At 36.0% G+C, this 109,697-nt stretch overlaps 5 protein-coding genes across 8 annotated transcripts; 3 read left to right on the top strand and 2 right to left on the bottom strand.

Moving 5' to 3' along the window:
- Positions 1–7,709: 7,709 nt before the first annotated feature.
- Positions 7,710–40,659, top strand: clmna (calmin a). Its single transcript, XM_067367093.1, has 13 exons — positions 7,710–8,026; positions 27,002–27,063; positions 29,994–30,089; positions 30,177–30,260; positions 30,354–30,446; positions 30,849–31,042; positions 31,147–31,340; positions 31,663–31,745; positions 31,835–33,832; positions 34,812–34,969; positions 35,391–35,469; positions 36,102–36,160; positions 39,097–40,659. The coding sequence occupies exons 1-13, from the start codon at positions 7,942–7,944 to the stop codon at positions 39,260–39,262; spliced, it is 3,351 nt and encodes a 1,116-aa protein (XP_067223194.1). The 5' UTR covers positions 7,710–7,941; the 3' UTR covers positions 39,263–40,659.
- Positions 40,660–43,820: 3,161 nt separating this feature from the next.
- On the bottom strand, positions 43,821–58,938 carry map7a (microtubule-associated protein 7a). Its single transcript, XM_067367813.1, has 15 exons — positions 58,804–58,938; positions 56,019–56,132; positions 55,716–55,790; positions 55,457–55,620; positions 51,781–51,886; positions 51,537–51,650; positions 51,194–51,342; positions 50,970–51,088; positions 50,530–50,744; positions 49,134–49,290; positions 48,742–48,913; positions 46,190–46,291; positions 45,695–45,745; positions 45,436–45,622; positions 43,821–45,139 (listed from the first exon to the last, which is right to left on the bottom strand). The coding sequence occupies exons 1-15, from the start codon at positions 58,934–58,936 to the stop codon at positions 45,129–45,131; spliced, it is 1,869 nt and encodes a 622-aa protein (XP_067223914.1). The 5' UTR covers positions 58,937–58,938; the 3' UTR covers positions 43,821–45,128.
- On the top strand, positions 58,840–76,974 carry si:ch73-204p21.2 (uncharacterized). Of its 3 annotated transcripts, none has more exons than XM_067367811.1 (8): positions 58,840–58,956; positions 66,481–66,650; positions 68,160–68,298; positions 69,643–69,706; positions 74,606–74,675; positions 74,785–74,862; positions 75,016–75,098; positions 75,576–76,974. In XM_067367811.1, exons 3-7 carry the CDS (start codon positions 68,171–68,173, stop codon positions 75,090–75,092), a joined length of 417 nt encoding a protein of 138 aa, XP_067223912.1. In that variant the 5' UTR covers positions 58,840–58,956; positions 66,481–66,650; positions 68,160–68,170; the 3' UTR covers positions 75,093–75,098; positions 75,576–76,974. The 3 variants fall into 3 exon arrangements, with proteins under 3 accessions (XP_067223912.1, XP_067223913.1, XP_067223911.1); XM_067367812.1 differs by lacking the exon at positions 58,840–58,956 and adding an exon at positions 66,128–66,163 and having other exon boundaries at positions 66,326–66,650; positions 69,643–69,697; XM_067367810.1 differs by lacking the exon at positions 58,840–58,956 and adding an exon at positions 66,128–66,163 and having other exon boundaries at positions 66,326–66,650.
- A 2,033-nt stretch (positions 76,975–79,007) lies between these two features.
- Positions 79,008–89,944, top strand: znf395a (zinc finger protein 395a). 2 transcript variants are annotated; one of them, XM_067367364.1, is made up of 10 exons: positions 79,008–79,344; positions 82,964–83,197; positions 83,288–83,475; positions 83,562–83,668; positions 85,155–85,348; positions 85,444–85,544; positions 85,632–85,863; positions 86,019–86,117; positions 87,307–87,425; positions 88,455–89,944. In XM_067367364.1, the coding sequence occupies exons 2-10, from the start codon at positions 83,054–83,056 to the stop codon at positions 88,564–88,566; spliced, it is 1,296 nt and encodes a 431-aa protein (XP_067223465.1). In that variant the 5' UTR covers positions 79,008–79,344; positions 82,964–83,053; the 3' UTR covers positions 88,567–89,944. The 2 variants fall into 2 exon arrangements, with proteins under 2 accessions (XP_067223465.1, XP_067223466.1); XM_067367365.1 differs by lacking the exon at positions 79,008–79,344 and adding an exon at positions 79,345–79,426.
- Positions 89,945–90,163: 219 nt separating this feature from the next.
- On the bottom strand, positions 90,164–109,091 carry pnoca (prepronociceptin a). The gene is made up of 3 exons (XM_067367366.1): positions 108,975–109,091; positions 99,789–99,941; positions 90,164–92,172 (listed from the first exon to the last, which is right to left on the bottom strand). The coding sequence occupies exons 2-3, from the start codon at positions 99,909–99,911 to the stop codon at positions 91,585–91,587; spliced, it is 711 nt and encodes a 236-aa protein (XP_067223467.1). The 5' UTR covers positions 99,912–99,941; positions 108,975–109,091; the 3' UTR covers positions 90,164–91,584.
- Positions 109,092–109,697: the final 606 nt, after the last annotated feature.

Raw genomic sequence — 109,697 nt, 5'->3', positions numbered from 1 at the left:
TTTTCTCCCCTTGAGGTTTTAAAAGAATTGTTTCCAATACTGGTCAATAATGGAAACATTAAACCTACAATACTGGCTCTCTGAAAATCGTAAACCTAAGGGCCAAAACAACACACTCCCCCAAATTCTTCTCATCACATTCAAGTGCTTTGTTGTCGGAAAGAATAGGAATCGTGGAGGACACCAGGTTATTCTTGCCTATTTTTGGGGAAAATCTTATTAAAGCCAAAATTACATTTAGCGTCCTATTCATTGACAAAAATAAACATTGACCATGCTATCTAGATAGTCTGCTTGGTGATGATTCTGGAATTTTGGTCAAATACAGTTTATTTTTGCTATTCAGTACGCTCCAAGATATTATCCATATATTACTTTAAAGACAAGACAAGTGTTACTTTCTCCGCTATACGGCCATTCACAGCAACACAAGGCAATGTAGCTGCTGTGGAAAAAAAACTATAAGAATATACCATCACAGTAACAATCGTTCTCCCCTCTGCCATGTTTAAAGCAAATGGCCTGCCAAACTAGGGAAGTCGGGTATAAAAATTATCCTCAAGATTCCCAATGGAAATACGACTTGAGAGGGCATTCGTCCAATTTTTAACTAGGCAACTCTTATTTACTATAATCCCCGTATCACGAAGGCAGCATAATTCGTAGGATCCTGTTCGTTTCTGTAGGCTATGCTATGGAATTCCGCCACTAAATAAAAAAAAAAATAGTAATTGCGACTTTTTATCTCAGAATTCCTCACAAATGCGTGATATAAAGTCAGAGTTGTGAGATATAAACTTGCAATTGTGAGAAAAAAAGTCAGAATTGTGAGATATAAACTTGCAATTGTGAGAAAAAAAGTCAGAATTCTGAGGTATAAACTTGCAATTGTGAGAAAAAAAGTCAGAATTGTGAGAAAAAAAGTCAGAATTGTGAGATATAAACTTGCAATTGTGAGAAAAAAAGTCAGAATTGTGAGATATAAACTTGCAATTGTGAGAAAAAGTCAGAATTCTGAGGTATAAACTTGCAATTGTGAGAAAAAAAGTCAGAATTGTGAGATATAAACTTGCAATTGTGAGAAAAAAAAGTCAGAATTCTGAGATATAAACTTGCAATTGTGAGAAAAAAAGTCAGAATTCTGAAATATAAACTTGCAATTGTGAGAAAAAAAAGTCGAATTCAGAATTCTGACTTTATATCACGCAATTGCGAATTTATATCACAGACCTTTGGCTTTATAACTCGCAAAAGTCAGAATTCTGAGATATAAACTTGCAATTGTGAGAAAAAAAGTCAGAATTCTGAGATATAAACTTGCAATTGTGAGAAAAAAAAGTCGAATTCAGAATTCTGACTTTATATCACGCAATTGCGAATTTATATCACAGACCTTTGACTTTATAACTCGCAATTATGAGAAAAAATCAGAACTGTTAGATAAAATGTAGCAATTACTGTTTTTATTTTTTTATTTAGTGGCAGAAACAGGCTTCCATAGTAGGTATGATCTTCATCACTAAAATAGTTATGTTTTGAATGGATTGGCCGGAATGTACTATACCAAAGACTATAGAATAACACAAGACGTGTCACATGTATTGTTTTGAACGGGAGAAAGTGTAACGCGCAATATGGCGGAATAAGTCCCGCCTTCTAAATGAGAACCAATCGCCGAATGGTAAAGTCATCGCGTCACTTCAGCGGCCGTTAGAATCACCGGTTTCTATGGAAACAGTCAGACGCGCGCCTCCAAAGAGACGCGCATTTAGGTCTGCGCATGCGCATTAGCTTGATCCAGCCTGAAAATTTGTTTTTTTTCTGTCATGATTTGAGCGTTTAGAAACTAAATTTATGAGCCGGTTGTTGTTAGATTTCATTGATGATTTCAAATATGAAATTTAATCGTAAGGTTGGCATACAGTTTTGGAGAATTTGATGTTTCCCCATTCAAAGAGATTGCATGATGCCCAGGATGCCCGAGAGGCGTTTCAAAGATGGCCGCCGAGTGAAATATGACTTGTCTCAAAGGGACTTTGACTATACGCAAGTACAAACAAACTCATGGTCTGGTTGAACATTCTTTTTGCACGTGCTTGCATTGATCTGTCGGTTAAAAACAAACAAACAAACAAACAAAACTGAAGGGGGCGATTGTTACATTCAAAATTAGGAACAAAATATGGAAGTCAGTGGCTAGTGTCAACTGATTACCAACATTCTTTAAAATATCTCTTTTGTGTTCAACAGAAGAAACTCATACAGGTTTGGAACAACTTCGGGGTGAGTGAATGATGACAGAATTTTCATTTTTGAGTGAACCCCTTTACGGATGATGGAACCAGAAGTGCTATTGCTAACTCGTTTCTGTGTTTTGGCGTACAAAAATACGTCATCCCTGCACCACGTTTATGAAATTGCACAAGATTCTCTTAAATTGTTGCTTCATCATCCCTAAAATAGAAAAACGACCGAAAACTATATAAAAAAAGAAAAAACTAAATTCCCACTATAGTGCCTCTTAGGGCAACATTTAGATGACTAGCATTGGGTTATCAGTTGCACTCATGACTGTCACATTTCTGAACAGTAGAATTTGTGTAGAGAATACTTGCATATACGAATACTTGCATAAATAGACCAGTGAAATAAAATGACATTTAAGAAAATCCACCAACACTATTGTTGTAAATCAAATTGTTTGATGATCTCACATGTAGTTGGTTTTATAACCTGATAAGCTTCATCGAGTTCCAGTGGTGCATTAAAGTTAATTCAATATTCAGTTCATATCCCCTATTTTAATCTGCCATGTTTTCCAAGAGATTGTCTGCAACAGCATCATACCTACCATGAAGCCCTCAGGCTGCTGTAATTGAACCTGAGTCTCAACATGGCTTGTGGTGAATTGCACAGCATTCTTGAGTGGTTATTACAAGGTCAGATATATTTGAAACACAAAAGAGTAATTATCTCAAGGTCCTCATACTATTTTATTTCATTTCCAGGAAACATGGACAGTCTTATAGCCTGCTCTTAAAGTAACAGTTTAACAAATCAAATGCCTATTATAGTGAGCATTGCATTATAAGAGTAGAATGCTATAAGGACAAAGATGAAATATTTTGTTCCAGCTTCTGTTTGTGGGCGGATTTTACTTCTCATCTTCTTCCCTGTTACACAACAGCCGCCTCTGCCTGGAACAGAGGGTGGGTGAAAGCTGCTACCCATCGATCTTTATGAATATTCTGCATAACTGACCCTCGCAGACATGTCTCATCATAATCACTGCAATGCAAAAACAACAGAGCTGTTATACCTCCTGCTCTCTATCTCTCTCAGCACTCGCAGCACTCCATTGCTCTTCTACAGGAAATCCATGATAATATAGTGGCTTGTTTTGAGCCCAAGTATCAGGATGTTATAGCCAGTGGCTGTACACCTTACTACTACAATACATTAAACACTCAATATGGCCTCATTTACAGACTAAACACACAAGCTTTCACTTTGTATTCAAAATAAATCTACTATTGAACTAAAGAAGCATTCATTGTGAAATATTAGGCTTTATGTATGTATAATCATAAATGTGTTTTTGTAAACTAAACAGTAAAGAGTGAAATTAATGTGATACATTTTTCATAAATGGTGTCAGGACTTGTAGGCTACCAAGTTTGGAGTTGAGGCTCATGAGCCCAAAAATGAAAACTATCCCATGATTTACTCACCCTCAAGCCATGGTATATGAATATCTTCTTTCAGATGAATACAATCATATATTTAGATATATTTAAATATATACTTAGTCCTCCAAGGTTTAAAATTGTTGTGAATGGGAGGGGAAGGGGGTGTTTTGAGGACAAAAATAATGCATCCATCCATAAAAAAAGTAATCCATATGACTCCAGGGGGTTAATAAAGGCCTTCGGAAGTGAAGCGATGCATTTTTTTAAGAAAACTATCAATATTTAAAGCTTTTTTAAAAATAACTAGCTTCCGGCGGACGACCTTACACAGAATGCACAAGTCGATTTGCGACAGAAGAGTATCCTGACCTGACGCACAACGTAATGACGAACACGTCACGGAGGTGCAGAGGACAGAGCAAAACAAATCACCGGTCACGGATTATAAGTCTAAAACGATCATTTTTAAAGAGAAATGTCGGAGGATTTCGATATAAGATGAGCCTAAATGTGTTGCACAGCAGGGCTGTAACCTCCAAGTCCTCTCCAATAAAATGGCCAAATTGTCCCCTCCAATATGCTGCACTACACAGTGCTCTGTATGTTGTTAGGACGACAAAAAGTTTTAAAAGTTACATGTTAGTCTGGTCTGCCTCAGCGGTCCAACAGCGCTCGTCAATGTCTAAAATGATTGAGATGGCCAATCAAATTAATGTAGGCGGGGCTTACTGTTCACAGAACCAGAGCGTGAATTCCCGTGGGAAGCATCAGTTTAACGTTGAAAGAGAGTGAGGTAAGATATAGCAAAGCATCTAATATGTCAACTGTTTTGTGATTGAAATGTTAAACGACCGACAGTAACATCATCCAGTAATGCAAACTACTCTACTTTTTTCTCAAATATTGCCGTTTTGAATTAAAAATATGCATTTACGTGATTCATGTAATTCCTAACATGACGAGACAAACATTTTCGGCATATTAGGCATACAAATAAAACTACATGTGCAATGCAAATTAATGCAAATATTATTTGCAAATAGTTACAAATCATTATTTCCCAACTAGATTTTGACCTAGAATTTCCTTCACTGTTCTGTTTCTTTATGTTTGTCACGATCACGTCTGTTCCTGTCACATCCCGGACTACATTTCCCATGATCCTCCAATGCTCATCCCCTGCACTCACTTCACAATCACTCCACACTAATCACCACACCCAGCTGCCACACATTACCTGGACTATAAAAGACTCATATACACACCACCTCACTGCGAAGTCTTGATTACTCCTGTATCATTTCCGAGCATTATTATTCCTGTCTGCCTGTCTGTTACCGTTACTGCCTGTTCCTGTTTCTTGACCCGTTGCTGCCTGTCCTGACCCTTGCCTGTTATACTGTTCTGTGAATGATATCCGCCTGTCCTCGATCTACTGCCTGTACTCTGATTACGACTCTGCCTGTTCCTTGCTGTTCCTGTTTGCCCCTGATCGACCCAGCCTGTACGACTATGCTCACATTGAATAAAAGCTTGCAAATGGATCTCCGCCTAAGTCCCGCTTCGTTACAATGTTCCCCAATGTTCAAGGTATGGTTATGGCCTTGTTGCACAGCCCTATTTGTTTGAACCTCGAGAGGCGTTTGAGCTTATGATACTCCTACATCCTGCGTCACACATCACGTCAGGGGGTTACTCATTTAGCGCAAGTCGACTTGCGGATTCTGCGTACGGTCGTTTGCCGGAAGCTAGTTATTTGAATTTATTAAATTTTAAATATGGGTATTTTTCTTACAAAAACGCATCGCTTCACTTCAAAAGGCCTTTATTAACCCCCTGGAGTCGTATGGATTATTTTTTTGGTAACACTTTATTTTAAGGGTCCAGAATAATGCATTAGTTAAGCATTAACTAAGAATGAACACACTAGTAATTAATGATTAACTGAATGTACAGCAAACACCTTTTAGTCATTATCTACAACTTAATAAGCCATATATTATTTTTTTGTTGTTATGTCATTATATTTCTGTGCCATTCTATTAAGTTAACCAAACAATAAACTAATTGTGCTTAATTATTGATGGTTTTGCAGTTATAAATAGATAAAATAGTATAATAAAGACAATTTGACCCCAAAGTGAAAAGTATGTCCACATTAATTATGGCACTTATTGAGTGATATTCAAGTTTATTGACCAGAATAAGCCAATAATTAAGGCTAAAAGGCCATTAATACAGTACTAATAAAGGCAATTTGACCGCTTATTCTTAAATGAAAGTTAAATCCTCATTAATTAATATGTTTGCTGATTTAGAATCTGATTAAGCTTCACTAGTGAGGCTTCAGTAATCTATCAGTAATCTCAAGTTCACTCGTGTTTGTGAATGATTACATCAAAACTGGACTGATAACGATAAAACCGTAGTTCAAGCTTCTGTGCTTTTTGCAGCAGTAACCACTTACTATGGCTTAATCGATAACCTTCACCTTCGCTATTCTTCATTATCAGATTGTCTTGTGCAGTATTTGTTGGTGTCATTACAGAAGCACTGCAGGAGTCGATAGATGGTTGTCCATTACAGCTCACATTAAACGATCAGTCGGATATGTGCTCGCGATATGGGGGTGGGTAGGTGATTTGCACATCACATGAAGCAGATTTAGCTCGGTCATTGTGTAAAACATGTGCAGCGAAGCCACGTACAAATGACTACAGTGTCCTTCACATTTACACGACCCACATGCCGCACAACGCTGCATACATACAGACACAATTCCTCCAAGACGTCTTTCGTCAGTGATAAAGAGCGAGCGAGAGCAGCCAGCTCCGTGAAGTCCAATTCATTTTAGTGAACTGATTCATTCTGACGACCCGTTCAAATGAATCGAATCGCATGACTGATTCACCTGTTAGTTTGAGTCTTCTTTCAAAAGCGGAATTCGCGCGTCATTTCATTAGGAAAGTTTGATGGAAACACAATAATAAGATATCATTAAGCTATTATTATGAGTTATCGATTCTCATAATAAGATAAATGTTTTTACACACCTGTTTCTTTAAACGTAGGCCTATAGCATCATATATGGGAACTTTATTTATGCATTTTACTTGCTTAAAAGTGAATGTGTATCAATAGTTTCAAAATGTAATTTTTTTTTTCTAGGAATTGATTCACTTACTTGCTTATTATTAAAATAAACAAACAAACACTAATAGGACCTAAATTTAAAAGAGATATAATAGGCCTAATGTCTATACACTCCTAAATATTATGGATCTTGAAGTTGCTTACTGGAAAAGGGAAGATATTTATTCTTTCTTTCTTTCTTTCTTTCTTTCTTTCTTTCTTTCTTTCTTTCTTTCTTTCTTTCTTTCTTTCTTTCTTTCTTTTCATAATATATGTATTTTAAAATAATCTTTTCTTGTTTATTGTCAACCGTCTTGCAATCTGTTGAATTGATTCCTTAATAAAAATAAAATAAAAGTTGGAAATACATTAAAAGGTTCAAATATTATAAGACAATCAAACATCATTATTAGATCCAGAGTCATTTTTATGAGACAATTCCTCAATATCATAAATCTTAAGTCATATTATGAAAATTAATTAGGCTACATGTTTTTTTTTTGTTTTGTTTTGTTTTTTTCTAAGGCATGTTTATAAAAGCTACTTAAATGTCCTAAATGAACTAAAACCTAATCCTGGCTTAATTTAACCCCTGTCTGTGAAACCAAGCCTAGGCTATTATCTCAAATAGGCTATTGATTCAAACCACAGTTCGCACCTCAGTTTTGCCCTCGCTTCGCCAATCGGTTCGACTGAAAATGAATCAGTTCAATACAATGATTCGTTCATGAATCAAACATGAGAGAGAGAGAGAGTGAGAGAGAGAGAGAGAGAGAGCCCCGTCCTCAGAGTATCAGAGGTAGTGTGGGCGTGCACAGAGAGAGAATCCTGCAAACATTAACCAGGTGGTTTTTCCTTGCACATTTCCCTCTCATTTTCATCCTCCAAGCTGCGCTGGAGAGGCTTTCCTGTGCGTCACGAGGAATTAAAGTAACTTTACTGGAGCAATGCGGGAGCCGAAAACCAACATCTTCTCGGATATAGACCCCTGAAACCCCCACAAACTCCACTCATGGCCACCGCCTGGCCACCCGCCACACAGAGCACTTTATAAGAAAGAAATCTACCGAAATCACGGGACGAGAGCTTCATAAAACGAGCGACTCGCTGTTTGATCCAGATGGCGGGACACGAATGGGATGATTGGTTTGAACGGGAGGAATTGATCGGGCAGATCAGCGACATCCGAGTGCAGAATCTGCAAGGTAAGAGTGCTGGAGGCATGGGATGGGTAGAAGAGTATGATCACGAACATTGGTATAGAAGTAACTGGAGTTGATCCAGTCTCTCCATTCACCTTTGGCTTTGAAGAAGATAGATACATTTACATGTAACACTATACCGGCGAGATATTACAGCGTTGCGCTTTAGTGTTCATTATGGCAAGCCATTTTAACATGCATTCCTTAAAACGTACTGTAGGCTACCTATTTTACGTTATTCATACCTGTATTCTAAGTATTAGCTAATAATTCAATAGTGACTATTACATTTTTCAGTCTCACTAGTAACAATTCAGTAATTGTCACTGAATTTTGAAATAGTGAGTTCATCTCGCTTATCTAATTCTTTTCCTATACAAGTTTAGTTTAGATATATTTAGCGAGTACTTAAATTAGCACTGTACTTTAGCTGTTAAGGGGCTGCTTTACATTTTCAGCGATTTGGAGTGACATAAACCAAACATCATTCATTTTCAATGATGGCCAGTGATTTCCAGTGACACTATCAACAGAGGCCATTGCCAATGATTTCGATTTTTTTTTTTTGAGCATCTTGCCATAGGCCTAAGTATTGAGATGACGTGTCAATATTTAAATTTGCTGAAACCTGTTTGACTTGGAATTAAGACAGCTTAGTAGTTGTGTGCGGTTTCTTAGATTTCCTTGGCCTTCTAAAGCCCAAAGTATACTTTTATGCGTGATACAAATTTCGTCACCAGTATAGTGCGTACTGTATGCACGCCTGTTTGTAACTTTGTACGTGCAGGTCACACATGCGCATTGAATTTGTTTTGCACAAATCAGTTGTTCCACAAGGTGACAACTAGGGCTGGGCGATATATCGCATGCAATTGTCACGCGCATTTCATCAGTAAAGCCAGTCCCCTGATTACCGCTAAATCGCCATCACCTGCTTTCAAATGGAGCGGCAAATGGAGCGGCATTTAATAGACAGAGCCGTAGTTCACTGATAAGCTACGCAATATCGAGTTCATTATCGCAGATGAATCGCCTTTGATAATGAACGCGATATTGCGTAGCTTATCAGTGAACTACGGCTCTGTCTATTAAATGTCGCTCCATTTGAAAGCAGGTGATGGCGATTTAGGGAACTGGCTTTACTGACGAAATGCTCGTGACTATCGCATGCGATATATCGCCCAGCCCTAGTGACAACACTAACCTGGGTCGTTGTTTCACATTAGAAAAAGAAACTAAAGATACGGAACAACAACAAAATACTGGATTCTGGAGAAAAATAGGCAGACACTGGACAAAGTGGACAAACTTTCTAGAATGCATGTGTCGACCACCTGCATTTGTGCACACTATCAACTGGCATATGCTTTAAAAGGCTACACATTACGCAAACACTAGAAATACTATATTTTGGGCTTAAAAGTTGCAAAATGTAACCTTTTTTTACCAAATAGACTCGTTTAATGCTTATTATTAACAAAAAATAAACACTATTAAATTTTATGAAGAAATTATTTACAATGTAATGCTACTACACTGTATAATACTTTTGGGGGGAAAAGGAGGATAATTATTATTATTATTTTTTGAATGTTCTTTTGTATGTTGATATTGTATTTTTGATGTAATCTTTACATGTTTGTTATTAACTGACTTTAAAATAAGACAGATTACATATTGTTCAGGCAACTCACCAAATCAAATTTGAAAATATGTACTCACCCACAAACATAAAATACTAGTGAGATGTTAGAAGTAATATGTACTTGAAAAATATTCTAGTCACTACTGGATAATTTCTATTATTAAATAAGTACTTAAAATAATGTAAGTAATAAGTATTTAGTTTTAAGGAATAAATGTTACAGTGGCTTGCCATAGTTGTTCTTATTATTCAGTACTTTGTATGATTAGTAACTTGACAGCTGATAGAAGACCCCTATAAATCTGAAGTTCAGACAACCAAATTATCCAGACTGAATTACTAAACCTGTTGAATTTATAGAACAGAACCATCGGGTCATTGAAAAAGGCTGTGAATGAATTTCGGCCTTTTTATTTTCAAAGACAACTTTCTAGAGAAGGGAAGCAACAGTTATCTGAATATAATCTGCATGTGACTCTTCACCTGCAAAGCAGCATCAGGTCCTACTTATCTGACGCATAAACAAGAATAAATCATTGCCCTGGAAAGAATTGATTTAATGAGCAGGAGTTTTACACATCACTGATTGTGGATGTTCTCGGCTTTGCCATCAATTACTTTAATGTGCACCGTTAATCGCTGCTCAGTGTTGGCCGATGGCATTCCAGGCTGTTATATGTGTTTAGTATTGCAGGTTTCGTGACTATGAATGACTAAATACATGTCAAAAAGGGAGAGAATGAACATTAGGGCCTTTAAAGCAGCTCTCTGAAATCTTTCAGATGGAATATAAGGCCTCTGGGCTGCTCCTGTGCCCTAGTGCTGTTCATTGCAATACGGATTTAGGATGTAATGTGGCTTGTATAGGGCTTAGTGGCAGAGAAATTACTGGAGAATATAAATGAAACATAGCAAAAAACAGATGCTGGAAGTAGATTACATAACGTTTTGTCTTCATTGAAAGAGCAATGCCCTCTGCATTGGACCACTGGAATTTCAGTGCAATAGTCTGCAGGCCCTTGAGAGCAGATAAATGGGATGCAGACTCATCTCAGTGCATGTCTACTGCTGCAGGTTTGTTTTGAAAAGGAGGCAAAATCCATATCTTTATTAAAAATGCATGTGTACAACAATGCGGTTGCATTTTGAAATTTTAACTGTTCGGCTGTCACTAATGATTATTTTGCCAATCGAGTAATCAGTCAATTATTTTGACGATTAATCGAGTAATCAGATTTTTTTTGTAATAAAAATAGACCAAAGTGAACAATAGCCTTTAAAATTACTTAAAATACTTATATAGTAACAATAAGGCAATAAGAATTGGTTCAAATAAAGTATCAAATGCAAGTAAATTTTCTTTTTTGAGCATATTTTGCAAATTAAGAATTCATCAGATAAAATATATGCATTGTATATATTTGGATATATTAACTAATTAACCTTAACTAATGCCTTTAAATTACACACAAGGTAGTTTTTCTTATAATAAATTGATTAAACTCAAGAATCAATATTTTTAACCACACTATTTTTAACCAATATGACAACAGTTGTTGTCATATTGGCCACAACAAACTGTTGATCATTGGTTATCATTATTGGCCCAGAAATTCCATATCACTGCATTCCTCCCAGAAATAACACTTGAATATTTAAGACTTTTGTGCGTGTTTTCCCCCTTATTCAGACTTAATAAAGCAGGAAGACTGATGTGCTACAAGGAAAGCATCTGTTTGTATTCAGGTTTCGAACTTGATCTGTAAGTGCTTTTTATCATAAAGGTTTAAGAATCTTCTAAAACGGTGATAAAACAAAACCACTTGCCACGAAGCATGCAGAGCACCACTGATGATAGCAGTCTTAGAGTCCGACATCTGCTGAAGCGCTCTGAAGTGCTGAAACAGAGCCAGTGTGCACTAGGGTAGAAAAAGTGCAATAAAGTAGAGATCAGTGCGACTATACTGGACTCTGTTTGGATGAGTTGTCAAGCAGGACAGATTTTCATATGAAGTGTTGAATGAGAAATTGCTCAAGTACCCCCTCCCTCCCTGTTTCACATGCACACTTGCATACTTTTTAGGCACTTTTTTTAGGAAGTGCTGGTCTACATTAGAAGGCTTTTCAAAAAGAGTTGACTGTAAATCAGGATAGTATCTCCCTGTCTTTTCCGTTATTCTCCTGTTTTTATCTGTAATTTTCCTCAGGCAACTGAAGCAACTCTGATATCCACTCAGCACAAATTTAGCCTCACTTTAAAGTCTTCCCTTCTGTTCCCTGTTTATGCAGGGAACATGATGAAAAGATGAAATCTAAATAGTTCATTCCTGTCCTGTGGCATGTTGTTTGGTTAAAGGGATCATCATTTACTCACCCTCATTATATACTCTTCCAAACTTTTATGACTTACTTTCTTCTGGAACCAATAAGAAAAGATGTTGAAAAAGAAATATCACATTACTTTTATCCATACAGTGAAAGTCTTTGGGGTCCAATATTTGTAACATTCTTCAAATTATCTCCTTTTTTTGTTCCACAGAAGAAAAAGTCACACAGGTTTGGAAAAACATTAAATGGGTCATGAATTGAGAAATCAACTTTTCCTTGTATATATAAGAGGTCATTGTATTATAAGAATATCCTGTAAGTTTCAGAACTGAAAACTTCCTTGTTAGTCTAATAAAAGCTTTTATTGACACTAGGGCTGGGCGATATATCGCATGCAATTGTCACGCGCATTTCGTCAGTAAAGCCGGTTCCCTGATTACCGCTAAATCACCATCACCTGCTTTCAAATGGAGCGGCATTTAATAGACAGAGCCGTAGATCACTGACAAGCTACGCAATATCGCGTTCAATATCAAAGGCGATTCATCTGCGATAATGAACGCGATATTGCGGGGCTTTTTTTGCATGCGATATAACGCCCAGCCCTAATTGACACCAGGCCCAAGGAACGACTGGTCCCAGAATGCGCCTAAATTCGCCACCGCAGTCGGTGCTAGCCCCGCCCACTGGCGTGTTAGTGAGATGACGAGGAGAGAAGAGCGATACAGGACTAAAAATAGCACCTTTCAAAGGATCCTAATGCTAGGAATATGGTTATTTATTTTCATCAATGTGAATGTCTCAGTTGAGCATTATTTATTTGTATTCGGTACATTTCACTGTGGATTCTTTGGTGAATCAATCGCATTTCAGAGCAGGCTTTGCAAACAGACTCCTATGATATGGATCCAGTAATGCAACAACATGTAAGTAACTGTTAATTCTAATGCCTGATCTGATATGTAATGATTCATGTACAGCCAGATGTTCTTTGTCTGTGTGTCAGTAAATCAAACCAGTGACTAAACGGTCAACTTCACATTGCTTCTCTTAGTAGGATGAAATTAATCTGTTATTTAAACTGTGATTAAATTATATATAGAAAGCGTTACAATCCCTTTACAATCGTTAGAGCTGTCAATCAAAAATCAAGTTTATCAGTGATTGAGTTCTGGACTTGCACCAAAACTCCCGTTTTATTCCAAAAATCTCTTAGTTACATAGTGTTTGCACTGTTAGTTATGATGAAAGCATTTGTTAGTGCGCAGAAATTGAGTTGCAATGAAGAGATCCCTAAATTCATGTGTTCTACAACATGTCTGTGATCAGCTACATGCTCATCACTGCAACCTTTCATGCCATGATCTAAATATAATGCCATATATATAAATGTAATGCTATAACACTTTTCACGATTTGTAAACCTTGAGAACTGTAATAGTAAAAATGAAATGTTTTTGAGAGTTCCACAGTAATACTCAGCTATTTCATAGGCAAAAATGTCAGCCAATCACAGCAGTGGGCGTTTACACTGAAGTCTCACAGCAGCCCTAAGAGTGTTCAAATAAGAAGGCTAAAATCAGGGTAGGAAAAATGCCTTTTATTTCTAAATTATAACAAATTTTGATGTAAAAAACATTCTAACATTATAAGTGCACCACAGGAAACATTATAAAACAATCCAATTCATGACCCCTTTAATGTGAGTAATGAAGAATTTCATTTTTGGATGAACTATCCCTTCAAGACCTACACAATATTACTGAAAATGATTAATAACCTAATGCAGTGAGTTTTATGTGCATTCACATATATTTGGTGATGGGAATCCATACAATACAATGTACCATTCACTTAAATGTAATGTACTTTTTGAAACGTTCTTTTCCTGTTGTTTATCGTCAAGCATAGTTCTATATGTTTTTGGAATTACCTGAAGAGTCTCAGATAAAAGTTGTTGTTATAGTGCAGAAAGGAACTTGGAAACCATGGAATGTTGCTGGCATTTCCCTTGATCTTCTATTTTAGATTTGAGGGATTCTGTTTGGCTCTGGAACATCTAGAGCCACATCATCGGTGGAGGAGAGCCGTACTGTAGGTGTACCATTATCTATATTTAGCCGGCACTTTCTCCAGCACGCATGAGCGACTCGCCTGACATAGGCTGCATGTAAGGAAGATGCAGCTGAGTGCTAGAAACCTCTGCAGCTGAGAAATTATGTAAGCTTATAGTTTCCAGGCCAGTTACTGGTGAATCTGGTGAAGCTTTGCTTATGGGATGTTTATATAGTGTGCTATTCGTAAATAGATTTTCATATTGATTATATCATGGAGACAGCGTACATTTTATTAGTGATTGTTGCCAATGAAATCATCACTATATTGTTCACGTCTGATTTTCTTGAGTCATGGTACAAAACTTTGGCTTTTAACCTTTCTAAAACATTGCCAATTGACTTCCATTGTATGGACAAAAAAAAAATGGAAAAGAAAAAAAGAAGTGGGAAAAAATGACCCTTGTGACTTTTGTGATGGTTGCTGAACTATTTTTTCTGTTGTAGGTAATGAGAACATCAAGAAAGCTGTTTTATTAGTTGCAGGTGTTTCTGACGGCTGGCACAGGCCTGTGGTGATGAATAGTATCAGTGTTCTTCTGTCAGTTTTATAAATAGTCTCATTGTCTAAAACCTAGCTTTCCTGATTAGCCAGTCATCTTGATAGAAAGATGATAAAAGTCTGATTTAAAAGCAAATGGTGTAATGACTTGGACTTAAATGAGTTGCATTGTGCGTCATAACAACACATCCATCCTTTGTCTCTAACGCTATGGTTTTGTTCTCGTGATACACAAACCGTCAAGAGTCAAGGGTTTTTTTCCATGGCAGTTTTGCAAAATTGTCAGTTTTACATTGTTGACTGCAACTTGCTTGGGGAGAGAAACAAGCTCTAATTGCTCTTGCATAAGAGTCTCTTGGTGTCAAGTAGAGTTTAGCTTTTGTAAAGGGATTAATTAAACTCTTTCGGCTGACAGATAATAACCATTGTCCAACAAAAACACCACTTCTGCTGATATTCAGAGCTAAATGCTCCAGGGTTACAAAACTGAGATAATACAACTTTTTTTGATTGTATACATATGTGCCATTAAAGTGGTCCTGTTATGCTTTTTCACTTTTTTAAGTGTTTAAGTTTAAGTGTTAGTGTGTAATGTTGCTGTTTGGGAACAAAAAACATCTGCAAGGTTACAAAGCTCAAAGTCCACTCCAAAGGGAAATATTCTCTTTAAGGTAACACTTTTCAAAAACTACTACAAACTGCTCATTGGGACTACAATGCACTTCTTCCAGATCTTGTGAAGTCACAATGTCACCCATTTAAATAATCCTCACCCACGGAAAATATCCGTAGGAACTTACCACTCTGAAAGGTCCTGTAAAATCTGTACTTGCAAAAGTACACAGGGGCTTTCACACCAAATAGTTCTAGGATCTCGGTTCTAGGAACTAGCCACCAGGATAGATCCCCAGGAACTAATTTCTCCCCCGGGCCATGTTCCTAGTTGCATTCGCACTGTGAATAGGAACTCTGAATCGGCCGACAGCGCAGCAGTTACAAAAGTTGTTGTGTTTCGTGATAACGGAGATGGAATGATAACGCATAATTTACGCGACCGAAAGAGCAAAAAGTGGGGCTAAGAGACGAAATCTCCCATGACAACTTTCACAACCCTGCAGAGTGCAGACAGGTAAATGCCGTTATCGCTAGTTTCCATGTTCGTGAAGTAAATATGTTTACACAGCTTTTTAAAAATTCCAGTTGCTGGTGTTTGACATGCGTTTGACCATTCAACGTACACTCACGTCACTGATAGTTCCTATAGTGCTGGTTTAGACCCTACTCTGAAGTAGGAGCTGATTTATTTCCCCCAAAAGGACTTCCTAGAACTAAACGTTCCTAGTTCTTGCGGTGCGAACACGGCAAAATCTGGGTACTTCAGCCAATAGTACTAGGAAGTATGAAAAGGTTCCTCTGATGTGAAAGCTCCTATTCTCAGGGTTTGAATTGGGCTCAAATTGGTATGGCAAAATTGATGCCATTGTTAATTTTTACACCTGATCAGATGAAACTCATGTTTATGGTAATGGACGTGACATTTCCAGAACACGCTCTAAGCGGTTCAGCAATCACAACACACTGGGCCAGCTAACCAATCAGAGCACATTTTGCATTTCGGAAAGAAGGGTTTCATCAGAACAGGAACTAAATGGGGTGTTTGAGACAGACTGTGAAGAGAAGAGCTGCAATCATATAAAATATGTGAAAAATAATGCATTTTTAGCATGACAACCTATTCTAGTACACCCCTAAAATATGTTTTCTAAGTAATATTTTTTTGTGCTGTTCTTCATTCTCCCACTCACATAATTTCTTTCTTTTCATCTCTTTATGCATTCTGCGCATCTGTGATCAGAAGTGAGCTCTTTTCTCTTGACATTGCACAGCCTGACTAGTTTACCGCATTCCCGCTCTGGGGACATGCGTATGATTCGTTTGATGTTTGAAAAGTGCTGTTCACATTGTGAAGTCCTTAAGCCTCTAAACAAATATAATTGTGACATTTAATCCCTTTTTAAGCATGTAAACACTTTAGCGTTCACCTCTTTTATCCGGGAGTATAAGTGCTGCTGAGAGTATAAACGCTTCATTTTCATTAGCTTTGGAAATATTTTTATGGCTGAATATCACACAACTGTTCAAAAACAAGTTTCGCCCCAAAATCTAAAGGAAGAAATACGAAAATATTTTTGCACAAAGAAAATAAAGTCTATTTTCATGACAATTAAGGACATATTAGTTAGTCATTACCGTAATGCAAAAAACCCCTTCTCTCAATCTTTTTTAATTATAGACCTTATTACAGACCTTAAAAAATAAAACACTTGAATGCTTTCCGGCAATGAGAATTCTGGAGTAAAACCTGTTTAATCAGCATGAGAATAATGTTTCAATGCAAAAAAACGCTTCTGAAAGTAAAATTTTCAAAATATGTCTTATTGGGATGAAATGTGATCTTAACATACAGTGCTTTACGTCTAAAGTACATAGGCAGTGGGTCTCAATGTAGCACGTGTAGCCCACTCGATCAGGATTGAGACAGAAGCGTATCTAAATGTATTTATTTAGACCAGGGAAAACATTGACATGCTCACAATAGCTGCTTTCAGAGTTTTAGAAAAACTGAAGCATGACTTGGTGACATTATCCTGTGTGCCATCTTTTAAATGAATACAGTAGAGTTTTTGACCATTTAACTTGTGTATGGAAACCCCCAAATACATTTCACAAGGCCTTTTTGTGTAGTATAGTGTTTTATAAATGTGCACTAGAAAGAATGGACTGCAAAATGCAGGCACATAAGTTCACAACCACCAAATCACAGTGCCATTACATTTGGTACAATTTGAAATATTACAAAAGAGCCAATATAGGGACGATACTGATCCAGCCAGTGCATTTACATTTTATGTTTTTGCAAAAATGAAAATCGCAATTGGCATTTTTAATTTTAAATATGCCTTTAAGCTCACCTTTAATTTGGCAGCCTACCCAAATAAGCGAATTCAAGCAAATTCTACCTACATTACTGATAGTATTTGAAACTATGCTGTTTGGATTGTTTTTCTCACAGTGCTTCAATGTTACCCAACATATGCCGGTTATTCCACTATGGCTCTTCAATAATTATTTATAGATCAAATTTCAAATTCTGATCCTGCACCAGCCAATCAACTTCCATTGAGATGAATGGGTAGGGTAACACAGTTTATAGACCTCCTTGGTTGCACCATAAATCAAACTTTTATGTTGTGCTTTTGGAAGCCCTTTTCATGAGATGACTACATAATCAACTAGTGGTTTGTACTTTATGCCCCTCTCCCACCATAAATGGAAAACTCTCCTGTTTGAAATTCACAATGTCGCCTGATGATAAGAACGGTTGGTTTCCTGCTGGATGATATCTCACTTGGCAAACCCATTCTTTGCATGTTAAGCAAATAAAAGTCACATGATTCAGAGTCTCTGTGTGTTTATCAGGTGACTGAAAGTAAAGATTCCTGAACAATGATGAATCTGGTAACTGTGACTTAAGTGATTCTGTTGGTTCTGAATTGTTTGCATTTGATTCTGAGTTAGTTTGATAATATTTGGCAAATCTGAGCATTTTAAGAGATACTTATATATCAGAGAGAAGGTTCTTTCACGGGATTTGCATTTCACCAGAAGAATTATGTCATTCTGTTTGATAGAACATGAATGCATGCTTTCATTGACGCTTACACATGTCTGAAGGAATTTAGTTTTTAGCTTTGTTGTTTCTTGATTGATTTACTATAAACTATTATTTTAAAGAGCACATACAGTCATCATAGCATAAAGCCACTCTGAAGTGAACTTTTGTGGACCTCGGAATGTAGACGTTGAACAAAATGAAAATGTGTCAGTGTTATGTAATAAGTTATATGTGGAGCCTGGGAACTGAAAATAGAGCAGAGTTTGCTTTGTTAGGCAACATTTTTGCAAATCAGCTAATACTTAGCATATGAAAAAAGCATACAAATATTTCTAAAGCCTTCATGTTATAAATTCACTCAGCACTTGATATTATACAATAACATTAATGAGGGCTGCAACTCCTAAACTTTTATAAAATACAATAATGGAAACGACTGCTTCATTATTGATTAGTCACTTTTATTCATTAACGATTTTATTATTGATTAGCTGAGTCTTCGCACAGAGAACATCCATCAGTGATGACACTTTGAAGTGTTGAAAATCTATTTCTATAAAAAAAATCCACATTTAATCAAATAATAGCACACCCACAAAGGAGGAAAGCACAGTCATTTTGTTGAAAATAACAATTTGTTGTTAAACATCAAGGTTAAGTTATAAATTAATTAACCTTAAATGGATCTTAATCTTATATGCAACACAGATGCTTATATTTTTATATGAATGATAACTTCAAAAGGTGTAAATGCTTAATTTTTTTTTTTTTTTTCATGATTTTTATGTGTGAATCTCTACCTTTGACACATAAGAAAACCTTTCAAAAAATATTTGGTGCGTAATTCTCACCAAAAACTACAGGAAATATAGAATTAGTTTTGCACAAAGAAAATGAAGCTATTTTTAAGACCATTCATTGTTTTTGCATTGTGACATTATTTTCATGACAATTAAGGAAATATTAGTAGTCATTACCATAATGGAAAAAAAATGGAAAATTCAATTAATCAATGAAAAAATCTTCAGATTATTCAGTTTATATGCAGTATTTACAGCCCGAATTCTGGAAATGTTGGGATGTTTTTTAAATTTGAATAAAATGAAAACTAAAAGATTTTCAAATCACATGAGTCAATATTTTATTCACAGTAGAGCATAGATAACATAAATGTTTAGACAGAAAATTTTATGCACAAAATGAGCTCAAAAAAAGTTGGGAATTTGGTCCCATTCTTGCCTGATATACATTTCCAGCTGCTGAAGAGTTGTGGTCGTCTTTGACATATTTTTCTCTATAGGTGAAAGATCTGGACTGCAGGCAGGCCAATTCAGCACCCGGACTCTTCTATGACAAAACCATGCTGTTGTAATAGCTGCAGTATGTGTTTTTGCATTGTCCTGCTGAAATACACAAGGCCTTCCCTGAAATAGACGTCATCTGGAGGGGAGCATATGTTGCTCTAAAAACTTTATATACCTTTCAGCATTCATAGTACCTTCCAAAACATGCAGGCTGCCCATACCTTTTGCACTTATGCACCCCCATACCATCAGAGATGCTGGCTTTTGAACTAAACGCTGATAACACGCTGGAAGGTCTCCTTCCTCTTTAGCCCTGAAGACACGGTGTCCATGATTTCCAACAAGAATGTCAAATTTGGACTTGTCTGACCATAGAACACTTTTCCACTTTGAAGCAGTCCATTTTAAATGAGCCTTGGCTGACAGGACGCTTCTGGACCATATTCACATATGGCTTCCTTTTTTGCATGATGGAGCTTTAGTTTTTGTTTTTTTGGATTGTGTTTAACGACGGTGGTTTCTGGAAGTATTCCTGGGCCCATTTAGTAATGTCATTGACACAATCATGCCGATGAGTGATGCAGTGTTGTCTGAGGGCCCGAAGACCATGGGCATCCAATAAAGGTCAACTTTTTTGAGACCTGTAGCAGGCATCAAATTTGAAATGAGCTCATTTAGTGGATAAAAGTGTAAAATTTCTCTGTTTAAACATTTGTTATGTTATCTATTGTGCTACTATTGTACTATTGTGAATAAAATATTGGCTCATGTGATTTGAAAGTCTTTTAGTTTTCATTTTATTCGAATTTAAAAAAAAAACGTCCCAACATTTCCGGAATTCAGGTTGTATGAAATTTGGTGAACAGAGACACAAACAGAACTGCTGACCACAGCAAAACGAACTAACAGTCCTAAAAAAGACATTCTCATGAAGGGTTCCAGCTCTGCTCATGTTGAACCTTCAGACAAACAGAGTTCAGGCCCGTCTGTCACACTTGAGAGCTCAAAGCTGTCCTGCACAGCCAGGCAGTGGCCTTTTGTGTTCGAGCACTGGCTCTTTGGAGCTGGAAGACGGCCCCCTCATTAAACAGACATGGTCTGTGTAGAAAGATGGAGATGACTGTGTTCTTGGCTGGGGCCCCTGGCCTGAAATGCTTTATAGCTCCTTTGGCAGGAAAAAAAGAAATGGAGGCTGGCGTGTTAATGTTCTTTGTGATTTCTACAAAGGGATTGCTTTTGTAGTACTGTAAAATTGATATTGCTTCACTAAAGATTAAAGTTATTATCTTGTTTCATATATTTTTATGATTTTATATAATACACAAACATGTATCAACTTCTAATATTGTTGTTCAGAACCTGCTAGATGGGAAAACTAAGGTATATTGGTGTCATATCATGTTTTGGCTGATACTAGAGTTTTTTTATGTTATTTTCTGTCAGTATTGTGTATATGTGCATTTTTCTTCTATTTTTACCTTTGCCATTATCAAACTCTCACTTTAGGTTAATTTAATAGCACTGTTTAATGTAATATTTAGTTAATTTCTAAATTTTTAATTCTGTACATTATAATATTATCATGCTTATTGTAACGAAGCGGGAGTCATGGTAAGATCCAAATGCAAGCTTTATTAAGAATGTCGTACAGGCAGGGTCAATCAGGAGCAGACGAGAACAGCAAGGGACAGGCAGGATCGTAATCAGGATGCAGGCAATGGTCAGGACAGGCAGATATCATTCACAGAACAGTATAACAGGCAAGGGTCAGGACAGGCAGCAACGGGTCAAAAACAGGAACAGGCAAGATTAATCACAGGCAGACAGAAAACAAGGAAACGCTCAGAATTGTCACAAGGAATCAAGACTTCGCAAACTGGTGGTGTGAGTGTGAGTCCTTTATAGTCCTGTTAATGTACTGCAGCTGGGTGTGGTGATTAGTGAGGAGTGTGTGCATGGCTGTATGTGGCGACAGGTGATTGGTGTGGAGTGACCATGTGACTGGCAGGGAGGATTGTGGGTAATGTAGTCCGGGAACTGACAGGAACAGACGGTGATCGTGACACTTATATTCATTTGTAGCATGAGTGTTTTATTTTTTTATTTTTTCTTTACCAACCCCCAGCATGTCATACTGGGCTTGGTAATGCAAGAGCAGCCAATAGTAACCAGAATCCTTTGCAAGGATTAACCGTTTATTAGGGCCGACCAGAAAGGACTAGTTCTTGGAAGCCAGGAAGCACTGTGTTGTTTCATTAAACTTTTTTAATGAAAAAAGTCACATGGAAAACATAGATAAACATGTAAAATAAAGTGTTTTAGTTGACGTAATTTAGCACTAACTGAATTCAAGGAGACATTTAAGAGTGGTCACATTACCCAAACATTGGCCATGTATTCTGAATGATGAATTATCTGGCAAAATAATTTTTATTATAAAGCACTTTACTGTGAAGCATTTATGGTCTTATTAAATGTGTTGTCACAAAAATGGTTTTAACTTGGCCACTCTCTGAATGTGCACTATTGTGCTGTTGAGTTCTGTGTATGTGGCGACATGCCTAGACTTCCTGTTAGACTGTTGGGTCATTATTCCATCGCGACATTTGGACCACAGTTATTGATTCCAGCAAATGGAGCCTCTTTATGTTGTGGCACTAAATATGAATGAGGAAAGCCATGCCTCCAGAGATATCCCCATCAGGATCTTCCCATGTGTGTACTGTACACCTATAAAATCCAAATGAGCCGCCGGCACAGGAAAAGAAAACTTGAGAAGAAACCATTCATCATGAGGTAGACTGTGTAGACGCTCTGCCTAACGGATCATGTAATCAGGCACAGTCTCATGGGAGTCTCCCCAACCGCCACCATCTCTCTAGGCCAGATGTCTTGTATTTCAAAGCGTGTACACAAGGTCCAAAGAAACATCTAACCTTACCTCCCAAACAAAATAGAGTCACCACTTTGTACCATATCTACCTTTTTCACAGTAGAAGCAGATTGTTATTAGTCATACTGTAAGTCAGATGTGATTTATTTTTAACATGTTTTTTGTGCTGTTGATGAAGAATAATGATAAAGCTTGACAGAAAATGCTAATCAGCTTGTTTATGTGGCTTGTGTGACAAACTACATTCCCCACCATTCTCTGTGGCAACATAAGGATAAAATACAGATAAAGCATCAGTTACAGAACTAATTCTAATGCTCAAATGAGTAACACACGAGAATGAACCTCACTGGCTCTTGTGGAAGGTCAAATATGCAGCGTAACACACAAGAATGAACCTAATTGGTTCTTGTGGAAGGTCAAATATGCAGCGTAACACACAAGAATGAACATAATTGGTTCTTGTGGAAGGTCAAATATGCTGCGTAACACACAAGAATGAACCTAATTGGTTCTTGTGGAAGGTCAAATATGCTGCGTAACACACAAGAATGAACCTAATTGGTTCTTGTGGAAGGTCAAATATGCAGCGTAACACACAAGAATGAACCTCACTGGCTCTTGTGGAAGGTCAAATATGCAGCGTAACACACAAGAATGAACCTAATTGGTTCTTGTGGAAGGTCAAATATGCTGCGTAACACACAAGAATGAACATAATTGGTTCTTGTGGAAGGTCAAATATGCTGCGTAACACACAAGAATGAACCTAATTGGTTCTTGTGGAAGGTCAAATATGCAGCGTAACACACAAGAATGAACATAATTGGTTCTTGTGGAAGGTCAAATATGCAGCGTAACACACAAGAATGAACATAATTGGTTCTTGTGGAAGGTCAAATATGCTGCGTAACACACAAGAATGAACCTAATTGGTTCTTGTGGAAGGTCAAATATGCAGCGTAACACACAAGAATGAACATAATTGGTTCTTGTGGAAGGTCAAATATGCTGCGTAACACACAAGAATGAACCTAATTGGTTCTTGTGGAAGGTCAAATATGCTGCGTAACACACAAGAATGAACATAATTGGTTCTTGTGGAAGGTCAAATATGCTGCGTAACACACAAGAATGAACCTAATTGGTTCTTGTGGAAGGTCAAATATGCTGCGTAACACACAAGAATGAACCTAATTGGTTCTTGTGGAAGGTCAAATATGCAGCGTAACACACAAGAATGAACATAATTGGTTCTTGTGGAAGGTCAAATATGCAGCGTAACACACAAGAATGAACATAATTGGTTCTTGTGGAAGGTCAAATGTGCTGCGTAACACACAAGAATGAACCTAATTGGTTCTTGTGGAAGGTCAAATGTGCAGCGTAACACACAAGAATGAACCTAATTGGTTCTTGTGGAAGGTCAAATATGCAGCGTAACACACAAGAATGAACCTAATTGGTTCTTGTGGAAGGTCAAATATGCTGCGTAACACACAAGAATGAACATAATTGGTTCTTGTGGAAGGTCAAATGTGCAGCGTAACACACAAGAATGAACCTAATTGGTTCTTGTGGAAGGTCAAATATGCAGCGTAACACACAAGAATGAACATAATTGGTTCTTGTGGAAGGTCAAATATGCTGCGTAACACACAAGAATGAACCTAATTGGTTCTTGTGGAAGGTCAAATATGCAGCGTAACACACAAGAATGAACATAATTGGTTCTTGTGGAAGGTCAAATATGCAGCGTAACACACAAGAATGAACATAATTGGTTCTTGTGGAAGGTCAAATATGCTGCGTAACACACAAGAATGAACCTAATTGGTTCTTGTGGAAGGTCAAATATGCTGCGTAACACACAAGAATGAACCTAATTGGTTCTTGTGGAAGGTCAAATATGCAGCGTAACACACAAGAATGAACATAATTGGTTCTTGTGGAAGGTCAAATGTGCTGCGTAACACACAAGAATGAACATAATTGGTTCTTGTGGAAGGTCAAATGTGCAGCGTAACACAAGAATGAACCTAATTGGTTCTTGTGGAAGGTCAAATATGCTGCGTAACACACAAGAATGAACCTAATTGGTTCTTGTGGAAGGTCAAATATGCAGCGTAACACACAAGAATGAACATAATTGGTTCTTGTGGAAGGTCAAATGTGCAGCGTAACACACAAGAATGAACATAATTGGTTCTTGTGGAAGGTCAAATGTGCTGCGTAACACACAAGAATGAACCTAATTGGTTCTTGTGGAAGGTCAAATATGCAGCGTAACACACAAGAATGAACATAATTGGTTCTTGTGGAAGGTCAAATATGCAGCATAACACACAAGAATGAACCTAATTGGTTCTTGTGGAAGGTCAAATATGCTGCGTAACACACAAGAATGAACATAATTGGTTCTTGTGGAAGGTCAAATGTGCTGCGTAACACACAAGAATGAACATAATTGGTTCTTGTGGAAGGTCAAATATGCAGCGTAACACACAAGAATGAACATAATTGGTTCTTGTGGAAGGTCAAATATGCAGCGTAACACACAAGAATGAACCTAATTGGTTCTTGTGGAAGGTCAAATATGCAGCGTAACACACAAGAATGAACATAATTGGTTCTTGTGGAAGGTCAAATATGCAGCGTAACACACAAGAATGAACCTAATTGGTTCTTGTGGAAGGTCAAATATGCAGCGTAACACACAAGAATGAACATAATTGGTTCTTGTGGAAGGTCAAATATGCAGCGTAACACACAAGAATGAACATAATTGGTTCTTGTGGAAGGTCAAATATGCAGCGTAACACACAAGAATGAACCTAATTGGTTCTTGTGGAAGGTCAAATATGCAGCGTAACACACAAGAATGAACATAATTGGTTCTTGTGGAAGGTCAAATATGCAGCGTAACACACAAGAATGAACATAATTGGTTCTTGTGGAAGGTCAAATGTGCTGCGTAACACACAAGAATGAACCTAATTGGTTCTTGTGGAAGGTCAAATATGCAGCGTAACACACAAGAATGAACATAATTGTTTCTTGTGGAAGGTCAAATGTGCTGCGTAACACACAAGAATGAACCTAATTGGTTCTTGTGGAAGGTCAAATATGCAGCGTAACACACAAGAATGAACATAATTGGTTCTTGTGGAAGGTCAAATGTGCTGCGTAACACACAAGAATGAACATAATTGGTTCTTGTCAAGCTCAAACGTGTAGTGTAACACATGAGAATTAACCGCATTGGTTCTTGTAGAAATTAAAACGTGCTGCGTAACACACAAGAATGAACCTACTGAACATGCAACAAATAGTTACGATGGAATGCTCCTTAGCTAGATTTAATAAAGCTAAACCAAGAATGGTACAGGCCTGGCAAAGAGCTGTAAAATCTATTGGCGACCTACTCATTAGGTAGTGAGATGTAGATGTATCTCCTTAGAATTGTGAAGTATCCATATCTAGGGTATAATTATGTAATCTAAAGTATTGCAGTGCTGACAGAATTTGTTTCTTATCTTGGTTTTGTTCAGTTTTGATTTTTTATTTACTCATTTTATTTTATTTTTTGTACGTTTTGTGTTCTTTTGAAAATCTAATAAAAAGTATGTCACAAAAAAAACCACACAAGAATGAACCTCACTGGTTTTCTTGTGGATGCTCAAACGTGCTGCGCAACACGAGAATGAACCTCATTAGTTCATGCGAAGCTCAAACGTCCTGCGTAACACAAGAATGAACCTCATTGGTTCTCGCATGTCAAGCAAGTAAGCTTAAACTTCCGTTTACCATAACAGATGTGTGCATTTATGAATGTTTGAATAAAAGCCTAAATTACATATAAAGCGATCGAGTCTCTTCAGAAAATTTGGACTAAACCGTTCAATTCATATGGATTAGTTTTATGATCTCTTCATGAACTTTATGAAGCGTCAAACAAAGTGGTAATTGCATAGACTCAATAGAGGGACAGAGATCTCTCAGATTTCATTAAAATATCTTAATTTGTGTTCTGAAGATGAACTAAAGTCTTATAGGTTTGGAATGACATGAGGGTGAGTAAATGATGGCAGAATTTTAATTTTTGGTTGAAGTAACCCTTTATACCCCCTCCCTTTAAAAGGCCGTAAAAAAGCCAGCTCTTAAAAACTATTAAATTTGATTTTAAAAACCTGCAGATACCCTGAATAAAAGCAGTTTACATAGCGTAATAATGCAAAGACAAGCAAAGTTGCCATTGACTGCTCATTAAATAAAACAGCTCAGTGAAGGTTTGCCATTTATAGGCACTGGTCATTCCACATTGACTATAATGATTCTGTGCTGTTTGCCTTTGTTGCCATGGCTTGCTCACAAGTGAGCCATTGCTTCAGGCTACATGTGATTAATAACATGGAGCTGCTGTTTTAGATGAAGCAACTTCTTGCCGTTGCCGTTTCATCTCCGTGCATCATTTACCTCTGCTGACGTGACACTGTTGTTTTTGTTTCTCTTCCAGTTGAGAGGGAGGTGGTGCAGAAAAGGACATTCACCAGATGGATGAATCTACATCTAGAGAAGGTCAGTAGGAATTTATTTGGATCCTATGAACCCAGTAGATGGAGTTTATAGACTTCAGATGTTCACATCTTGCGCACACATCGAGGCGTCTTTGTGGTGGTAACGTAGCCTACTACAAACAGGAAATGTATATCTCCTTCTCCCTGCTGAATTATTAATGAAGGAAATGGAAATTTTAATTTCTTAGCATTAATTATGCATGAGATAGAAACATGAACCTAAATTGTAGGAAGAATATCAGGACTGAGGAAATGTTTTGGGGAGATAGTGGTATAATTTTACTATTGTACTATTTTCCCCACATGTGCCAATGACGGTCAAGAAGCTGCATTTTGCTCACATTTTATTTAAAAATTTATTTACTTACTCAGTTATGTCACAAAAAAATGAAGACAGGTTTGATCTTTCTCATATATACATACAAAACTTAAAACACCTGTAAAACCTATATAATATATTCATGATAATGTAGGATTAACTTTTATTTATTTTTACATATTAAATTATGACTTATTTTCAATTTTTTGCATGTTTTGATTTTTTCTCTCTCTTTCTCTCTCTGATGCTCCCTTCTCCCACTTTCACTCTCATATTTTTCCTACCAGAAATGGCGAGACGGACACAAAACACACACACACACACACGCATATTTGCATGAGGCATTAGTCATTGAACACAACAGTAGGGCGACTCGTTTAAGCCTGCTCTTTTGTTTTCACTGGCAGTCCTCCACTGCTCTTCTTGTGTTGTAGACAGCTTATAGATTGTAATGCTGCCATTCTTCAGAGCCTCATAATACTGACTGAAAACACTCAGCGATGAATCCTTTGTTTTCATTCACAATGTCGCTCTATTCTGTGACCCTGACATTGGCTTCTTCTCAAAACTTTGACCCATCATTGGACAATTACACTTTGTCTGTTTTGTTTTGGTGGAAAATTTCACCTTTAACCCTCCAGTTTCCACTGTTGTTCCATCATATCCTTTTTATACTTCTGAGAAATGTTATTGTTGAAGGTGTGTGAATTAAATTAGCCAATTTAATCAGTGAAATTAACCAAGAGTAAACTTTAAAGGTTAGTTTACCTAAAAATTTTACAAACCCGATTCCAAAAAAGTTGGGACACTGTACAAATTGTGAATAAAAAAAGGAATGCAATAATTTACAAATCTCATAAACTTATATTTTATTCACAATAGAATATAGATAACATATCAAATGTTGAAAGTAAAACATTTTAAAATGTCATGCCAAATATTGGCTCATTTTGGATTTCATGAGAGCTACACATTCCAAAAAAGTTGGGACAGGTAGCAATAAGAGGCCGGAAAAGTTAAATGTACATATAAGGAACAGCTGGAGGACCAATTTGCAACTTATTAGATCAATTGGCAACATGATTGGGTATAAAAAGAGCCTCTCAGAATGGCAGTGTCTCTCAGAAGTCAAGATGGGCAGAGGATCACCAATTCCCCCAATGCTGCGGTGAAAAATAGTGGAGCAATATCAGAAAGGAGTTTCTCAGAGAAAAAATGCAAAGAGTTTGAAGTTATCATCATCTACGGTGCATAATATCATCCAAAGATTCAGAGAATCTGGAACAATCTCTGTGCGTAAGGGTCAAGGCCGGAAAACCATACTGGATGCCCGTGATCTTCAGGCCCTTAGACGGCACTGCATCACATACAGGAATGCTACTGTAATGGAAATCACAACATGGGCTCAGGAATACTTCCAGAAAACATTGTTGGTGAACACAATCCACCGTGCCATTCGCCGTTGCCGGCTAAAACTCTATAGGTCAAGAAAGAAGCCATATCTAAACATGATCCAGAAGCGCAGGCGTTTTCTCTGGGCCAAGGCTCATTTAATATTACTGTGGCAAAGTGGAAAACTGCTCTGTGGTCAGACGAATCAAAATTTGAAGTTCTTTTTGGAAAACTGGGACGCCATGTCTGGAAAGGCACCATCAATGCTAAAAGGTATATCCAAGTTCTAGAACAACATATGCTCCCATCCAGACGTCGTCTCTTTCAGGGAAGACCTTGCATTTTCCAACATGACAATGTCAGACCACATACTGCATCAATTACAACTTCATGGCTGCGTAGAAGAAGGATGGATACTGAAATGGCCAGCCTGCAGTCCAGATCTTTCACCCATAGAAAACATTTAGTGCATTGTAAAGAGAAAGATGTGACAAAGAAGACCTAAGACAGTTGAGCAACTAGAAGCCTTTATTAGACAAGAATGGGACAACATTCCTATTCCTAAACTTGAACAACTTGTCTCCTCAGTCCCCAGACGTTTGCTGACTGTTATAATAAGAAGAGGGGATGCCACACAGTGGTAAACATGGCCTTGTCCCAACTTTTTTGAGATGTGTTGATGCCATGAAATTTAAAATCAACTTATTTTTCCCTTTAAATGATACATTTTCTCAGTTTAAACATTTGATATGTCATCTATGTTGTATTCTGAATAAAATATTGAAATCTGAAACTTCCACATCATTGCATTCTGTTTTTATTCACAATTTGTACAGTGTCACAACTTTTTTGGAATCGGGTTTGTAATTCTGTCATCATTTACTCATCCTCATGCCATTCCTAACCCATAAGACTTAGTTTTCATATTATTTCATTTTTTAAAATACCCTTTTCTCTGCACTTTTTCTTCTTGTGAGATCTTTATTTTATTAATAGGTTCAAAAAACGTTATTGTCATTGTACTGCCGTGCAAAACAACAAGATTGTTGGTATCCCGCGTTCTGTTCACAAAAGACAACAAAATATAGACACAACAACAAATATGAAAATGTAAATGTAGATTAAATGTTTAAAAAAGATCCATAAGATAAAACAATATAACAGAAATCTAATATTTTGTATGAGTTTAAATACTGAACTGCATGTTTTTTGCTGTGCAGTGCAACCCTCGTATGGAGGTATGGGATCTGTTTCGTGATATCCAAGATGGGAAGATTCTAATGGCTCTACTTGAAGAACTCTCAGGATGCAAACTGGTGAGAATCATCATTAGATTTTGTGAATTATTTTACTTCATCTGTTCCCATGAACGACAAAGAAAACTCTGACCTTTGATCTTTCAGCTGCATGGGTTTAAGCCATCCTCACATCGTATTTTTAGGCTCAATAACATCGCCAAGGTATTGACATTTCTGGAAGAAAGAAACGTAAGTATCAATGAGGTCACACACCTTCACAAATAGCAAATAAACCCTACTGAATGCCTTTCCTGAAAGTGTGATAAATCTGTCTGGTTTTAGGTGAAATTAGTCAGCATCGACGCAGCGGATATCGCAGATGGCAATCCATCCATAGTGCTTGGGCTTATCTGGAATATCATACTGTTTTTCCAGGTACCATAATCTTTTTTTCTCCCTTTTGTGTTTCTTTATTTTTACATCTTTATGCTTTTACATTTGGATTTGTCCACATTTGATTGGATTTAGTTTAGAGAAAATAGTTAATCAGTGGATTATTTGTGACTCAAGTGTCTTTTCTATGTGGCTTTAACTGGCTGTGAGAAACGATGATTTCATTGATTGCATATGCAGCATCTTTTGATTCTTGTTGGATTAGGGTCCAAATTTGAACTAATCTTATCTTGTCTTTGAGACAGGACAACTCTATTATCACTTATGTCTAGTCAATGTTTAGATAGGACTCAACAGTTTACTGAGCAGCATGATAGGAAATGCCACCATGCTGAGCAAATGGTTGTCATCTACTCGTTCAATAATGACCTGTTTGTATTACAGATCAAGGAACTCACAGGGAACATTAAGAGCCAATTCCCCTCCTCCTCCAGCCTGTCCTCCATACCCACGAGCTCTGATTCAGACACTTCCCACTCCAGCACACCCTCAGATGAGAGAAAGCCCACCATTGCTCAAAGAGGTCATGGGAAGGCAATCAAGACCCTCTTGCAGTGGGTCCAGAGACGCACTAGAAAGTAAGAGAGATTTTAGTGACCACTGAGAATATTTTTTAATTAGGTGTGTCAGATTTTGGACCAGCTGTTGATTCAAAGCATTGCTTGCTACTTTGTTCGTCCAGATATGGAGTTGCTGTACAGGACTTTGGAAAGAGCTGGACAAGTGGTCTGGCTTTCCTTGCTGTGATAAAGTCCATTGACCCCAGTCTGGTGGATATGAGGAGGGCTCTGCTCCGAACGCCCAGAGAGAACATTGAGGAAGCGTTTAGAACAGCACACTACAGTCTTGGCATCCCAAGACTCCTAGAACCTGAAGGTAAATATTAAAGAGATATACAGTGAGAGAGTTATACAAAGTTGATATACAGTGGCCCCAAAAATGTACAATAATGTTCAAAAGTTGCAAAAGCATCTGCTAAATGAATAAATGTAAAATATATGGCCCTTGGTTTGACATTATGCAAAGACATTCATACATTAAGTGAGGCTGAAGTGTCCAAGCACTGTATTACTGATGTAACACAATGTATCTCAGCTTCCTTTCAGATGTCTTGAGGACATTTGTCATAGCTTAGATTTGTTTTAATATAGCTATTGAAATACATTAGCAGAGTTGAACTAAAAATGTCTTTCCTCAGATGTGATGTTGAATCCCCCTGATGATCAGTCCATAATGACCTATGTGTCCCAGTTTTTAGAGCACTTTCCTGGAATTGAGGAGGTAGGAGCTTTTCAATGAATTACAGCATCAATATACAACAAGTCTCACACATCTCAACTAAATGTGCATTGTTTTGTTGTTTTCTTTAGGATGAAACGTCAGATATTCTGGAAAGAAATAAAGCCAGTGCTCGTATGAAAGAACCTCCTGTTCGGAATGGAGTTCAGAGAAAACGGGAGTCTTATATGGTCAAGAGAGACTTGGTTCAGCCACCACCCAAGATCTTCATCTCCTCAGTGTCTGAAGATCGTGAGCAGATCACCTCTCCAGTCCTATCACGGACCCCTGAGGACAGACCATGGACCAGTGAAGGGTCATCTGTGGGTTCAAGTCCTAGTCCTGCAAATGACAAGCCCCTTTATCACCCTTTGGACTTAAACAAAGACGTGTCCACCACAAGCTCTCCGCAACCTTCGTTCTCGGATTCTGCTGTCAACTCGCCTGACTCATGGAGCGAAGTACTTAGCGAGACTACTAACTCTCACCGGATCAATGAGGATCCTATAATTGAGAGCAGTATGGCTGGTACTGTTGAAGTGACCTCAGATTTAGGGTCACCATTTTCTCCAGAGAGCATGCCAGAGAATCATTTGGAACATGAGCTTTTTATAGATGAGGGCAACTATTCCCTCGGCTCCATGGATAGTTTACATGCCAAATCCACTGCGCCATCTGAGGAGGATGATACTTACAAATACATCTTAGATCTGAAAGAAGAAAAATCTGCTAATCATTCGCCCAGTGACAACATGAGGAATGAATCAGATGCAGGATGTTTAGAACAAACCGAAACCAATCCTTTGGAACACCAGGAACCAGTCAAGTCAACTTCTGATGGTCCTTTGGAAAGTGACTCAGGATACTTTCAGGATAACAAGCAAGCCATGCCAGCTCAACCTGAGGATGAGGGTCCACTAACTTCCACCGTTGATGAAGAAGTGAGTGGAAATCTGGAATCTGAATCTTTTCAGGACAATGTAGAGTCTTCCAATACAGAAGCAATGCAGAGGAACGCTCTGGAATTAACAGATGGACCTGAGGAGAAGCCTTTTATGACTGAGTATGACAGTGAGCCCGAATGTCCAGTTTTGCAGTTTGAGAGGGTTTCTATATCAGGAAGTGAGGAGGATATTAAACTGTGCACTGATCTGACTGAAGAACCGACAGAGGAACCAGGCAAAAATGATCTTGAAAATGGTAATTCTGAAACCAACAAGGATAGCAGTGAACTCCATGATGGGGAACAAGTAGGTGTTTTGGAAATTGAGGTGAAGAATGTGTTATTTGACAGCCTGGAAGAACCTATCTCAGACCAGAAACAAACAGAAGTCGAGGTTCCTGATGAAGATCAGGTTTGTTATATGTGTGGAGGTCCAGTCGCGAAGAGCTCGGCTGAATCAAGCGAACAGGGTGACGATTGTCTGTCCCATTTAAACTCAACTGAGAGGGACTGTAATTCAGACTCAAGACTTTTCAGTGAATCAGAAGCAGGTGGAAACTTTGAGGACAATCCAAGGGAACAGAGCAATGAATTAAATGGAACTGTAACTGATCTCGAGAATGAGCCAAGAGAGAGTAAAGGCATTCATGGAGATCTGCTTATTATAGGTAAGAGCAACATGGAAAGTGGGTCAGACGGCATAAGGAGGCCCGAGTTTTCCCACAATACAAATGGTGAAAGCCAAGCTCAGGTTTCAGACAATACGGAGCCTGGAGGGGCCAAGGATAACAGGCCTGTATCAGTAGTGGACTCTCACTATGGTGTTCTGAAATCTGTCACTGAAGCCATTGTGGAGCCTCTTTCTGACGCCACCAACCACGATGGAGAAAATGACTCTACATCAACCCAGCGACAGCATCCAGAAGTTTCCAGCTTTGAGTCATCAATTGTATCTGAAACCACCTGTAAGAATTCAGAGCCCATTATTGGTGTCCGTGGGTACGTTGAAAGACGTCCTACGGAGCTACGTTTGTCTCTCAGCATGACTCCGCTTCAGCCGGCCCCACCTAAACGTTCACTTACTGAATCAGATACGGACACCGAAGACACTTCCGAGGACCACAGCAAGGGATTTAAGTCGAGAAAGGTTATTTTTCATTCTCACTTTCCTTTAGCCTAGAAAACATGGCTCACTTTAATGCACAGACTGACCTACAAACTGAAGCAGTGGTTTCAGCATATGAGCTGTTTTAGGGTCATGACCTCCTTTTCCAAATGTAGTTCACTTGAGCGCTTTACTCAAAATGATCTCTTGCTTTAATGATCTGTTACAGTTGCAATCGAGTCCTGTGAGTATAGCCCAAGTATTCAGAGCCAGAAGAAATAATACTGTATTAACTCTTCTCTAGAACGCTTTTCATCCCCAAATTAAAGATTGATAGTTGAAACAAATTATGAAAGACAAGTTTAGTTTTCTCACATAACCAGTATGTGTATCAGCTCTCTGTAAAGTTGGGTTCAGTAGCAGTGTCATCCACTCTCTACATATTGAGGCAGTGTGAGTTTCAGTCAAGTTCATGTAATTTCCCTATTCTCTCTCCTTGTTTCATTTGACCTTTTAATAAGATAAGGCCAAAAGGGAAAACAATAGAAGTTGAGATTCTGTCATAAAATGTAGTTTATTCCTCTGATAGCAAAGCCAAATTTTCAGCATCATTAGTTCAGATGTCAATGTCACATGATCCTTCAGAAATCATTCTAATATACTGATTTGGTGCTGAAGAAGAAACATTTATTATTATTATCAATGTTGAAAACAGTTGTGCTGCTTAATTTTTTTTTTTTTTTTTTGATTTTTATGCTTTAATGAATAGAAAGTTCAAAAGGACAGCATTTATTTGAAATACAAATCTTTTGTGACATTATAAATGTCTTTACTGTCACTTTTACTCATTTTAATGTATCCTTGTTAAGTATTATTTTTATGGCCTTCAGTATACTTGAAGGCAAGGATGGTCATCAAAGTGTTAATATTACCAGAGTGGATATAGCTTGAGTATGTATTCTGGATATTGAACCTCAATTTTGCATAATATATTCTCTCCATTCTGCATGTGTCCATCTAGGATAGAGCGGGATCTCTGCACCTCCAGGAGCAAAGCCCGTTTGACAGGCACCCAGGAGAATGGGGTGCTGTGGAGCCTGATTCACCAGCTGAGCATTGTGAGCTCGTTAAGACGGACGAGGACCTGACCAGTGCCAGAGAAAACACTGGGGCTCTGAGGTACGCCTCTATTAATAGAGTCTGCTACAGATACACAGTCTGTGCCGCAGGGGAGCGTTCTGTTTTCTGAAGGACGTGACCTCATAAGCCTCTTAGATCCATTGCAAATTGCCTTAAATGTACTTAATGTTTAGTTTTGAAAACTTTGGTTGACTTTTGGTGAACACGTCATATCCATTTTAGATTAATGATGCAAACATTGTGATCTTGTTGTGTTACTGTATAAAAAATAAAAAAGTGTGTTTTCCATTACAGCTGATTGAAGTCATGAAATTCACTCTCTTGTTTTTGGCTAGGATGAATGAATAAATTAGCTTAATTGTAACTTAGATCCATATAAGGTTTCTTAGAGTTCAGTGATGCATATGAAATGTGTGTTTTATCAAACATTGATTCAAATTTGTTTTCTTTCTCTTAAAAGGGAAGGAGTGGTGACAGATGCAAGCCAACCTTTGACTACTATACACTCGAGAAGGCTCGTTGACACCAGTGAATCAAAGGTTTGTTAATGTTCCTGATTGTGCCTCTCAATAAACCCTGTTAAAATGTTATGATATACACTACCATTCAAAAGATTTCTTTTTTTTTGAAAGAAATTAATACTTTTATTCAGCAAGGATGCATTAAACTGATCAAAAAATGACAGTAAAGACATTTATAACATCACAAAAGATTTCTATTTCAAATAAATGCAGTTCTGTTCATCAAAAATCCTAAAAATGTATCGCAGCTTCCACAAAAATATTAAGCAGCACAACTGTTTACAACATGATGATAATAATAAATGTTTCTTGAGCAGCAAATCAGCATATTAGAATGATTTCTGAAGGATCATGTGACACAAGAGTAATGATGATGAGAAATCAGCTTTGAATCACAGGAATAAATCACATTTAAATTGTAGTAAAATTTCAAAATATTACTGTTCTTGTTGAACGTTTTAATCAAATATAATGCAGCCTTGGTGAGCATGAGTGACGTCTTTCAAAAAACTTCTTACCGACCCCATATAGTACATGTAATTATGTCATCTTGCTGTGTAGGTGTCCACATTGTTAACTTTTTCTCTGGTATTAAATATATTGATATCACCTTCTTTAATTTCACCAATCTGTTGTTTTCTTTTTATTAGGGACAAAATGGGAATTCCTTAGACTGCAGCAAAGTGGACAGTACCATCATAAATAAAAGGTAACTTATATTTATATTAAAAATACCCAAGACTGGTTAGATATACCTAATCTGGTCATTATCAAAATAAAATGTTATAATAATACAAAGACTTGTACCTGTGAATCAGCCTGGGGTGTGATGTAGTAGACTTATTATGTCATCTTACAGAAACAGTCAGTCCCAATTTTCACCCTTACTTCATGCAATATAGCAATTGTAGTGTTGGGTTTGGATCTAGCTTGACAATCTAAGGCATTAAAACCTGCTTGGGCAAACACTTCCATCACTGTTTTATTAGACCTTGTGCCTCATCCACAAAACGGGAGTGTTTTTATTGTTCAGACTGGGTGTCGTCTTTGTACCTGGAGTGTAGGGGGATGTGGCGTGGGTTGTGTTTACGCCCCTAAGGTATTTTTATTTTATATTGTCAATGGCAGTCCTGCGGTGATGTAATTAAGTAAACCGTTTGCAACAACAGGCATCTAGGAAAGGTGGAAGTACACTGTTTTGAGACACCCATGCATGCCTGACACTATTTTTTGCACACAAAAGCACTGTAATTTTACATAAGATGCTTTCTTGACTTTTATTTGATTTAAAGGGGTCATGACATGGATTTTATTTTTATTATTATTTTAATGTAAAGTTCCCTTATAATGTAAATTAAGTTTTTTTGCACAAAAAACAAATATAAATGTGGAAAAAGTTATTTTCAACTCTCAGGTTGACCCTCTGTCTGAAATTATCTGTTTTTAAGGGGCGGCTTCTTTAAAGGGTTAGTTCACCCAAAAATGAAATTTCTGTCATTTATTACTTACCCTCATGTCGTTTCACACCCGTAAGGCCTTCGTTAATCTTCGGAATACAAATTAAGATATTTTAGTTGAAATCCGATGGCTCCGTGAGGCCTTCATAGGGAGTAATGTCACTTCCTCTGTCAAGATCCATAAAGGTACTATAAACATATTTAAATCAGTTCATGTGAGTACAGTGGTTCAATATTAATATTATAAAGCAACGAGATTTAAATAACACTAAATAACGACTTATTTAGTGATGGGCGATTTCAAAACAATGCTTCAGGAAGCATCAGAGCACAATGAATCAGTGTGTCGAATCAGCGGTTCGGAGCGCCAAAGTCAAGTGATTTCAGCCTTTGGCAGTTTGACCCGCAATCTGATTCATGATTCGACACACTGATTCATTGTGCTCCGATGCTTTCTGAAGCAGTGTTTTGAAATCGGCCATCACTAAATAAGTCGTTATTTAGCGTTATTTAAATCTCGTTGCTTTATAATATTAATATTGAACCACTGTACTCACATGGACTGATTTAAATATGTTTTTAGTACCTTTATGATCTTGGCAGAGGAAGTGACATTGCTCCCTATGGAGACCTCACGGAGCTATCGGATTTCAACTAAAATATCTTAATTTGTGTTCCAAAGATTAATGGTCTTACGGGTGTGAAATGACATGAGGGTAAGTAATAAATGACAGAATTTTCATTTTTCGGTGAACTAACCTTTAAGGCTTGTCAGTATACAGCTTCTGTTATGATTGGCTAACATGATAATTTCATAGGAAACCATTTCAACGTCCCTTCACTATTAGTGTTTTGAAAACATTATCTATATATAACTGTCATTTACAGGCATATCATTATGAAATAATTTACTTAGGGTTTGCAGCTGCTGTCAGATCCAATTCAGCTGAATACTTCATCTGTCAACAAAAGTTTCTTTTGTGAACTCTCATCACACTTTGCCTCGTTCTGCGGTCTGCGGTCAAATTCTCTGAACAAACAGGCAAGTGTCAGCCATTAAGCAACTGAACGCATGTGGGCGGGGCCTGTGGTACGATGATGCATAATTATTCAGCGATGTGTTGCTCTGGAGGCAGTCATATGCAAATGCATTTGTGACATCACAAGTCCCCCAATATCCAAACGAGCTGCAACTGGTTAAAGCTTGATTAAACACATGCTTTGTTTATAATAAGGAGGATGTTTTAATGGTACAAAGACCTCTTATATGTCAAAAGATCAAGGTAAATTTGATTTCTCATGTCATGACCCCTTTAATTTAATTTTCAACACCCCATGAAGTCACTTGACAATCATTTGTCTCTGTTGTCGACATGTTTATTATTTATACCACAGTGCAAGATTATTCATTAATATTTTTGGTTAGTTTTCTTGGAAGACTGTAGATTTTAAATGTGTATATCTGCAAAAGGTTAATTTAGTCAACTTTTAGGAGTACTTCAGTGTATATAGATAAACAAAACTGATTTCATAGGGCGTTAAAGTCTATTTAAAATGCCCCTATTATGCTATTTTAAAGATTCCTCATTTTTCAGAGGTCTCCTACAATATGTTTACATGCATCCAAGGTCAAAAAACACTTTAATTTTCTCATAATATACATTGCAGCATCACTTCTCTTTTCTCACAGTGTCTGAAACGTTTTGATAAAGAATTCAGTCTCTCTAAACCCCTTCTTTCTGAGACCCTTCTCTGCTCTGATTGGTCAGACGGCCCAGTCTGTTGTGATTGGTCTACTGCTTACAGCACATGTCAGAATCTCTTCCAGGCCTCAGCTGCAACTACAGTGTTTGAGGACAGGTCAAAGTAGACATTGTTCGTGGGCAGCCAATGAAAACCATATGCTGGCATTATGCAAATAGGTTACTAGCCTACATAGGTTTGTGCATTAAGTAAATTGCTGGAAATAACTGAGGGCTCGTTTCAGGCAGTTCAGAATCAGTTCAATTGGGACTCAATTTATCATGCACTTTGATTTTTTTTGAAACTTTGCAGACCCTTTACATTCACAAACCGCTATATTACACACTACATGAAAAATAATATTAAAAAAAAAGCATAATAGTGGCACTTTAAAGCAGTGGGCTGAAATTTTAATACTAATGTGTGCGCTTTTGTTTCATTACAGCTTGGAGAGCAAGACTGCTGTGAGTCCAGAAAGCACATATGACACAACCCTGTCCGACCTTGTCTACATCCTCTTGGCTGCTTGGCTCTTCGTGTACTGCCTTCTTGTCCTGCCTCAGATTGACTCAAGGACGCTTCCTAAACTCCTCTTCAACTTAGATGAATGACTGCAATATTAATATACAAGAAAATTAATGCTTACACCTACAACTCTGATCATGTTCTTATAGATCAGCTTCCTGATATAAAGGAATAGTTCACCAAAAATGAAAATTTCCTTTTGTGTTGTATGGAACATGAGGGTGAGTAAATTATGGCAGGTTTTTTTTTTTTTAGTGAACTATCCCTTTAACATGAACCAAATGTTTAAGAAGTAAATAAAACAGACTGGAAAATTGTCCATATCGATAAGCTTTGTTGCCTTTCATATTTTCATTCACATCTGCTGGACACAAAGAAAAAGTGAAAAGTGTTCTTCTTCTTTTGATTGGAGGGTTTTTGTAATCAGTCTCAACTTTTACAGGTCCACATGCAACACAGTTACACAATAGATTATTTATAATGCTTCAGAAGAACATGCTTTTTGGGCTTTTATGTTGTTTGTATGTACATTATATGAAGAAAAAGCATCTTTAAGACTAATAAAATAAGCAAAGGTTTTTGGTATGCTTTAGAGCTGTTATGCTATGAGTTTTTGAATGTATCTTTTCAAAAAAAAAAAAAAAAGTGATCACATTACATACACCCCTTTATTTTTTTGCATTATTTTTAGAAAAATGAAGGCTTTCAGCACACATAAATGCTTAGATTATATTCCACCAACATTTATTTTATATACATATCTCACATAGGGCTCTCTAAGTTAAGAGACACATGTATGGTGTCAACAGCACTTTTTAAAACTCAAGACATGAACTGCCAAAGATTCAGTTAAAGATACTGAAACCTCCCAACATAGTGAACAAATCATGAATTTGCTTATTCTTTTAATAATAAATCCTGCACTTACAGTGTATATTTTATGCATTTTACAAAATGCAAGAGCACACAAAAACTCATTTATTAGTCATTTTACACATTTATAAATGCATTGTAATGACTGAATTTGTAATATTGACTCTGAAGATGCTAGTGGTGGTTTTAGGTCTGATATCAACCCCTAAACAGAAAGATTAAATTTGAGCCTGTGGGGCTTGTAATATGTTGTAAAAATGTTGGTTTTTTTTCTTATATTTCCTACATTTTAAGCTGAAATGTACACTTCCACTATACAGAAGAAGCACACTGGCTGCTGAGTGCTCGTCGCATGGTCATAGCAAATTAAAGTGAGCTCTGGACAAACCCAGTATGTTAATGCATCCTGATTCATTTACACACTTACAAAATATGTCCAAAATTGTGAACAAGCCAAACTTTCTGCATGACAATGTGTATGGGGAAATAACTTTTGTCTTTAACATTTTTAAAAGTCACAAAGTGAATCTATGTCCTGCTTTTGTAATGAAAATCGTTAAATTTCCTTGTTAAAATGCACTGGAGTGCAATAAATGATACATCTTTTGGTTGCCACGCCCGTTGAGTGCTTTATTGTGTTGTAATTTTATACCTTTATCATGTAGTCTAGGCGTGTAGCCTTAAAATTCATATTTACACTACTTCAGGTTAACTGTCCATGATTTTACACAATATCAAGTTGACAAAAGCCAACTGTGTGTGTGTGTGTGTGTGTGTGTGTGTGTGTGTGAGAGAGAGAGAGAGAGAGAGAGAGAGAGAGAGAGAGAGAGATTCAGCTAAACCATATTGTAAAAATGTCCCCACAAAGATGGCAATATCAGAAATCCTTGTCCTTGTGGGAACATTTTTGGTCCCCATGAGAAAAACAGTGATGTTTTTCAAAAATGTCAAAATGCTGAAAGTTTTCTGTGATGGGTTGGGTAGGTTTAGGGTTAGGGGATATAATATACAGTTTGTAGCCTACAGTATAAAATGAAATGTCCCCATAAAACCTGAAAACAGCGTTAGGCATGGCTTCATATTAATACACATAGTGCGTTTTAATAGGAAATGCTGGATATATGAATTCAGGGTGAGAATATTGCTCTAGTCACCGGACAAACCGAACATCTTAATTTATTTGATTGTAGCGCCACCTGCTGGTCGACTCAAATATCTCTACGTTTGTCCGCGTCGAGCTAGTAAACAAAGCTGTCGAAATACCTCAGATTAATATAGCTATACATAAACAAATAAAACTACTGACTAAGCACATACTTCATATTCTGCTTCAACTAGTGTGAGATGACATATGATAGAGGTAACAGTTGGTCGACTCACTGACAGTCAAGCAGCAACTGTGGACAGGTGATCCAATTAACCTAAATTTAGAAAATTCCACATTTGTCTTCAAAGAACGACGCCATTGTGTCAGCTAACGCGGGTTTACTCGGATGATCCAACCAAATGTTGTTCAAACTCACTTTAATCCCACAAAATCTGGTAAGTGCCGCAAAATTCAATCCCCCGAGGTTTAGTGTCTGTTATGGTTGCATATGTGGCACTTTCCAGGAATAGGGCACAATTTGTTGCCCCATTTAGTTTTTTTAAGCATTAGAGGCACAAATCTCATGTTTTTGAACGATTAGATATGTTAGATAAACTATTATCTAACATGAAATCAACTTATGACAAGTAGCTACTTTTAAATGGATCATTTTGTCCTGTCAGAGATTTAGAAGTCTTTTCATTATACAACAATGTCACATTTTGAGCATAATCTGTTGAATTCAATTGTAGTAAAATATTTTTAATAATATTTAAAATATATTACAAAAAATGTAACCGTGCTTAAAATTGAAAAGCATTATTGAAATAATATTATTTTATATTTTATCTTTTTATTTAAAATAAAAAATACAAATATTAAAACATTTACTATAATATTTTCCATGTTTATTTAACCCTTGTGCGGTCTTCTTTTAGGGTGTACACTCAGGGTCTTTGGGGTCTCCAGAGACCCCAGGCAACAAAATGCAATTTTGTAACAAAATAATTGTTTGGGGATTTATTTAAAAAACAAATGTAATTTTACTCTGCTTATTAATGTTTTTACTCCACATGTGTGCAGTTTTGGGGGGATTTATCATATTATAAATAAATAAATTAAAAAATATTTTTTTGTTGAAATGCGTTTTTATACAAAAACAGCTTTATATGTAAATTCACTGTATAAAAGACCCACATATCTAACCTTCATTCATGGGGATAACATGGTTAATTTGACATGGTTTAGTGTAAAATTTTTGCCCATCTTTTGGAAAATGCAGTTTTAAAAGTAAAAAATTATCACTTTTACCAGTAGACGGCTGCAGAGCTCCACTATTTGCTATGTGCTATAAGACTGACTGAAAGACAAGTTTTGTTTGTTTTTTTCGGTTGGATTCATATCTAAATATTATGAACTCACAATTATGACAATAAAAAATACTTTTTGTCAAAGAAGTTTAATATTTTTTTGTACTGAAGAAAAACAATAATTTTTTTATACTGTTACATTATGATGAGACCCCGCTTAGAAAATGGACAAAATTCATCAAACAAAAAGTAATTTTTACTGTCATAATTGTGATTTCATAACATTTAGATATGAATCCAACTGAAAAGTTAGTCAAATGACACATAGCAAATAGTGGAGCTCTGCAGCCGTCTACTGGTAAAAGTGATGATTTTTTACTTTTAAAACTGCATTTTCTAAAAGATGGGCAAAAATCTTACACTAAACCATGTGAAATTATCAATGTTATCCCCATTATTGAAAGTTAGAAATGTGGGTCTTTTATAAAGTGAATTTTACATAAAAAGCTGTTCACATAAAATAGGTATTTTGAATAGGTATTTATAATCGGTATTTTGAGTGGGTATTTATTGTATAAATACCTATTCAAAAAAATATAAATCCTCCAAAAACTGTACAAATGTGGAGTAAAAACATTAATAAACGGAGTAAAATTACATTTACTTGCCTGGGGTCTCTGGAGACCCCAAAGACATTGAGTGTGACTTTTTTTTTTTACACTAATATAAAAACAAGATATCACTCCAATTATTTTTTATTTTTTTATTTGTAGATCTAGAAAGTGTTAACAACTGTACAAAGTTTCATGTCATTTGGACAAAGAGAACATTTTTTTTATTTTAGCAAATGTCGTTTGGGGTCTAAAAAGACCCCAAAAAGTTAATATTTATTCTTAGACAACCAGCATCATCACACCATAATGTTCTTCAAAATTTCCTGTCATTTTTTATTTATTTATAATTCTCATTTGTATTTATGATTATGTATTTGTAACACAAATTTAGTCAATGTAAGCATTTGTAAAAACCTCTGAAAAATGTTTATATATATATAAAAGCTAAAAGTTTGTTGTACTGTATATCTTGCTTTAGTTCTCCAGGATTCTTCTCATCTGAGGTTTCTGTTAGCGCTTGCCCAACTGGCGGCCCACTTACCAAACATGTAACAATATTTTTGGGCTACAAGAACATTAAGCCCCCCTCCAATGATTTCAGGTAATGCAAAACACATCCAATGGTTACTCTTTTTAATTATGTTTTTGTAGACTGTGGTCAAAAAAGCACACCAACAACCAGTCTGTTTTTTTAATCTTATTTACTTACACCAATAAAAAAAGGAATTACATCTTTACACCTTATTTGCATAAGCCTCTATCATTGCACAAGATACTGGCAAACTATATTAATGTTCATAAGGCAGACGAGCACTTAATAATCACAAATTTTGATTTAAGAAAAAGGGCTGAGGGAATGTTCTTATTTGGAAAAGCTAAATAGCAGCAGTGCAAAACCAGCTAAGAAACTGTGGAAATATTTATGAGCTCACCTGTCTGGCATAATACTGTGATGCAAAAGCACTATTCAGCACTAAGGACAGATGGAAATGACCTCTGTATACGCTTGTACCCTCATGAGTCAAAACAGCAGCATTGCAAAGAGATGCTTAATTACATGAGTACACCGATATCTGGTTATAAATAAATACTGTACACATACACTAACATTTAAAAGTTTGGGGCTAATAAGATTTCTGTTCTTATGCTCACCAAAGCTGCATTTATTTGATAAAAAGCAGTTATATTGTCAAATATGATTGCAATTTAAAACAACTGTTTTCTGTTTTAAAATATTTTATGTATTTTATTTGTGATGGCATTTTCAGCATCATTACTCCAGTCTTCAGTGTCACATGATCCTTCAGAAATCATTCTAATATGCTGATTTGATGCTCAAACACTTATCAATGTTAAAAACAGTTGTGCTGTTTAATATTTTTTGGAATTTATTATGGAATCATTTATTTGAAATAAAATTTATTTAAAAAAAAAAAAAAGTCTTCACTGTCACTTTAATGCATCCTTGCTGAATAAAAGTATTAATTATTTAAAAAAAGAAAATCATACTGACCCCAAACTTAAATGGCAGTGTACAGTATGCATTCGTGCAAATGAATTGCTGTTTATATGTACCTGATAAGACTAATAAATCCATAAGACTATTACATCACTGCTCAGAGATTCAAGGAGAAATCATTTCTCTTCATAACACCGTAAATGTACTGACTAAAATATAAAATATGACTAAATTAAAGCTAAAATATGAAGCATTCAAGTTTTATTTGGTGGGTAATTTACCTTTAAGTCATTATTATTATTATTATTATTATTATTATTATTATTATTATTATTATTATTATGTGAATCTTACAACATACCCAAAGTTATTTGGCTACTCCGCGATGCATGATTTCACTCTAGCAAATCAAGCAGTAATTACTGTAGGCGTTTTAATTGGGCAGTAAGGTAAAGAACTGTATTCTTTATAAGGAATAGTGACTTGTTACCTACAGGTTATTTTAAAGTGCAGGGAAATCATGTGCATATGTTGTTTTTGTGTTTTTCAGAAAGACAAGCTTGCTGAAGTTGATCTGACGATCTTGGCATCATATGACAGGTCCGTGGGTTAAATAACCTCTGAAGCATGGGGGAGAAAAAAAATATTTGTATACCAACTGTATGACAACTTTCAAATAGGAGTTTATTTAACTCTAATGATATAAAAACAGGTGGCATGATTTTAATAGTATACTATACCAAGTAATGATTTTATAACTCGATGAACAGATGTTTATGCTTCAGATATGTTTAAATTAGATTTAAATAAATGACCTAATATTTAATCTAATCATTGAATAATCAAATTTAATCTTAAATTGGTATATTTAGGTGCATTTGAGAGCAGATATCCAGAGAAGAATGTATTAACACACCGGTTTGTTGATGGGCTTGTATCTCATCCAGGCCAGAAAGACTGCGGAATGATCGGCGCTCCTTGAAGGCCACAGTAGGAAGCATATCCTCCTCGTCCCTCAGCTCCAGCTTTGGCGTTTTTCCTGGACCTGGTAGCCTGATTACTGGATTCATATTCTCACAAGGCAAGTCGTCCGATGCAGTTTTCTAATGGGGACAAAACATTAGTAGGGCCTCTAGATGGGGCATAAACAAAGTGCCTGCCAATGATAGTCTTACCTTTTCTTCAGAGTCTGTCTTTCTTGTTCTTTTCATGATTTGTTCCAGGCGCTGATTTGGGGAAATTTGAAAGCACAATATATATGTATAATAATTTAAATTTTGGTAAGCCTGCTCACTAAGGCTGCATTTATTTGATCAAAAGTACAGTGAAAAGAGTTATATTGTGAAATATTATTGCAATTTAAAATAACTGTAAAATAATTTATTGTTATGATGACAGCTGAATTTTCAGCATCATTACTCCAGTCCTCAGTATCACATGATCCTTCAGAAATCATTTTAATATGCAGATTTGCTGCTTAAGAAACATTTTATTATCAATGTTAAAAACAGATATTTTTGTGGAAACGGTGATACATTTTTGAATAGAATGTTCAAAAGAATAGCATTTTTCATCTGAAATAGAATTTTTTTTAACATTATAAATGTCTTTACTGTGGCTTTTGATGAATTCAATGCATCCTTGTTGTCTAAAAGTATCCTAAGACATACCTTTTTCCGTTCTTGGCGTTCGGCCTCCTCTCTCTGGAAACGGCTCTCTCTTTCCAGTCTCTGCTGCTCTGCCAGCACCCTTTGACGAGCCTCTTCCTCTCTCTGAGAACACATTATGAAGCATTATAGGAATTTTTATTTTCTGCCAGTGATCCATCTAATATAATATGATCCTAGCTTTATTTTAGGGGTAAAAAGAAATGGGGTAAAAAAAAATTACCAAAGGATATGTAATATAGTAATATAGTAGTGTCAGTAAGAGTAGCAAATGAATCACAATAATTAAAGGGTTAGTTCAACCAAAAATTAAAATTATCCCATAATTTACTCGCCCTCAAGCCATCCTAGGTGTACAGTATATGGGGGGGGGAGGATCTAGCTATCCTCGGTTTTGTTTGACAACACTTCGAACGTCAACAGGAAGTTATTCCACCCAGGATCGCTTAGAGAACCTTTAAAGGCCTTATGAAGCAAAACGATGTGTTTTTGTAAGAAAAATAGCCATGTTTATAACTTCATAAACTATAATCACTGGCTTTTGGTAACAGCCGTATGCAAGTCGAGTTCCAGCGGAAGAGTGACCTCTGACCCTGAAGTATGATGTAGGATGTAGGAGTAGCATAAGCTAAGGCGGGGGTGTCCAAACTTTTTTAAAAGGGGGCCAGATTTGATGTTGTGGACACACCTGGGGACTGGTTCCTTCTCAATTTATTTATATATATTATCTATCTATATATAATATATTATATGTTTTGTTTCTTGAAAACGTGACAGATGTCAAAAGCTTGAGCTGACAGTAGAGTAGCTTAAGATAAGACACAGGTAAAACTTTAAACAACCTCGTTTTTAAAGGGTGAAATTTAAATATTACCGAGTTAGAACTCTATTTTTATTTAAATTAAAAAGCACTCTAATTAGATCACAGCAGGTAAAACCATACATGGCACCTCACTTGGTAAAAAGTAAAAAAAAAAAAAAAAGATATATAATATACATTTAGTCTATAATACATTTAATATACTCTTTATTACTCATTTAATACATGTTTACATTAAAAATGAAATAAAATGAGATTAAAATCTAGTACTGCCCCCTTGTGTTGACATTGTGAAACTGCATGATTTGTAAATTATGCATGGCGGGCCCTACGGGCGGGCCACATATAATATATTATAATAGGCAAGCTGCGGGCCGTTTGAAATTCATCCCTGGGCCGCATTTGGCCCGCGGGCCGTAGTTTGGACAGCCCTGAGTTAAAGTGAGTAGACTGCTCAAGCTCCTCTTCTCTTATATCGAATCTTCCAACATATCTCCTTAAAGGAACACTCCACTTTTTTTGAAAATAGGCTAATTTTCAAACTCCCCTAGAGATAAACGGTTGAATTTTACCGTTTTCGAATCCATTCAGCTGATCTCTGGGTCAGGCGGTAGCACTTTTAGCATAGCTTAGCATAGTTCATTGAATCTGATTAGACCGTTAGCATCTCGTTCAAAAATGACCAAAGAGTTTTGATATTTTTCCTATTTAAAACTTGACTCTTTTGTAGTTACATCATGTGCTAAGACCAACGGAAAATGAAAAGTTGTAATTTTCTAGGCTGATACGGCTAGGAACTTTCTGGCGTAATAATCAAGGAACTTTGCTGCCGTTCCATGTGTGCAGCAGGCGCAATGATATTACGCAGCGTCTCTCACAAATGTCTCCATGGTTGCAAGGCACGCTCCCTGTGCAAGCAGGGGGTCACAGGCGACCCTACTCATCCAGACCCGGAGATCGGCTGAATGGATTCCAAAACGGTAAAACTCAACTGTTTAACTCTAGGGGAGTTGGAAAATGCCTATTTTCAAAAAAAGTGTAGTGTTCCTTTAAAAATTCTTATTTTAGACTTCTAATCCCTGACCAGTGTTTTGTTTGGCTAAATCCTCTGTGCTTCTGCAGTCGTCAATACATCATGAGTCAGGTCAGAGGTCACTCTTCCGTTGGAACTAGACTTGCATACAGCTGTTACCAGTAATTATAGTTTATGAAGTTATAAATATGGATATTTTTCTTAGAAAAACAGATCGCTTTGCTTTATAAGGCCTTTATTAACCCCCTGGAACCGTATGGATTACTTTTATGATGGATGGATGCAGTTTTTTGGGCTTCATAATCTAGGATACTATTCACTCCCATTATAAAGCTTGGAAGAGCCTGGATATTATATTATTATAATTTTGATTGTGTTTGAGTGAAAGAAGAAAGTCATCTACACCTAGGATGGCTTGAGGGTGAGTACATTATGGGATAATTTTCATTTTGGGTGAACCAGCCCTTTAAAGCTAAAGTTTGTATTTTAGCAAATAGTGTTGAACAATGATTGTTTTCGAACATGTTTCCCAAGCACTTCTCCATCTGTCACTGGTTGGACATACAGACAGTCCCGTCTCCAAATCAAGCCAGTGATGCTGAGTCAGACTAGTTGGGATGCTGAACACTTTTCAAATGGCCGCCTTAGAATAGTTTTTGTGTATGGGGGAAAAAAACTTTAAGCATCCAAAAGCTTTAATACCTGCTGTTGAAGCCTTTTTTCCTCCTCTCTCTGTCTGCGAGCGTCTTCCTCCTCAGCCTGAAGTTGCTCTTCATCCTCTTTCTTCCTCTTTTCCTCCTCCAGTCTCAGGGCTTCAGCCTCCTGTCTGGCTCGTTCTTCAGCTCTCCGACGGGCCAATTCCTCTCTGCTCTTTCTGCCAAGATGAGCCACACAAGTTAATTTAGATACCTAAACCACTACATGAAGTTCAAACCCTGCGATTTCATGTACTGCATTTTAACTTTAGCATGTAACTCTCAGCAAAGACATAGCCTAAGTTGTGGTCCTTTTTAATTGAAAGTTAAGCTATAAAATACTAAGACACAAAAGATATTTTTCACTGGTAGAGGAAAGGTGATAATACTAAAGTATACCTCTCTGTCTCCTCTTTCTGTCTGCGTTCCTCTTCCTCTTTCTCTCTTTGGAGTCGGGCTTGCCTCCTTTTCTCTGCCAGTAAGCGAGTGGCCTGCTCAGGGTCTGTAGTCCAAGAAGAAGGTCTGACTTGAGCGCCGTCACCAATCTGACTTGGTCCTGAAAGTGAATAAGAGACGAGATGCATATTTCACCAGGATATTTACAATACTTCACAATATTTACAATCACATAGGGATCTCTAAGTTAAGAGACACTTTTTATGGGGTCAACAGCACTTTTTGACATGAACTGCCAAAGTTTAAGTTAAAGTATATAATAGAATACCATTATTTTAAGTTGTAATAATATTTCACAGTATTGCTGTTTTTTCTGTATGTTTGATATACACCATGATGAGCTTGAGACATTATCACAGAGGGTTTTTTCACAGCCTACCTGACTGAAAGAGCTCATTGATATGCAGGTCATTAAAGGTCATTATGCAAATCTTTTGTCTTCCCAGGTGTGAATCACATAATTATTCATGATGATTCATGCCTACACGCATACTGTGTTTCTTGAGAAAAAGTGTCTTACAAAATTTAAATATCTATATTTTTTATATGAACGAGTAGGCAGGATACTTTTTACATCATTTCAAAGCAAAAATTCTAGTCTGCAACCTCCAATACCCAGAAGTCTTGTGAACACAGATTTAATATTTTTATTATATTTAATCCTTATTTCAGTGACTTAAGTTTTTTTTTTTTTTTTTTTTTCCCAATAACCACGCATGAACGTTATTCCTTAAATACAAACATGTACATACATGTTTCTCACATACTATAGTAGCCTAGTTTGTGCTGAATACAGTGTAATGACACTTTTGCCATTAATGTTTATGAACAACTGAAAAAGGCACAAATGTTAAGGCATGTCAAAACTTCTCCAGGACCCCAAATCAGCCTCAGACTCCAGAGGGTTAAAGATACAGAAACCTATTCCCAACACAGTGAACAAATTATGAATTTGCCTATTCTTTTGATGATAAATCCTGCACTTACAGTATATATTTTATGCATTTTACATAATGCATTTAATTACATTTCAGCAGTTTAATTTTTTTTTTAAATATCTTCACTCAAAATATATGTATTTTGGGGGAAAAATGTTATTTAATAGTTTTGTTGACCATTGTTCAATAATGAAAAGATATAACATGTCCAAACTTTTGCACTGGAAGGATATATAAAGTTTATAACATTTGTTTCTCATTATCTTTTTCATTCTAAAAGTTTTAAATTAGTATTGTTGGTGAATTTATTTTTTAGGTTCCAAAGTATAAGAACCAAATGCAGGAATAATAACTTAAATACCCAACACAAAGAACCATTGGAAAATGTGTCTTTCACTAACCATTAGGAATCTGAGAGCCTGCTGGTGGATTCAGAGGCCCGTTAGTAGCTGGATTCAACTGGAGTTGGTTATCTTGCAGACGTTGTTGAGGAAGTGTATCATCAGGTTGACCAGAGGAGAGTTCATGTTCTGGTTCTAGATCCTCCTCTTCTGGCAGCGGAGGTAAACTATCTTGTTTAAGTGTGGCATGTCTGGCATGTGATCTGTTATGCAGCCTTGGAAATAGGGTATATAAAGAGAGAATGGGTGAAAATGACCCACAGTATAGTTTAGTGATTTTTCTGAGAGTGATTAAAGTTTAGTTTTACTCAAGAAAATAAGTAAAATCACAAGTCAGATCTTTTTTTAAAGCAGTACTACACAACTTTATCCTCTCTGTCGCCATCTTTGTTTGAAATTTGAAGTAGCAAGTTACTGCTGGAGTTGTTGGTGTACAGTACCATGATGGTGGGAGGACAGTATTCTCTGGTGGGTTTATCTCCTGTTTGGGCTGGATTTGAGTTGTTGTTTGTAGTTGTGGCTTTTTCAAGTCTTGTCCCTCAAAATCACCTTTTTCCACCTGAAATAATATATGTAAAAAAACAACAACAACAACAAAAAAACATTTACATGCAGCAAAGTAACAATTTTGGGGTTTTATTTAAACTAATGGTTTAACTCCCACCAGCTCTCTGTTGGTTGTTCTGCGGATGGTGACGTTTGGACTTGAGCTTGCAGGCCTGTTTGGTACTTTCCCACAATGGACCTTTTGCTTTCGCATGGTGCTGGAGTTCATGGCATGACATGAGGCTGAACGACGACAAACATGAACAACTGAAAACAAATGTGTTTTTTTTTTTTTTTTTTTTTTTTTTTTAAAGATGATGAATGAGTACAGAGAAATGGGGTGAAGCAATGAGCAGGGAAAGAAAGCAGAAAGCATATGTTTATCACACCCAGCTGCAGACTTGTGGTTTTCCCTTTAAATATCTGAATGAAAGATACAATTTGTCACTCTAAAGTGATACCTGTGTCTCGTGACAGACACACAGCGCTCTTGCTTCTGGCTAGATAAGAGACAGTAGGGGTCTGAAGGCGACGGACAAGGTCAATCTCCCACTGACTAAGAGAGCGGTGTTTAGCTGGAGAAGAGCAGAAAGCAGATTGACTAATAGGAAATGGTCAGAAAGGGAGTTGGGAAAATAGATGCGAGGCTAGAAGACCGTATTAGTGCCGTTTAAAGCATTTTAAATCATGCATTGAGATATTTACCATTTTTGTTTTCGTTCTTGGTGACCTTTCGTGAGCAGTGGCCAGGTTTCTGTTTGGCCTTTTGACTTTTTTCCATCGTCTTCCGCACCACAGACTCATAACGCTCCTAAAACATAAGATGAAAACACTCCCATGATCCCATGCTCCATATGTTTTTAATCATGGTTGCAAAATCACAAGAGCAATTTTTCATCATCATTGTTGAAATCAGTGCAGGGTTTGAAACTGATGATATACACTACCAATAAAAAATTTGGATGCTCTTAACTCAACTTATGAGCTTAAAAACCTTTTGATATAATTTATTTATGCATTTAGCAGATGCTTTTATCCGTATAAAATAACATACAAAAAATATTAAAGTAAAAAAAAAAAAAAAAAAAACTAAAATGTATATATATATATTATCTAAAAATATAGAATAAAATTATTATTTTTGTATATTATATTTTACACACACGCACACGCACACACACACACACATATATATAATATAATATAATATAATATAATATAATATAATATAATATAATATAATATAATATAATATAATATAATATAATATAACGAACATGCATACATACATAATTTTATTGTTACACCCCCTCTGAAACTTCTGAAAGTCAGCAATTACTCAATTACTTAGACATGTTAGGGTTCATTAGAGATGAAGTCTGCTTAATCAATTACCAAAGAAGCGTGTCAAAATGATTCAGGAAAATAAGATTTTCTTATCAAGGTGATAAAATGTTGTGTAGCAAAAATGAGTACACCCTCCTAAAAGTTACTAAATAAAACGATATCATTTTCTGGTGTAAGTTTAAGGCAATGTTTGATCAACAGGTAACCATGTTGAACCAAAACATTTAAACAGAAGTAATTTCTCGACAATTAAAAGTGTTATATAGCCCACTGAATCATTCTCAGACTTAATGCTGACAACAATGGAAACACTTGGGAGAGTGTCAGGAGACTTATTTCTTAGCACAAAAGAGGACAGTGGTACAAGAGGATTACCAAATCATTGTTTTAAGTGTGAAAATATAGCAAAAGTAACACAGAAATTCAAAAACAATGGACTGAAATAATCAGGCCTTCATTTTAAGCTTTCATTTAGTGATGAGGGATTTTTTTTTTTTTTTTTTTTGCTAGACAAAGAGCAAGAGAAATACCAAGCGAGTGTCTGAGAGCCAGCAAAAGCTATGAAAAGAGTGACTGTTTATCTCACAGAGTAAGATGCAGACTGCAGAAATGATATGTATGGTTGTTGTTCTCACTGGAACTACCTACTGTAGCAAAGCACAATAAAGTCAGTTAGCCATTTCCAAAGCCCACATTTACAAAATATAGATTCTGGGAATCAGGCCATCCTTAAAAATATTTTGGTTTGCAGTAACAGTAAAAAAAAAAAAGGGTCGGTAGGTCGGTCTCTCATATATATATATATATATATATATATATATATATATATATATATATATATATATATATATATATATATATATATATATATATATATATATATATATATATATATATATATATATATATATATATATATATATATATATACATACATACATATTGTGACGTCACTGACTGGGTCTTTCAACCCGTGCCTTCGGGGGCAGCCGTGTTTCCACTGTCGGGCCTAAAGCGGGCGTGCTAGTGCATGCCAGGGCCAGTCGCATTTCCACTGTCACTTCCGGGGCTTGATCGTGCCTCACCAGCATTAAAGACTTTTAAAATCATTTTAGCTCAACTCCCTTTCAGACAGCAGCAAGTGTTTCAAATAGCCTTACTTATGTTTGTGATGTGATGTATGATCACCAAGACTATGCTCGCTATTACCATAGTAAACATGGTAAATACGACGGCTTGAAAAAATCAGACAAATATATGTAGGCTATCACAATCATGTAATTATTTTATCTGTCAGCACGTCTCGTCTCTCAACGGGTTGAGACGAAGTGAACGCACCAGCCATAGTGTGACATCCGTTAACCAATAGTGTAAACATAGATGACGTCACAGGTTTTTATTTAAAAGAAAGAACGTACCCTTCGTTTGTATGTAGGCCTAGGCTATTTATATATTTACAATACTTACTAAAATATAATTAATATTATTTTATTGCTTTTGTATTAGTTGTTTAAAGAGTAAAAAAAAAAAAAATAATAAATGGTCGGTCTTAACGCAAATTTACAACCGGCAAGTCGGTCGGACTTGAAGCAAAAAAAATAATAAAAATTCGAGTCGGTCCTAAATTGACAGGGTTGGTCAGGTTACGGCAAACGAGAATATTTTTAAGGATGGCCTCAATACTCTGGTCTCATGAGACCAAATCAACATTTTGATGCAGTTAGATCCAAAATTATTATGTTGTTGCTAGAGGAGGAGTACAATGAAAAGTGCCTGGTTCCCACAGTAAAGTTCAGTGGTAGTAAAGCTCTTATATAGGGATGTATGAGTGCTGTTGTGCTTTATCAATGCTGTCATGAATTCACACACCACTGTGTAATTTAATAAAAAAAACTTGAAACAGAAGATGTCTTTAGAAGACCCTTTCCTCATTCCCTGCATTGTTGGGCATTTTTTCAACATGACAGTGAGGATATGCATTCTCCCAAGGTGAAAAACCTTCTGTGGACATGTATTGCACTCAATCTTAACACTCTTGAGCACCTGTGGGGGATTCTGTAGAGACGAGTTGAGCAACACTCTCCATTAAAGATCAGGGCATTTAAGGAGCTCATCATCCAGGATTTAAACAGGACAGATGTGACAATTTGTCATGAACTTGTACACACTGTGCCAAGAAGGGTCAGAGCAGTATATTCTAAATTATGGAGGGCATACTAAGTACTAGAATATTATACATTTGTTGAATTAAATCTAGGGTGTACTCATTTCTGCAATCCTTAATTAAAATAAAATTGGCTATTTTACTTATTTTATGGATATTAATGACATGCATTTATCAGATTTTATTATGTATATGTTTAATACATTTTAGTTTTGTCATCTTTCCATGAATTGTATTAGTGATCATAAAGAAAATGCATCTTTTGTATTTGTTCAGAGGGGGTGTACTCATTTTTGCTGTGTACTGTGTGTGTGTGTGTGTGTGTGTGTGTGTGTGTGTGTGTGTGTGTGTGTGTGTGTGTGTGTGTACACTAAAATTGCTGTAAAATTTACAGCAACTTACTGGCAATTTTGGTTACAGCACTTGTTCATTTACAGGCTTGCTGATAAAGTACCGTAAATCAACTACGATTGTACTGTAAAAACACAGCACAACTGTAAAAACCGCAAAATAACAGTAAAGAACTGTAAATTCACAGCTGCTCTTATCTACTTTACAGTGTTACCATGCACTGAATTAAAACCTGAGTTAACTCATTTCATCTGAGACCGTTCTTAAATTGGTCAATTGCCATTTAATCTTTATACTGTGGTATAATGCGAGTATATTAGTACTGTGAACTTATTCCACTAAAAAAAGAATAAAAACATCAATTTAACTCAAACCTCTTGCAGAGTTGAAAACGGCACATATATATTATTAATTCATTAATTCCCCCAAATGGATGTCCAAACTTCTCACTGTTAAGTTATACAAACAAAATCTCTCCCACCAAGCATCGGTCACAATGTATCTCAAGCACAAACTCACTCTTTCTTCTTTGACCCGCTGTCTGCGTTTCTCCTCGACTGCCATCCTCCTCCTTTCCTCTCTTTGTCGCTGCTCCTCCAACTTCTTCCGTCGCTCCTCCAGGTGTTTCTCGTAGAACTGCTTGGCCCGTTCCTCCCTCGCCAGCCAGCCACGCTCTCGCAGTGCTACAGTTCAGGTACACCAATAAAAACTTCAGTAATAAAGCTTTGTTTGTTCTTCAGTTGGTAATAATGTTATATGTTGAGAGTAAGGAAAATACCCAGCTGTTTTTGGTACGCCTCTCTGCGTTCCCGGGCCAGTCGCAGTCTCTCGTCCACTTTTAGAGCATTTGACTCTAAATTACAAAATCAATCCGAAATGTTTAATGCCGCATATAATAACTTCAACTATGTTGAAATGAGCAGCTGGGAAGAGCTCAGCAAAGATCTAGCTCCAAAGATTTGAATCTAAAGTACTGAATCTTTATTTACTTTGTATCCATGGCAGCAGTATCAGGAAATGGAAGGGTTTGAGAAAGGAAAATGCAAATTGAATTGATATGTAAATATTAGTTATTTCAGACCTGCGTTATTTCCATTTCGTTTGTTGATATTAATCTGGGCTGATTTAAAGTGCGGTGGAGCACATGCTTTTCTTTTCTGCTCCAGGGCTGTGGGTTTAACATCAGAGCTGGAATCTGGGAGGGGGAAAAAAATAGACTAATTGCTTAGTAATTAGAAAAATAGATGTATGTAAAAACCAAACTTAAAAATATTTTAGTTTTTTGCTCTGTAAAAATTCTACTGAAATTTACCAGACTCACCAACCCAGTTTGAAAAGCAGATTGGCAGGTTAGAAGGTAAAGTGTGTGTGATGATTTACAGCATTACAGCAAGAATGAGGAATGCTTAGCATAGTGCAGTGGTTCCCAAACTTTTTAAAGTGTCGTACCCCCCTGAGGCATTTAACAACCTTTTGTGTACCCCCTCTCTTCCACTTAGAATGCAGTCACTCCTTTTCCACTTAAATTAAATCTAGCGCATTTTTTACCTTTTTATAAAATAAATAATGCTTTAAATAAAAAATAAAACAATGTTCAATAGAGAAATATGCAATAATGGTAAAAACGAAATGATACTTTTAAAAATTAAACTAAAACCGCCAGTAAGGGGCATTAAGTCACTGTCTTAATGAGTGAGTCATTGAATCATTCATTCATTCATTCAGTAACGAAGCAAGTGGCTGTAATTATGAATGGGTCATTGAATCATTGACCATTTTTTTTTCAAAGACATAGATTCATTCACTAACGAAACACTGATATGTGTTGCTGGGAGAGACACAACAGTTCTGCTGTGGCATTCATTGGAACTATTATTTAGTTGCAAAATAAAGCAAACAATACTGACATGTGAACCTGTTGTATAAAATCAATGTCACATTTGCAGTCGTGTGAATATTTGGGAAAAATTGCATTCTTGCTCGTATAACAAGACCTCACACTGGGTATGTTTAATCGATCTCTATGCACAGTCTGTGTCTATTGTTATTCATGCTAGTAAGTGCTAAATCCCCACTTTCACAAAGCTACATTGTTGATGCTAACATCATATGCACACCGCTTGTGTGGATGCTGTCAGTTTTGACCGCAAGAGATGAGGTAATTTGATTGGATGTCATATGTTTGACCTTTTACAGCACTATATTGCCTGTTAAACATACAATGTTATTTTAAGGTGGAGTAGAATTTTTTTCACGGACCCCCTCTGTCACCTCAATATACCCTATTTTGGGAACCACTAGCATAGTAAAAGCCTCCATGATTGATTTCTTTCTCTTTAAAAATTATTGAAACAAGCACAATTATGTTAATTCAAACCTTTTGAGTGACTCGTATATCAGTTTCATTGTTATTCAGATTAGCACCAAACCTCAGGAGTGTTTCCCACTAAGTTTATGGTAATTTTTTTTTTCTTTTTTTCAATACTTCAGCAAAGATGCATTAAATTGATCAAAAGTGGCAGTAAAAACATTTATAATGTTACAAAAGATTTCTATTTCAAATAAATGCTGTTGTTTTGAATTTTCTATTCATCAAAGATTCCTGAAAAAATGTCACTTTTTCCACAAAAATATTACGCAGCATGTTTTCAACATTGATAATAGTAAGAAATGTTTCTTGAGCATCAAATCAATATATTAGAATGATTTCTGAAGAATCATGAAAATTCAGCTTTGCCATCACAGTAATAAATTACATTTTAAAATGCATTAAAATAGAAAACAAATCAAAGAAATGCATCCTTGATGAGCATGAGAGACTTTTCCCAAACACATTAAATCTTACCGAACCACAAAATAATAATTAAAAAAAACATGGCGTTGGCTAACAAATACATATTGAACCATTTTAGCCACATACAAAAAAAAACTTTAACACAGTTCAGCGTTTCATATGGTATACCTTTTGTCATCTGATTTCAAAACAGAGTCAAACTCAGGGTTAAAAGCGGTGCTTTACTAATATGAACCATTACTTTATCTTTTTTAACCCCTGGATAAGGAGACTTTTAAATTCTGGCTAATTTAGTGTTAAGTGTAATGTGATAAGCCTATTAACTTAACTGATTAGTGTATTCCAGCAAATACATGCTTGGCCCACAATACTATGCAGTCCTCTCTCTATCATAGCAGTGCCTTTTAAAAACACATCCATAAACACAACTTGAGGGCCAAAAGGCAGATATAAAGATGAACATGAGGCCTGTCTCATGCCATATTTGACTTTGTCCTCTGAATCAAGACAGCCCAAGGCCTGTACACCATTACAAAGGCAACATTTGTTTTACTGTTGCTGTGTAGAACAACAAAATCAGCGCCTGACTGAACAGTACGTGTTGGCGGAGAACTCTTGAGGGGAACTTGACACTCCAGAGCACCACGACAGTGATATCGAGGGGTGAAGTGTGGATGCGTTCAGAACTGCTGAATTTGCATGCATGAATATTTCAGACAGTTGCTCTAGGAAAATTAAAGCAGACGTGCTTGTCATCGGGGTACGCTACATAACGGACCTCTACCATGTGATGCAAACACCTTTAGCTCAGCTAGCCTCATCGCACACAACCCATTCTTGATACGTCACACTGTGAGCTAACCATGAAGAAATGCCTTGTAATTTAGCACATACACTCAGATGGGTAATGGTTTATGGCTCCTAAGAGAATCGGTATTGTAGGATACATATGCCCAGTCAAAGTTGTACGCAGTTTATTTTGGACCCTGAATTAGCAGATGCAATAAATGTGAACCGAATAGCAGTTTTTGATGGGAGTGAATGTCCTATTTATCGTCTGCTTCTCACCAACCTCTCTGTTTCCTCGCAGTGTCGTACATCTTCAGCTGTCCTTTCTCTGCGATCGCAGCGAGACCCAGCTTTGCCATTCTGCCCGTCTTCCTCCACTCCCGTTCCTGCTCTGCCAGGCTCAGATGAGCTGGCATCTTACTGTTTCAAGGCTCTTGTGAGTGTGTGTGTGTGTGTGTGTGTGTCCGTCTAGTACATGCAGAGCATCTCCGGCTAACAGCTTATCAGTGCATCTCTAACCGGGAATAGACTGGTTGAGAGAGAGAGAGAGAGACTGAATATGAGACAGAAATTCTTCCTGAGGGAAATTGTGTGAGCAGCTGATTTGCTCCTGTCTGGGGTGCGTCCAGCACACGTGCAAGCGAACTCAGCGAGCATCCTTATGTACAGAGTGCACATGTGCCATTCTCTCACTAAGAAACCCACCCTGGGATTATTGGTGGTGTTTCCCTTTAAAAATCCATAGAGCCACTTGCGTTGCATTGCCCGGTCACATTGACGGCATGCAAGCAGCTGCAGCAAGGATGATATATTCTCAACACAACAAAAAAGAAGTGGTTGCCTGGGTGACCATGATATGCAAAATTGTGACACTGAATGGAGGCATGACATTGCACGCCTGTGTCCAGAAATAGCAGCAGACTGTGCACCCTGCAAAGAAAACATGCGTTTATTCCGCACAAGGATTAGTAACTTGTAACCAAATATACAACCAATCACAGATCAGATTAATAGGGAAAGTTCTAGTTTTAGTCTTGCTTGTCTTCAGATTGGCTGCTGGCGCATTCTCAGAAAGATGACGTTATGCCTCCACTATTAACAACTGTGGATCCATACTGGTGTTTTTTTGTACAGTAATAGCCCGCTGTATTACATTGCATTAGTCATCATTTAGCAAATGCTTTCTATCCGATGCAACTTGCAGTACATGTTTAGGGACAATCACCCTTGAGCAATGGGTTGGGTGAACTCACCTTTAATCACCCTTTCAGCACTCAAGTTTGAACCTTTAGACTGTAAACAATAAGCCACACACCACTCATGCATGTAGAGGAGGCAAGAGGTTATAGTAGGTTGTCACACTTTTCCACACTGTTTACTCCATATAAATTCAGTTTCTGTACAAAACACATTGTTTGGCTACACAAAAGCGATTAAAAAATTCCAAACATAATTGCATAGAAAAAAAAAGTACAGTTCATTGAACATAAATTGGTTCTGGGGCAGGGCATGTTATCACAGAAACTTGCCATTAAACAGCCTATTATAGGCGTTTCCGCAAACTTCCGTAAATTGTAAAACAATTTATGAAATTGCAAAAATGTTAAAGATATATGTGAAGACATTAATGCCTGGTTTCACAGACGAGGCTTAAGTCTAGTCCCACACTAAAATGGATGTTTGAGTGGTCTTAACCAGGGCTGGAAATGACTGAGATTCACTGGGGGGGGACTCTATATGGGAGGGATTTTTTATTTTATTTTATTTATTTATTTTTAACTTTCAATGACTTTTCAGATGCATTTATTTATTTTATATATATATATATATATATATATATATATATATATATGGAAACAATTAAGAGACCACTTAACATTGATTTCTGAACTTGGAGTGATCTCTTAATTTTTTCCATAGCTCTGTGTGTGTGTATGTATGTTATATATATATATATATATATATATAACACACACACAGAAGAAATATATATTTCTTAAACAATGGTTAAAAGGGTTGAAATGTGATGTTTATCATTTTATAAAACTTTTTGTTTTGAGGATGTTACCATATACATGGAGGTTTTTTTTTTTTTTAAACTTGCTACCTATACATGCAGTTTTATTCTAATATTCGCTGAAATAATTTCAACTGCTGATTTTTACTCAATAAGCTACAAGATTCTGGAAATTGAGAATTCCAATTTTTTTTAAATAGTGTTCACAATTCTCCCATGATTCTGAAATAGACAACTAAAAAAAATGTAATTTACTGATTGACATCATGTTAGTTGGTGCAGTCTATTTATAAAAACGATAATTATTTTGAATGAATTATTATTTTATAAAAATCGGTTTGAATAAATGATTCAATGACTCAATTATAAAGATGTCAGTTGTTTCATAGATAAATCAGCGTTTTTGAACAATTCTTTGTAATGAATGAATCAATAACAAAAACATTTTTAACAATCATTTGTCGCCACATACTACATGTGACAATGTAATTGATGCAGTTTTTATTTGAAGTATAATAAGTAATAAGTAAATAATATAATAGTATAATAAGTAAGTTACTTTCAAGGGGTAATTTACTCTTTTTTTTTTTTTGTTCACTTCCATTTGGGATGGGGGACTGGTTGTCTCACTTGGTTGCGAGGAAATTAGCTTTGCTCCCTCGTGAGGTTTATTTATTTGTTTGTTGCTTTATTTTTGCAAAATGGTCCACACATGCAAAGTTGGTTGATGACACAACTGCAATAAAGTAACAGCCTATAGTTAACAATTACTTGTTTACAAAGTGCTTAAACTACTTGTTCTTATGCCCATTAGGAAAAACCTGGCTGCATTCCAAGAATCAACAAGTTCGGTATATCTGTCATATTAACAGAACACATTTTACACATGAGGAAAACTAAACTTTAGTTAATAATTCAAGAAGATCCGTGATTCTAACTAGTACTTGGCCTGAAAAAGTAGTTCTTGTAATTGTTTAACCATAGCATTTGTTACAATAAGGATATAAAAAATTAAATCTATTGCCTTAATAGATTATATATTATATAAATTCTTGAACAAGTTAGTTAAAATGTACCACAATAAATACAATGTGGTAAATTCTAGGAAAGGTGGTCATGAGAAGTTTAAAAAGCTTGCAGGATCATCATGTTTTCCCCTTTTCATCAGTCTTTTTACTGGCTGTTTTTAGATCATGATGACTTTCTCCATAACGTTTTACTACATTCTGAATAGAATTCAAATGAAACCCATTTGAATTCTATTGAGAACATTCTATTTTATCATAGGAACGGCTCGCACAAATCTTATCACACTTTTGGAGCGCGCTGGTGAACGCGTCTGCGGTGATTCGCGCGCGGTGCACCACTCAAGCTTATAAAAGCTCCGAACACGCGATTTATAAAATTCATTAACAGCCTGAATCTGTGTTTCGGTGTGGTGGTTAGATCGAGTACAGGCAAGGCAACATGGAACAAGTGTCGGTGTATGCAAGACAAAGCGTGGGTATGCAGATTAAAGTGCCGGTGCGTACCGGCCCACTTCAAGCACTGAGTAAGATCACGTGGGTGTTTGAATTCAGATTGCGATCTTTTTACAATTAATCATGCAATTTTATTGCGCTGAATCGGTTTCGTTTTCGTAGGCTATTGAGTGAATAAATATAGAAATCCCTTCATTTCTATATAAAAAAAAATTTGAACCAATTTGAACTGGAACGCCGCTCCCCCTTGAAATTCACTCCGGGGACGCCGTCCCCCCGCGTTACCCCCCATTTCCAACCCCTGGTCTTAACTCAAAAAAACTTGCGCTGACATATCTTAAAATATGCCAGTGCCATTGTCCTTTTTAAGGCACATTTAAAAAATCTACTTAAATGTCCTAATTTAACTAAGGCCTAATCCTGGCTTAATCTAAGCCCTGTCTGTGAAACCAGGGGCCGAATGTATAAAGCCACTTGGAGTAAAATTTTAGTCTTAAGTGTGTAAAAAATTCTAAGCATGATTTAATTTCTCTCATTCCTAGACTTAAGAACTTTTATGAATCACACTTATTCTTAAGTGTTAAGACTAGGTCTTAGCTCCTAAATTATTTAGGAGAGCTGGAGAGGTCTCCTAACCTAGTTAAGAGTAACAAGATGGCAGCAAAGAACGGACACATGCTTTCAAATAAATATGATGTATTGAAGTTATATGGTGACATGAAGTTGATAAAACGATATAAACTTGATTGTCAATTCTTTTTGTAACTGACCCAATAAGAAATGTAATAACTTTAAATGAAGTTATTAAATAAAATTTAATAAATATTACTTAAACAATAATTAATACATTTTAAACTACAGCTACAGGTTTCAGAAAAACAAAAAAGATAAGAAAAAAGCACACATTGACTACAACATAATTAGTTTTTAAAGGTGCCCTAGAATCAAAAATTGAATTTCCCTTGGCATAGTTGAATAACAAGAGTTCAGTACATGATACAGTGAGTCTCAAACACCATTGTTTCCTCCTCATATAAATCTCATTTGTTTAAAAGACCTCCGAAGAACAGGCGAATCTCAACATAACACCAACTGTTATGTAACAGTCGGGATCATTAATATGTATGACCCCAATATTTGCATATGCCAGCCCATGATCGAGGCATTAGACAAGGGCAGCCAGTAACGTCTGGATCTGTGCACAGCTGAATAATCAGACTAGGTAAGCAAGCAAGAACAACAGCGAAAAATGGCAGATGGAGCAATAATAACTGACATGATCCATGATTACATGAAATTTTTAGTGATATTTGTAAACTGTCTTTCTAAATGTTTCGTTAGCATGTTGCTAATGTACTGTTAAATGTGGTTGAAGTTACCATCGTTTCTTACTGTATTCACGGAGACAAGAGCGTCGCTATTTTCATTTTTAAACACTTGCAGTCTGTATAATGCATAAACACAACTTCATTCTTTATAAAACTCTCCAACAGTGTGTAATGTTAGCTTTAGCCACGGATCACTATCAAACTCATTCAGAATCAAATGTAAACATCCAAATAAATGCTATGCTCACATGATCCGATGTATGCATGCAGCATGAATGACGAACATCTTGTAAAGATAAATTTGAGGGTTATATTAGCTGTGTGAACTTTGTAAATGCACTAGGGCTGCACGATTAATCGCATGCTATTCTCACGCGCATTTCGTCAGTAAAGCCGGTTCCCTGATTACCGCTAAATCACAATCACCTGCTTTCAAATGAAGCGGCATTTAATAGACTGAGCCGTAGATCACTGAAAAGCCACGCAATATCGCGTTCATATCGCAGATGAATCGCCTGCGATAATGAACGCGATATTGCGTGGCTTTTCAGTGATCTACGGCTCAGTCTATTAAATGGCGCTCCATTTGAAAGCAGGTGATTGTGATTTAGCGGTAATCAGGGAACCGGCTTTACTGACGAAATGCGCGTGAGAATAGCAAGCGATTAATCGTGCAGCCCTAAAATGCACTGTATTATAGTTGAGAGGTCGATGGGCAGGGAGCGCGTGATTTAAAGGGGCCGCAGCCTGAATCGGTGCATAGTTAATGATGCCCCAAAATAGGCAGTTAAAAAAAATTATTAAAAACATTCTATGGGGTATTTTGAGCTGAAACTTCACAGACACATTCAGGGGACACCTTAGACTTATATTACATCTTGTAAAAACTGGTTCTAGGGCACCTTTAATATTTCATTGGTCCTCTTGTTTTTGCATGCTCATTATTTTGGCCAAAATAATGTTCATTATTTTGATGTTTCATTTCATTATCACACATGAAACAATTGACTCCAAGCACAGCTACATGATATGCTTGCATCTTTTAACACATTTTTAAAAATATTTGAATTAAGGTTGAAGATGACAAATTTCCTAGGCTGGGCATCACATTTGGACACTACTCTATGGCAATTCATTGACTTTCCAACTGACCATCAAACCATGCTGCTAAAGCATGCCACTTTTGTTGATAGTGGGCTTCCCTGTAGTTGTTGGAGCCGTTGATGAACTCATGACACATCATTGCTCCAGTTGTAAATGAGGAAACATAAATCAATAGAAAAAGATTCACACTATCAATACTAATTCATGATAATTTTGCACAACGCAAAGCTGTTTTTAAAAATAAATTTAAATATTAAAACATTTCAGTGTCTTTTTAAATTATTTAAAAAAAAAATTTATAATAAAATTAAATGATTGGTGTGCTGCTGTGACTCGCTATTGGCTGATTCAGAGGTTGAGGGTGGCCATTTTGAATTGACATCATTGTAGTTCTTAGTTCACAACACTTAAGTCAGCACTTAAGACACTTAAAAATGATCAAATAGAGTAAAATAAGCATATTTAGCATGCTGTCTGAGGGTATTGAGGGGTCCGAGCTCGGAATTTAGCCAAAACCTAGAGTACTCTCCCATATCTTGGGAATAGGAACCAGCCAAGAGTGACTCGGGGTGGCAGAGGGGTGCAGAAAACTGTCGAGGTAACAGGGAATCGGCTGTGTGTATATATAGCCTATGCCTCCTCTTGAGCTGACTAGATAGACCATTTGAACGTACTTCTCCCCAACTTTGTTTTAGAGAACATCATTTGTCGCTTGAATCCTTCAATCTTTCGAGATGCAGACATGTAAGAGGCTGATAATTACCTGAACATATACTTGTTTAATTAGTGACACTTAACCTATATAATATAATATAATATAATATAATATAATATAATATAATATAATATAATATAATATAATATAATATAATATAATATAATATAATATAATATATTTATATATATATATATATTTTTTTTTTTTTTTATAGTATTAATTCATGTTTCAAATTAGCTTATATTGTTATTTTTAGTTTTTAATTTAAGTTTTAGTAAGTTTTTGTATTTTATATTTTTTTGTCATTTTCATTAGTTTTAGCTTTTTTTTTAGCTTTTGATTCATTTTTCAGTATTAATTTTAGTACTTCAAATTAAAATTATTTTGCATAGTTTTGTTTTTAGATTTTTAAAGTTTACATTTTCATCTAATATTTATATTTTATATTTTTCAGCTTTATTTCAATTATTTCTAGTAAATGCAATAAAAATTTGATATTTTAGATACTAGATATTTTAATAAAAATTGCATTTGAGCGTTGTAATTATTATTATTATTTATATATATATATATATATATATATATATATATATATATATATATATATATATATATATATATATATATATATATATATATATATATATATATATATATATATTATTTTTATTTTTATTTTTTTATTTTTTTAGGGTTACTCAGATATAGCCATTGTGGTGCCTCGGTCTCATCTATACATAACATTACATAATATGCAAATTAGATTTATCTGGAACATGCGTCAAAGTCAAAAGAATTCTTTAAAACTTTTCCCAAAGTTCAAAGTACACATCTTTAATTTGTGTATATGCAAATATCTTGTTAGTTGCATTAACAGCATACCCAGAGAGACACTAGTGTATATAATCAGGTTCGGTGAGCCCTTCAAGGGTGGTGGCACTTCCAGGTTTGTCAGATTCTCAGGACGTCTGAAAGAGGAGTAGCTAGCTGGAATGGTAAGATTTCCGATGACAGATGTTCATACAGATGTTCACAGTAATGTTATGTACAGATAGTATTTCATCTGTGTTTAATAAACAATCATATGTTTTGAGGTTTTATGATATGAGTTTTGTAGTGAGACACTGAATTTTTTTATTATGTACTTCTGTAACTAGATATCAGTAAGTATATCTGAAAATGGGTGTGAGAGGGAGGAGTCTGCACGAGGAGTCAATGAATGAGTGATTGGCAGTCTTTCTGATGTGATGACAACTCCAGTGAAAGAATGAGGAAATTGAGTTTGTCAAAGCTATTTTCCCCTTCCTGTCAGAAAGGTAGAGTCTCAGTGTTATGCTGACAGGAGCTGGCTGACGGGTGTCTGTTGTCTACACCGATATGTAGAGTTCAAAAGCAAAGAAGACACTGCCCAAGGACTGCGTCTGAACGCTTTCAACAGCAGTTCACTGACTGAAGGAGGTCACTGAATTATCATCTACACAGGTACCACTTTTTCCACTATATTTTTGCTCCTGTTTTTCACATTATGTTGTATGAAAGTCCAGACCTATTCATTATGGAGATTAAGAAAATATATATATTATATAGTTAATTATTTAGTTTCCGTCTCTTTAAGGAAGTTTCTTTAGTCTTACATTCCTATTATTATTCACTGAGCATAATAATTGAACGGTGAAACCGGGAGAGGTGCAATTCTCATCTTTCGTAAATGACTAAGAGCAGGTGGATCTTTAAGTTTCGTTCTGGAACCTGTTCCATATGTCTATTTTTTTTCTTTCTTTGGGTGAGGTTTACATATACCTTACCTTGAGTGTTGGAATTACATATATAAAGATGTCAGTACAGTATACCCACCAAGACATAAGGTTTACTGTCTCATTAATAAGTGGTTATTCTGGTTTTTGATTTGTTCTGGTAAAATTACAACCAGTTATAGTTTTATATGAATCTTAAACAAGCAATATTAAATCCATAGAATGTGGCTGTGCCCTCTATATTCGGTATAAAAATTTACCCAAAAATGAAAATTGTCATTAATTACTCCCCCTCAAGTTGTTTCAGATCTGTATGAGTTTCTTTGTTCTGCTGAACACAAAGGAAGATATTTGGAAGAATGTTTGTAACCAATCAGATCTCGCCCCCACTGACTGACTGACTGTACTTTTCTTTGACTACTATGGTAGTAAATGGGGGGGCGAGATCTGGTTACAAACATTCTTCCAAATATCTTCCTTTGTGTTCTTCCTTCCAAAGAAATTCACACAGATTTGGAACAACTTGAGGGGGAGTAAATGACAGAATTTTCATTTTTGGGTGAACTATCCCTTTAAGGGCAAGTAAATGATGACAAAGGGATAGTTCACCCAAAAATCAAACTTCTAAGTCATACCAAACCTATGTTATTAACTTTCTTCTATGGAACAAAGAAATTTAGTTCAGGTAATTCAGAGAAAAACACCAATTATGATCAAAAGGCATGGAGACTTTCGAACTTCGAAAAGGAAACAAGAACATCATAAGTCCATACTAGTCTTGTGCTATATTCCAAGTCTTCTGAAGCCATAAAATAGGTTTGCATGGGAAACAGACTGAAATTTACATGACATTTCGATGAAAATATTCCTCCACAATGAGCTGTTAACCACTGTGTGCGGGTAATTGAGTCAACTCTAGAACCGGCTCAGTCAGATGCAGTTTCAAGCTTTTTTTTTTCTGAACTGGACCAACCAAGGCCTAACTCAAACGAATGATTCATTCACAAATAAGGCAGCGCTACTTGATCCAAAGGCATGTTTCAATTGATTTGTTCATTTCTTATGAGTTTCTGAGTTTAATAGAAATTCTGAACCTATTTTTAATTGGCTTTTTATTAGTATTTTTATTATTATTATGTGTAAAGCACTATTCATGCACAATTGAAAATGGTATGAGGTCAGTGACTATACACATGAAATAATGTATTCAACTGACAATTGATCTGTCTTCCTGTAGGTTCCACAATCATGGCACCAATCAGCACAGATGTGTTGGGCTGGGCGATCTCAGAGCAACCAGAGGCTGCTTTTCTCTCCTTAATCATCCTCTTCATCGCTAGCATCGCTCTCCTTGCCCTCTGTGCAAACTGTAAAAAGTAAGTAGTGACCTTTTAAGAGATTTTTGTGTGTTTTTGGTTAAAAAGAACATGGCTTAAAAGATGAAGTCAACTGAAAACAGGCAACAATACATGTCCTGTAGGCATGTGGCAGAAAGTCACCGGCACTATTTCTGTAAGCTACATTCCTAGACATCACTGTCAAGAGTTTCTACTACGGAAATTTGTAAGGAATGAGGCAGGAATGTGGCCCTGTCACAGAACGGAGAACTGCGTCTTACACATACTTGCCCATGCTTAACATAAGATAACATGAAAAAGAGACCAAGCAAATAAGCAGTGTATTGTGGGGTTGAAATTTCAGAAATTTCTTTGCAGACTGTCTGCATAGTGATGATACATAAGCCAGTGAGTCAAATACCAGGTAGCATTTCAGTCTCATCCACATTGTTTAAACTCATTAAGGTAAATTCCTAATAAATAATAAAATAATATTTCATTTATATATTCATTAATATTTAATATCACATTTATTTAAAGCTGTACCTCTAGTTGCAGTTTTAATCTCAACCACTAGAGGCCAGCCAAGAAAAAGTTTTGCACTGACACACAGTACTTTTTGTTTTGTATCATCGTTTTGTAAAGTTGCTCTAAAACCGTAATTAATTACTAGCTATTAATTACATCTTCAACAGTGTCATTAATTGCTGTAAAAAGTATTATTACTTAATTCTTATTATTTTCCAAATGTCAACCTCAACATGAAAACTGCTTTTTAATTTTCAAATTAATATAAAATTGCATAAATTATTCTTGAATTGAATAGAAAGTATTTAAAGGGAGAAGGTTACATTTACAACATGCATTTTAAAATTCACTATTGTTTTATATAGAATTTTGTAATATACAGTATTTAATTCAATTACATCAGAAGTAACTAATTCGGTTACAGAAATTAAGAGTAATCTCTTTACTTTTTCTAGGAAAAATTAGATTACAGTAATTATTTAATGCAATCCATTACACCCATACATTGAATTAATGTAAGTAATTAAATCATGTTTGTGTTAATATAGCCTAATTGTTATTTCAATGATGATGAAGATTAATGAAAATTTATTTGGCGAATTTTGCGGTTTCAGTCTCGGCCACCAGACGCCAGCCAGTAACTCCAGTGCATGTGGTATACACTTGAGGCTTTAAACTTTATTGCACTGGCAATAAATCTTTATTTTCCTAAATGGGATTGTATAAGCAATAAAGTCACTTATTTGTTTTAAACAAAAGATTTCACTCATTAAGTGCAAAAATCATTAAGTTTATCAGAAGCATGACCACACTTTAAAACCACAAATGATTTCAATTTATTTTATTTCTCAACAGACATTCATTTGAGTTAGAGAGCAGCAGCGCACCAGAGCAGAAATCATCAACGCTTGTGAGTGTGGTGAGTAATTTAATTTTCCCTTAAAAAAGTAAAATAAGTCAAAGTAATTAATTACTAGCTATTAATTAGATCTTCAACAGTGCAAATACAGTACACTTTCTAAAAAGTATAATGTAATTGCACTCTAAAAAGTATTGCTTTACTTAATTACAATATTTAAGGGATAGTTCACCCAAAAATGAAAATTATCCCATAATGTATTCTCCCTCAAGCCATCTATGGTAGGTCTATATGACTTTCTTCTTTCAGAAAAACATAATCAGAGTTATATTAAAAAATGCCTTTTTTTTTTTTTTTCTTTTTTTTTTAAGCCCAAAAAAAGCACATCCATCCATCATCAAAGTAATTTATACTGCTCCAGGGGGAAAATAAAGGCCTTCTGAAGCGATGCGTTTTTGTAAGAAAAATATCCATAATAACTTTATAAACTGTAATCACTAGCTTCCGGTAATGATCGTACTAGGGTCTAGTTCTGGTGGAAGTGTGACCTCTGACCCGACGCATGACGTATTGACGAACACGGAAGTGCAGTCACGAATTGGAAGTCTAAAACTCTTTAATTTTGAAAGAGAAATGTCGGAGGAGCTTGAGTCAACCCTATTTGTTTGAAATGCGAGAAGCATCGATGGACGGATGTGCTTTTTTGGGCTTCAAAAAAAAAAGAAAAAAAAAAAGATTCTCTCTCATTATAAAGCTCGGAAGAGCCAGGATATTTTTTTAATATAACTCTGATTGTGTTCGGCTGAAAGAAAAAAAGTCACCTTGGATGGCTTAAGGGTGAGTAAATTATGGGATCATTTTCATTTTTGGGTGAACTATTCCTTTAACTTCAACCAGTTTGATGTTAAATCCACTATTGTTTCATATAAAATTGTTCTGTAGTTTTTTTTTAATGCAATTACATCAGAAGTAACTGTAATTAAATGACAGAAAAATTAGCAGTTATCCCTTTTATTTTAGTTTTTTAATGGAAAATTAAATTACAGTAATTAATTACTTACTAATGCATTACATCCAACACTTTATATAAAACAGTTTTATTTTTAGTATATTACAATGTTTCTTTATCATACATTGTTAGAAAAAAGGTTCTGTGGGGTTCTGTATAAAACCCTTGAGGTCTTGACCCAATTTTAAAGAATATTTTATGCCAAAAAGTTTCTATATAAGGAGAAATGTCTTAACATGTTAAACATGAAAGTATTATGCAATCATTTATTTCATTTTCATTTATTTTTCATTTATTTCATTCTAGTAATAAAGTATGCTTACAAGCTGCTTAAATTGCCCGTATTGTTTTATTTTAAAGGTTCCTAATTTTCTTTTGAAGGTCTCCTACTTTAAGTTTACATGAAGTTTTTGTTTTACCTGTGTTCTTGTTTCCTTTGCCCCTGTTCATTAGTTGTCTCATTTTTTTAATATGTTCCCATTTGTTGCCATGGTTACTCATTTGTTAATTGATTAACCCCTCCTGTTCCTTGTTTTCTCCCTTCACTGAGTCGGTATTTATAGCCCTCATTTTCAGTTGGTTCTTAGTCCTTTCTAGTAAAGTCTGATTCTTTGCCACGAACTGAACCAATTCTCCAGTTAATTTACATAATAATGCAATGAAAAAAAACTTTTTTTTTTTTTTTTTTTTTTTTTTTTATACTGAGATGGGATTAAAACACCCATTAATGATGTGAAACATGGTTTATGTAAAACTGTGAGTTGATTAAGACTAGTTTACTCACTTTATATGCTTTAGACATGTAAAACATCCATGAGAAATTAAAACAAAAACCCCTTCCATTTCGCCCCCTCATTCAAGTCAACTGCGCGTTCAGGCTCGTATCAGCAGCTCATCAGTTTTCTTTGCGGACATGTCCGAGTCCGAACTGTTTCCTCAGGTGACTCGAGATGTTGTAAACATTAACTGACTCTTGACTTGAGACCGAACAGGTGACACTGTTATATATTTCCAATATGTTTTAGTTGTTATTCTTTATGCTTTTTTAGCAAAAGACAGAAAACATACAGTATATTTTGCATATCAGACATATCTAAAAGACTGTTCTCAGTTCAGTCAGTGTATTGTTGGACTAACTGGAGTGCTGAGTGTGTTTGCAAAAAAAGGCATTTATATACTCCTGGACATTGGCTCATTTCGAAATGGAGTGACTGTCAGGCAAGACCAAAAATGAGATTTGATTGTGTAACTAGTAGATCTTTATTGACTCAAGCCACAAACTGTTCAGTCCAGTTTGGTGAAAGAACCGGTTCAAAAGAATTTGTTTCCAAACCAGACAACACTAGTTCTTTCTTGTCCATGTTAAAGGGTTAGTTCACCCAAAAATGAAATTTCTGTCATTAATTACTCACCCTCATGTCTTTCCAACCCGTAAGACTTTCATTCATCTTCGGAACACAAATTAAGATATTTTGATGAAATCTGAGAGGTTTATTTATCCTCCATTCAAAGCAACATAACCACATTCAAGGTCCAGAAAAGTAGTAAAAACATTGTTAAAATGGTCTACATGACTACAGTGGTTCAACCTTAATATTATGAAGCGACAAATACTTTTTGTGTGCAAAAATAATGACTTTATTCAACAAATTAGTCTCCTGTCATTCTCATATGCTATTAACATTGCAGAGTTTCCATGTTTAAGTCAGAACGCTGGTTCAGTATTGGCTGACGCAGGAGCCGGCCAGTACTGAGCCACAGTTCGGACATAAACGCATAACATTAAGGTTGAACCACTGTAGTCACTTTGACTATTTTAACGATGTTTTACTACTTTTGAATGCCATTAATTTCAATGGAAGATAAAAAAAAAACCTCTCGGATTTCATCAAAATATCTTAATTTGTGTTCTGAAGATGAACGAAAGTCTTACAAGTTTGGCACAGCATGAGGGTGAGTAATTAATGACAGAAATTTCATTTTTGGGTGAACTAACCCTTTAAGTTGGTTGTGTTACTCCTGTTTGTCCTGTTTTCCTTCGTGACGTATTTTGTTTGTACTGGTAAATAAGTGACTGCTGCGATTAGATCCAGCCTCACAACTCTTATTGCTGCAGCCAACCGTGACACATCCAAGGTCAAAAAATACTTTAAAGGTGCCGTAGAACGTCTTTTCAAAAGATGTAATATAAGTCTAAGGTGTCCCCTGAATGTGTCTGAAGTTTCAGCTCAAAATACCCCATAGATTATTATTATTTTTTATTTTTATTTTTTTTAACTGGCTATTTTGGGGCATCATTAACTATGCGCCGATTCAGGCTGCGGCCCCTTTAAATCTCTCGCTCCCTGAACCAGTACCAACCCCCCACCCCCCTCGGAAGCTCTCGACTATAAGTGCAGTTATACAGTGTATAAACAAAGTTCACACAGCTAATAAAACCCTCAAATGGATCTTTACAAGATGTTCGTCATGCATACTGCATGCATGCTTCGGGTCACGGGAGTATAGTATTTATTTGGATGTTTACATTTGATTCTGAATGAGTTTGATAGTGCTCCGTGGCTAAAGCTAACATTACACATTGTTGGAGAGATTTATAAAGAATGAAGTTGTGTTTATGAATTATACAGTCTGCAAGTGTTTAAAAATGAAAATAGCGACGGCTCTTGTCTCCGTGAATACAGTAATAACGATGGTAACTTTAACCACATTTAACAGTACATTAGCAACATGCTAACAAAACATTTAGAAAGACAATTTACAAATATCACTAAAAATATCATGTTATCATGGATCATGTCAGTTATTATTGCTCCATCTTTTCGCTATTGTTCTTGCTTGCTTACCTAGTCTGATGATTCAGCTGTGCACATCCAGACGTTACTGGCTGCCCTTGTGTAATGCCTTGAACATGGGCTGGCATATGCAAATATTGGGGTCATACATATTAATGATCCTGACTGTTACTTAACAGTCAGTGTTATGTTGAGTTTTCCGGAGGTCTTTTAAACAAATGAGATTTATATAAGAAGGAGGAAACAGTGGTGTTTGAAACTCAATTTATGTCTTTTCCATGTACTGAACTTTTGTTATTCAACTATGCCAAAGTAAATTCAATTTTTGATTCTAGGGCACCTTTAATTTTCTCATAATATACATTGCACATCACCTCATTCCTCAAAGCTTCTGAAAATGGTTCGTTCAAAGAGTCGGCCTCTCTAAACCCCTACTTACCGTCAGCCTACTCTGCTCTGATTGGTCAGAAACAAAACGGAAATTACCATATCTGAATTCCAGCTCCAGAGTCTTCCTCAGCACTTGATACACAGCGATATGAGCAGATGGCGTCGGTTTTACTGTATCAAATCCAGCGCGAGTCCTCGTCTATTTTGAAGTGCCTGCAAAGTGGATTCACAGTACTAAAAACAGCGTCTTCTCGACAAAAACAGAAAACACAAACCAAACTCTTCCAGTCTCAGCTGCAACTGCAGTGTTTGAGGCGGGTCAAAGTTGACATTGTTCGCAGGCAGCCAATGATGACTATAGGCGGGGATTATGCAGATTTTTCTGTAGGTTTGTAACAGGAATTGAGACTGAAATTACTGAAGACTCGTTTCAGCAGTTCAGAATCGATTCTTTCTTTTAGGAAACAATAACTGTATTTGTCATACACTTTGATCTTTAAAGCTTTGCAGACATTTTACATTCACAAACAGCTTTATTATGAAAAAAGCATAAATGGGGCACTTTTAATTCATAAAACTTAATTAAAATAAAAAATGAATTGAAACAAAATTCATTAAAACAAAATTCGTAAGATGATCCCATGATTGGAACTCCTAAAAGGTTTTATACATGAAGCCCCTGACAGAACCCTTTTCTTCCAAGAGTGTATAAATGGTCAAATGTGATGTAAATCTTGTGCTCAACTCTAATTCTCAATTGAACAGGCAAGAAAGGACGATTCAACAGGAGCCAGACACAACCCTGCTGCTAATGAAATCACGGGTGATGAAATCGGTAAACTGAGTTGTCAATGACACTGAATTTCTTTTGAATCTGAATAGCCGTTTATCTCTTTGCAGTGCTATCAAACTCACTCAGATGCACTTTAATCTTGTCTTTGAAGGTTTGGAGTCTGAGGATGTAACAATCTCTCAAGAAGGAATCGTGTACAAACCCTGGAGAAGTCACACTCTCACTCACGGTATGTCTCTCAGGTCAAAAAAGATAATTGCAAGGAATTCAAACCACAAAAGTAATTTAATACCTGTAAAATCGCTTTACTTTTCACCACACATTTTGATCCCAGAAATGAGAAATGCATAGAAAAGTCTAACAATGTATGTGCTTTCTGCAGGTTCAATCCCACCAACTCAAATAAATGGCAGTGTTGGGACAACGAATGAGGGTTCAGTAACGCTTCACGCTATTTGAGAAAGTGTAAGCACTTCGGATGATTCTGTTATACTTTTAAAATACTCTTAAAGGGATAGTTCACCCAAAAATGAACTCATAATTTACTCCTCCTCAAGCCATCCTGGGTGTATATGACTTTCTTCCTTCAGCCGAACACAGAGTTATATTAAATAATATCCTGTTCATGAGAGAGTCGGGTTCTGACTTTTTACGATGGATGGATGCACAATTTATGGAGCTTTAAAAACTATTCAATACCATGACAAAGCTTTGAAGAGCCAGGATATTATAACTCTAAAATAAATATAATACTCCAATTGTGTTTGGCTAAAAGAAGAACAAAGTCATATACACCTATATGGCTTGAATGTGAGTAAATTATGGGTTAATTTTCATTTTGAGTGAGCTATTCCTTTAAATTTCATTTGCATGTGAAATTTCAAATGACAATACAAACAAATGTGTGCCTCTCATTATTTATTTATTTATTTTTTAATTCAGATAATAAAAATGGCGCCAATGACGTATTCCTAACACCAGACTTTGTGGTGGAAACAAGCCTGTAGAGAGTTCCACCATCTTTATTATGCAACCTGAAATGCTTGTACTAAACAAAACCTCAAATTATTTGGAGATACTTTGTGTTCTTCTGGAGCCGAAATCCTGCTTGGTGATGTTGACTCCATTAAAGTGTCCATCAAACTTTATAGGAAACATTGTATCCCCTTTCCCTCAGCATTGACCGGACTGATTCAAAGCTGAATCCTTATGCAACGGTTCAAACAGTGTCCCTCAGGGCAAGGAGCCTGATCTTCTGGCCACACCTGTTCTGACAAATAGGAGTCTCTTTGCGGGTGGTCACCAATTAAATGTGACATGGGCAAGAAAAACAAGTCACATTTCCATCTGAAGATAAGGTGGAAGTGTTGCCACCATCACTACCAGAGAGACCTGAAGAAATGAAGATTTTTCCTCTTTCGTTTTCTGATGAATTCCAGTATTGTGAAACTATTCTGTATTCTTAATAAGGGTGATGTATAGACTTTATCTCTCAGATCGACTGATCTGGATATGTTTAACTTTATGGATTTAAATGGCAGCACACTGGTGAATATTTTTAGGTTTTGAACAAATGTACGAATTCCAGTGGGCATGCATACATCTGATTAAAAACTTTGAAAATGTAATTAAAGTAACAGACTCTGTAGAATTATCCCTCCTGTTCTGGTGAGATTGACCTTATTTAGCAGAAATATTTGCTCTGTAGAATTGGGCCTTATTTTTCTTTTGAGGGCATTTGTGGGTCAATGACAAGATGGTGTCACTTAAAGGGTTAGTTCACCCAAAAATGAAGTACTCGCCCTCATTTCGTTCTACACCCATAAGACCTTTGTTCATCTTCAGAACACAAATTAAGATGTTGTTGATGAAATCCGATGGCTCAGTGAGGCCTGCATAGCCAGCAATGTTACCGCACCTCTTAAGATCCATAAAGCTACTAAAAACATATTTGAAACAGTTCATGTGACTACAGTGGTTCAACCTTAATATTATAAAGAGACGAGAATACTTTTTGTGCGCCAAAATAAAAAGACTTTTCAACAATATCTATATGGGCTGATTTCAAAACACTGCTTTATGAAGCTTCTGAGCTTTATGAATATTTTGGTTCGAATTAGTGATTTGGATCTCCTATCAAATGGTTAAACTGCTGAAATCATGTGACTTTGTCACTCCGAACCACTGATTCGATTCGTGAAGCTCTGAAGCAGTGTTTTGAAATCGGCCATCATGAGATATTGTTGAAAAGTCATTATTTTGGGGGGTTTTTTGGCACACAGAAAGTGTTCTTGTCACTTTATTATATTAATATTGAAGTCACATGATCTGATTTAAATATGTTTTTAGTACCTTTATGGATCTTTAGAGGTGCAGTAACATTGCTGGCTATGCAGGCCTCGCTGAGCCATCGGATTTTATCAACAATATCTTAATTTGTGTTCCAAAGATAAATGAAGGTCTTACGGGTGTAGAACGACATGAATGTGAATAATAAATTACATTATATTAATTTTTGCGTGAACTAACTCTTTAAAAGCTGAAATTCTTAATCTTAAAAGATCATTGTAAACATTATTTCTGTTTCTTTAAAAATAAGCAGTGGAACTATTGTATGCTATTAATATTTGATGATTAATGATTGTGTAACCAACATGCAAGAAACCATGAAAAATATGGAAAATTGAAAAAAAAAAATGTTTTTTTATTCAGTGGTATGAAACAAACATAATTACATAATTACTTAGCACATGGGTTTAATACATTTTCTTGAAAAACAATCCTTTTTGCAATGTCATTGAGCCTTATTATTAAATAGACACTGTACTGACCCTAACTTACCTATATCATGGTTTATACTGTATCTTTGTTTCACCAAACATGTAACATTTTTCATTGAGGGTGTTTCCAAATGGACATTTTGATTATAACCAGTTCTTTTGAGATTTGGAAAATCTCAACAACCTAACTGACAAGTATGATTTGCAATATTACAAGAGTTTAGAATAAAAACACTATAAGGGTTAATTTGCATGCCCTACTAATACATTCTTAATGTGTGTAAATGCTTTTGTTTTTGCTTGCACATTATACATATTCAAAATCACAGATAATACATTAAGAAAATATAAAAAAAGCCTGCCGCAGAAATAAAGTTGCATCATGCGTTTATCATAATCATTATCAATACTATTCATACTGTCATAGGTGATAAAATCCTTTAAAAGTCTATTCAGATATCTTCGAACATTTCATTGCCCTGCGATCTTTGTCCTGTTTTCTGTAACGCGTAATACTCACGTTCAACTGCAGTGAATAAACAATAAAAAAAACACTATGTTTAAACCGTTCTTCACGTGACGCCTGTTCTTGCGGTGTTTGGGAAACGCACGCGGAGCTGTGGCCGACGTGCAGAATGAGCGTTCTCTCTGTTCTGGCACGAGGATGTGCGCTCAATCACGTACGCGTTTATTGGCCTCAACTGGTTCACGAGCGCAGCGCGTGGGGAGGTGAGTCACGGCGATCGACCAATGGCGTGCGGCGCTGATGACACCGGACTGGGAAAGCTCGTATTATGTAACCCTTTCACACCCTCCCCCTTCAGAATACAGCAACTAAACTAAAAAAAGAAAAGAAAACAGCTACTGAACTTAAGATGTTTTTTCTTTTGTTGTTGATTTAAATACAACGCGCCTGCTGTTAGTTAAACATATAGATTAGCACCTTATTTTCATTGTAAGCCATTAAAATGCATTGACTCGTTTAGGGTACAAGACCAACCATAAGACGAATGTTTTTCTGCTTCCAAAGCGTATTGTTAGAGGAAAATTTGAATCAGTATTGTGTTTTATAGAGCATCTATTTATATTCTTCACTGTACACAAGTCAAAGATGACCAAACGGCATTAGACGGGTTAATAAGGGAAATTAATACAGTGCATCATAGGGTACACGATGTACACATATGCAAAGAGACATATGCAGACACGCTTATGATAGTGTCATTTTAATGCACACTGTGTTGTGCAATTTAAAAAAAAAAGCATAAGCTTGTATAAAATGTGCTGGAAATCATTATTTGCACAGTGAACAACAATGCATCCATTTTGCACGTTGTTTCTCTGCATTGCTGTATTTTCCAGGACTAATGCAAAGCTGCAAAGCCACCGAGATTTAATAAAAGTGCTGTAGGAGTGCATGAAATACAGTGTCCTATGTGTGTCCATTGTGTTTCTCGACCCTTCCTCAACTTCTGCGTAAACAAGTTGGAATTGTAGGGCGTGTGTCTTGGAAAGCGCTGCTTAGCCAATGAGCGTCGACATCCCCACCACATGGTCAGGTTGTTTACTACAAAAGCAGAAGCCCGCTAGAAGGCGCTTGGGTGAAAACCCGGCACTGGATTCCGCTGAATCAGCTCGCCCCGGTGAAGACGGAAACGATACGGATTAAAACTAAATCAAACAGAAGCATCTTCCTCATCTTCGGCATGTAAAGCGAACACTGTAGATGTGGATATACTGCTTTAATAGTAGTGTTCCTGCGGTCTTGGTGCTTTATCAAACAGAAACCGTTACAGTTACTGCTCCAGATCCAGGCCGGGGTTTTGAATACCTGAACACCAGCCGTTCTGGGCTATGAAAAAGGACATTTTCAAGTTACAGCCGGTCAGAGCGAGCCTTGTGGAAAGGGGGTGTGTTGAAATTTGGCAAAGGTACGTGCGAAGCGTTCATTGAAAGTTTTTCTCTCTGTTTTAATGTATTTGTGTATTATCTGCGTTGTTTGGTGCTATTAAGGTTAGTAGATTATTTCAGTGAATTAATGCGAAAAGCTCATGGATGATCATGTTTGATACTTATGGCTTGTTTGTGCGATGATATGCTTCCTTTTAGCAGGAAGATTGATTTAGTTCTGTACGGATTCAATATCTAGCTTTTACACAACTGTGAACTTTTGCATTCGATATAAAACATTTTCTGGGCAAAATTAAAAAACAGTTCAGTAATTCCGGTTTATAATCTGCAAAAACGAACTTTTTCGCATCGGAAGAGATTAAGTGTCCAGCTGCTACTTGCTGAACGGTTTAGCAAAAACTGCATTTTAACGCTTTGAATGAGTAACAGTTGCTGATAATCTGCTCGTGCTGCGCGTTCATGTCGCGTCGTTTCTGATTCACGGCTGCGAGCATGTGCGCGGCGACTCGCGCGCTGTTATTGATGTTCTGAATAAGATGTTCGATTCTGGAATAAACGGTTCATTTGAGTCGGATCTCTTCAATCAACTGGCATGCGCCGGTTCACAAAACTGGCCTGAACGGTAATGAAACGGACTGAATGCCGTGTCCGATGCGAGTTATTTAAATGGCCGAACAGCAGAAATAAATGAAACGTTAATGACTTGATTATGTGACGGTTAATACGAGACCGAGCTGGTTTAACCCTCTGGTGCTGTTGTTTTGTCATTTTTGAAAGAAAAGCATTACGTTTTTTTATTTTATTTTATTTTTAGGATTTTTTTTACTTAATCTGAATGGTACGAAAGTTGTTAAAGAGAGATTTTAGAACTTGCTGTGTGAACACACACACACACACACACATTCGTATTGGAAACGAATGGGAAGTAAATTTCATCTAGTGGTAACGATTGGTACTGCACCCCGTTATTTTACTGAAAGCTCATTTTTTGAGAGATCAAACTCAAATTTGGAACAAAAATTTAGATTTGTTTTTTTTGTTTGTTTGTTTGTTTATTTTCCCCACCGTTTTAGAAAATATATATTTCATATAAAAATTAAAAATGCATTTTTCATAATAATAAACTTAAACGTCTATAACTTTTTTTTGTTGTTTCACTATTTAAACTTTTTTCACTTTAGCAATAATTTGCCAAGTGTTGTCTTTAAAAAGATACCAAATTTAAATCTGTGCTCCAAAGCAATCAATATGGCGGTTTAAAGCTGCTGTCCGTGATTTTTGGCCCTCTAGCGGTTAATAAACAGAACTGCACGTGTCTTGCGGAGGAACATTCTAGCCGGGGCTACTTTTCTCTGTGTATGTCTATGGCGAGTCACGCAGTTACTGTGATACTCTGCGGCGAGTCCTACCAGTCCGGTCTGAAATAGTCCGAATATAAACATTTATTATAAGTGTACCATAATGATTCAGGATAAGACAAAAACATGGTTTGGAAAATGGATTCATGTTGCATATTCGCATTATATAATTTTTGTAAATTTTTAACACAAAAAAAGTTGCGGACTGCAGCTTTAAGTTGGAAATATCATTTTCAGGTCTATGCTGAAAAAGTGATTAACAGGTAATAAATGGATTGTAACTGTTCTATAAATATAATTTATTACCATAAATCCCCTAAAAATACAAAAAGCATTATTAAACTAAAATATACTTCATTAATTTAATTGGAATACAAAAATGGTCATTTTTTGACCACCACGCAATCATCACCAGAGGGTTAATAAATATTTTATTAAAACATGTAAAAAAAACTTAATGAGCCTGAGATTGATTCAAAGCAAAGTTAGTTTTAAATAACTTTGTTTTTAGAAGTTGAATCGTGGCTGCAACAAAATTAACTCGAATACATCACAGTAAGCACCTAGGTATATTAATATAAAACTGTAATAAACATGTAGACGCCTATACGGCATCTTTGGAATGTATGGTAAATACCACGACGGTGTGTCGGGAACACGCGATGACATAATTACGATACAATGTAATAGAATATCCGAATCGTTCTTTGAACCAGTTATTTGCAAGAAAGATCGGTCTTGCCATCACTAGTTCTGAATGTAACAAACATTCATCTACCAAAACCATTACATCATACAAATGTTCTCCAACTTTTATATTCACCTAGTTGCAATTAGAATGTTATTGCATGTTGGATGTAAATAAAAAGCACTTGCCTAAACCTCCAGTTCATGTTGTTTTCAAAATTGTAAGTATAAATAAGTTCCTATTAGACTCAAAAAACAAGCAGTAACATTTTTTTAATCATCTGTTGTTGTATACTGTACATACTATCTAACCGCTGCATACTGTGCAACACTGACATGTCAAGTAGAGGTCAAAACACAGTGCAAACTAAAGGAGGTCATGCAGTAATATCATGTGGTTTTAATGGTTTGCACAGTATTTTCCGCTCTGTTGTTAATAATTTGCTACTGCAGATAAATTAATGCATTTAGGAAGTATAATATAGTAAATGTAATTTAGTATATATAGTATCAATCAATTATACATAATTCAAATAACTTGCTTTTAGAAATCAAATGTTGATTTGGTGCCAAAGAAACAATTCTTATTACTGTTGAAGACCGTTGTTTTTGTGGAAGCAGACACTTTTTTTCTGATTATCTGATAAATATAAAGTTCAAAAGAACATTTATTTGAGATATATAATATATTATTTTAGCATCTAGCTAGAACATACAGGAGATTTACATTTTTGATAAAGCGCATCTTCTGATTTACATCTATTCTGCTTGTAAGAGTAATGCAAGCAGTACACTGCCATGCTGCCAAATATGTGGTATTTGGCAACCAAGGGAAATTTTTGGTTCAATCAGTTGCAATTACTCTGAATCACCTTTTACTGGAATGGAGGAAACTTAATACCTCGCTGCAGCTGGTAATAATCGTCATCTAGTAATTTCCAATTCCTCTGTGCCCCAGAATCTTGAACATTGTGAGGTTACAGTTTTAATGTCTTGCATTAGTTAAAGTAGTTTTTGCATGGTTTACTCCGTGCTGACACAATGACTCACAGTCATTCTGAAGAATCTGCACAGTTGCACGTAAACTTCGAATTTTGCATCATTCGTCCTGTGACGTCTTAATAGTTTGACACTTAGTTGCGGGATGTTTCACAAAAGGATGGTTGGTGACTCATGCTGATTTCACTGATCAGTTTCAACAGGTGACAGCATAGTTGAGTCTAATGTTAATATTTTGTACATACACCAGTGACTTTTCTTTTTGTTTATTCCCTGAATTTGTAAATGGCAAGGTTAATATATCTAGTTAAACACATTTAGATCATTGAATCATGTTATGATTTTATGTCCTAAATATTTTATTCTGTTTGGTTAGAACTAGTGGCTGACCGTTATGGGATTTTCCAGTTTCAATGATGCTGATATCTAGAGAGCAGGGTGTCTAAACTGAGATAATTTTTTTGGCCTAATCCTGATATATACACACTAAAATGAGATATACATAAAATTGCTATCTCTAAAACATCAGGCTCTCTTTTTGGCAATAAAATGTGACCCGAACTACATTAATCATGTGTTTGTTTCCTCTTATCAGCTTCCTGATTGTCGTTCGAACAGCGCTGCTGAATCTCCATCAGGAGTTCTTCAAAGCAGTCGAGAAAATACAAGGTGCTAAGAACGGAAAATGGTACCGAAGACCAGGCTTGGGAAGCGTTCCCCACTGGGAACCCTGGTGTGTGGATCCTCAGCGGATGGCCTGACAGAAACAGGGCCCCATGGATGCCCTGAAAGTGGGCTTCACAGAAGCAAGCTTTACCCTGGACAGAAGGTAAGCGTGAATGTCTTTGTTGTTGCAGAGTAAATCAAAATATGACAGGTATTCTCAACGCACAATGGTGTTTTTCCTGATACGTTTCAGGTGTATGTGCACTGCGGAGGACAAGAATGTGGAGGTGTGGTGGAACAGCATAACCACGTGGACAATGAGGTTTCTATCTTCCTGCCCCAGCTCAACCAGCACGTTCATCGCAAGCTGGAAGACGTGTGGACGAGCCCCGCGTCCAGTTCTACCTCCTCAGTCTCCTCGTCCATTGATGTGCCAAGAAGGTATGGCTTGTTGTAGATGTCAAAATGATGAATGCTGACTTTTTGAGGGAGAAACACTCCTTTATAACTCTACTTCAACACTGCAGGAGTCCAGAGACAGTGGACATGGATGAGATTATGGCTGCAATGGTGCTTACAAGTCTTTCGTGCAGTCCAGTCATCCAACACACAGCTCCGGGGAACGCAACTCCAGGTTAGTTGAACCTTATACATTCATAAATGCTATACCAAAGCAACAAATCTGGCATAAACCAGTTGAGATTACTCAGCGCTTGCTGAGATAGGCATTAGTCACCAAGAAGAAATTCCTAACAACTGCACATGCTGTTTTCACTAGTCTCACTAGTCTTACTGGAACTAGTACAGGATTGCATATCATCATAATTTTTAATCACTCCTGAAGGATTAAACGTATATATATATATATATATATATATATATATATATATATATATATATATATATATATATATATATATATATATATATAATGCAGGACAATATAGTTCATTTATGTAAGTGAGGATAGAAAAATTAAGTAAACTGTGACATTATACCCAAACATTCTTCATATAGTGGACTACCAGTAAAATTGATAAAAGTTTGGAACCAAAAATTATTATTCAGACACTTTGACCCGACCATGTTTTGCTTAAGTGTTATCTGACATAATTAAGATTATTTTTTTCTGACACAGTTTAACTCTGAGATCTTGTCATATTTTATTACCATTTTTTTTAAACTATAGTGAATAAACTGTATTAATGAATGAAATGTTCAAGGTGTCTGAATAAATTTTGGTTTGACTGTATATATCTATCAGCCTCATTACTCTAGTCTTCAGTGTCTCATGATCTTTCAGAAATTATTCTAATATACTGATTTGTTGCTCATGAAACATTTCTTATAATTAACAATATTGTTAACGGTTGTGCTGCTTAATAATTTTGTAGAAACTATTTTTTCGGGATTATTTGATGAATAGACAGTTCAAAAGAACAGCATTTATTGGAAATAAACATCTTTTCTAACATTATAAATGTCTTTACTGTGAGTTTTGATCAATTTAATGCATCCTTACTCAATAAAAGTATTAATTTCTTTTTAAAAATACCGTACGGACCCCAAACTTCTGAACAGTAGTGTATACATACATTATTTTATATAATACATTCTATTATATTATGCATTACATTATGTAATATTAATTATTTATATAATACTTATCATTTTTCCAACATGTTCTAGCATGTGCTGGTAATCTTTGAAAATGCCTGAATTTTAATGTAGTGTTTTATGTCGACTCATCCAGGTTATATAGGATGCCAAGTCTACTTACAGACATTTTGAACCATGAAACGTCTTTTACTTTAATTTGTCATCCTTCTGTAGAATACTATAACAGATGCTATCAAGTTTATTTTTTATTTTTTAACATCTGATTTAATGTGATGATTAAGTACATATATGTATACGTATACTGGGGTAAATTACATGCTTGCATACATGTAATTTACCACAGTTGTAAGGTGCTGGAAAAGCTTGAAAATTCACCTTGAAAATGCTTGAAAAGTGCTTGAAATTAACTTTGGAAAAGGTGTAAGAACCCCGTAGAACCAATCATTTACATTTTATGATGAAGCATATTTTCTCATTCACCTGTATTCTGTTTGCGTTAGCTTTGTGTGGAATGGAAAATGCTGGTGGCGAAGTGTCTGATGCTGGATATTGGAGCTGCGACCATGGAAATGGAAGCCCCGCCCCATCCCCACCCATCGCAGAGATGGACAAGAGCGTTCCTCTCATTGATGAAGGCCTGGACATGGAACTGGACCAAATGTTGTTTAATGAGCCAACGCCAAGAAAACGCAAGGTACGTTGTAAACCATATTTATATATAATACGTGAGGTGTTGGTTTTTATGGAGTATGAAGATTATTCATCTTGTATGTGTTTTTCACCCTGTAGAACTCTGTAAAAGTTGCATATCGGTGCTTGTGGCCAAATTGTGGAAAAATACTGACCACAGTAGTAGGCATCAAACGTCACATCCGAAATTCTCATCTTGGGTAAGCATCACAATCGCCATACATATTGAAAAACAGCAGTCTGGGACTTTTAGATTGTAAACACACTGTGTGTTATGATTTCGGCAGACAAAGTGATGAGCACTCCCAAAGGGAAGAAGACTTCTACTACACTGAAGTCTATCAGGACCTGGAGCAGAATGCTCCCCCTGGTGGCCACCGTCCCTCCTGCACTTCCCCATCCAGTCCCAGCCGGCACACGCCCCCTTCTCCCTCCACCCCCGAGATGCTCCAGCCCAGCCCGCTCAGCCAGTCTGCCCCGGGCAGCTTCTGGCAGGTCCATTCTGAGCACTCTTACCAGGTCAGATGCTTTACATTGTTGTGACGTAATCAAACACCATGTTTCCCTTGAGCGCTTTTAGTGCCATCAAAGATCTGATTGGTGTCACATGTCACTGTTTGCATGTTGTGAACAAATGTGGACGACTGTTTAATATGTTGATGTTGATTCTTTAGGCTCCTCCACCCGTTCAGGTTGTGACTCAGTGTAAACCAGTGTCTGTTCCTGTGTCCTGTCATTGGACTCCATCTCTCACAGTTCACCAGAGCAAACAGGTGAGCGTTTTCTTTATAAAAGAGGCCATATTATGTCTTGGTTAAGTTTTTGGGGTCTATTAGAATAGGTTTTCATGGTTGAATGTTCATAAAACACATTGTTTTTTATATATGTTACATTGTTGCAGCACCTCTCTTCCCAGTCTTTCAGTAACGCTATGTTCGTAAGTCTCAGTGAAATCTGTTTTTTATGAAATCTTGCGACCATAGTTCGCTTTGGGAAACACACCCCTGTTTAGTTCTGGTCTCTTTGAAGCCCCTCCTTCTGTAAAGTGCAATGTGCTCTGATAGGTTGGCTGGATCAGTCAACCGCTTTGAGCGTATTTCTGAAATGTCATACCGCTTACTGTAAACCGTGAGTTTCAACACTACTAATGCAACTCAGCCAGGCCTTGCCCTTATTTTTGTGCATGCCTTGAGCAGGAATTATTTGAATGAACGAGGAATTATTTGAATAAATGAGGAATGTCATGACATGTACGTTCCTGGAAGAAAACTCAAGACAACAAAGAAGGTGTTTCAGGGAGTTCAGAAACAGTGTGCACTGATACGGAGAATAACTCCTTTTGGAGTGCTTCGTAACATTGCAGGCCTTTTTCATCAAACAGCAAAATTACACAATAAATAAGTGTTGAAAATTTAAAAAAAGCATAATAGGTCCTTTTTAACTAATCATTTACAAGCTGAAGAAAGCACAGATGTCTTTAAAGAGGACTTTTCGCTGTGAATATTTATAGGTAATGGATTGGTTATGCAATGTTTTCTCTGAGGCTTTCAGAATATACAAAGCACCACATGGTCTCAAAGACATTATGTGTTTTAGCACTGGAAATAGGAGTGACATGCCCATGTTGTTTTTGTGTCCTTTGTTCCGCCCACAAGAGATGCGGATGGTATTGCAGTGCCATCTAGTGGAGTTGAGGACACTGTGTTCTCTTTGTCTAAACGCATGTTTGTCAGTTGGTTGAAAAATCATGTAAAAATATTGTGATCTGCGTATTTTTATAACAGGCAAAATTTTTAGCAACATTATTTCTCTGAAATTAGTCATTCTTATTGTTTTACTGCACTGATGCATTGTTTGTACCGCAGAGTAGTGTTTGCAGCTGTAATATTACCTGCAGTGCGTCATTCTGAGACTAATGGTGGTCTCTCTCTCTCTCTCTCTCTCTCTCTGCTCGTCCCTCAGGGCTCACCATTCCGCCGTCGTTCAGTTAGTGTTGGTGAACAGTGGCTCCAGAATAATAACGCCACCTTCAGGCCACATCCTGCCAGTGTTTCACCTCCACGAAACCATTGCACTTCCAGGTGAGATTGGATTGTTTTCAATAATTAGTCAGTATCTTTTAGTCAATCTTCATCTATAAAAGTTATGTTTGATCAAAAAATATGTTGAGATTGTAATCAGAAACTGATTAGCCTTAGAAAGAGCTTTATTGCCAAGTATGTTTTCACACACAAGGAATTCGTTTTGGTGACAGAAGAAGCTTAAATGATAGTAAAATTAAAAATAAGTTATATGTGAATAAGACACACACACACACACACACACACATATATATATATATATATATATATATATATATATAATATAAAATTTCTCCACTTGTAATGACTTTTCTGTTGACGTAACCAAGGTTAGGGGGGCAGGGGAAAATTATAGTAACCAATAACATCTTAGTATTTTAATATAAAACTTTTGTACACTACATTTAAATCCAGATGGAATAAATCTACCCTCTATACTATTCATTATTTTTCAGCCAAATATGTAATAATCACACAAAAGTTTGGGGTCGGTAATATTTTTTTAATGTTTTTGAAATTCTCTTGTGTTCAACAAAGCTGCATTTATGTGATCAAAAATACTGTAAAATACTGAGATATGATGTTTTAATATATTTTAAAAAGTAATTTTTTCCTGTGATGTCAAAGCTGAATTTTCAGCATCATTAGTCTTTCAGTGTCACGTGATCCTTCAGAAATCATTCTAATATGCAAATTTGCTGCACAAGAAACATTTATTATTATCGATGTTGAAAGCAGTTGTGCTGCTTAATATTTTTGTGATGCTGTGATACTTTTTACAGGATTCTTTGACTAGAAAGTTTGAAAGAACAGCTTTTATTTGGAATACTGTCACTTTTTGACAGTTTAATGCATCTTTGCTGGAAAAAAAAAAAACCTGAATTAATTTCTTTAAAAAAAATATATCTTACTGACCCCAACTACTACTTAAACAGTAGTATAAATTACATAGTTCACCTGAATAACATTTAATTTGTTTTGTTGCATTTAGACATCAAATTGAACTGTGAATTTATTTTCTACTAACAGGAGGATTCGGGGCGATGCCAAGAAATGCAGGAAGGTGTACGGCATTGAACACCGAGACCAGTGGTGCACCGCCTGCCGCTGGAAAAAGGCCTGTCAGCGATTCCTCGACTGAATCCTTCTTGAAATTGATGGAAACAGAACACTAACCTTGAGTCCCACAAGAGGGGAACTTTTCTGGAACTATGGTTGGAGGAAACCAAAAGAGCACCTTTGTGACTTAAAACTTTTTCTACTTTTTATCACAATTACGTGTTTTGTTTTTTATTAAACGTGCTAAGGAACTATGTCGGTGCTGGAAAAATTAAAAAGCAAAAAGGACAGCCTCTGCCCCACAACTCCTGCAGTCTTCCTGCATCTTATCATATCAAGAACTGATGAAGTGTGACCTTCCTTTTACATGCAGTAAACAGCCATATACGTGATGTATATGTATATTGTTTAATGTGGTTTAAACATTGTTGTCATCAGATACGGATGGAAAGTTTACCGATCGTTCCAACTTAATAGCTGAAATGAGACGGGAGAGAGGTCTTTACTGCGGCTCATTGCTTTCAGGGGCAAAATTGGCAGCTTATGGTTTATTGTAGATTAACAAAAGAAGCCAGAGTAAATGTTTCAACATCATATAACGTGTTAATGTATGCCATGTTTACCTGCTGATAAGCAGTTGTTGTTTTTTTTTTTCGATTTCCAGGGCAAAGTTTTGTAAAACAAACTTTTGAAAAGGAAAAAGGAAGAAAACAGGATTTTGTATTACAATTTTGATATCTGTGATGTGTTAAAGCCTACGTCATGTCATTATCTGTGTATATGTCACAGGTTATACTTCTGTGGAATAAGATGATTCACTTTTCTGTCATGTCAATATTAAGGAAGTATTTGTGTAAACATGCATGATCTGATACAATTTATTCATTTACTTTTGTGCTTCTCGCCCCAGTCCGCTCACTTGCTGTTTGTTTGTTTGGTCTGTGTTCTTGCCAAAGAAAATCTCAGCAAGATAATTCATCGTATACATCTCTGCAAAATAATGTGAAAAGTATCTGTTGACCATTTATGAGAAAATTGTAACCAACTGTCTGATTGGTTCATATTCTTAATACTGGGTCCAAATATTTTCTTATTTCGAATAAGACTTCAACGTGTCATCGTTTTCATGTGTAGCTCAACTCTAATTATTTTTGCAAAGCTTGATGCTTTGACGTCATTAAAACTGAATGTACCTTATCCTGAAGATCTCCATAAGTCTTTATGCATTTCAGTGTTGCGGTGAAAGGACATCCTAGCCTGAGAGACATTCAATGAACCTCATGGAAAACAATCTTTTTGTATATTTTTGTAAAGTACTTCCAAAGTATTACCTTTTATGAAAAGTCATTAAACTATCTAAGATCTGTTCAAGATACAAGTAGAATTTCCTTTCATGAAACTTTTGTTGCTTCATGCCTTTTTTAAATAAACTTTTGTGCAAACAAGTATGACCCACAGCAAGTGTTGCATTTTAATATTTGTCCTTTTGTGAATGAAAAGGTGGGGTGCTCTCAGTATTCAATAATATGAACAGGTGGAAAATATTACATTGTTTTAGACTGAGATTCAAATTAATGATGAACAAAATACTTCCGGACACAATCATTTGCTGCATGACAAGCCACAGAAAATAGTAAACTATTTTATTGACAGTTCAGTGTTACTATGTACAGATCATTTAGTGAACATCATGATTTTTAGTATTGGAATAAAGGGAAAAGCATGACTCAGTAATGTTTGCATAAATACATCATTTCATATGCACAAATACAAATAAACTTTGACAGCTTCAAAAAAATAAAATAAAATAAAGCTTTTGGTTTTCCACTCTTTGATGAGGAAGCAAACTCTGTGCATGTGCATGACAGAATTTGTTATGTTTGTACAGGCATATTACAGTGATGAGTCTTTGCTGGAATGATTTATGTGAAATCTGGCTTTATTTAGTTTGGGGGGGGGAGACCGTAAACACAGATTAGCTTTCCTTAATCCCCTTAGAGGGATAGTTCACCAAAAAAAAAAAAAGAAAAATCTATCATCAATTACTTGTGCTCATATCGTTTTGACCCCATTTTATATTCTTTCTTCATTAAAACCAAAAAGGAGATGTTAAGCAGACTGTTCAAGCTGCTCTTCTTCCAATACAATCTCATAGCAATTCATAACTATTTTACGTTTTGGCAAATTGGTGGCTATTTTGAATTCATTGGTACAATCACATTTGACTCGTGATGGTTTTGTTTAGGAGTGGGGTTTGGGATGGTTTAGGCTTTCTTTTTGTATTAAAATCATATTTTCATATGATTCACATATGAAATCATACAAAAACGCTACTTCGTAAAATAGTTATGTTTTCCATACAACGAAAGCAGATTGTTAGGCTATTTATACAGCCCATTAAGCTCCAAAAATAACAAAATGTGTCTTAAAAAGTAGTCTATATGACTATATACTCCACGTAATCTGTCGTTTCCCAATCCCAAACATAATTCGTGCGTGTCACATGACCAAATTGCAGCGTCGCAAATTTGATTCGAGATTTGAAAGTAAAAATGAGGTTTAAACAGTTAAAAACTGTTTCTCATACTGTTAAATGGGGATTTACGGTGCGTTTTGAGCTCAAAACGATATAATGTTAAGTAAGTCGTGACAATTTCTTTCATTTTTGGTGAACTATTCCTTTAATCATTCTATTTTGTGTCTAGTAATGACTGTCTAAATGACAATGGAGTTTTCATTATGGGAATTCTCATTGACCAATAGGTGGCAGTGTTGTAGAGGAGATGGATTTGAATCCGCTAAAGTTTTCAAAATGGTCTTTGTACAATGTATAATTAAACTACAGGGGCCTTCATATACAATACCAATCTATAGATGTCTCAAATTAAATATGAAGAGTTTTCTTCAAACTTAAAGCTAATATCACTGATTGTTAGCTTTGTTTGACACAGATTAGATGTTTCAGTGAGTAAATGCACATCTAACCCTGTGGCACTATGAAAGCTTTTTTTTGTGTTTGAGGAGAACGGTGCATGATATCTTTCGAATGAGCTTAACAAATGGTTTGCTGGGTAGTTTTATTCACTTCAAAGGTCAAAGCTTACTCATTCGGTTGGGTGACATCAGCAGACATATTGAACTCGCTAGCTCGAGTACTCATGCCCAAATACTGCTTGAGGAACTCGCTAAATCGCTTCTGGTTGTTCCATTTGCGAGCGGATTTGCGGACGCCTATGAAACCCCCATATCTCTTTTGCAAAGGCCTGCCAGGATCAATGAACTTCCTGTAGCCATACTTGTTTTTGAGGAACCCTCCAAAGCGTTTGATTAGGTGGATGGCAGCTTCTTCCTCGTCGCCTTCCATCTCGCTGTCTCCATCTCGCTCCTCCTCAGATTCCTGTGCCGACTGTACTTGCAGGAACTTGTATTTTTTACTGAGTTGCATATCTCGGTCCTGATCATCCATTTCCAAAGCTCGTGTTATGTGGTCAAACCTCTGGAGGGTATCAGAAAACTGCCCATCATCCTGGTCCACAGGGAGAGAGGCGTCTGCCTCCTCATCTGCTCTTTTCAGCATGGCTCCTCCAACTGATAATGAGGCTTTTGGTTTCTGCTCCACAATGGTCCTGCGACATATCTCCCAGGAGTTGCCTGGTGAAAGTTTACCATGACACTCTACCAGACACACCTGAATAAAGACACACACAAACACACATATTTCAACATTATAACGTGCTTTAATAATACAGACACACTCAAAAACATGATGAATGTCTCGTAACGTTATCTTCAGCCAAAGACTATAGATACAGAAAGATGGTTTACTACTATTATTTTTGAATGGGAGAAACTGCAACACGCATTATGGCATAATAAGTCCCGCCTTCTAAGTAAAAGAGCCAATCACTGATTGCTAAAGTCATTGAGTCACTGCAGTTGCCATCAGTAGCTCTGCCTCCCATAGAAACCTGAGACTCTATTTGAGCATGAGGAACAACATTTATGGGACTGTTCATGTCAGATTTTGTTGCTGATTTGAAATATGTTATTTAATTGTGAGTTCACCAAGCAGTTTTTGAGATTTCAGGATTCCCCCATTCAAATAGACAGCATTTGGTCTTGGATGCCCAAAATAGCTGCCTGGAGGAGTTGCAAATATGGCCGCCGAGTGAACAGACTTTCCTTGAAAGGGACTTTGCTTCAACACATTGATTTATCCATTGACTAATCTTAGCTGATTTAAAGGGATAGTTTGCCCCAAAATGAAAATTGATATCATTAAAGCCAAAGATGTAGGTTACTTTTTTCTTCAGCTGAACAGTAAAGAAGATTTTTAGCTGAAACCGTGGTCCTTGGTGATTTGTATAATGCAAGTCAATGGCTACCGTTACTTTGAGGGTCAAAAAAAAAACATACAGGCAAAACAAAATGAATACATGTGGTACCTGATGATATACTGACGTTTTATGAAGCGAAATGATCAGTCTGTGCAAGAAATTGAACATTATTTACAACATTATTTCCTGTAATTCACAGCCTCGGCCAACAGCATATTGACGTACAGTATAGCCACTGACTTGCATTGTACAAATCACAAATGACCACGGTTTTAGCCAAAAATCTGTTCAACTGAAGAAAAAAAGTCATCTACATCTTAGATGGCCTGAGGGTCAGAAAATTGACCCTTCGCCGGGAGTTTGATTGACAAGCGATCTAACCAATCAGAACGCCGTATCCGCCATTTTGTCCGACAAAGCAACCAGTAGTTAGAAAATTAACCTCGGTGGAGTTAAACTTGAAAAATTGTGTATATTGATGTCTTTCCGCGTTTGAAACAACATTCATTCTCATGTCCATTCATGTTTATTTGACTCTATAAATGGACTTATTCTGCCATATTGCATCTTGCAGTTTAACCCTCTGGAGTCTGAGGCTGATTTGGGGCCTGGAGAACTTTTGACATGCCCTGACATTTGTGCTTTTTTCAGTTGTTCATAAACATATTAATGGAAAAAGTGTCATTACACTGTATTCAGCACAAACTAGGCTACAATAATATGTGAGGAACATGTATGTACATGTTTGTGTTTTTGAAGGAATAACATTTATGCGTGGTTGTTGAAAAAACAAAAAACTTAAGTCACTGAAATAAGGCCAAAAAAAGTATAATAAATCTGTGTTCATAAGACTTTAGGGTATTGGAGGTTGTAGACTAGAGTTTTTGCTTCAAAATTATGTAAAAATTATGCTGCCTACTCCTTCATATTTAACAATATATTGATTTAGTTTTTGTAAGACACTTTTTGCCAAGAAACACAGTATGCAAGGAGGCGTGAATCACCACTGAAAATGGGCCATTCTCACCTGAGAAGACAAAAGAATTGGATAGTAATGAGCTGAAATGACTTGCATATTAATGAGGCATTTCAGTCAGGTAGGCTGTGAAAAAAAACCTTCTGTGATGTCTCAAGCTCATTATGATATATGAAACATACAGAAAAATATTATTACAATATAAAGTAATGGTTTTATATTATACTTTAAAATATAATGTATTTCTGTGATGCAAAGAGTCTGAATATAGGCTTTTAGTTTAAAAGCATGCACATTTGGAGAAATATTGGATTCTCATATGCTTATGTCAATTTTCTATACAGAGGAGTTATTTTTATTTAATATTCACTGTCATTACTATGAGCGCTGGTGTTTTCAATTCATCCTTGAAGTCGGAGGGCGCTCTGTGCATTTTAGTCCACAAATTCATCTAAAAGAAGAAGAGGCTATTCCATGAATGGAGTTTCCAATACATACAGCAGCAGGAGGGCGCTAAAGAAACAAAAACTCATCTAAACTTCATCTGTAGAAGACAAGTAAACAGGAAGTAACTGCATGTCTTCTAGAGATCGCTAACCATGACTTTTACATCCAGATAAACACTTTTCAAGACAATAAATACACGATTGAGATAATAAATGCATGTATTGACTGAATTAGCGTCTGAATAGCGCTGGCTCCGTGGGCGTGGCCGCATTAGCAGATAATGAGCTGAATCACGGATTTCTGACATGGCTCTCTTTTCATACAGATTACATTAACAAAGAAGGTTTGTTTTCGATTTGACTTACATGATTTAAAACCTGACATCTTAACGTTTTTTTAGACATAAGTGTAATTTTTTTGTCATTAGTATTCACTAAGTTACAGTTCATTTTCTGAGAACTATCAGATTGGAGTTCGTTCAGAGGGAGAGGAGAAATCACGCATCATGTTAGTTTTCTTTATTTTACAAAAAGCACAAAATTCTGTTTTTACTCTGAGTGTACACAAATGAAAGAAGATATTCCACAGATTAAAATGGTGTATAACTCTTAATTGTATGTGCAACATTGACGGAGTATTTTGAGTCTCTTTCACACTGATAAGAAAAAAACCACGGTGGTATCGCCGGCGATACCGTCAGACCTCAGAGTGTTAAGTAAAAGAGCCAGTCACTGATTGATAAAGTCACTGCAGTTGCCATTAGAAGCTCCGGTTCCCATAGAAACCTGAGACTTGCGCTTAGGACTGCACATGCATTTTGGCTCGTCTAGCCTGAAAAATAATATTTTTCAACACTATTTGAGCACGAGAAACAACATTTATGACTAGTAGGAAGAGATGATCGGTTAATGAGCCTCTTGAGCTTTTTATTGTTTGAATTTCTTTAATAACTACACAGTTTTAAAGCTGGGATATCATAAGTAACCTGCTCTGTCTTGTCTGTCGATGTGTTGTCAGTGTCCTCTTTGCTCTGCAATGTATTTTTCACTGTGTGTGGCGTGACAGCGCCATGGCTTGTCGGACAAAGCAACAGTAACTAAGGGGGGCAGGTCTTTGCGAAGGTCAATTGACAGCAAATTTAAATTTTTGGGTGAACTATCCCTTTAAGATATAGTCTCCCTGTCAGCTAAACTGGTGTTCAGATGGTTTCTGCCAGCTGGTCTCCCAGCCTAACCAGTTTAAAACCAGCCAAGAAAGCTTAGAATGGTTTGTGTTAGCTGTGTGTGTGTGTGTGTGTGTGTGAGAGAGAGAGAGAGAGAGAGAGAGTGTGTGTGTGTGTGTTTAGCAGAGTATGCAGCATATCAAATTGAAAAAAAAAAATCCTTATTTAATTTTATTTTCCTATTTTAATTTTCTTAATGTATGTTCTTGGTCAAATTGACTACAAATCTTTTTTTTTTTAATAGAAAGCTGTTTTCATAAAAGTTTTGTCAATTAAATATTTTAAACCCCTCCCCTGCAACTACTGTTTGTTTGTTTGTTTGTTTGTTTGTTTGTTTGGGTTTTTGTACATTTTAAACACATCATTAAAGTTGAGCCACGCCCATTTTCTCTGAATATCTTCAATATCTTGTTTCAATATGTCACATTATGGAAGAAAAATGGGATTTGTTAAGTAAAATCAGATTTTATTTTTAATTGTTTTGTTATTTTTTTGTTTGTTTTTAATTAAACAGCACTAAGTTTAGTCCTTGAAACTGATTACCAAGCATCTTGCCAAGAGTGCTGATTTTTGAAGTGACTCTTTCTGCAGGTAGCAAGTGATCTAGTGATTCATTGTATCATCCACTCAACCGATTTGTTCAAAACTGTGTTTGAAATCTCCCCCTATAACCTCATTCACTATTCCCATTGCTCGTCTAATTTAGTCCACTTGAGGGAGTGAATGAAAACGAGTGAGTGAATTCGGAGAGACATGGGAATTCACGACCCTCACAGTGCATTATGGGTATTCTCTAGCCGTTAGGTGTGTTCGACTCGAAGCGGTGAAGCGCAGAACGATCGGTATATTACATCAAAGTACCACATAGTAACAATTACAGAGAAGAATATGGAGCCGTCATACACCGATCGGTCTGCACAGCACCATTTCAAGTCAAACACACCTGTTGAGCGTACATCAGTTGTACACTTGTTATTGCAGTGCATTATGGGATTGAATGATTTCACTTGATACCTTCCAGTATGGTTTCGGACACCACTATAAATAGCTGTCCCTTCAAATAGTGCCCTATTTAAGGACGATTTCGAACACAGCCTAGGTGTGTTCAACTTGATGCAGCGTTGCGCAGACCGATCGGTGTATGACATCAAAATACACAGATCGGTCTGTGCATCGCCACTTCACACTTATTATTTGATCAGGAAGGAAACACAGGTAATGAGAACTTAAAGTAGCAGTGAGGAATTAAAGTCACGAGACACGACCCTCGCACATTAAAGTGTGAGGAGCGTCAGCTCTGTTTAACGTAATCCAGTGCAATCAATTAATCTTTCGAATTAAAAGTCGGGTTTCGAGGGAGTATGATAGTGACCAGAAAGAGGGGGAGAAACAGAGGGAAGGATATGGTCATTCATGCTGAACATTGATAAAAACACCTCAGGGAGTGCCTACATAAAGCTATGGAGGGCTACTCAGGCCAACCAGTTTCCGTAAGCAGCCTTGCCAAATGATGTTATTGTGTTTCTACTTAATTACACAACAAGATAACTGAATCACCCCAGCTGTTTTGAGTCAAAAGGCCATCTTTAACCAAATTAGCACTTCTGCCCCTGCAAATGCGTCTTATTGACATGAATCAGAGAGTATGTCCTCCTATCCTCGGAGCTATAATCAGCTGCAGTGGCAGTGCACAACCACATTCCGCTGTTGTGATCATTATAATTATGTCAACTAATGATGAGTCTCGGGGAAATTCGATACAGTTGAGGCCACAGGTCTTGAACAGTAGCCTACAGAAAATTAAATAAGATGAACAGAATTGTAGAAGATCTGGGTAGAGTAACAAATCAAACTAGACTTCTACATTATCTGAAGAAAAATGTCTCTGACATTTAGGTGGTTCCTAAGGTGCTTGGGTGTTTTGAGTGGTTTCTATGTCGTTGCAGTGTCAATAGAACTAGTCTCTATGACATTCTAGTTTTTTAGAAATGGCTTGGATAAATCATTTAATGTAAGTGTATGGGATTTATTTGAGTATAAACTTTGTACATTTCTCATTTGAAGGTAAAATAAAAATAGAAACAAATGAGAATTATTGTTGCATAGTAAAAGCACAAAGCTATAAAAATGAATGTTGTCAATCTATTTAGTTTTGGAAGAATTTAATAAGAATATTAAAGAATACTAACTCATATTAGCTAAATCTCTGATTACAGATGTTTGTACTGTATTTGATCACAATCTGTGTCATTTAGATCTCTTAATCTCTTAAACAATTAATTGGTTTGAGTAGGACAAACTTAAATTAAACAAATTAGTTCAGTCAAATTAAATTTTATGAGTGTTTAGCACTTTCTTTTTCTTTCAAGTTCACAGAACTGATATATTTTAAGTAAACTGAACTGTTTCGTTGTGTTGAGTTTTATGAACTTATTTTGTTTAATTTAGACAAACTTAAAGGTTCTCTAAGTGATGTCACACGTTTTAAGGCCAAAACATTTTTTGTCACATACAGCAAACATCTCCTCACTATCCGCTAGCTGCCTGTCCCCTGAACACACTGTAAAAAAAAAACGCACCACAAGCTCCAAAAACGGCAATAAAAACAAACTGGTGCAGCCTGGACCACAAAACATAATAAACATGCTCCAGCCAATAACTGACAAGAATGATTTTAATTGCGAGTTCATGACTGTTTCAGGAAGCACGGAGGGGAGGGGGAGGAGGAGGGAGGGTCTAGCTAGCCTCTGTTTTGTTTGACAACACTTCAAACGTCAACAGGAAGTTACTCCACCCAGGATCGCTTAGAGCACCTTTAAGCTTAACTGAAACAAATTGAGGTTACATGGAAAATTTTAAGTTAAATGTATCAATTAGTGTACTCAAACATTTCAAGTTAAGAACAATTAAAATGTATGAGTACAAATTAAAAATCTGCAAGTTCTGCTTAGGCCTACTTAAACTTTGAATTTCTTAACTTAAAAATTGAGGCAACTGATTGCCTCAAATTTTTTGAGTTTTGCCAACTTATTTGTGTTTATTCTGGTGAGATCACTGAGGTATTTTTTGTTTGTTTTTTTTACAGAAAAAAAAAAATATGTGCAAAAGTCTCCATTTACTTTTTATTTAATCCCATTGCTGTCTATTCTAGAGTTCTTATTTGTGATATTCTTTCCTACACTCTTAGCCCGGATTTTATATTTACTTAAAAATATAATTACAATATACTTAAAATATTTAAGTTTGGTTGCATTACTTATAAAATATAAGTAAATTCTACTAATTTGTGGGTGTATTTGAATGTGTTAATAAATGTAAGTTAAATGCACTTAAATTATGAAGTTTTTCTCCTGACGACGCCTCCTTCACACTGGTTTGCGGCAGGTAATGACGCCATTTTGTCGTGGTGTGTGTGAATTCAAGGAGCTGTTGATGAGCAGTTGGAACATTTGTTTTGGCTGTTCTACAGACATTTTTTCCTAACATTTACCTTTTTATAGTTTTTCACCAAAGGAGAAAATCACAATTTTTAAGTTACCATCATCGAGGGTCAGGGTTTGTTTTAGTTGAGCTCTTGACCCTTAACTTTTTAATATTAGATTTTGTTTGGGCAGTTTTAACTGCATTAAACCAGAAACCAGAAAAGCAAAGTTAAAAGATGATCAGGTGGTGTTTGTTATGTTTTCACATAATCATTATTTGATCTGAATCACTGAACTCATTTAGAGCCCAATCTCTGAGTTAGATTTACATTATTGATTACAGCAGCACTGTGATTCTACAGCGGAGGATCGACTTCTACAATACATTTTTTTTTTTTTTTAAGTTGTCCTTATAAAAAAAAAAAAATAATTATTATATTTTAGGCACACACAGACATAAAGAATCAGCCTGTAAATCTCAAAGACGGTGACAAGCAACATGTTCTGATAAACAGATCAACTCTGAACATTAGAAAACAAGCTACTAAAAAGTCACAGAAAAACAGCAAAATTTAAGTAGTGAGAATAAATAAAATTACTAAGACAATCCAGCTCATAATTTATTCATGCAGCAATGCATGATGGGAGGCATGGATGAATTTTGATTGGTGGCAAGTTAACTTGCTTAGTGCATTGAACTTAAATATACTAGTTGTAATAACTACAAAGTAATTAATATTACAAAACATTTTAAGTTAAATGAACTCGAATTATTAAGTTCACATTACTTAATCATTACTTAATTTTTTTAGGGCAACCAGTTTCCTTAAATTTTTTAAGTAAATTCAACTTATCCGGGCTAACAGTGTATGGGAAGTGATGGCCAAAGTGGGGAATTACCAAATTGTTGAAGGCATATTCATTAGGCAGTTTTTGGCTGCAGAAGAGGCAATCCTTCTGGCAGTCACACCATGCTGGGTTACACAGTCCAAGCAACAGTAGCGTCCACAGTGGAGTCTTCATCACGGAGTGTGTTAAAAGCTGAAGGGCACTCTGTAGAGAGGATAGAGAAAAGAGATGATGGTGCGAGAGAGAAAAGAGGTTACAGTTCCTGGAAGTAAAACTTAACACAACAGTATGTGTATACTTTAGTTCAACTTCTCTGGAATACTTCTGATTGGACAAGCACAGCATCATTAGCACCTTTTTTGAGACTCAAATCTAATAAACTCAAAATCAAAAACCAAATGTAATATATGTATATGTATATATATATATATATATATATATATATATATATATATATATATATATATATATATATATATATATATATAGTTTGGGTAGTGTCAGTAAGATTTTGCAATGTGTTTGAAAGTTCAAGGCTGCATTTATTTGATTAATACTAAAGAAATCATTCTAATATACTGATTTACTCAAGAAACATTTATCATCATTATCATCATCAGTTGCTGCCTAATATTTTTGTGGAAAATTTGAATTTTTTTTTCAGGATTCCTTGATAAATAGAAAGTTCAAAGAACAGCATTTATTTGAAATTAAAATTTCTTGAAAAAATATAAAAGTCTTTACTGCCACTTGAATTTTGCATAATTGATTATGTTAGTTTCATGTTTATTATCAAGAATTTGGGTCCCACTTTATATTAAGTGGCCTTAACTACTATGTACTTACTTTTAAATTAATCATTTGATACAATGTACTTATTGTGTACATGTTTTTACATTGTACTTATAATTTAAAAACACCTGCATGTAATTACATCTGTAATTACATTTATAATTACACTGTTGACCCATCCCTTACACCTTACCCCCACCCTTAAACCTACCCATACCACCAAAGCTTGCCCTAACCTTATCCGTATCCCACCTCAAAAGCAGCAAAGTGTTTTTCAATTCAATATGAACCCAATAAGTACATTGTACTTATTTTTTTATGTAAGTACATAGTAGTTAAGGCCACTTAATATAAAGTGGGACCACAATTTGTATTGTATATTGCGCTATTTAAATGAAGGTGACTTGAATTGATCAATTCAGTGCATCCTTGCAAAACTAATTTCTTTCAAAAAAATAAATAAAAATTAAATAAAAAAAATTACTGACCCCAAACTTTTAAATGATATTAGTGAGCATAAAGTCTTTTGATATCTGGCTAGAAGCTCCAGTTAGAAAATGAAATAATAGTTTAGAAGAAACATTGTAAAAAATATTTGTTGGTTTAACTTAAAAAAGTAAGTTGAGTTCATTGAAATTAAAAATTTGAGTTAATACAATGAAGGTGATTGATTTACTCAACAGTAACTCAAAATATTATGTTGTCTGAACTACATTAATTATCTAAGTTGATTTGACAAAAGAAAAAATGTTGAGATAAATCATGAAAATAATTTTTTACAGTGTAAGAACTGGAATGAGACTCGCTGAGCTTAGAGAGAAATTTCACATCAGAGGTAAATATGTCCATATAAAAAATAACTTGTTTGCAAATTACGCATAATTTATTAGATATTAATGTTGTTATATTGTCTCAGTGTTTGGTTGGTTGTTGGGCGACTTGTTTAATACGTCGTAATGGACTGTTTTTCTTTGTGGGAGCTTTAGATGAATTAATTTAATAAAACAATTTCACCTCACTTCAATATTTAATGATCAATTTATTTGTTTATTCAGCAAGTAGCCATGTAATGAGCAGAATAATGTACAGTCAGAAGGTCATTACTACAAAATAAACTCCTTCGGGGTGAGATTATTTTGCGATAATGATGCACTTCATCCCTCACATAATCTAAACTAGTTTTAGATGTAAAAATGTATCATATCAGTGTGACGTTATCAAACTATATTTAAGGTACTTTTTGATTGTATTTGAGACAGACTTAGCATTTGCAAGTACTTCATTAGCAAAACTCATCATCTATAGTAATTAAAGCTAGAATTAGTGCTTGTGGCGTAATGGGAGCAGAATGGAGAAGAGGAGGAGGATTTGATGCATGCTGGTTAAGCAGTCTTAGTCACCACATTATTCCAAACAATAGAAAGGACTATAAAGCTTCAGAATTTAAGCGCTTTGAGAATAATAACCTTATTCTGCGGCTTCCTTGTCAAGCAAGTAAAGCACAAATAAGAATGTAGGTTTCAGCACTGATGGCGCTCCTGACATGCTGCCTTCCAAACCATCAGTTGTTTAGTTGTTTCAAAAGCAACTTCAAGATAAATCAATTTCACCTGCATTACACTCGTACTGAAAGTGTCACCATGGAACAAAAGCAAAGGTGTAAGTCACAGAGAATCGATAGGCACCCCTTGAGTGAGTTTTATTGAATTCGGTCACTGTACGAGCAACAGACAGGGAAAGACACATAATTATAAGTGTGTGAGTGAATTACACACAACTTTATGAAGGGGGGAACGAACTAGATATTGATTTTGCCACCCCCTTTAGTTAATTTCGTTTTTTCTTTTCTCAGGAACTACAAGAAGACACACCTAAATGGATTCTGGCCAGGGTGCAGCATTGCTTAGAGGTGATATTTCAAGTGAGGATTGTTTGTTACAACTACAGTTTTTTTTTCTCTTCAGCAGCTATTTTTTCCTGTTGAAGTTTCTCATTTGAATTTAGATTACCAGAACAAGTTTTCTGCGCACCTCAGGTGCCCCAGAAGTTCTTAATCTCACTGCAGTTTGTACAGACCTATAGATACATGTGGGATGCAGAGCTTGGCAGGCCTTCAAAATGTAATTAACTAACTCAATTATGTGATAAAAAAGACTTAACAAAGATAGACACAGTGATTTAACTCCTGACCTTTGGAATTATCTCATATACCCAAAGGAAAGAACAATCTCTCATTGACTAAGTGGGAGGAAATTGGTGCAGTTTGAGAAACTGTGTTTTTTATGTCATAAGAAAGCTTTTTTTTTTTTTTTTTTTGAAAAGGAAATCCTCAGTGCTCTATTTACTGTCAGCGATTCATTTCTTTACTATAGTAGCGGCGCATATAGTGATTTGTGACATCTTTACTTTAGTGGAATTTATACCACAATAAGATTCATTTACACAAACTGTTTAAAGGTACAATTTGTGATATTTTTTTCCGCTAGAGGTCGCTAGAAGCCTATTCAAAACAAAGGCGTAGTTTGATGACGCCAAGTTTTAGAGCGGAAACTTGGGACATGTAGTCTCCATCTCAACGGACGGTGCAAAAGAATAGGGATTGGCGTCTGGAAGAACTCATGTTCGTGGATGCGATTATTAACGTTACTGTAGTATGAAGCAGAGCAGGACCGAGTGTTGCGGGAGCTGAACGAGGAGCTGGAGCCATTGATCAACACACGCCTCACGAGCAGCGGGACTTTTATTATGACACAGCCGCCGGCGCCGCTTCCGCTTTTCCGGTCATGAGTTTACGGGAGCTGTCCTTGTCGACAGAACCAGCGGCAGATGGTAAACAGTAATTTTGTTCCATAAATAAATTACACAATCCACCATAAAACATGCAAGAAGTAAATAAGGAAAAGCTTGAAGCAAGCTAGTGGTTTGCTGGACGCTAGACACTACTTCCGCATTTGTCCACGGCACTGTTGTCATGTGGTTTCTACGTCAGTAAAGGCGGTAACAAAGGTAACTGACGTCATTGACAGGCGACTGCACTGCCCCGTGTCACTGTTTAGAATGGGAATTTTCTCATGATTTACAAGTAGTTGAAAACATTAGAGATATTGTTTGTAATCAGCTGGACAAAATATATAACACTTGCCTAGTGGTTTTTGGATATTTTACTGCAAAAATGTTACATATTGTACCTTTCATGCTGCACAGAGGTGGCATAAATGCATTTACCCTAACCTTATTTGTATAAATAAACTTATGAAACTAATGTTTTAAATATGAAGTTATTGAAACATATGAAAGCCTGTTTCTGCCTCAGAGTAAAAAATAAATAAATACAAATATAATTGCGAATATATCTGCAAATATATTTCAGACTTTATATATCTGCAGTCACAATGTAATTTTATATCACAGAATTGCACCTTTATTTCATGTAATTGTGACTTGATTTTTCATAATTGCAACTTTTCATATATGGCACAGTGTCACAGCTCACGACTGCAACTTTATTTGTCACATTTTGAGTCTTTACTTCTCGCAATATGACTTTATATCTCATAATGTGATTTTATATATCACAATTATAAAACAGTTAGTTCCTGTCCTTGATTCTGAGTGGTCAATAGCTTTTTTTATGATAAAACATGGCTATGGCTGCTTGTATCTGTGTATCACTACACAACACCCTTAGCAGCCACTCTTAGCAACGTAAACTGTTTGTTCTCAATTGAAATTGTTTGCTGAAGCTTAGTGTATTATGTAGAAGAGTATTGTGAAAAAGAGATTGTATTAAGCGAGTTTATTACCTGCATTCAGATTTAGCATTTTCCTTCAGGTCAGTCCTATGTTCATAATAAAAAATCTGTTTAAATGTGCAATGTATTATCTTGTCCTTTTAACATTTAAGGGGTTTTCCTGTGACTGACAGCGCTAGACAAAGCATTTGTCAGTTGCATCGTGTTCACAACAATTCAGTCTTTTCAATGTAAAAGTCTTTGCTACTGACTGACACACATAAAGACAGTCTTTGCCGCCATCTAATGGCGTAATTATGTAACTTCTGTTGCTGTTCACGGTCAGGGACTATTTTTTCTGGCAGAAGGAAGGCTTTAGTGAAAGTTGCATTGGAAGTTGCTTTAATATTTGTATTGTGTGGTAACCGTTTTATAAAAGCAATAAGGTACTCGATGCTAGTGCTGTATCATGAACAAGTCTTATTGCTTACTTATAATAATAACGGCTTTATTTCTAGTAATTATGACTTAACTTTTCAAAATTGTGACATTAAATAGCAAAAAGCTCAGAATTAAAACTTTATTTCTCACATTTGAGACTTTCTATCTTGCGATATGACTTGCTTCACTCCTTATTTTAAATTTGACCTCAATTGATGGGCTCCAATATGAAATGATGAATGAAAATATGACATTATAAATAAAAATATGTAATTATAATTTATAAATAATTAAATATATACTATTTCAGTGTTCTGCTGCTGCATTTTATTTTAATTTTCAGAACAAAAGCAGCATTATATCTGTCTCTGATTTTAGGGGTTGAGATAGATCAAATCTACATGTTTTAGTATGGCTTTTATGTGGAATCGTGTTTTTACACACAATCTACTGCAGGCACACAACAACTTTCCCTTAGCTGCGTGAACAACCCTAAGTGTTCTTTAGCCCATAAGCTTTAATGTGTCCTGTCTTCATATTTTAGTACACCTTCCATTATGTCAGCTACTTTTCCATATTCTGATCAGATAATAGGAAGAGGTACACAATGCATTAATGGATTCTAATGTGTACACTGCAGCATTTCTGTCATTGATGCTCATAGATATCATGATGAGAAATATCAGACATTGTCCAGTAAACAAATCAACTGGAAAGAATTCCATGTTTTGCTTCATTTCCCAACTCCATCACCAGTTGAGATCTTGTCCATCATTTCAGACGTGTTACCTCCTGAGATTTTGAATGTATTGTTTAAAGACACTCACAGGCTCAATTAAACTCCAGAAGTAAATGGGGTTCGTTTTGCACAGCCCATTTCTCAATCAAACGCGTCATAATCAAAGCTAAATACCAGAGGGGTTCTCAGTGGCGGAGACGCGAGACTCACTGCTGTGTCTAATTAGACCAGAATTGTGCAACTGCAGATGGAAAGCTGGAAAGAAATTGCTGCGAGGGGTCTGTGAGGTGACAAACACGCAATTATGATCACATATAGAGATACATTATGTATGACACGAAACTAACACCATAATGGTGGTATATGATCTTTATGGGCTGGCCATTGGGGAGGAGATTATATGACGCTAACTATACCTGGTTTGAATTAATGACGTCAATTTCCTTCAAGCATGACGCGTTAGATCAGTTAAAAAAGAAGAAATCAATGACCATTATTACCAATCCCATATTAACCCAAAGAGCCTTTAGTATCCAATAGCTGATGTACACAAATGTCATTATTATTGGCTGTAAAGATAATGAATGTCAATGAAATGACCAGTGAAGCATCAACACCCCTGAGGAACGTTTTTAATTGCTCATTTGTTGCTCTTACATAGCTCAGGAGACTTGTCTCATTTAGACTTCATTAAGGATCATTTATATTTCTCCCTAAATTCCATAGGAGAAATAAAAAAGAGACAATTATTGACGTACAGTGAGAGTGTATAGCTATAAAATAAAGGTGGATTACAGTACAAACAGGTATAATTTGGTTTTAAAGAATCGTTTTTTTGTTTTTTATTGTGATCTCTGATGTTTGATTGCTTTGTATACTTTTGGTATCTTGGGCTGAAACTCCTCACATCAGTGGCAAACACTGACAGATAAGCAGACAAGTAAGACGAAAGAAAATGAGTTGGAAAAGAATAGACTATAGTGCACTTTGTTCACCTGCACGTCTCAGCAGGGCCGCAGCCGCCCATGAAGGTCAAAGACAAACATTTGTGCGGACACACACATACTCACCGGCTCAACGGAGGAACAAACTGAATGCAAAACTGCCCCAATAATCACAACTGTTTTCAAACTATATAAGAACTAATCAGTGGCTGGAATGGAAGGATTCACCACACTTAAAAAGCAGTCAGGACGGACCTTTCATCGACACCCATGATATAAAGATAGATTATCTAATCGAAAAAGCTTAAGGCTGTTTTCATGCTTGTGATGCAAAAGTAATTGTTTCATCTGTGGTACTGAATGCAGTTGTTAAACTCAAGTTAACTCCTTGATGAAATATCATGGATTCAACTCGTCCCTCACACCAGTGCCTTTCATAGTCCAGCATCAAACAGATATGTTAGTCTAGATGGTAGATAAACTACTTGGAATTTGAAAAAATGTATTTGTGATATTGCTTACAGTTTTGTACTCTAACTATGGCCTTTAACACCCATTTTCATGATTGAATTTAAGAATAAAGCATAAATCTATGAGTCACTGCACTGCACATCCATCTTCAAACAACGCTTTGCTTTTCTCAAGCCAGTGCATAATATCCTTCATAGATATTAGTTTGAACTGGCTGACCACTATAAAATATAAATTAAAAAAACTAAAAAATATAACATAATATATATATTATATATATATATATATATATATATATATATATATATATATATATATATATATATATATATATATATATATATATATATATAAAGATAAATTAAAAAAAAATGTGTTCATGCTTATTATAAAGCTGGATTATCATTTTTATAAATATTTCCAGACATTAATTGTGATTATGCTTATGTCTTTTGCTTTTATGCTTATGATTATGCTTTTTTGCATTGGGATAATTAAAGCACCGCCGGGACATAACTAATCAGGAATCAATTTCACAGTGGCTAAAATTGTGCCATGAGTTTCGGATAATCCAATACATTTGTCTCAGGGCTCTCTGAGGAATAATCGGACTATTCTTAAATTCTACAAATCATCATAGCATCAGTTCCCGTCAATCATTTTTCTACACTCTCAGACCAAAAAAGGTACAAAAGCTGTCACTGGGGCGGTACCTTTTGAAAAGGCACTGTGTACCATTTAATATGTACACTTTAGGTACTTATATGTACCTTTAAAGGTACTGATATGCATCCTTAAGAGGTAAATAAGGTACAACAGTGTGCCTTTTGAAAAGGTACAGCTCCAGTGACAGCTTTTGTACCTTTTTTTCCTGAGAGTGTATCATATGTGTGAAACTTTTCTATTAATCATGTGTTTTTTTTTCTTTTTTTAAAGAAGTACTGAGACGATTAGAAGAATACAACATACAACATTAAGAATTTGCATAGAAGTAAGCAATAGCTCTCACTAATTTTCAAAACTCTTTGAGTTTATATATATATATATATATATATATATATATATATATATATATATATATATATATATATATATATATATATATATAAACAGTATTACCACTTTTTACATTTATGATCATACCCACAGTTCTTGCAAACTCTGATATTTTAGTGACACTCTGTGGTTAGGTTTGAAATTATCTAGTGCAACATCAGAAAGTTACATTTTGAATCATCCGAGGCTGAATTACATCCAATGCACCCCAATCTTTAAAGGCTAATTCATTATAACCTCATGTGAAATTAACGAACAATTAATGCCTTTCTTCATTTATGTAACCTGAGCACTAAATCCACACTAACTCCAGCAGATAAGACATTTATAGGCACTGGCCACAGACATTAGAAAATTGCCTGGTAATGGCCCATGAACGGAGCAGGTGCTGGGCATTTTGCTGCACCAAAAGTCAGCTCGCTTTCAAAAAATATTTCACAATACTGCCGATATTCCCTCTCAGCTTGAATCGAACATCTCAGAGTACAGTAAATTTCTCCCCAAAGTTAAATGAGGTGTATAGTAGCCAGGATTATGCCCTGTAAAGAGATGCATTGATTTCACTCTATCAATCGATGACACAATTATGAGAGCAAAGTGAAAAATACGCCCCTGTCATTCACAAGACAGAATACAGAAGACATATTACAGCCGTAAACCATCATTTTTATGCATCATTTGATGCTTTACACTATTATTTTTTGTATTCTTTGTGAAGTATTGCAGATAAAAGTTGACTAAATAGTTATTTAGATTAAGGTATTCTGCAAACACTTGTAATAAACTACTGTTCTGATGGGACAGAACATAATGTCTATTACACACCCATGTTGTTCAAAACCTGTATGACTTTCTTTCAAAAGAAGATATTATACGTTTGGGGTCCAAATATAACAGAACACCAGAAGAAAGTGATAGAGGTTTGGAAGTTTAACCACAGTTCTTTTTTTAAAACTTGAATTGCACACTCTTAGTTCCAAATAATCAGCAATCAGATTTGTGCAAAGTGGCCTGAGTAAATTGATGTGAATCTAAAGTGTTTCTCCCCCCTCAGTCAGCCTACCTGAGCTGTGTGTGGTTCAGGCACCTGTCCTGAGCAGATCTGCTGAAACTGAAGGCGGTTATATTCTCCTATTGCCTGCTTCTGTTTGTTTCCTAAGAGGATGCTGTTGCTCGGTCGTCTTATAGAGACACACCCCTCCCTGTGGTCCAACCCCTCACCCCCTGTTTTACAAGAGTGTGTGTGAGAGAGAGAGATAGAGAAAGAGAGAGAGAGAGAGGACACAGGAAAAGACTGTCTTACGTATTGGGATGGGTGGACGTCAAGTCTTATCTTCTACGTCAAGGATTGCAGTCTCTCAGAACAAGCTAGAAAACTAAAAATACAAGCAAAACATTTTCCCAGAATACCCGCACACTCATTAACAGCGTGTCCTTTGTCCATTCATCTTCTGTTCTGCTCTGATGAAGTGATGCTCCAAGACAATGATGCTTTGGGAGCTGCGTGCAAAAAGCGTGACCATTGGCACTGAAATGGATTAAACTTCAATCTGCACAGTTTTCAATATCTCATTTGCAGTCTTAAAAGTTAAAAATGAATATTGATCAAGCAATAAACAAGCTTTAAACTATGAATTTTAGGGTAAATGATTAGGGAAATTAGGGAGGTTAAACCAAACAGACTTGTTTTTATAAAATAGAGAGGTTAATAGGATTAGGAATACATTTTAAAAATTATTGAGCGCATTGTATTGATTAAGTAGTTCAGATTGTTTGGCCTTCAAAG

Source organism: Chanodichthys erythropterus, chromosome 18, assembly GCF_024489055.1.
Source record: "Chanodichthys erythropterus isolate Z2021 chromosome 18, ASM2448905v1, whole genome shotgun sequence".
Lineage (NCBI taxonomy): Eukaryota > Metazoa > Chordata > Actinopteri > Cypriniformes > Xenocyprididae > Chanodichthys > Chanodichthys erythropterus.
The sequence above is the reverse complement of the archived record's forward strand: the minus strand, read 5'-3'. Positions and strand labels throughout refer to the sequence as shown.

Excerpts from the sequence above, each read along its gene's own strand:
- map7a (XM_067367813.1), bottom strand. The coding sequence starts at position 58,936 with ATGCCAGCTCATCTGAGCCTGGCAGAGCAGGAACGGGAGTGGAGGAAG. Across the intron at positions 48,914-49,133 it reads CAGAAAGAGGAGACAGAGAG|AAAGAGCAGAGAGGAATTGG; the intron begins GTATACTTTAGT and ends TCATCTTGGCAG. Across the intron at positions 45,623-45,694 it reads AGACAGACTCTGAAGAAAAG|AAAACTGCATCGGACGACTT; the intron begins GTAAGACTATCA and ends TGTCCCCATTAG.
- znf395a (XM_067367364.1), top strand. The coding sequence starts at position 83,054 with ATGGTACCGAAGACCAGGCTTGGGAAGCGTTCCCCACTGGGAACCCTG. Across the intron at positions 83,476-83,561 it reads TCCATTGATGTGCCAAGAAG|GAGTCCAGAGACAGTGGACA; the intron begins GTATGGCTTGTT and ends TCAACACTGCAG. Across the intron at positions 86,118-87,306 it reads CAGTTCACCAGAGCAAACAG|GGCTCACCATTCCGCCGTCG; the intron begins GTGAGCGTTTTC and ends CTCGTCCCTCAG.
- clmna (XM_067367093.1), top strand. The coding sequence starts at position 7,942 with ATGGCGGGACACGAATGGGATGATTGGTTTGAACGGGAGGAATTGATC. Across the intron at positions 27,064-29,993 it reads TGAATCTACATCTAGAGAAG|TGCAACCCTCGTATGGAGGT; the intron begins GTCAGTAGGAAT and ends TTTGCTGTGCAG. Across the intron at positions 30,261-30,353 it reads CATTTCTGGAAGAAAGAAAC|GTGAAATTAGTCAGCATCGA; the intron begins GTAAGTATCAAT and ends GTCTGGTTTTAG.
- pnoca (XM_067367366.1), bottom strand. The coding sequence starts at position 99,911 with ATGAAGACTCCACTGTGGACGCTACTGTTGCTTGGACTGTGTAACCCA. Across the intron at positions 92,173-99,788 it reads AATATGCCTTCAACAATTTG|GTGTGTCTGGTAGAGTGTCA; the intron begins GTAATTCCCCAC and ends GTCTTTATTCAG.
- si:ch73-204p21.2 (XM_067367811.1), top strand. The coding sequence starts at position 68,171 with ATGGCACCAATCAGCACAGATGTGTTGGGCTGGGCGATCTCAGAGCAA. Across the intron at positions 68,299-69,642 it reads CTCTGTGCAAACTGTAAAAA|ACATTCATTTGAGTTAGAGA; the intron begins GTAAGTAGTGAC and ends ATTTCTCAACAG. Across the intron at positions 74,863-75,015 it reads AAGTCACACTCTCACTCACG|GTTCAATCCCACCAACTCAA; the intron begins GTATGTCTCTCA and ends TGCTTTCTGCAG.